The sequence below is a fragment of the Mustelus asterias genome, chromosome 6 (assembly GCF_964213995.1).
Source record: "Mustelus asterias chromosome 6, sMusAst1.hap1.1, whole genome shotgun sequence".
NCBI classification, from domain to species: Eukaryota; Metazoa; Chordata; class Chondrichthyes; order Carcharhiniformes; family Triakidae; genus Mustelus; species Mustelus asterias.
The window spans coordinates 64017013-64161191 of record NC_135806.1 but is presented as its reverse complement, the minus strand read 5'-3'; the positions used below and the strand labels follow the sequence as shown (position 1 = coordinate 64161191).

Sequence of the window (144179 nt, the reverse complement as noted above, 5' to 3'; positions counted from 1 at the left end):
TACATTGCTGAAAAATATGCAGTATATTTTAGGAAGAATAGTGAGAGAAGCATAGCTTAACACATCAAGATTGTCAGCACAATAACCTTGTACCAGGTATAGATTAGGCCACAGTTACTGTGTATTGCCTACCTTGACGCTAGGCACGTATGGCTTGGGGTGTTGCTGTTGACTGCCTTTCTTGCCAGTGGATTTGGAAGATCTTGAAAAGGCACTGCTGGTGGTACTACTCTCGTGCTTTGTGCTGCCTGTTGTAGGGTGTTCATTTCTCTGAAGCTAATACAGGGGTCATTGCTGCCCAGTAAACAACGACCTTCGTCTCAGTTTGAGATCCTGAACTTCGAATATCCTTTATTTTTTCGCTGGTCGAAAGCTGAGCTGGCACTTCAGAAGTAATGATGAATTTTGTTGTCTTTGCCTGCCTTCATTGAGAGAAGCTTCTAAAAATATAACCATTACTTAAGAGTAGCTCTCCTTGGCAGTTAACTGATACCAGACTTCCGACACAACTGTTGTACTAGGAACTCTGGTCATGGCAGGATATTTCCAGGAAGGCAATGGAAACATTTTGGGATGTTCTGAAAGCAACAGCCCTGGCTTGTGAGTGACCAAAGTGGGAAATGTTCATTCAGGAAGGTACTGAACACACACGCGTGCACACGCAAAGCCAAGGCATTGGGGGGGGGGGGGGGGGGGGGGGGGGGGAGAACACACAAACCCCCCAACACCTCATCTACCTGACTGTCCGAGGACTACCTGCCACATGTGGCAGAGTCTACAGATCACACATTGCAGTTATTGGCAATCTCAGAACCCATCAAACCAGAGTGGAAGCAAGTCATCCTCAATCCCAAGGGACTGCCAAGAAGAAAGAAAAGTACTGGCTGCAGTCCTGGGCACCCCATTATAGGAAAGATGTTAGAACTGTGGAAACATATTAAGAGCTTATTTATAGTTCAAGGATTCATTGGAATACCAAGAACAGAATTTTAATAGGCTAAAGAAGTTGGCATATTTTTCCCTGCAAGAGTACAAAATGCTGTCGGGAGAAGTCTAATAAAAATGTTCCAAATTATAAAAGATTTTGAAAGGGTAAATAGTGAACGATTGCTTGCAGTGATTAGAAAATTGATCACAATAAGAACAAAAAGAGAATTTTTTTCAAAACAGTTACTAGAACATGGAATACATCACCACAAATTGTTATTAAGTTAGCCTCGAGGCCGATAAAGAGAAACAAAGAAAGCACAAGAGTATGGGATTTGAGTAGATAGCTTTGATTGAAGAGCTACTAGCACAAGTACGATGAGTTGAATGGTTTCCTGTGCTGTAGTTTCTATGAATTTATGACAATTTATGACAAAGCCTCCCTGACCCTATTCAAGTATATGAAGTACTGCTTCCCTAATATCAGTCCCAAATTTAACTTTTACAAATTAATGTGGTTTCAAAATAGTTTGGGATCAATATTTTCTACCAGTATCCTATACTAAAGACCACTATATAACATTATTAACTTTGCTTAGTTCCAGATTTCAAGGTAATTAGAAAGTATTAAAATAATCCAGTGTGTGTTCTTTTGATTCGATTTATCATGGTCACACATATTAGTATGTAGTGAAAAGTATTGTTTTTTTGTGTGCTAAACAAAGCATACTGTACATAAAGGAAAATACAGAATGCAAAGTTACAGTCATAGCTAGGGTGTAGAGAAAGATCAACTTAATACGAGATAGAACCATTCAAAAGTCTGATGGCAGCAGGGAAGAAGCTGTTCTTGATTAGTTGATACGTGTCCTCAGACTTTTGCATCTTTTTCCCGACGGAAGAAGGTGGAAGAGAGTATGTCCAAGGCGTGTGGGGTCCTTAATTGTGCTGGCTGCTTTTCCGAGGCAGCGGGAAGTGTAGACAGTGTCGATGGATGGGAGGCTGGCTTGCGTGATGGATTGAGCCTTGTTCACGACCCTTTGTAGGTTTTTGGACAGAGCAGGAGCCATATCAATCTGTGATGCAATCAGAAAGAATGCTTTCTATGGTATATCTGTAAAAGTTGATGAGAGTCGTAGTGCACATGCCAAATTTCCTTAGTTTCTTGAGAAAGTACAGACGTTGGTGGGCTCTCTTAATTATAGCTTCGGTATGGAAGTACCAGGACAGGTTGGTGGTGATCTGGACACCTAGAAACTTGAAGCTCTCGACCATTTCCACTTTACCCCTGTTGATGTACAGAGGCATGTCCCCCACTATACTTCCTGAAGTCGATGACAATCTCCTTCATTTTGTTGACATTGAGAGAGATTATTGTCGCCGCACCAGCTCACCAGATTCTCTCTTTCCTGCACTCCGTCTCATCATTTTTTGCGATCCGTCTGCTACTGTGGCGTCATCAGCAAACTTGAAAAATCAAATTGGAAGGGAATTTGGCCACAGTCATAGGTGTAAAAGGAGTATAGGAAGGGGCTGAGGACAGCCTGTGGGGTACTGGTGTTGAGGATGATCATGGAGGCGTTGTCACCTAGACTTGCTGATTGCGGTCTATGGGTTAGGAAGTCTGGGATCCAATCGCAGAGGGAGGAGCCATGCCCCAGGCCGTGAAGTTTGGAGATCAGTTTTGTAGAAAGACTGAGCTGTAGTCAATAAATAGGAGTCTGACATAGGTGTTCTTGTTAGCTAGGTTTTCCAGGGTTTAGTGTAGTGCCAGTGAGGTGGTGTCTGCTGTGGACCTGTTGTGGGGGTAGGCAAACTGTAGTGGATCCTGGTGATTTGGGAGGCCGGAATTGATTTGTGCTATGACTAACCTTTCGAAGCACTTCATAATGATGGATGTCCGAGCCACCGGAAGATAGTCATTAAGGCATGCTGCCTGGCTCTTCTTTGATCCCGGGATGATGGTCATCTTTTTGAAGCAGATAGGGACCTCATTAGTGTAAAGAGAGGTTAAAGATGTCTGCAAATACCCCCGCCAGCTGGTCTATGCAAGATATGAGTGCTCATCCGGGTAGCCCATCCAGGCCAGTTGCTTTCCGTGGGTTGACTTTCGAGAAGGCTGCTCTGACATCTGCAATGATGACCTCGGATACAGGTTTGTCCGGAGTGGAGGGCATGCTCTCGCTGACCTCTTGCTCAAAATGGGCATAGAATGCGTTGAGCTCATCGGGAAGGGGTGCATTGGTGCTGGCGATTTTACATGCCTTCATCTTGTAGCCTGTTATGTCTTGCAGACCTTGCCATAGCTGGTGGGAGTCAGTGTGGCTAGCCTGGGACTCTAGCTTGGTCCAGGACAGTCTTTTGGCATCTTTGATGGATCTCCGTAGATCATATCTGGATTTCTTGTATAGGTCAGGGTCGCCTGACTTGAATGCCTCAGACCTGGACTTCAGCAAGTAGTGGATATCCCTGTTCATCCATGGTTTCTGGTTGGGAAACGCACCGATTTGCTTCTTTGGCACTTCTTGCTATTGTCCAACATTAACACAAGTCACTATAGCCCCGAGCACAGCACTTTCAGTTCCTATTTTGAAATCTCTGTCTCAGTATCACTCTTAACTCTGGTCTGGCTGTATTATACTTTCTAACCATTCTAGTGTTCTCCAATTCTGCATTTATCTTATGGTACTGATCATACAACTGTGCTACCATCTGTAGCTAAGGGGATTAAGGCAGCAGAGACACGCTTGTGCATGTACTGCAGTATTAAATGACCATTGGGAAAGGTCCAGGTGCCAGAAATGAAAATCACATGCATAGCTTTCATACCTAGTTTATATTTCACCCAATGTTATGGAATCAGTCCTGCAATGTAAATGGGGCAAATTTCACAGCATCAGCAATCGAGATAACACTGGCCAGGTGTTAGGAGAATCTTAAAGCTAAATATTGATGAGTTCCATGATGTGGGTTCACATTTATCATGTTTAATCTAAACTACTGGCAGATTTGTTTTGGTGTATCAAGTTAACCATTTCTACTTCCTCTTAAGCCAGTCAGATCATCACTAAACTTGTGAGATGCCACTTGCACACATCTATTAGACTTTAATTTAATAGATAAATACAACCTTTGTTTTAAGAAACCCAAGATGGCAACCTATGTCAGCACAATCAGTCGACAACAAAATCTAATAGAGTTGAAATTTCTGAATTACAATGTGCAAAGTTACCAAATTATTAAAACTGTGACCATTTAAAATACACTTTTAATTTAATTTCTATTAGAAACTTTTTAAAATATTTAATGGAGATAAAATAAAATCAAGAACTACAGGAAGTATCTCCAAATTAGTTCATATACACATTCTATAGCTGCACTGGAACCATACAAAAAATAAGAGCTGTATACCATCAAGAATTCAATAACTTTTGATACTAATTCTTGATGTATGGTAAACAGATTACATTTCAAAGCCCGAACATTTATATCCCTTTAATGGGACAGAGCACAACATGTGAATTTCTGTCACAAAGTTTCAAGATCTGTCCAATCATGAAGTATAATCACTAAAAAGCTTAGGAACATATAAATTAGGAACAGGAGCAGGCCTTGAGGTACCTCGAGCCTGCTCCGCCATTCAATAAATTCATAACTGATCTGATTGTGACTTCAACCCCACATTCCTGCTTACTCCATACCTTTCACCCCCTTGTTAATCAAGAATCTATCTAACTTTGCCTTAAAAATATTCAAGGACTTTGCTTCCATTGCCTTTTGAGGAAGAGATTTCCAGAGACTCATGACCCTCAAGAAAATATTTCTGAGTCATACAGTGCAGAAAAGGCCCATCAGGTGTGCACCGACAATATCTACCACTAAAGGCACACTGATTCCATTTTCCTGCACTTGTCCCATATCCCTGAGTATTATATTTCAAGTGCTCATCCAAATTTTTTTTTAAAGGTTGTAAGGTTTCTGGCCTCGACTGCCTTCCAAGGCAGTGCGTTCCAGATTCCCACAACCCGAGTAAAAATGTTTTTTTCTCATATCGCCTCAACCTCCTACCCCTTACCCTAAAACTATGCCCCCTTGTGATTGACCCCTCAACCAAGCTGCTCCCTACTCACCCTGTCCATACCCCTCATAACCTTATGCATCTCAATCATGTGTCTCTCCACCCCCCCCCCTCCCCTCCCCTTTAGCTTTCACTGCTCTAAAGAAAACAATCCAAGCCTATCTAGTCTCTCCTTATAGCTCAAATGCTCCATCCCATACAACATTCTGGTGAACCTCCTCTGTGCTCCCTTTAGTGCTATCACGTCCTTCCTATATAGTGACAAGACCAGAGCACAGTACTCCAGCTGCGAGCTAGCCAATGCTCTGTACAACTCCACAACATTACCTCCTTGCTCTTATACTCTATACCACAAATGATGAAAGCAAGTGTCCCAAATGCCTTAACTATCCTATTCACGTGCTTTACTGACTTAAGAGATGTGAATAATTACCCCAAGATCCCTTTGTTCTTCTAAGCTTCCCAGTGTCCTGCATTAATTATATACTCCATCGTCTTGTTTCTTCTTCCGAAATGCATCACCCCACACTTATTAGGGTTAAATATCATCTGCTACTGCTCTGCCCTTCTGACCAACCCACCTATATCTTCCTGTAACCCACAACCATCTTCTTCACAATTAACTACCCTACTAATCTTGTTGTCCACAAACCTGCTTATAATCCCCCCCACATTTTCATTGATATCGTTTATGTATATAACAAACAATAAAGGTTCCAGTTCTGAACCTTTGGACACCGGCATGCAGTTACTCGTTCAGCCTTGTACCATATCCTTTGAGTCCTATTACTCAGCCAGTTTGTGATCCATCTCACCAAATTTTCCTGAACTTCATGTGTGCTTTAACCTTCTCAGTCAGTCTCCCATTTGGGACCTTGTCAAAAGCTCATCTCTGTCTTAAACGAACAACCCTTTATTTTTAAACAGCGACCCCTTAGTTCTAGATTCTCCCATAAGAGGAAATGTCCTCTCCACATCCACCTTGGCAATACCCCTCTGATCTAAAAGGTTTCAATCAAGTTATCTCTTACTCTTCTAAACGAGTAGATACAAATGTAATCTTACCATATCATTCATATTTCTCACAATGATATTTTCTAGTTTAATTAATCTGAAAAAGAATTTTGCATCTGATTTTGTCGGTGACATCCTATTATGTAAAATGTAGATATTCCAATTCATTGAACTTCCATATTCATCCTTACTTTTACTTTGCACCCGTAGTAGTTGGCAGTGGATAAGATGATCACTGGCACCCAACAATCATCTCTGGGTTTTTTGTCGCAAAGCTTTCAAAAGGAACTGATTTTTAATTAAAGTAAAACTGCTGTGAAAAATAGATTGTGAAGAATGAACAAAAAAATGCCAGTTTTACCCTGTTAATAGCTTTGTATTTGGAAAAAATAAAATAATAAAAAAGGCTGAAGCAAGCGTTTTATGTTTAAAAAAAATTGTTTTTGGCACAGTTTGTATTGGCCATAAATATATTAGCAGAAACAAGAGTACAGGAGATTTGAGGAAATCAAATCCAATAACTTCTTTCTCTTTTGATGAGAAAGGGAGGTTGTATTTATCTGAACCAGACGCAAATTTATTCATCTTACCAGCTAACATTTCAGTTACACAGATTTGACATTATCCATTATATCACGATTGAACAGAAATAAATGAAAGCACCATAACCTCTTGTGCAAAACTCTCCACCAGGAGAAAAATGTATTGTTAGTGCCAAAATACCAGAGATGCATTTTCACTTGCTTTCCCCTTCAAAACTCATTAAAACAAGATTCAGCTACACTCAATGGCCAAAATGAAATGTCAGTGCCTCAACACCACAAAGCCCATATTAGTGTTCATTTTACACTGGTGGCTTCAGTTAAACGTGAAAACTTTCTCCACAGCCACAGGTTCCTTTGATGTTAGGATTGTGGAATACAAATTCACTAGCGAGCTTATCTTCAGTATAGTCCATTTCTGTTCCTAAAAGTGTCAACTGTGCCTTCTTTTCAATGAATATTCGAACACCTGTAAGAGAAAATGAAAAGCCTTATCACCATGGGAAAAACAGCAAATAGGCATTCCTCTTTATACAACATCGTTCATCATTATCTCTGGAATCTTCAAAGGATCTATCCTTGACCCCCTCCTAGTTCTCATTTGCATGATGCCCCTTGACATCTTCCAAAAATGCAATGTCAGGTTGCATACTCGTATCAATAACACCTAAATTCGGATGGGAAAACTACAGCTTGTAGAAGCTTTTCATCCAGCCCTGGAGCTGCAGTAAGCTGGAAAACCTTGCCAGGTCATTCAGGAGTCCAGGAAATATTCTAAGGGACACAAATCAGAGACTTTGATCGAGAAAAGGACTCCGATTGCCTGTTCCTTCTGTAGAGTGACCTTTGATGAATGATAACATGAAGTTATCCAAGATAAGCTGAGGAGCAGTGGCTGGAGGAGGGCATTTTGTGAGGTGGATTGCAACTGCCATGTGAGGAGGTGAACATGAAGGAGCATTGCGAGCAACAATGTAACAAATCCTCTGATAACGTAGGAATATTTGCAATATCTTCTACGGTGAAGACTGATGCAAAAAATTTATTTAGCATAGCCGTTATTTCTTTGTCTGCTGTTATCAATTCACCCGTCTCGTTCAGTAGAGGTCCCACATTTACCTTAGCTGCCCACTTCCTGCCTATTTTTTATACTGCATGTAAGTTCTCTCTCAAAATTAATTTTCTCCCTTATGAAGTCTTTTGCTGCTGGATCCTAAACTTCCCAGTCCTCTGGTCTACTATCGCTTGCCCCTTTGTATATATTCTGATTTTCAATTTAACATTGTCTTTGACCTCCTGTGTTAACCATGAATTTCTCGTGGAATCCCTCTTTGATTGGGATCCAGCTGAGCATTTTGAACCAGTTGTTTGAATATCTGCCACAGCTCATCTGCTGACCTGTATCTTAGCTTGTTTACCCAGTTCACCTTAGACAATGTCTCCCTCATACCATTATAATTGCCCTTATTTAATTTGAAGACACTGGTTATGGACCTATGGCGTTCACCCTCAAATTCTATCTGGGATTCTACCCTATTGAGGTCACTACCCCTAGGGGATCCTTAACCACATGATCCCTTATTGATCCTTCTTCACTACACAAAACCAAATCTAAAATAGCCCGTCCCAGCTAGCCTTCACAATGTACAGCTTTTCAAAAAAATCCCTATGAACTCCACAAATTCTTCTCTGCTATCTTTGTTGCTTTGGCTTGTTCAATTACTGTGCAGATTAAAATCTCCCATCATTGCAGTTTCCTTCGAACATGCCCTTGAAACTTCCCCATTTATGTTCTTGAGGCGTTACATTTTGGGGATCTATAGGCTACTCCCAACCTAGTCTTTCTTCCCCTGCTACTCATGATTTCAACCCAAACCAATTCTACATCACTATCCACTGTCTTTACATCACGACTCAGCACTGCTCCGAAACTTCCCTTAATGAACAATGCTACCCCACCTCCTTTCCCTTTTGGCCTGTTCTTTTGGATCATTGTATACCCTGGAATGTTGAGCATCCTGTCCAGGTGACCCTGCAACCATGTTTGTGCAGTAGCTAATACATCATATTCTTATGTTGCAATCTGTGCTATCAATTCACCTGTCTCTATCTAAATGCAGGAAGCATTTGCAACAAGTACATTTAGCTTTGATTTTTTTTTTAAACAGTAGGTTACAATTCTGAATTTGCTACATGTATATTTTTGTTTATGTTTTCTGTCCCCAGCCTATCACACTATGACAGTCAAATTCCCCCTCACTATCCTGTGCCACCGCTCCCTCATATACCCCTGATTTTTTAAAACCTTCTATCCTTGGAACTCTCCTCTCCTAGTTAGGGCTCTTGTATGAGTCCTTGCTGTAATATAATGTTCATATGTTTTCTGTTGACACTAATGTTAGTGTACCTTTGAGATTTAAAAAAAAATCATATTCTCTGCAGCTCTCAGTGTTGCCAAGTTGTCTAAGGTTTTATTGTTCCTGCATCGCTAGGAGGAAGGTCATGTATCCTGGACAGCTCTTTTCTTGCTAGTGAATTTAAGGTTTCATTTTCGGTTTGGCTGCTGTTGGGGTTTAGAAGGGTGTGGACATCAGCCTGAAAGCAGTATCTCTTTCTCTCTCCTTGGTTTTGGAAATTCTGCTGGTTAGCTGAAAACAAGGCTTCTTGCCTTTCTGGAGTAGAGAATTTGCTGTTAGTGGCTTGAGTCTCTCCCTGGTGATCTGGGAAGTTGTTCTGAGGGTATCCAGAGGGCTACTAGAAGTTATAAGCCGAGAAGTCAGGATTTCAATTAACCAACCAAAGGACTCGTGAGCAGTTTTTGCTATGTTAAACCTGTGAAAAGGGTTTTTTGTTTACAGGGAGTTTTGTTTGATTGGAACATCCTAGATATATTTGTTAAGGGTTATACATTATCATGGTTGTTTTGGTTTTGTTGTAATTGATAAAAGTTATTGCCAATTTTCTTTCCATACATGTTAACTATATTCTTAAATAAACTTTATTTGATAAAAGCTCCCTTGTGGGTCATTTGAATCATACCCGAGGTGAAACATATCATGCCTATCTTAGCCAAATTCAAGGTGCAAAATTTATGATCCAGGCAGGTTCCATAAAACACTTGAGTTTCTGACCTGAACCATAACACTCAGACTGATCACTAACCTGCACTCCTACTTTTAATTTTGACTTTGCAATTTTCCACGCAACTGAAACTTCACCCCCACTCTTTAAAGTCCTCTCTACTTCTCTAGTTATTCAGACCACAAGAACACTGGTCCCAGCATGGTTCAGATGTAGGCCGTCCCAATGGTACAGCATCCACTTTCCCCAGTACTGATGCCAATGTCCCACAAACCGATACCCACTTCTCCCACACCAGTCTTTGAGCCACGTATTCATCGCTCTAATTTTATGTACTCTGTGAATTTGTATGTGGTTCAGGTAATAATCCAGAGATTATAACCTTGGAGGTTCTGTTCTTTAAATTTAGTGCCTAGGTGGACTAGATGAGCAATAGAAATAAACTTCATCCAAGAATTATGTTGATCAGCAGACCATTAATAACTACTATCTGTCCACAGTCTTTGCAGCTATCCCATCAGGATGTCCTTGACTGAAAATCCAAGATGAGAGAGGAGAAGCTCTACGAAAGCTACATTACAGGTTAAATACAAAAAGAAAATTTGTGGAGCCTTGTACATATTTTTAAGCTTATTTTGAATTAACAACTTTATTTAATTGTATGGTTCAGACTTCTAAACAGTGAAAGAATAACTAATGTTCTGCATCAGGGTTTCCTCAGAGAACTTCTGCTTCACCATGAAACTAAGCCATGGATAGTCAAACACAGCATGAGTATCTGATTTTATGTATATAAAGCTTTCACCATGCCATTAGTTTGAATTGTTAATTCCAATATGCTTGATATTAACAAGTTTTATAAGATTAATGAGTCAATGTAATTAATCTTTATAAAAGCTGTTAAATTTTTGCTTCTGCTAAATTCCTCAGTGAACCCAATTTATATTTATAGCCCAAGATGTAGAGTCAGTCAGTACTCCGATGTCAGTTATTGTTCCAAAATAAATAATTGACATTGTTAATTTGGGGCATAAGGGCTTGGGTGCATAAGCAATCCTTTATGCTAAAAGGTAAAGTATCTGGCAAGCACTGAAATCACAAGGACAAAAATTTTATAGGTTTACCTAATTACTGCCATCAGTGTTAAAATTAGTTGAAGTAAACAAATTCAACTGTTAAGTGTTAATTTACTTTGGATCATATTTCATTGAGTGTTTGCAAGTATACAAGAAAGTTATATAATGCAATGATTTAATAGATGCAACTTTATTATGAAGATTTTAAAATGCTGATTTTGTCATGAAGTGGATAACTAATTTATTAATTAATAGACATTTATATATAGCTGCAATTTCACACCATGGAGCAATGGAGAGCGAGCCTAGTAAACAAAGAATGGGCTCCATGCAAGTATATGGATCACAATCTTCTTAGACAGTCTCTTGGGGTCAAGCATGACTTGTTTCCACTTGAGCTCTGAGATGGCTGATCAGGTCTGCCACGTGTGGCAGGTGGTGCTTGAAGCATCAGGTAGTTAGGTTGTTTGGACGTTTGTGGTGCTTTCCCAAAAGAACCCCCTCCATTTTGGTCAGTCACAAGCCAAGATCTTGCGAGTCGATGGGTATTTTTAATGTCTTTAGGGAAGCTTTGAGGACATCCTTAAAGCATTTCTGATGTCCTGGAAACTTTATGTTGTGTCCGAGTCCCAAATAGAGCAGTTCTTCAGGAGCCTGGTGTCAGGCAAAGGAGCGGCATATCCTGTCTAGCACAGCTGGTTTTGAGTGATTAGCACTTCAATGGTAGACAAGTTGGCTTGGGAGAGAATGCTTATATTGTTTAACCACCTTTATTGCTACCAGATTTGAAGGATCTTCTGAAGGTAATGTTGGTGCTACTTCTCCAGAGCTAGTGTATGTAGTCCAAGTCTGAAATATATAGGAGCACAAGGATCACTACTGCTCATGGCTTTAAATCATGACCGTAGTCCAAGATTTGAGATCCTGGTCCTCAAATATTCATTTCCTCAATCAATTGAAGGCAAAGCTGGCTTAGTGAGGACGAAGATGAATTTCATAATTTATGATGGCCTTCGAGAGATACAGAATATGGTCTACATTTTCCAGGATCTAGTCATTGATCTTATCGCCGAGAGGAGACGTTTTGCTGTGCAAATTCGTTGGAACAGGACCCTAGTTTTTTAGGTGTTCAGTGAAAAGTCTGTTTTCTAATATGCTTCATAGGAGTCAACAGTGACTGGAGCTTAGTTGCGAGTGAGCACGCACAGAAGTGCCATCTATATACTAAATCTTTATGACTTGAGATCAGAATGGCTTTGCTTTGGATTTAACAGTTTCCCACCTGTTCTGTAGATTATCTCAACATCTGTGGACAATTTACTGGATATGAGGTACAATACTGCAGTGAGGAAAATGGAGAAGATAGACCATCTGATAATGGGCATCCAACAACACATGCAGGGATCTTCCATTCAAATAAAATTGAGATCTGGAATGGCAGGACCTTCATGGACAACTCCAACAGTGACAGACCCGAGTGCCATACCATCATCATAGCTCAGGCACTCAGGCATTTTGACATCAACATTTTCACCTGAAGAGACTTGCAACCTGCAGGCAAAGGTCACTGAAGGAACAAGGCATTGGATTCATCTTTTGCTGGAAAGGCCTCATTGCCCAGCTAATTAACAGGGAATCAGCGTGCCACCATCAACACAAACATTCCTACACTCGAGACAACATATTCCCAAGCTTGAGTCTCAGTAGGTGACAAACAGACCCGCCTCAGAGGTTCTAACACCAGAGGATTTAGGAAGGTCACATCTCCAGAACAGCATGATGGGCAAGGTGTAGGGGTAGCAAACTCTAACAGAGTCCTCCTCCTCAAGAAATGTTTACAACATGACCTTATAACCAACACTCTGATCCACCAGCGAGATCAGCAGAAGACCTCATGGCAACACTCAAGGTCCAAACACTGGTACGTGCCCAACTAGTCTCACATTCCTCTTAGAGTGAAGGGCAAGTCTGGTAGAGGTAGGGAACACTGGATGATTCGGGAGATTGAAGCCCTGGTCAAGAAGAAGAAGAAGCATATGACAAGCATAGGCAGCTGGGATCAAGTATAGAGTTGTAGGAATAGAGTTAAGAGAGAAATTAGGAGGGCAAAAAGGGGAGATTGCTTTGGCAGATAAGGCAAAGGAGAATCCAAAGAGCTTCTACAAATACATAAAGGGCAAAGGAGTAACTAGGAAGCGAGTAGGGCCTCTTAAGGATCAACAAGGTCATCAAGATCCACAAGATATGGATAAGATCCTAAATGAATATTTCCTGTTGAGAAAAGCGTGGATGTTAGGGAACTTGGGGAAATAAATCGTGATGTCTTGAGTGTACATATAACAGAGGAGAAGGTGCTGGAAGTCTTAAAGCGCATCAAGGTAGATAAATCCCTGGGACCTGATGAAGTGTATCCCAGGGTGTCGTGGGAGGCTAGAGAGAAAATTGCAGGTCCATTAGCAGAGATATTTGAATCATCGACAGCCACAGGGTGAGATGCCTGAAGATTGGAGGGTGGCAAATGTTGTGCCTTTGTTTAAAAAGGGCTGCAGGAAAAAGCCTGGGAACTACAGGCCAGTGAGCCTCACATCTGAAAGTTGTTAGAAGGTATTCTTAGAGACAGGATCTACAGGCATTTAGAGATGCAAGGACTGATTAGGGACAGTCAGCATGGCTTTGTGAGTGGAAAATTTGATTGAGTTTTTTGAAGGGGTAATCAAGAAGGTCGATGAAGGCAGTGCAGTTGATGTTGCCTACATGGACTTTAGCAAGGCCTTTGTCAAGGTACCACATGGTAGGTTGTGGCATAAGGTTAAATCTCACAGGATCCAGGGTGAGGTAGCCAAATGGATACAAAATTGGCTTGATGACAGAAGACAAGAGGGTGGTTGTAGATGATTGTTTTTCAAACTGGAGGCCTGTGACTAGCGGTGTGCCTCAGGGATCGGTGCTGGGTCCACTGTTATTTGTCATTTATATTAATGATTTGAATGAGAATTTAAGAGGCATGGTTAGTAAGTTTGCAGATGACACCAAGATTGGTAGCACAGTGAAGAAGGTTATTGCGGATTGCAACAGGATCTTTATCAATTGGGTCAGTGGGATGACGAATGGCAGATTTAGATAAATGCGAGCTGATGCATTTTGGTAGATCGAACCAGGGCAGGACTTACTCAGTTAATGGTAGGGCATTGGGGAGAGTTATAAAACAAAGAGATCTAGGGGTACAGGTTCATAGCTCCTTAAAAGTGGAATCACAGGTGGTCAGAGGGATGAAGGCGGCATTCGGCATGTTTGGTTTCATTGGTCAGAACATTGAATACAGGAGTTGGGATGTCTTGAAGTTGTACAAGACATTAGTTAAGGCCACATTTGGAAAACTGTGTACAGTCCTGGTCGACTGTATTATAGAAAGGATATTATTAAAATAGAAAGAGTGCAGAAAAGATTCACTAGGATGCTACTGGGACTTGATGGTTTGAGTTATAAGGAGAGGCTGGATAGTCTGGAACTTTTTTCCCTTGGAGCATAGAATGCTGAGGGGTGATCTTATAGAGGTCTATAAAATAATGAGGGGCATAGATCAGCTAGATAGTCAATATCTTTTCCCAAAGGTACGGGAGTCTAAAACTAGAGGGCATAGGTTAAGGTGAGAGGGGAGAGATACAAAAGGGTCCAGGAGGGGCAATTTTTTCACATAGAGGGTGGAGAGTGTCAGGAACAAGCTGCCAGAGGTAGTAGTAGAGGCGAGTACAATTTTGTCTTTTAAAAAGCATTTAGACAGTTACATGGGTAAGATGGGTATAGAGGGATATTGGTCAAACACAGGCAATTGGGACTAGCTTAGTGGTTAAAAAGGGGCAGCATGGACAAGTTGGGCCAAACAGCCTGTTTCCATGCTGTAAATCTCCATGACTCTAGTCATCTTTCAAGCAAAGGTTCGTAAAGATCAGCAAATCCCCCACGCCATGACAGGTACATGACTGCTGGATTGATCATTGCCTTATCCAATCTCCCATTTCCATCAGCCTGGCCCCCAAACAGCAAAGGCAACAGAAGCAAGAAAAGTATCAAAAGGCCTCTGATCCTAAAATAAAAGCAAAATACTGCAGATGCTGGAAATCTCAAATAAAAACAGAAAGTACTGGAAAGAATCAGTAGGCCTGACAGCATCTGTGGAGAAACAAAACATTTCAGATCCGTGTGACTTCTTCCAAAGGGTCACATCAACCAGAAACTTAAGCAGCCATATAATTAAGGTGGTTAGAACAGCAGGCGAGAATTTGTGGCAATAAACTCCCTGACTCCCCAAACTCTGTGCAGCATCTATAGGGCAAAGGTTATGAATGTGATAGAATATTCCCCCATTGTTCGATGAGCGCAGCTTCAACAACAAGCTCAACATTATCCAGGACAAAGCTTCCCACTTGTTGAACATAAGAAATAGGAGCTTGTATAGACTATATAGCTCCTCACATTCTGAAAGGTCATTGACCTGAAACATTAACTCTGCTGAGTTTTTCCAGCATTTTATGTTTTTATTTCAAATTTCTAACAGCCACAGTATTTTGCTTTTGAATGATTCCAGTCATATTTGTTTGGCTTTTAATGCCTACAGGGCAACTAGAATAAACAAAAATGTCCAACAAGATAAAGAAAGTAAACCTAAGGCTATGTTTCAGATAAAACTGTGCAACTGAACAAAAGGCTGTGACAGGCAAATTTACAAAAGCTGTCAAGTAAGTATTTCCTTACACAGTGGACAATCAGCAGTTAGAATACAAGAATAGTTGAGATCAAGATATGGGACTCATTTAAGAAACAGATTTGGAAATTGGAAGACAGTAGAATTAATATTCTAAAGGACAGCATTAAATGAGCCAAAAGGATTTTCTGCTTCCATGTTTATCTTATGATCCTGTGAACCCCATTAACATTACATCTGACTAACACAGCAAAAATCAGCCATTGAGTCTGAATAGTTGCCACAGCGGGCTTTGTGTTGATGTCAGTGTGAAACATGTTCTATTTTGAGTTTTATTTCATTTTGCATACTCATTTTTAAGCATCCAAATAGGCTATGTACTGCAGGAAAGTTGCAGTTTGCAATAGGTCACTTGAGGTTCTACAACAATATTTTTGGTAAACCCTTAAAGTGTGAGGAAATATGATGCAGATTAAGGTCTGGACTAGATGCTTCAGTATTTACAATATACAGCAATTATTTAGAATACAGCACAGAAACTGATAGGAAACACCTATAGTGTGTGCATATAACGAGTATACTTACCGTCCTGGATTACTTCTTCGTCTGATTCTCTTTTCTCCTTTGTGTATTCTAAAGTATAAGACAGACCATTGCATCCTCTAGTTCGAACTCCGATCTTCAATCCAATCTATCAGAGAATTACATTTTGTTTTTAAAAAGTTGTGCACTTCCTTAATTATATTTTACTGTCCAAGAAATATTTAAACCATTTTAAGATTAATATAGATACGCTACAAAGTACTTTACTCTTTGAATCAATCATGCCCAGCACTGTAAACATTATGGATATCGAAAAGCTTACATTTCAGTAAAGGCCAGGGCTAATTTCACGGTTTTAGTTTTATTTCCCACCAAAAAAAAACTTAAAATAGTTATTTATATTCAGAACACACTTCTTGTTGGAGGCCAAACATCTCAGCCCCAGGACATTGCCACAGGAGTTCCTCAGAGTAGTGACTGAGGTCAAGCCAGCTTTAGCTTCTTTGTTAACAACCTTCCATTGACCATAAGATCAGAAATGGGGATGTTCCCTGAAGATTGTAAAGTGCTCAGTGCCATTTTCAACTCCTCAGATACTAGCAGGCCATGCTCACTTGCAGCAAGACCCAGACAACATTCAGGCTTGAGCTCATAAGTGGCAAATAATTTTCATGCCACACAGGTGCCCAGCGATGACCATTCCTCAAATAAGAGATCATTTAACCACCTCCCCCTGACTTTCAACTGCATTACCATCACTGACACTCCCATCATAAACATTCTGGGGTTACCATTGCCCAGAAATTTATCAACCATGTAAATATGGCTACAAGACAAGATCAGAGACTAGGAATTCAACAGCAAGTAATTTAACTCCAAGATCTGTCCACTATCTAAGTTTATTAGTGTCACAAATAGGTTTACATCGACACTGCAATTAAGTCACTGAAATCTAAAAGGCACAACTTCGGAGTATGATGGAATATCCTCCACATGCCTGGATGAGTGCTCCAACAACAATTAAAGAAACCCAATACCATCCAGGACAAACCACTTGGTTCAGGAGCCTTAAACATCCACCCCTTCTATGACCAGAAGACAAGTGGCAGCAGTGTACACCATCGACAAGATGCACCGCAGCAATCACCAAGCCTTCTTTAACAGTGCCTTCCAAACCTCTGACTTCTACCACCAATAAGAACAAGGGCAGGAGATGCATAGAAATACCATCACCTGCAAGTTCCCCTACAAGTCACAAATCCTGACTTGAAACTGTATCGCCATTCCTTCACTGGTGCTGCGTCAAAAATCAGGAACTTCTTTCCTAACCACGTTGGAGATGTACCTGCCCTACGTGGACTGCAGCATTAAGGTAGTGGCTCACCATTACCTTCCCACTGGAAATTAGTGATGGGCAACAATTGAAGGCCTTTCTAGCAAAGCTCACATCAGATGAATGAATAAAAAGGTATATACTAACTAAAATAGCTTTTAATTCAGTGAAAGTTGTAACATTTATATTGTGTATTCAGCCCAATAATCTGAATAAAAGCCAGGGTTTTCTCAAAGGAGAATGCTAACATAAGTTGAAAATCCGTGACAAGTACATCAATGTACAAGCTGCTATCAAAAGGAAAGTTAAAATAAATTTTACACAATATAAATAGCATCACTATATCTGTATGTGCTGCAAATAAAAGCTTTCTTTAAAAAAAACTCATTTTTGTTTTTGAAATATTGCCCATCTTTTCCTGGTGATACTTACATATTCAGGCTTTTCCTGAAGCAGCTGTTTAATTTTATTAACAGCTAAAGGAGTCTAGATAAGGAGAAAAAAACAAGTTTACATGTTTAACAATGGTTTCAATTTTAAAGTGACGCCCACATAATTTAAGAATCTATCAAAATTATAATACTGAACTTGATTTCTTGTCAGAAAATTTAGGAACACTGTCACATTTCCTCATGTAAGAAGTCTCACAACACCAGGTTAAAGTCCAACAGGTTTATTTGGTAGCAAAAGCCACTAGCTTTCGGAGCGCTTGACTCACCCGACAAAGGAGCAACAAGCGCTCCGAAAGCTAGTGGCTTTTGCTACCAAATAAACCTGTTGGACTTTAACCTGGTGTTGTGAGACTTCTTACTGCGTTTACCCCAGTCCAACGCTGGCATCTCCACATCATGACATTTCCTCATGTGAAAGTGGAGACTACGGCTACTTTCTAACAAACACCCACCTAGTTCCCACAATTGAAGTTATCTATTTTCTTCCAATCCAAAGCGCACTTAAAAGGTGTAATCATTATCTTAGTTTGAAAATGCTATAGATTCATGGGATATAAACACAACATCCCTTTAAAGAGGAGGCAAGTTTTATTATTGTGCTGGGTATTTGACATGCGTGGAAATCTATCACCATATTTAAGAGTCAAATGAATGTACTAAAAACAGTTTTACGAATTTATATTTGCTAGATGGTCTCTCACATTGGGACCTCCATAAACTTGAGGTCATCCAAAATTCTGCTGTCCATGTCATAAATTGCACCAAGACATGCCCCACAATCACTGTTGTACTCAATGCTTAACCAGAAATCAATGTCGATCAAAATCTTGATTCTAAAATTCTCATCCTTCAAATTCCTTCATGGCCTTATCTCTTCCTATTCACAATAATCTCCTTCAGCCCCACAATCCTCCAAGATATCTGCGCTCCATTAATTCTGGCCTTGCGTGCATTCCTGACTTTAATTTCTCCACCATTGGTAGCCATGCCTTCAGTCTCCTAGGTCACAAGCTCTGGAATACTCTCCATACATCTCTCTCTGCCTTACTTTTCCCCTGTAAGACACACCTTAAAGCCTCATATTTTGACCAAGGTTTTGGTCACCTGATCTATATGTCCTTACATGGCTTGGTGTCATACCTTGTTTTATAATGTTTCTATGAAGAGCCTGGGCATTTGTATTACATTAAATATAAGTTGTAACTGCTGCTGATAATGAATATACACTTGGGGACATACCACTTATCCAAGACCAGAGATCTAAGGCATTGGTTGCCAGAACCAATGATAAAGGACCCACTCGCCAGTCAGGAGTACCAATGGAGTTCGAATAGCTAAAACTGCAGTTTACCAGCAGAGAGCACTATATGCTTCCCAAAGCTTGTCTAGACCCATGTATGATCATTGGTTTGCAGATTTATTTTAGCCTTGAGTAGAAAGAGTTTAAGCCTCTAATGACTAGTCGAAACTTCACATTCTTCTAATCAAATCAATAAAAAGTTCCTGGAATACTGAAGACTTGACTATTTTCAGATTACCGAGTTTATCAAAGAGGGATAACTGAATTTGCAACTCCCATCATTGGGGCTGTCATTTTGCAGCCATTTCAACCACAGAGAGGCTAATGAGCCTTTCCATGGGGAAAGACATTTGTCACTAGCCAGTCATTAGACAATTAACAAGCATGAATTGGAGCACCTTCTAGGTAGATGGCAGATACCAAGACATCAACACAAGCAGCATCCCATCCCAAATGACCACAAGATGCATGACTGCACTCAACCTAATCTGACTACAGCATGGATTAGCAATAAAGCCCATGAAATGGTGTCCGCCGTCTATTTTGCAAATGCAGTATTTCAGCAGCAGTTGCTTACTTCACTGCAACCCACTCATTTTAAAGTACTGAGCTCTGGTTATATGTTTTCATGCCTGGCCTTCAGATAATGTCTTGAACAGCAGTTACCTTGCTTCCTTTAATATCCTTCCTAAATAACTGGACAGAGTTAAGTGTAGCCAAACTGGTGATTTAGATAGGATTAGCATCATCACTTGTCTTTTATGCTCTGTACCCTTGTAAAAGTTTCTATGAACTTCCTAACCCCTCAGTTCAGCTTTTTTCAAATTTTATCATTTAGTATAAATGTCCCCTCTTATTTCATCTATTGCTTTCCTTTTACATTTGATTTCAGACTCATATGCCTGTGCTCCTGCACAGGTACAAGTAAGGCTGCCTTTGAAGGGTCCTCACTGGTTTCAAAATCCAGAGGATATCCATCATGGGCAGCTCATGTCAGAACAGGAGACCAAGCAGGCTGCCTCCGGCTCAGATGAAGCCACAGGGGTAGTTTATTACAGAAGTAATAGAATGCATAACATTGCACAAAGAGATTCACTCAGGTGGTAACAGATTTAATGTTTTATTATTGCTGTTTATTCAACAAAAGTATGAATTTATTCAATGAAAGCATGAATTTATATGAGCATTTCATTCCCATGGCCCTCCTATTCCTCCTTTACCCAGATGTTCACTCCCTAGCTCATTGATCGTCACCGACTTGACCATGCCATTTCATGTGACTTCATTACCCCTATCATAGTATCAATCACAAGTAAGGTAGTCTCTAGTTTAGTCCCACCAAAATCATCTTCCCCCTACTTCCTTTTGTATCCTCCCTCGAAAAAAACCTCTCCTCCACACCCCACCCCCCCGGCCCAATTTCACCTAGAACTGCATTCTCAAATTCTCAGCAACTTAGCCTAGGGCCTTGGTTCACTATGTCATTTATGCAGCTACCATTCTGCCCAACCATTCAATCTCATTACTCTGTCTAACCCTGGTTCTTCTCTCAGCTTCGCACTCAGGCTCAAGGGATTCAGACTTGCTATAGATGTGCTGGAGAACTTAGTGGTTAATCATCAGATCTGACTGGACTACATAACGATCTATTCGGTCCTGCTCTCAACTGCAAAAATTATCTCAGGATCATTCTGGAATACCAAGATAACACCTGGCTTCTTTTCGCAACTGCTTGCCATCTTCTTAAACTCCCTCCCCCAACCTCACCTCCAATGTACAAGAAACAAATGGATTTCTTTGTCACCAAGACAGAGCAATCCAATCAGTAACCTCTGCCACTTCCCTGCCTTTCCCTAATCCATTGGGCCAAACTTGCTTGATGGCTTCCACCTGCCCTAGCATTGAACTGGTTTCCTTCTCTAGTTTCTCCTTCATTTCACTCTTATCTTCCCTGAGCCCATCTTGTCCATAAAGGCTCACCTCCTGTTTGCTCGGCTCTATTCCCAAAACTTTCTGGCTCCTTTGTCAACAAGCATTGATAACGGTTCTCTCTCTTTCAATATTGTCAGTATTACCCACTACCAGCCTTTGACCAAAGTTTGCAGATGACATGAAACTTGGAAGATTTAAACTGCGAAGAGGACAGTGCAAAACTTCAAAGGACAGGACATAGACAAGTTGGTGGAGTGGACAGCTAGGTGGTGGATGAAGTGCAATGTGGATTTCCTCTGGGTGCTCCGCTTTCCTCCCAGTCCAAAGATGTGCGGGTTAGGTTGATTGGCTATGCTAAAGTGACTGTGTCAGGGGATTAGTAGGGTAAATATGGGGAGTTACGGGAATAAAAGGCCTGGGTGGGATTGTGGTCGGTGCAGACTTGATGGGCCGAATGGCCTCCTTCTGCACTGTAGAAATTCTATGGAGAAGAGTGAGGTGATGCATTTTGGTAGGAAGTACATGGAGAGACAATATAAAATAAGGGATGAACTTCTTAACGGGGTGCAACAACAGAGGGACCTGGGTGTATATGTGCATAGATCATTGAAAGTGGCAGGACAGGTGGAAAGAGTTGTTAATAAAGCACATAATATCATGGGTTTTATTAATAAGGTCATAAAGTACAAGAGCGAGGAAGTTATGTTCAACTTGAAAAAAGGCACTAGTTAGACCTCAGGTGGAGTATCTTGTAAAGTTCTGGGCTCCACACTGGAAAGGATTTGAAAGCGTTGCAGAGTGTGCAGAAGAGGCTTACAAGAATGGCTCCAGGGATGAGAAACTTCAATTATGAAGATAAATTTGGAAAGGTTGGGACAATTCTCTTTGGAGATAAGGTTAAGAGGAAATTTGATAGAGATGTTCAAAATCATGTGAAGGCTGGACAGAGTAGATAGGGAGAAATTGTTCCCACTTGTAAAAGAATCAAGAATGAGAGAGTTTAAAATGATTTGCAAAAGAAGCAAATGTGATGTGGGGAAATTTTTTTTTTTAACATGAGTTGTTCAGATCTGGAACACACTAACTGGAATTATGGTGGAGGCAGATTCAATCAAGGCAGTTAAGAGGGCATTAGATGATGATTTGAAAAGAAACAATGCGCAGAGCTATGGGGAAACCACAGGGGGATGGCACTAAGTCATAATGCTCATTGTGAGAGCCGGTTAACACATGATGGCCTGAATGGCCTCCTCCTATGATGTAACAATTCTGTGAACCAAATGGCTCTGCAAATGACCACCCCTCCAAAACTTCCTTCCCGCTCCAAAATCTTTGAATATGTAGTCAACTCCCAAATTCACGACCATATTTCCTGGGACTCCATGTTTGAAGACAAAGTCACAAATCAGTCATTCTGTGACAAAAGGTAAACTATCCCTCCTCATCCTTATTAACCCATCTGCATAGTTGATCATAGCATTCTCTTCTAATACGACTCCACTGTCATACAGCTGGATGTAGCCACCAGGTTCTATTCTTATCTTGCTAATCAAAGCAAAAGAATCACCATCAATGATGTTAAAGGCTTGTAGGATGTAGAAAACCAGCAAGGGATACGCTGGAATAATCAAATCTGAAAGTACCAAAGGCATTTCAGCAACTGTTAGGTCGAGGCAAAATTGTAGTCAGGTAATTTTATGCAGGTGGAAAAAGGCAAGAAGGAGACAGTGGCATAGTGGTAATGTAACTGGATGAGTAGTCCCGAGGCTCATGCTCTGGAGACATGGATTCAAATCACATCATGGCAGCTGGTGGAGCTTTAATTTAAACAAATCTGGAATTGAAAGCTAGTCTCAGTAATAATAATCACAAAATTACCAATTGTTGTTTAAAAAACCTGAGTCACTAATGTCCGTAAGGGAATTAAATCTCCTGTCCTTAAGCTAATCTGGCCGATATGTGACTCTAGCAATGGAGTTGATTCTTAACTGCCCTCTGGAATGGCCTAGGAAATTACTCAGTTTAAGCACTATTAGGGATGGGCAATAAATGCTGGCCTTGCTAACAACGCCTGCATTCCATGAATAAATAATTTTAAAACGAGGGATAGTTTATCTTTGTTAACATCCAATTAGAATGTCATATGACTTTTATAATAGTCGTTTTGATACAATGGCAAGGTGAATCTTGATTCAAGGAATTAAACAGAGTTCAGAGAAAGATTAGCACAGATTTTGGAGGCAACAACATTCGAGGACTTGAACGAAGAAAGGGGAGGTCAGAGATGGGGCAGTATTTGTTTTTGGAAAAGAAGAGACTTTCTTAGCACCATTCATAACCATGAAACATCTCAATGCATTTTATAGCCAAATAAGTATTTTTGAAGTGTAATCACTGTTGGAATATAGGAAATGTGGCAACCAATTTTTCAACTGACTAGGACACTGGGAATAACTCCCCTGTTCTTCTTTAAAACAGTGAAAGAGGATCTTTTACAATCCATCTGAGGGGGCACTTGGGACATCAGTTTAACATCTTATCTAAAAGGCAATGCAGTATTCCCACATGCCCAGTCTTGATTTTTGTGCTCAAGTCTTGAATTTGAACCTGGAACCTACTGAGCAAGGCAGGGAGGGCAATTTAAGAAGTGGTGGTGAAACCTGGTTTCATGTTTGCCCTAAATGAAAGCAAAATACCGTGGGCACCAGAAATCTGAAATAGAAACACAAGGGGCGATTCTCCCAGCCCACTGCGCTGCAAAAGCAGTGGGCCAGGACACTTGAGCGGAGGCCGTTCAGCGGGCTTCCCGCTGGGTGCTACAGCCTCTGCAAATCTCCGGACGCCGGATTTCCAGCACCGTCAACTCAGCGCCAGAAATCGGCATGGAGCTGAATAAAATATTATGTGATCATTTAAATACAATTTAAATGTAATTAGCAGGCCCAGGACTGAAGTCTCCAGGCTTCTAGCGTCTCCACCCCTGCCAGGAGTGTTTCACTCCAGCAGGGTTTACAACAGCCCCATTGCGGGGAGCTGGCGGCCTGACCCTGCTGTAGTGAAGGAGGGCCATGGAGGTCCCCCAGAGGGTCCGGGGGGGGGAGGAAGGAGGTGCCTTTGGGCATTGCCACCTTGGCAGTGCCAGCCTGGACCCCTGCCACTGCCCAAGGGGATGGGCCCAATAGGATTGGTGGGTGTGGGGGGTCCCGCTGTCACTTTGCAGTCCAGCTGGGCCAGAGGAAGGGAGACCAGCGAATGGGGCTGGCCACCAGGGTGGGGGAGGAAGACAGACACACACATTGGGGGGGGGGTGAGGGGTAGTGCCAACGATCGGGCCGTGGGGGAGGGTCACTTAATTAAAGGTAAGACCAGAAAATTGGGAATTTGAGCGTGCGGATCGATGCAAGTGACTGGGGAAGAGTTCACTTTCAGGGTCAGACATAGAATTCTGCTGAAAGGTAATCCACCTTAAACGTTATCCGTTTTCCTGACAATTGATGCTGCCTTGATCTGTTAAATATTTCCTGTTTTTATTAGAATGTGGGCTTGAGAAAAAGGAGAGACATGTGAACAGTGAACGATACAATATTATTTAATATAAATGCGAACCGTGGCGTATTTTTTAGAAATCAAATACTCGCAAAACGTGGGTGACGTTATTTCATTGGACAACCGTTAGTTTGAAATCTGCTGGCAGAGTTAACACGAAGAGACAAGATTCTCCAAGCAGCCGGAGTTGCAGTTTGTGGTGGGAGGGGGGAGCACAAAAACAAACAACTACAGCTCTACAGCCACCAGGACTGCATCCCACTGCCCGGGACCCCGGGGGGCCCCACAGCCCTCTAACCGGGACACCCAGGGGGGAGGGGGGCCCACAGCCCTCTAACCGGGACACCCAGGGGGGAGGGGGGCCCACAGCCCTTTAACCGGGACCCCCCGGGGGGCCCACAGCCCTTTAACCGGGACCCCCCGGGGGGGGGAGGGGGGAGCCCACAGCCCTTTTACCGGGACCCCGGCGCGAGCTACAACCGTTAAGCCCCAGGACCAAGTTTGTTTACGGCGATGAGATTGAAAATCCGCGGCCGCCTCACTTACCAAAGTAAGGGCTGCTCTGGTGGGGACCAGCCGCCTCCTGGCACTGACAGCTCTGATGGAGGCTCTCAATATGGAGCCGGACATGTTGTGGAGAGAGAGGAAAGGGGGACATCCCAACCCGCAGTATTAAGTAATCTGATTGGTGACGATAACAATCAACGGAGATCGCAGCCAATGGGAGAGCTTCATGGTAAGATGTGTCCGTCTTGTCAAGGTTACAGGATCAAAACAACAGTTATATAAGGAGGGTTAGTAACTGTTAGTAACATATAAATGTTATCCTTTATAGAATTTAGTTCAGAATTTTAACTATGGCTAACAATAATCAGAAATGCTTCAAACTCATCTGCTTAACCAATAACTGCTGTCTGAACTCTGGATAGGTCCAAAGACATCACATTTTCCTCAACCCACCCCCCCTTAACTCCCACATTAACCTTGAATATTAATCCCAATTCCATCCTAACTCAGAATATTAATTTCCTTAACCCCCAACCCCACCCTAATCCAGAAAATGCTGGAAAATCTCAGCAGGTCTGTGATGCACTATCAATCACGATACGATGACTCCAGTGAGTGAAATTAACAGACTTTTATTCACAAAGAATAGGAGCACACCCTTGTAGCTAACCTGGCCCAGACTGAGGCAAGGAGGAGGAACCATCACCGTTATACCTCGCTCTGGTGGAAAGGGAGGGGTCTCAGGTGGAAAGGGAGGAGTCTCAGGCCAGGTGAAGCATAGGTGTATCCAGGCATACACATGTAGTTACAGTGGTTCACCACAGTCTGACAGCATCTGAGAGTCCACGGACGCTGTCAGACCTGCTGAGATTTTCCAGCAGTTTTTGTTTCAAATTCCAGCATCCACAGTGATTTACTTTTAACCCATCCTAATTCAATCTACCCTAATCCTCCCCTAACCTGAAGGGGGTTATGCTGAGTTTAAACAAGACACTACGTCAGATGGAGTATTGTGTACAGTTCTGGGCACCGCATTGCAGGAAGGATATGAATGCATTGGCGAGAGTGCAGAAGAGATTTACAGGAATGGATCCAGGAATGAGAAACTTCAGTTATGAGGATAGGTTGGAGAGAAGAAGGCTAAGAGGAGATTTGATAGAGATGTTTAAAATTTTGAGGGGTCTGGACAGAGTCTGGAGGGAGAAATTGTTCCCACTTGTAAAAGGATTGAAAACAAGAAGGCAAAGGTTTAAAGTGATTTGCAAAAGAAGCAAATGTGATGTGAGAAGAAACATAGGAGTCTTACAAGCTTGCTCCACCATTCAATATAATCATGGCTGAATAGACATGTCAATGTCTTTTACACACACTATCCCTATAACCCCTTTACAATATTGTGAATCATAAATCTATATCGCTACCTTAAATATACTCAATGATTGAGCTTCCACAGCCTTCTGAGGCAGAGAATTCCAAAGATTCATAACCCTTTTGTGTAAAGAGATTTCACTTCATCTCGTTCCTAAGTGGCATCCCCCTTATTTTGAAATTGTGCCCCTGGTTCTAGATTCCCCAACCAAGGAAAACATCTTACCTGCACTGACCCTGTCTATTCCTTTAAGTATTTTGTAGGTTACAATGAGATCACCTCTCATTCTTCAAAAATCGAGTGAATGCAGGCCTGGTTTGCCCAATCTGTCTTCATAAGACAGTCCCTCCATTTCCACAAGTCTGGGGAACCTTCTTTGCAGTCCCTCTATGGCAATTATATCCTTTCTGCGGTAAGGGGACCAAAACTGCACACGGTACACCAGGTGCAGTCTAACAAAGCTTCTATACAATTGAAATAAGACTTCATTACTCCCATACTCAAATCCTATTGCTATAAAGGAGTTTGCATGTTCTGCCCGTGTCTGCGTAGGTTTCCTCCCACACTGCAACAATGTGAAGGTTAGGTGGATTGGCCATGCTAAATTGCCCCTTAGTGTCCCAAGATGTGTAAATTAGGGGGATTAGCAGGCTAAATATGTGGGGTTATGGGGATAGGGCCTGGGTAAGATGCTCTGTCAGAAGTCAGTGCAGACTCGATGGGCCAAATGTCCTCTTGCACTGTTGGGATTCTATGATTCTTTGAAAGACTAATATTCCATTAGCCTTCCTAATAGCTTGCTGCACCTGTTGGCCTTAAGTGACTTATTGATAAGGACACCCTTTGTACATCTACGCTTTCTAATTTATCATATAGGAAATATTCTGCACATCTGTCCTACCAAAGTGGATTACCATCCATTTTTTCATCTGCGATGTCTTGCCCACTCATTAAGTCTGTGCAAACCCTCTGTAGTTGCTTTACATCTTCCTCACTACACATTACCGCCGAGCTTTATATCTTCTGTGAACTTGGAAATTTTACATTGGTGCCCACATCCAAATCATTCGTATATATTGTCACAGCTGAGGCTCAAGTACTGATCCTTGCAGTACCCCACTAGCCATATCCTACCAATGCAAAAATTTATTCCTATTCTCTGTTATCTGCCTGTTAGCCAATCCTGAATCCATGACAGTATATTGCTTCCTAACCCATGTGCCTTTATTTTGCTGATGAACCTCCTGTTAAGGCTTATTAAAAGCCTTCTCAAAATCCAAAACACTATGCCCATCAACTCTGCTTTGTCAATTTTGTTAGTAAACATCCACAATAAACTCCAACAAGTTTGTCAAACATGATTTCCCCTCGTAAATCCATGTTGACTATGCCCAATCAGATCATGATTGTCCAAATGTCCATTTATCACATCCTTTATAATAGATTCTAACATTTTCCCCACTACTGATGTAAGGCGTAGTTCTCTGTTTCCTTTCTCCCTCCCTTCTTAAATAATGGGGTGACATTTGCTACCTTCCAATCTTCAGGAACAATTCCAGAATCTTTAGAATTTTGGAAGATGATCACCAATGCATCCACTATATAGCAACCACTTTCAACACTCTGGGATGCATAATATCAGGTCCCATTAAGTTCTCCAATGCAACCTTCCTACATATACTAATTTCCTTCAACTCCTTATTCTCTCTAGTCCCTTGGATCTCTACATCTGGGAGATTTTCACTACATCCTGTACCTTCCGTAGTGAAAACAGACACAAAGTAATCATTTAGCTTCTCTGCCATTTCTTTGTTCCCCATTATGAATTCTCCCAACTCTGTCTGTAATGGACCCACATTTCTCTTAACCAAATGCTTTACCTATAGAAGTTTTAAAATTCAATTTTATGTTTTTTTGCTAGATGGCATTCATATTCTGTTCTCCCATTTTTTTTTATCAGTTTCTTGGCCTTTTGCTGTATTCGAAAGACAACCTTCAATTTCACTCCTGTTTCTGGCAACTATATAAGCCTTTTCTTTTAATCTTATGCAATTCTTAACTCCCTTTGTTAGCCAAGGTTGTCTATTTTTTTGGGTTTTGAAGAAATGTATAGTTCTTTGAAGATTATCCATTGCCTATGCACAGTTGTACCTTTTAATGTATTTTCTCAATTTACCTCAGCCAATTTGTCCCTCATGCCTTCAGACTTTCATTTATTTAATTTTCATACCCTGCCTTCAGATTGAACTTCTTCACTTTCAAATATAATGTCGAATTCAACCATATTGTGGTCACTCGTCCCTAAAGGTTCTTTACAACTAGAGTATTAATTAACCCTTTTTCATGACATAATATCAGATCTAGAATAGACTGTCCCCTAGTTGGCTCCTCAACATGCTGCTCTAGAAACCCATCCCTTACACACTCCAGAAATTCATCTTCCACAGCATTAGTGCTCACGTGGTTTAACCCGTCTATGTGCAGATTGAAGTCACGTGATTACTGGATTACCCATGCTTCAGGATTACCGATGCTACATGCTTCTCTCAACTCCTAATTAGTACCATGCCCACAGTAGCATTACTATTAGATGGCCTATAAACAACTCCAACCAATGTCTTCTACCGTTGCTGTTTCTTAGCTCCATCCAAACAGGTTCCACATATAGTTCTTCTGATCTGAGATCCTCCCATACTACTGCATTGATCCTGTCCCTTATTATCTGCACAGCCATATATTTTCCTTTCTTATCTGTCCTTCCTAAATGTTGAATATCCTTGACTATTCAGGTCCCTGTCTTGGCCATAATGCAGCCATCTTTCGTAATGGCAATTATGGAAATTTTTTTTGCACAGTGAGTGGTTCAGGTCTGGAATGCTCTGCCTGAAAGTCTGGTGGAGGCAGGTTCAATTGAATCTATTACATCCTTATGATCACACTTGTCATCACAACAACAGCACTTCAGACAGTACACACTGAAACATCAGCATGGATTATGTGGTCAAATCACATGAGTAAAACTTGAGCCTATAACATTCTGACTTACCACTGAGTCAAGGCTGACAATAATTAGCTACAAAACAAGAATGTTCAAATGTATGAACTGCAAAGATTTCAGTGAGGTTTAACATACAATACACTAACACATTAGCTGTTTATGGTCCCAAACCCCTAAAAAACTTGCTAAGAATGAATTTCAATCAATATGACATAGGGCTGAACTTTCCTGGCTCCATAAAGATGGGTTTTGAGGTGGGAAAGGGCTGAGAAAATTGGGGCGAAGCCATGACAGAATGTCTCTTCAATGAATTCATGCCTTCGGGCACTTTCCCGGGGTGAATTGCGAACCCGATTGGCAGCCCGCTCCATGGAGGCAGGGAGCCAATTAGTCCTGCTCAGGGGCTGTTTGTCCTAGTGTAAGAATGTGTGTAGAAGCCACCAGCTCACTTGAAGGAGCCTCCTGGTGATAGCCAAGGGGACCATTAGAGACTCAATATCTCAATGATGAGACCGTACAAGGATGAAAAGCTTGTCCTATTCCTTAATAGTCCTGCAGTGGTGTTTTCACTCTAACCCAATAACCTAGCCTGCCACCTTCAGGGGTGCTGCATTAGCAACATGGGAGGTTTTGAAAGCCCCATATGGGCCTGATGTCAGAGTCCTGACACCCACTGGAAAACCTAGCCCATGATATCTAACTAGTTAACTAAACCCAACTTCAAGCACTCACCCACTTTTCATACACGATGAGATTGAATCTAAAGCTATCGGTTTTGATATGGTAGCCATTTTTTTAATGTTTCAGTGGCTGTGGGCATCGCTGGCTTTGGCTCTTGAGAAATGAGCTGCCTTGTTGAATCATCTCATAAGTGAACTAATGGCACAGCATCTCAAGTGAAACTCTGGTTTGGTAAAGAATTTTGGGCGTTGAAGCATTTGGAATAATTATTACCTGGGTTGTATAGTTGATGAAAATTTTTACATTTCTAACCAAATTTAATATTAGATTTTGCTTCCCTTTTTCAATAACCATATAAAGAGAAAGGATGCGGGTAAAGTTGGGGTATTCAATATCATACAAATTTACACTGTACAGTATTTTATGAATTTAAAAGGATAAAAAAATGACAATGAATTATTTTTTAAAAATGTTGATAAATGTTTATCCAAAAGTATGTTCAATAGCATATGTAAAGAGAAATAGTTACATTAATGTTTTGGGTGTAAACGCTGGGTGGACCAAAGATGTGCCAGCTGTGTTAAGGAGATAGGGTTGTTGTTTACGGATTAGCAAATAGATAGTTTCACTTTGACTGGGCGTGGGGAGAAATAGAGAGAAGGCAGCATGATTTAAATGTATTTTGTCGGACCAGTAAATAATTTGTAATGCAGAGAAGCACTTATTTTTTGTTCACAGGATGTGGGCATTGCTGGCTAGGCCAGCATTTATTGCCCATCTCTAATTGTCTTTGAGAAGTTGGCAGTGAGCTAGCTGCCTTCTTGAACTGCTGCAATACAGATGTTGTAGGTACACACCCACAGTACTGTTAGGAAAGGAGTTTCAGAATTTTGTCCCAGCAACAGTGAAGGAATAGCAATATAATTCCAAGTCAGGATCGTGTATAGCTTGGAGGGGAACTTGCTGGTGGTGATTATTGTAAGATGTTGGATGTAGTTTGTTAGGTCTTAAGGTATTTGTAGTCTTAGATAGTTCAACAATATTTATTAACCACTAGAAACTATATACATTGGTACAGTACAGGTCCAAGCTAGGCACTATCTCCATGCTTGCTTCTACATATGGCTCTGTCCAATACTGCATTGATACCAAGGTGCGGGTCATGTGTTCTCTTACATCACTGTGTGGATGGTACTGTATTCAGTCTCACGTTAATCCTTTATGTACCAGAACATATACTACACTTCTCCCCAAGTCTTTATTCTAGTTTACAAGATATTCCAGTTTCTCCCTTGTTTTTACACTATTACTGGTACCCCCATTCTCCCCCCCGCAAGTCTCTGAGTTCATAGATTCGGGCAGTGTGGAGGCCTTCTAACCCTTCCATATCTTGTTCTCACTGTTGTTGGAGCGGTAGGTCCTGTCACTGTAGGTAAACATTGTGGAATTGGAAGTAGTTCTGGCATCTGGGTGTTTTTTCATCCACTTTTTCCATTCTTTGACATTGACTCGCTCTTTGTTGATTCCCCAGTTGTACTGCTGGATGGCGGTTTATCCCATTCTTTATGGGGTAGATGAACCCTGGATTCATCTCTGTGGTTTTTTTCTTCTTCCTTTGTGTGGCTAGCCGTGACACATGCTGGGATAGAAAATCGCTCTTAAGAACAAGGCGAGTTAGCCCCTCAAACCTACTCTGCCATTCAATATGATCATGGCTGATCTTGTCTTGGCCTCAACTCCACTTTCCTGCCCATTCTCCATAACCCTTCAACCCATTACTAATTAAAGTCTGTCCATCTCCTCCTTAAGTGTGCTCAATATCCGGGCATCCACCATACTCAGATAGTGAATTCCATAGACCCTTTTGAGAGAAGTAATTTCTCGTCATCGGCTTTAAATCTGCTACCCCTATCCTAAAACTATGACCTCTCATTCTAACTTGCGTCATAAGAGGAAACATCCTCTCTCTACCCTGTCAATCCCCTTTATAATCTTATATGCCTCAATTACACCTCCCGTCATTCTTCTGAACTCGAGAGTATAGGCCTAAACTGCTCAATCTCTCTTCATTAGACAAACCCCTCATGTCTGGAATCAATCTAGTGAGCCTCCTCTGAATTGTCTCCAATGCAACTACATCCTTCCTCAAGGGGTCCAAAACTGTGCACAATTCTCCATATGCGGTCTCACTAATGCCTTGTACAGTTGCAACAACACTTCCCTATTTTTGTACTCTATTCCTTGAGCTATAAATGCCAAAATTTGCTTTTCTTATTACTGCTGTACCTGCATGCTAGTTTTCTGTGATTCATGCACAAAGACACCCAGATTCCTCTGCACGGAAGCACTGATGTTTCTCTCTATTTAGATAAATTGCCTTTCTATTTTTCCAACCAAAATAGAAAAAAGTCACATTTATCCACATTAAAACTCCATCTGCCAAATATGGGCCCACGCACTTAACCTATCCCTATTCATTTGTAAATTGCTATTTTTTGCAACTTACTATCCTATCTATTTTAGTTTCATCTACAAATTTGGTTATAGTACCTTCTATCCCTGCGTCCAAGTTAATATAGGTTTTACAAAGTTGGGACCCAAGGACCAAATTTGTGGCACCCCACATCTTCCTGTCTGAGCTGGAGTTTGAAACTCTTTTCATTGCAGCTTTCTCTCGACTGTCATCCATGTGAGATGTTGCGTTAGCCATCTGGGTGGTTGGCTAGTCTGAACAATGATGGGCCTCTGGCACCTGTAACGATACTGGAAAAACCGGCTCACAAAGAGAGAAGACAATTCAGAGCTGAAGTCCCAGTCAAGAGATTCTTTCTGATGCCTTGGCAGATTTGCAGATGAGGCCTGTAAAATTCCCTGGGTGCTCCTCCAATATGCTTTGACATGTCCAAAATCTTATAGGGTTGCAGGAAAGGCCTAGGGTGGTTAACCAAGCCTCAGTTTTGAGGTTTCCAGGAATTCAGGAGTGGGGGAAAGCACGGCAGATCACCCATCTTGGGCCTTGGGCAGGAAGGGGTAGGTGCCTCCCTTCACTATCAATTCCAGTGTGTTTTTGCCATCACTAGGTTCTCCTAATCGTCACAAGTCAGAGAAAAGCCAGTGGAAAGGACTGCCATGAACATCACAGTTGTTTTCTTTGAAAAGATGTTGCCCACAGGAGGCAGCACATACCCAGGGCCGAGTCCTGAGAACCAGCAAATTCCTCAGTTACAACAGATCCAACTTCACAGTTGCTTTAACTGCAGCCTGGCCTCAACCACCTGGAGATTCTGCTGCTTATGCTGGAGCTATAATAGAACATTCACCTTCCCCTACTTCTGAGCTCTGCAGCCACTTGGTTGTGGAGAGTTGGAAATATGTGAGGCACATAACTTTCCACATTGGGCACTGTCACTGTCCTGTCCCCTTCAGGTCTTCCACCAATCCCCAACTCCCCTTCCACCTCTGTAGCAGTTTTATGTAACTGAATGGCTTGAGTGGATTTCAGAAGGCAGTTAAGAGCTAAGCACATTACTGTGAGTCTGAAGTCACATGTAGATAAGGACAGCAGATTTCCCTCCCTTAAGGACATTATTGAACGTTTACCACAATTGACAATGGATTCATAGTTGCCTGTATTCAGACTAGCTTTTAATTCCTGATTTATTGGTTTTCAATTCCTTCATTGTCATCGGGTCAATATCTTGGAACCCATTGGAAGGTCCACATACTGACTATGCAGGGATTGTCTGGGAAGTTTGGACTTCGGATGGCCAAGTCCCCGTCACCTGGAATCCTCCGAAACTGAGTTAGAGGCTGCGATTCTTCCAATGAAAAATTAAGTGCTGCTGCCAGTGGAAAAACTGGAGATATTCCTACTTGCACTGGCAGCTCTGTTCAGGTGGGATTCAATTACTTTAAACATGCAAAAATGGTTCCAGCAAGGAACATACCAGGCCAGACAGCCAGGCATTGTGAGGACCTCAAGTCAAGAACACTTCCTGCTTTTCCTTCTTTAAGGGCATGGATTTTAAATTGACCAGGTCACTTCAAAGATTATACAGAACACCAACAGTAATAAAGATTTTACTGAAAAAGTTGCCTGAAATAATCCCCATCCTAAGAGTGATTTCCACATTTCCCAGGGAGAAGTCTAGCCACGAGACTCCAATCCCGGGGAGAGTCCCAAGATCAACCCCCTTCACCTCACCCCCTTATTTTGCGTCATAACCTTTGATATGGTACCTTGTCAAATGCCTTCCTCTTTATCCCCTTACTCAAATAACTAATAAATTAGTCAAACATAATTTCATGATACAGCTCTATTTTTAATCTTGGAAAAAGTCCACAGCCCTGGAAATATACCTTTTGAGGCCAAAGAAGACAAATTTCTCATTCTAGGATCAGTACAATGCAAAGATTGGCAGACTAGTGGGCATAACACCAAAAGCAAAGAATGTATGAGTCTTAAATTCTGTATAGCAATATAGCCAAATAAGTGCTTAAACTATAACTCCTTCAATATTACATGCCACTAGATTTGCATTGTAACATGCTAGCAGTGATTTGCTAAATGATCATTGACACTAACTACTTTAGAAAATTTATGTCACAATTGAAAAAAAGTTGTACTGAATACCAATGGCAAAACACCATACAGTTTTTCATTGAGAGATTGTCCCATTTAACAGATCAATTAAAGATTTTAGGAGAAAATTATTTAGACTGGTGAGAATGTTAAACTCATTGCCAAAAGTGTGGTTGAAGCAGACAACATTGACACATTTGAGGGGAAGCATGATGCATATATTAAGAAGGGAATAGAGAATGTGGCATATTAACAGTGATACTTGTCATAGAGTCATACAGCGCAGAAAAGGCCCTTCAACCCATCGAGTCTGCAACAAAAATATCTAACACTAAAGGCACACTAATCCATTTTCCAGCACTTGTCCCATATCCTTAAATGTTATATTTCAAGTGTTCATCCAAATATTTTTTTTTAAAAGGGTTGTAAGGTTTCCAGCCTCCATTACCTTCCCAAGCAGTGCAACCCAGATTCCCAGCACCCCGAGTGAAAATTATCTTTCTCAAATTCCCCTCTGAATCTCCTGCCCCTTACCCTAAAACTATGCCCCCTCATGATTGACTCCTGAACCAAGGAGAATAGCTACTCCCTCAAACTTTTACACCTCAATCATGTCCCCCCACCCCTTCAGTTCTAAAGAAAACTATCCAAGCCTATCTAGTCTTCCAAAGCTCAAATGCTCTATCCCAGACAACATCCTGGTGAACCTCTGCTGTACCCACCTCTGGTCCTACCCATATCCTTCCTATAGTGAGGTGATCAGAATGGCACACAATACTTCAGCTGTTGCCTCAGCAAAGTTCTTGCAACTCCAACATTACCTCTCTGCTCTTAGACTCTATGCCACAACTGATAAAAGCAAGTGTCCCCTATGTCTTAACTATCCTATTCACGTGCTCTGCCGAATTCAATGATCTGTGAATAAATATTCCAAGATCCATCTGATCCTGCCATTTATTAAAGCTTTTAAAAGTTTATTTATTAGTCACAAGTAGGCTTACATTAACACTGCAATGACATAACTGTGAAAATCCCCTAGTTGCTACACTCCGGCACCTGTTCAGGTACACTGAGGGAGAACTTAACATGGCCAATGCACCTAACCAACACATTTTCCAGACTGGGAAGAAACTGGAGCACCCGGAGGAAACCCACGCAGACATGGAGAGAACAGGCAGTCTCTGCACAGACAGTGACCCAAGCCAGAATCGAACCCGGGTCCCTGGTGCTGTGAGGCAACAGTGCTAACCATTGTGCTATTGTGCTTCCTTGTCTTGTTTCTTCTTCCAAGTGCATCACCTTACACTTATCAAGGTTAAATACAATCTGCCACTGCTCTGCCCATCTGACCAACCCATCTACATCTTCCTGTAACCTATGGATATCTTCTTCACTATTAATCACCCTACCAATATTGGTGTCATCTGCAAACTGGCTTTATTGTAAGCAAAAAATCAGAAAATTACTTTTGTATTGTTACTCAAAAGATTATTTTATATAATCAAAGTCCAAATAGTAATTATCAATATTGTAGACTGAAAATCTGCCATTACATTCATTAGGAAAATGTTGTGAATAACTTCAAAGATGCGGTTCCCGAGAACTTGGGTGGTTAGATTGCTGTCCGTTCCCAATATCTGGTTTAAACTGTCATCTTATGATGCATAGAAAAAACCTAGACTATAACCACAGAATACCTACAGTGCAGAAGGAGGCCATGTGTTGTTTTGGATTATCCTGCAATTCATCTGCTAATAATGAGCATGGTCAATATTGTCAAGTCCATCTGCAGTCTAAATGAATAAAGGCTTAAATAATAAGTTTTTCCAGCTCAATACCAAACAACTTTGATTTTTGCTGCAGTTTATAGAAAGACCCATTAGAGTTGAACTGCACCAGAGAGGTCAAGTGTTCTGTAGATAGAATGCCCATGGTGTAATTAAAACCCATGGATGTAATATCCTGACTAATGTAGACCAATTACACTTTAAGGATTTCAGTGTCTTGAGCTGTTTAAGATTGTTTCCAAATTTGAAACAAAAATCTATACAGAGACATTAGACTGAAATACTTCTTTGCCAAATCCTTAGAAAATTTAGTTGAGATATTTTATTACTAGATAATACTTATTTCTGCGCAGGTTGTTTATAATTATGTTAGGTATTTAAGTGTTTGTGATAAATAAAAAGTAATGAATACAATTCAAAATTGCCAGACTTCGCCTTTTCTGCATAATTAGAAACTCAGTAAGTTTTTCTATGAATTTTATTTGTGTTGCCACAAGACTTTACATACAATAGTTGAGAGATTTTGAATGTATATTTACCACATATGTACAAACACAAGGTATCTGTCAACTTTTTTATACAAGCATCATTGTTTTAAACATTGGGCAACTTGAGTAGCAAATCCTCAAAAACACACATTAATTCAAAAGCAACATAACACAATTATACAGTATCAAGCATATTCAAGATTCCCTTCTCCTGATGTGACTTCAGTGGATTACATAAAACATGTTTCTTAGTCGTATTCATTTTTCAAAACCATTTAAAAAATATCACTGATACAATAATTCAGTTTATTAACTTTTTGGATGTAATTTGCAGTTCAAGGTAAATTATGGAAAATTCAAGATAGAATGTCAATAAATAGAATCCATTCACTAAGCTTTGCCAATTCACCAATGTCCAAGATTGATTTTATTGTTTAGAAACAATGATACATTTCTTCTTCTGTTCACATCTATAGTAATTAAATAACTTTTGAACCACTGTGATATTTCCTTGTGTTTTAATAAATTTATCAAATATGACAAGTTTTTATACAAACTTTTTCCCCGATAAATACACAAGAATGGCACTGTAAAACAAAACAAAATAAAATTCTAGAGATTGAACAGAAATGTAACTTTCTATGGAATACAATATGTGCTTGCCTGAACTTTTATTACATTAATTGCTTTAAAATAATTTAACAGTTAAGGTGCCACCTTCTTATCTATTTCATTTGCATAATAATAAGGAAAGTTGCCACATTATAATTTGGTTTGCAGGAAGGAAAAAAATGCCAGATTGGCCAAAATATTAAAATAAGGCTTGAAATTTACGCTTGATATCACAACACAAGAAACATTTTAAACAAAGAATGTGATCTAATTAAAACATTACTCATTTAATTCAATAAGAACAGGGATCCTACTAGGCAACATTTTGATAGAACATAAAATCACCCTATTTCTTCAAGAACAAGCATAAAACATTTATTGGATTGCCTTAACTGTGTCAGAACTGCAGAGGATTTACACAAAGGTGACGGTTCATAAACATCAAACTGAAATGCAAATATTTTCAGCCTCCTTCGAAATTCACTCCGGTTGGGTCCTTTTATGTGGAGAGCTTCCCAGAGTTGAAGAACTTGTTGAGAATTTACTGGTAAGGCCTATAATCAGATTTATTTCAAGAAAACTGTGAAATTTCAAATAAATGATGAAAATGTACCAATAAATATTATATCAAAATTATTACTCAATTATGTGGAAAATCTGGGGAGTGCTGTCTTTAAACACAGCCCCTAGCATCCATGAAGTGGTGAGGGTAAAAGGTTAAAAAAAAAACTTTCTACTTTCAAAAAACTTGGGTGACACAGCTGACTGGAAGGAATGTCTGAGAGTGACTCCATTTAAATGGAATTTTAGCTTCTGTCCAGCCTAGGCACCAAATTAGATCTATTTATCTATTTAATAGCAATAAAACACACCAGCTATGCTTTCTACCTTCTAAAGCAAACTTATTTAAGTTTGCAAGCAGTCCAAAGTGCAAGTTAATGACATGCAATGCCATGGCTGAGGCCTTGAGAGAACAGGCCAGAAAGAACCCTCATTCCCACTTGTGTAACGTTACATAACTAGATTTGCTTCCATGAGCATGGCGCAAATTGTCATAAGCATGAGCAACAGTGTAATTTATAAGGAACATTTATGATTTGTTACAAAATACAACACTTGTGGAGCTCAATTCAAAGAGGAGAAACTGGCTGAACACGAGACTGAAACCTTCAGCTTGGAACCAGACATCACCTCATTGGTGCCTCATCAAAAACAGCACCATAATTCCCATCAATTTCTGATGAGTTTTCTTGCAGCGGCAAGTAAAAATTGGTGTAGTATGACGGAGCAGAGGTCTGCAGGGTCTTTATACATTAAATAAAGCACAAGGAGAATCCAAGTCAGTAGTCCTGCCAACTGGAGGTGTTGGAGAAATTGACCATGTCAAATGCTGTTGAGGATGAGGAGGAATAACATACCATAACAGTCACATAGGAAGGCATGTCTGACTTTGGTGAGGACTATTTGATCATGTAGGAGGAATAGAAACCTTATTGGAAAGGTTCAAGTGAAGAGTTGCAGAAAAGATGGATAATTTGAACCTGTGTCCCCTTGTTCTAGATTTCTCCATGAAGGGAATCATCCTCTCAATATGTACCCTGTTAAGCCCCCCCTCAGAATCTTATGTTTCAAGCTCATTTCTCATTCATCTAAACTCCAATGAATGTAAGCCCAATCTGCTCAGCCTTTTCCAATTTCTCCCTCTTAATTATTTTTTTACTTCATCTGTTGCTGGTTTTTAAAATTTTCCCAATCTTCTGTCCTATCACTAATCTTGACAGCATTGTATGCATTTTCTTTCAATCTGATACCACTCTTCCTTTGTTAGCTATGGATGATGCATTTTTCTGGTGGAGCCTTTATTCCTCAGTGCAATATATCTGCTGAGAATTATGAAATGGCTGTTGTTACTATTCTATTGTTTTACCTGTTAACCTATTTACCAGGCCACTTTAGCCAACTGCCTTCATATCTTTTAATTGCCTTTATTTAAGTTTATCGACCCACGTTTCTCACTCTCAAAACTAAATGTGAAATTCTATTATGTTATGATCACTCTTGCTGAGAGAATCTTTTACTGGTGTCAAGCAGCTGAATGGATGGTCTCAAATTTTGGAAGTTAAGGTGAAGGGTGCTGGGGAAAAGAGTTTAAGGGCATGGTTAGTAGCAAAGAAAAGAAGCTGTGGAGAACATGCCCCTGTCTACATCAATGGGACAAAGTAGAAAGGGTTGAGAGCTTCAAGCTTTTAGGTGTCCAGATCACCAACAACCTGTCCTGGTCCCTCTATGCCGACGCTATAATTAAGAAAGCCCACCATATAATTAAGAAAGCCCACTATAATTAAGAAAGCCTCTACTTTCTCAGAAGACCTAGGAAATTTGGCATGTCAGCTATGACTCTCACCAACTTTTACAGATGCACCATAGAAAACATTCTTTCTGGTTGTATCACAGCTTGGTATGGCTCCTGCTTTGCCCAAGACCGCAAGAAACTATAAAAGGTCGTGAATGTAGCCCAATCCATCACGCAAACCAGCCTCCCATCCATTGACTCTGTCTACACTTCCCGCTGCCTCGGCAAAGCAACCAGAACAATTAAGGACCCCACGCATGCCAGACATTCTCTCTTCCACCTTCTTCCTTCAGGAAGAAGATACAAAAGTCTGAGGTCATGTACCAACCGACTCAAGAACAGCTTCTTCCCTGCTGCTGTCAGACTTTTGAAAGGACTTTACCTTGCATTAAGTTGATCTTTCTCTACACCCTAGCTATGACTATAACACTACATTCTGCACTCTCTTGTTTCCTTCTCTATGAACAGTATGTTTTGTCTGTATTGCACGCAAGAAACAATACTTTTCACTGTAAATACATGTGACAATAATAAATCAAATCAAATCAAAATGGTAATTTCATTTTCAGGGTCATCCTGGAATATTGTGCAGTTTTAAAAGAGATGATAGCAATAACAATTTCATGTTATAAAAAATAAAACTATACACACACCTATTACCTATTACAAATCTAGTGAGCTATGTTAAATTTTAAGATGAAAAATCTGAAGTTTGTTACATATTTTTATCCTCTAGTTATTAACATTAGGGGGAGATGGTGGCATAGTGGTAATGTCACAAGGCTAGTAATCCAGAGGTCCAAGTTAATGCTTTGGGAACACGGGTTCAAATCCCATCAGGGCAATTTGTGAATTCAAATAATCAATCATTTAAATTAATTAATCTGGAAGTGAAAGCTAGTTTCAATGAAGGTGGCCATGAAACTTTAACCGATTTTCATAAAAATCCATCTTGTTCACTAATGTCCTTTACTCGTACCCAGTCTGGTCTACAAGTGACTCCAACAACAATGTGGTTGACTCTTAACTGAAATGGCCAAGGAAGCCACGCTTTCTCAAGAGCCATTAGGGATGGGTAATCAATATTGGCTTTGCCAGCGACACCCGTGAAAGAATAAAATAAATAATAAAAGATTAAAGTTTCCAAACCTGGTTGGGAATTTAGGAGTCCTTTTTGCTTTCTCTTCTCCTTCTGTGATGGAAGGTAAAAGTATATGAATTAGTAGGCAGCTAAATTAAGCTCAAGCACAGCTCCTCCATCCTTCACAATCCCTTTTTGTTCTGCTTGAGAGGCTGATAATTTTGAATACTCAACTATTTGATATCCAATATCTGACACTAAGTTATCAATGCAAATTTCTAAAATAAAACAAAAAATGCTCGATAAATTCAGTTTTGAGTCTATATGATTTCTACAGAACTGAAGATGAATAGTTCTGTATGTGAACTGTCCCCCTTCAGTTCTGTAGTCGAAATGTTAACTCGGTTTCTCTCCCCACAGATGCTGCCAGACTAATTTATCCAGTATCTTCTGCTTTCATTTCAGATTTCCAGCCCCACCTGTAGTATTTTGCTTTTGTTATTATAATGCAAATTTCTAGTCTAGTTACCCAGCATTTATTCTCTCTCTTACCACATTTACTTTGGTGTACTCATTTCCAACACTGTGTGCTGAGGATGGGGAAAATTCAGCATTAGCTACACCTGCAGCAAATCAAAACAAACATAACACATCATAGAATCTCTACAGTGCAGGAGGCCATCCGGCCCATCGAGTCAGCACCGAATGTCCGACAGAGCATCTTACCCAGGCCCACCACCTGCCCTATCCCTGTAACCCCACACATTTATTCTGTTAATCCCCCTAACCTTCACATCTTTGGACACTAAGGGACAATTTAATATGGCCAATCCACCTAACCTGCACATCTTTGGACTGTGGGAGGAAACCAGAGCTCCCAAAGAAAACCCACATAGACACGAGAAGAACATGCAAATTCCACACAAGACAGTCCCCCGAGGCTGGAATTGAACGTAGGACCCTGGTGTTGTGAGACAGCAATGCTAACGACTATGCTTCAGGTATACATTAGATACAAAAGAAATTCTGGAAAATGGCATTATAATTGAAAGTAGGTCTTGAATACAAATTTTCCTGGCAGGTGAATTACTCCGTAAAATGAAAAAGAAAATATTTCACTGAATTCTCTTGCATCTTTGGACTGATGTTACAAAACCATGTAGAACAACCAATTAGAATTATGCCCCTAATTACCAACAGCTAAATTCAACCACAATAACTAAGCAGTACCTTTATGACGAGGACATTCCTTTTTGATGTGACCTTCCTTCCCACAGATAAAGCAACATTTATCTTTGTCCTCCTGCTTCCTCCTTTGTTCTGGATATTGCCTGGAAGTTCTGTCCCTGAGAATTTCATTTGTTGCTCGGTCTTCTTTAGATTTCCTTGGTGGTCGAATCTCTGCGTGTACCTCTCCTTCTTTCACGGGAATATCTTTTATACTTTGTCCATGCAGCTTTGGCACTTCCTTGCTTGGGGATTCTTTGTCTTCAGGTTTTCTTTTTGCTTTGATTTCAAAGGGTCTTTGAAATTTATCATGGAATCCGGATTTGGATCTAACATCATCAAGATTTTGTCGTCTTGTTTTGCTGCTAACAAATATTTCAAAAAGAGTTTTTAGGAAACAATAACTGTGACTGCTGAATTGAATGCATTCAGAGTAAGAAATTTAGTGGCTTTGCTCAACACAAATGCACAATACTCTTTTGAGGGAAAACAACTATTAGTAGCATGAATGCAATTTTATTTCTTCCTTTTATATATCAATAATTTATGGTGGTTGGAGGGTTATGGGATAGGACAAAAGTATGGAGTTTGTAACAGGAGCCAAATAAAATACCATCAGGTTTCCTTTTGCTTGTATCCAATTCTGGTCACCACAATATAACAGGATGTCAAGTCACTGAAGCGGAAATAGGTTATTTAACCAGAATGATACAAGGGAGAGAAACTTTAGTTTTATGGAGAGACTAGTGAAGCTGGGACTGTTCTCTTCAGAGCAGAGATGGTCATGGGGAGTTAACAGGATACTTCTAAATTATGAAGGGTTTTTACAGAACTAAATAAGAAGAAACTGTTCCTACTGGCAGATGGTCAGCAATCAGAGGACCTAGATATAAGACAATTGGCAAAAGGTTTTGTTTTTTCATGCATCAAAAAATACTTCCTTTGATATGTTTTTGAAGCTAAGAATTCTAGCTAAGACAAAGCTCTTCCCTCTGACATTGGCTTTACTGCCGCTCTTTACTGTTTCTGGGATTTTGTAGTAACCAGGATTTTACAGAGCACTTCAGGTTTCAACCTAATTAGGATACTGACCAAAGGTCATTGACCTGTAACGTTGGCTGGAACTCTCTGGCCGTTCATGCCCCGCCACCACTGCCAGAGAGAACGGAAAATTTAGCACTTCACCAAATCTCTATTCACTGCAGCGGGACTGGCAAATCTTAGCTGTGAATGAGGTCAGAGAATCCGGTTGGTTAACTCTGTATCTCTTTCACAGATGCTGCCTGACCTGCTGAGCATTTGCAGCATCTTTTGTTTATTTCAGATTTCCAGCATCTGCAGTATTTTGCTTTTGTAACCATGGTACCCGTCCAGCTTCAATTACTTCGATGTAACACTACTTTATTACTATGCATTTAATATGTCCAATTGATTTAGTAATATATCCCAGCACCTCATGATTAACAAATCACCAGATACCATTAGGACTCAATTTTTCCTTTGATAAGCTCTATTCCACTTCTAGAGTTCATATTCCTATTTTTACTTTCAACACGTAGTAACTTGTGCCTGTCTATATTGAACAGTATTTGCTACAAATTGGACCAGGAGCTAACACCAATTAACTCTCCTGTGCAACACTAAATTAAAAGCAAAATATTGCAGAAGCTGGAAATCTGAAATAAAAAATAAAAACTACAACTCCCTTTACAACACTCCTTTTACAGCTTGCTAATTTAACCACTTTGTATTGAGACATTTATGCGTGCAAGAAACAGGAGCATGGACCATTGGGACACCCCGTTTAGTACCTCTTCCACCATGCACTACATCCCATTCCTCCATGGAGAGGGACTATATACCATTTAATTGGTTAATAAACTGGTCTTTTACCCTTTATACCCACAGACAGTAATTCATATACTCATTCAGCACTTCATCAAAACTTGTTTTCTAAAACACACTATCGCCTGATGTTGATGTGAAGGCATCTTTGCACACTTGAATTTGCCCATGCATGCAGTTTTCCCTGTCTGTTAAGTATATGATTTGCCATGTGTATCTCCAGTTGTAATCAGAAGCCAAATTTGATCAATTATTAGGGATTAATCAATTACAGCACCAGAAAATGTTTAAAATATGCCATTAAATAGCAGGATGTGAGTTTCTTACCAACTTGCATAAGTAATAGTTAATGACAGTAAACTGAAGAAAAATATGAAATGAATATGCTGATTATAGGTTTATGATTAAGAGGAGATCGAATAAAACAGTGAAAAGGACAGAGATGGATTTCAGGAGATCACAAACAGCTGATGGAATGGGTAGACAAGTAGCAGATGAAATTTAATGCAAAGAAATGTGAAGTGATACATTTTGATAGGGTGAACATGGAAAGGCAGTATTGAATACTGAGTTTAAAATTATCACCAGAAAAAAAATGAAGAGGGTTTTTTTTTGAAACACAAGATGGTTTTTTAGAGATAGATGCTCTATTCGAATTATGGATGGTGGAATTAAAATGGAAAATTAATAAATATTTAAGAAAAGATTGTTATGGGGAAAAAAACGGAATATGACTAAATCCCAGCAAAAGCATGACAGGACAAATGACCCTCCCGCCTCCATATTTGCTGCAAAATCCTTTCATTTATAAGATGAACCATAAATTATAAAAATGAGCTAATAATAAAAGAATTAGGGTTCTGAACAAAGTAGTACTTTTATAACCTATGTGCAATTAAATCGTTTCCACTGCAGTGGAAGCAAGACGTTTCCCTGTTACTCACCTTCTCCGCATGGGGCAATCTTTCATAAAATGACCAATTTTCCCACAAATTCTACAGCATCTGTCATTTGGAGCTAACTGCCCCTCAGTCAGAATTTCTGGATCAAAGAAATACTCCTTCAATTAAAAAAACAGTAAGTTAAACACAATAACAAACATTGCATCTGCACAACTGGCAGTATTTTTGATAACACTTTCTTGTTCAAGCCAAGATTAATTTTCTTATAACTTTACTGAACATTTCAAAGTTATCCTTCTATCCGACATTACTAATGTATCAGACAGGCTCTTCTATGCCAAAAATATTTCCCATCAACAATGCAAGACTTGAATACTACACCTACATCTGGGAAAACAACTAACTATTCTCTTGCAATTTTCAAGAAGATACAATGTAAAAAAACATTTTGCCCAATAGATTTTTTTTTAATGCATGCATTTTATAATGTCAATTATTTAATAAAGCTGACTGATCAATGGCATGAGTGCAGGAGAGCGGAGCTTCTTTCTCGATCCTACTAATTTCCTGTTTCAGATCAATTAAACCAAAGGTATCATTTGATCATTTTTTAAAAATCAGGACAGGTTAGTAGCCTAACTGTATCAGAGCTGAGCAGGTGTTTTGTTGGGGATGGCTTTCCAAATTCAACATTTGTAGAAACCTCTCAAGATTTGGTTTTGTAACAAAGACTCTTTTAAAAGGAATCCTAACAGCTAAGACAGTTGAGAATTTGTTCTTCACACAATAAATAAACAACACAGGAATGGACTTTTGAGTAGAATAGTGAGGGTGAAAGCCCTGCAATAGATTAAATTGTTAGATACCCTGATGCGGGGAGGGTGGGAAGGCAATATTAATTTATTTCTGATTATATAATTACTATAGGTCAAATGATTCTCTTCTTGGAAATTATGATGGAGACATTTGATTGAGCATGTTTGAGTTAGCGGTCAATGGAGTCAATGAAAAGCTTTCCACTTCAGTCACAGCTGACCAGAGGAAAATAGTTGTGGTTATCAGAAGGCAATCATCACAGTCCTAGGGCATTGCTGGGAAGTTCTTCACAACCACATTATTGACCCAACAAAACTCAGATGCTTCCCTCCCATCATGTGGTCAGGAGTACAATTGTTTGCCGGTGATTTCAAAGTGTTTCATCCCATTTACAACTCTTCATGATAATGAAACAATCTGTACAAGCCTACAACAGAATCTGGCCAACATTAAACTTGGATGGGTCTTGTCCATCTTGAACAAGAGATAGCTCACTTATCACCCATTGATCTTCAATGACACCACCATTTTAGAGTTTCTCATCAATAACATTTTGAAGGTCACCTAGGATTGTGATGTTTGGACTCTGATCAACACAACCAGTTTGTTTGTGTTGGCTATAATTCTAGCCATTGGAGTTTTTTTCTTTGACACAAGAGCCCCATCATCACACAGCTATTTATGCCACTATTTAAGGAAATGGTCCATCTTTTATCTTTTACAATTCTGTTATGGACAATTTACATTTAAAGAGAAATCTAAACGCCTTGTTTAATTAATAGAACTATGCCACAAAATTTAATGTTTTTAAACAAGTACAAACTAAGGTTCATTCGTTTTTCCTGGGACCAACTCAAAAGGTATTCCAGCTCTCTGGAATTCACCAATTTCTCTTCAATGTTCCAGCTGTTTGGCAAGGTACAAGATTTCATGAGGGTCCTTTCATTAGCTTTTGGCTAAGTGACCTCCATTTTCTTCACTGGCCTCATGACTCTGGATTTCTCAGCTCCAGCACAAACCTTCCTGCAACTCCTGCGCAGTGGCTTAAATCATCAGAAAACACCCTGGTTTCCAATAGTCCACTGCTATTATTTCAAACTACAACCAAGCTGATTACTTTCAGAATTCTAACTGAAACAAAGTTTTGAGAGAATTTCTTGTAGATTTATTCCTTTAACTTCCAGCTAAATAAATCTTCCAGTTGTTTTCCCTTTTCCAACTCTGTCTAATACTGAACACCTGCTCCCACTCACAAGCTGTGTCATGGATGATAGAATGTAGCATTTACTCTATTTCAGGTGTAGGTCTGGTCTTTTCTCTTGATTTCCAAGGAGCTGCATTAGACCCAAAGCTGATATAGTCACATGGCCGCTTTTCCAAACATTAATTGGCATTGCCTGCTGACTATATCCTCATTGAATCCAAAAAGACAAACTCAAAAACAAAGAATCTCACTACTTTCCATCTATTTCCATGGCAATGTGATATACATGGCTTGTTGCCGGGTAGAAATACAAATTAGCTATGTTTTAATTCTAAAGCTTTCCTTAATTCTGGGAATCTACATGAATAACTTATCCTTTAATGGAATAACTGCAGATGACATATCTCCATGTTGTCCAACCTTGCCTGTGGTTCATGATCTCATTGTTTTAGTTGCTAACTTAAGTTAACATGGCCCTAACCTTTTCAATGTAATATACTCCAAGCTTCTTTGAATTGCTTTTACAGCAGGTCTGTTTTTAACCATCTTCTTAACCAGATACCGCCATTTTCTACAGTTAAAACTTTAACACCTAAAAGCTAATGGAGTTGAGGAGAAATGTTTTTACCCAGTGGATAGTTGGAGTCTGGAAAACACTGCCTGAAAAGATAGTTGAGTCAAAAACTCATGTAACATTCAACAAGTATTTAGATATTCATCTGCATTGCCATAACCTCTAGAGCTATGGGCCAAGCATTGGAATATGGGATTCGTGCAGTCACCACTAGTGTAGTCACTTGTTGACTGTCAGGGACAAGATAAGCCGAATGGCCTCCTTCTGTGCTGTAAACATCGATGAGTCTATAAACTAAAAGTTATGTTCTAGAACATATGAACTTTGACTTCAGGCACATGTAATATATGTTCTTGGGCAATCAGGAGTGAGCAATTAAATATAGCCTTAAATATAGCACTTATAGCCTGAGGACAAACTTCAATCTCCCAAGAACATTTGTGTGTCTTGTCAGGTTTTTTTTACTAATACGGCTACACCATGTTCTTTTATCTCTCATTCATCTCTTTGAAATGCTATAACCCCAAGCATTAAATTCTCACAAAGGTCCAAACCAAGTCCCTCTTGTAACTGTTGAGATTCTCTTCTGGCATTGCTAATGCTTCTGATCTCTAATTTTGTTTTAAATCTGCATTTAAAAATATACCACACAATCTTGATTCCAGTTTTTGATGATCTTATTTATTAAAGATCCTCTTCCCTCTGAACTATTTTTGATTACTTTTTTATGCCACTTGCTTTTATTGCTGTGTTCTCATCTTACTTCTCCCCATCTCCTGTCATTTTAGTTTAACCATCTCCCATAGAATTACCAGGAAGGAAATTGGTCATAGCTCTGTTCTGATGAAGTCAATCTATCCTGTACACACTATGCATGATCGACAAATAATTTAAATGTGCCAGGAATCTGAATTCTTTTATGCTAGGCCCATATTTTGCTGTACTAATGTGTGTGTTTGGCATCATTACTCATCTGAAACGAACAAAAATCTCTGAAGTCCACAAATACGCAATTAAAAGTGATTCTATGCTTTTCCATATGGGGTGCTGTTGATGTCCCAGTGGCCTACAATGAATTAGAAATCACTACATTGACAAGAATTTCCACTTTTATGCTAATAGTCTTGTAAAAACCTTCATTAAAAAGTTACATAATATGAGATGTAACTGGATTTTTAAATGGGGTACAAACTTCACAATTCTACTGTTAAAAACTTCTAGCCCTGAAAAATGAATTTTATATTTGTGAAATGTCAAATTTCTCAGAAAAATCCCAGGTATTTTTGATAATTCTTTTTTGTTTGATATTTAATCTTAAATGTGCATATCAGAATCTTCATTGCTCTTTCTGTAAAAGGATTAAAACGTATAGAGATAATAAGTGCTTTAAACTTCCTGGTTTGCTGTCTAAGAATACTTCAATGTGACTGCAAATGCTGCTTAAGAACATCATTGATACTGAACATGTGAAGGCATCCTTGACTTGGCAACAGAATCAAATTAACGTCGATGAAAATAAGATCCACACCACACATATTGCTAGATGTTCGTTCAAGGTCTGTAGTGAGTTCCATCATTTCTAGAAGACTCTGGGTTTATGTCTGCAGTCACAGCTTCACCTTTGTCATCTTATTATTCTTGTACTGACCAGTTTGTAGCACTGGGAATAATCCTGAGATTATTACCCTTGAAGCTGTACTCTTTAATCGGTCTCCATTTACAGGATCTTAATTCTATTCCTTTCCATGTTCCTACATGAACTATATTCTTTGGTTATTTGCTTTCCCTCACTAAAAGGTTTGCAACTGCACCATAATATTCCTTAACCTGATATCTGGGATAAAACACACCATTTGGAACTCTCACCTGTGATAAAAAAGTGCCAGTTTGTTTCAAAAACAACGGCATCCCCATTATTCTCAGGTTTGCAAGTTAATTCCTTATTTCTTTGACAACCACGTACTACACAGCATTGTGGTTTGCTCATGGTTGCCTTCCTCTGGTCATGATCACAAGTATTTTATATCTATCTGTCAGTTCAACATGTTCAGGGGAATCCTCAAATTGCCTCTCATCTCCTCTTTCTATCTGATCACCATTTATATGATGACTATTTCCAGGGACCTTTCAGCCTCCACTAAGTGTTGGGGCAATGACAACTGTTTTTCAACCTCAGAAACCTTAAGCTTCAGTGAAAGTAGTAAGAGGAAGTTCTGGCATGCATGGTCATCATGGATACACAAAGCCTCCCACATCGTGCAGATACTGCTTCAGTTGTTCCTTCATATTAAACTGAACTGTGTTCTCTGAAAAGTTTATAAGAATTTAACACAATGATTTAAAAGATTTCTGTACCTCAAGGCTAAATTCTTGCTCAGGCTGAACTCTACACACTCTTGGCCTTTTACACTTCACTGATTTTTCACTGCTCAATGGTGAAAGGACTGGTGGCATACAGATGACACTAATTAAAAGTTAATGGGGGAAAGTTTCCTGTCCCGTCTGCCACGGGAATCGTAGCAGGCGGGGGGTAACCCATGCAAATATCCATTGACCTCGGGCGGGATTTTCCGGTTTTGGGCCCAGTGCAGCCAGATAATCCCACCCAATATGTTAAAAATAAGTAGGGAGGCAGAGTTTGCTTTAAATGTCTAAACGATGTGTGCAGTGGGTTGCCAAGGAAGGCCCATGAACCAGGTGTTAGAGACAAAAAGTAATGTTTATGCAGAAATAAGGATACAATCACACATTTTATAAGCTAAGTTGATCATTAGAAAAGGACAGGTATGCTGAGCTTTAATGGCCAAAAATTCTCAATTCCTAATGATATCAGCTAGAAATTTTTTTTTATTGAATTAATGCGGAGTATTTCATTTTTTAAAATTACCTCCTAGAAATGAGATTAGGGTACAGACAGCCTTATTTAAAGTAAATATATCACTCCTATAATTAAGAATAATTTTCTCCCTTTTCCAAAATAAAATGAAAACCAATTGTCCTATTTGCATATATAGAAACATTAATTTTTTTCTTGCCTATGCCAGATGAAGATGTTGCAGCCAAGTAAATTACTGTAATGTAACAAGCAGAACTGATGTTGAGAATGTCAAGTAGATATGTGAATTTCCAGACAAAATACACAACATACCATCATTGTGGGATATTGCATTGGGATGAATTTAATTGGAGTTCCAAAAACTTTTCTCCCATTGATGAAAGCTTTCATGATAAAATTTGTCACTGGAAAAACAAAGAGCAATCATCTATATATTAGACCAACATACCTAATGCTGAAAACTATTTAATAGGAGACAAAATGCAACTTACTCTTTCGGGACAATCCAGCTCCGAGGTTATGATTGAGGTCAAATGGATCTATTTCAAACAAAATCTTTTAATTACATCTTGAGAAAACTATTTTTTCTTTTTATATAAAACAATCGAGATTTAAATTTTTAATGTGCACCTGGCAATGTCAAAAAATGGTCAAAGAAGAAACTGTACACAGTCATCACGTCACCACCATGGGATCAAGTAAAGGCCCTACAGCCAGTCCACACAGGCGCAGTACAACACAACTGGACTTTTACCGTTGGAAAAAATCCAGATCCCTTTTAAAGGTCTATAGTTAGTCAATACTCACTACACATTCCAGCAATCTATTTGAGAGGTCAACGGATTTCTGCAAAAGTACTTTCCAATATCTACTCTAACGTTTTATTAGTCCTAGTCCTCCCCTCACTACTTAGTTCAAATGACCTAAGCTATTGGACATATCCTGAAAATTACAATCATATCTCCCTGAAGTCGAAATTTATGCAATTAAGTAAACTCCAATTTCCCCAAGCCTGGTGTCAATATGGAGCCCTCCTCTAGACTTTCTCTTGGGTCTCAACACCCACCACCACTCGAGAGCAAAACTGCACAGTATTCAAGAAGTAACCATATACAGCAAGTACTGTATTCTGTCTTTGTATTTCAATGTCTTTGATAAACATCCTAACATCAGATTCATTCTCTCTACGACTGTGCAACACCAACCAACATCCGTCAAAAACTTCTATTTAAAGAATAAGCTGCAGACAGTCAAAATAGTAACCTCTGAGGGAAAAGCACAAGACACTTAAAGATCATAGTTCTTGAAACAATGCAAGTCTCTCTCCTGCTCCACGACCTTCAAAGTTTAACCCTACATTAAAATTACCTGCAGCAGTAGCTTGCCTAATTGACTCTAACCTCATTGTCATTGTTGCCCAGGCGTACCACATGGAGGTCCAGTAATATTTCCAAATCACTGTTAAAAACAAATCAAGTCTAGAACTGATTATTTTTCTAGTATGCTCGCTTAAATGCTGCATGAGAAAAACAATAATTCCACAACTATTTGGACTGCTCCCTCAACAATTTGCTGTCCTTGATCAGACTACTGAACAACTGGGTAATTAAAATCCCCATTCCACAGACACACTACTGAATTCTGTAGTCCTGAGGGTAAGGGCATTTAGTGTAGCCCTCTTTGCTCACTGTAAACTGTTTAAAAAAATATTTTTTAAAAATTGGATGTAAGCAACACCGAACCATTTTTGCAATATTTACCTTCTATAACAATATATTTAGAAGTCCATTGCTTTTTGAAGGTTGTGAGTAAAGCCTTTCTCCTGATGCTGATAACATGTTCTTTAAAATCAAACTCCTCTGTGTAGAACCTGAGAAGCCCCAGCCATAACTCTCCAACAGACTCCTTATTTTTTCCATAGTCTGGCCATTTGCTTTTCTGCAATAATACATTTTCAAAGGCCTGCATTAGTTTTCAGACAAACAATGGTTTATTTGAGGATGAACTCACCAAAACAAAATGTTATTCTGGAATAAAAACCGACTGAAGTGAAGAAACTGAAGACGCTTGGCTTAAAAATAACCTCGCTGTTTAAGCTAACTTACCAATTCATCCAATTTATCAAAATAATAGACATTCCAACCATCAATGAATAATTCTGGCTTTCTTGCTGCATCGTATATCTGAAAATCAGTGAAAGTTAAATTGTGATAATTCTGCAAAACAAATTTAATTCTTATGCAAACCAAGAATTAATTATTAACTGAGTGTTTAGCCTTTATGAACAGCAAAATTGATAAATTTATTTAATTTATAATACAAAATTGTACATATCATCTGTATTTTCAACACACGGCACATATCTCTGGGCTTATTTATAAATCAGCGGTGTCCTAATTTTAAAAAAATGAAATATTAGTGACACTTTGCTTTAAACATGCAAAATATTGTCCGACACAAGAGTTTAAAGTTGATAAGCAAGTTTATCAAGGTGAGGATCTTGGTTAGTTCTTGCATACCTCTTGAAGGACAGGGATTACAGGTGGTTTCCTTTGTTGTAGGAAGTAAAGTGCCATTAGAGTATATGCATATGATGAAAGGCTGCCTCTGGATGCATCTCCAATATCGCACACCTGTTCAAAACGAATCACATTTCTAGTATCTGACGTGTATGGTTTGCTGACTCCAGAAAAAGACTTCAAGACAAAGTTTAGTCCAGTATGACAAGATCTCAGAGCTTGTTCCAAAGTTCAAACTGCCATGTTTTAAATCAATGTTGTATTCAAACAGACCCATGGAACATGATTAAATTAACAGATCAATTAAGCCTTCAAAGCCCAAATATAATGGCAAATCATAAACGATCTCAAAGTTTAATCTCTAAAAATATACATACAAAATTTTAACCAATTCTGATCCACAAAAGTACTGTTACCTTGGCAAAAACTTTCATAGTATATCCTAAGCATTGAACTCTGAGGTCAATTGCTGCATAAGAGGCCAACAATCCAGTGTTGTGCAAGGCCTGCAGAAAGAACATAGATTTTGCTTTGTTCAATCAATTAAAAATGTATTCTCATAGAAGCAATTGTGCAAAGCTGGTTGTAGTCTTAAAAAAAAAACAAATATAATGGTGAAATTAGTCAAAATCAGAAATTTGTGAATCATTTTCATTGCCTTTGATTGACAACAAAGATCAAAAACACAAAAGCAATTGGCCATAAAACAAACATTTATTTTTTTTAAACGTCTATTTTAAACAATATTTTTATTAACATTGCATCTAATTAAAATGTTGTTTCTTACCAGAGTGTTATACAAGCTAATGTCTCCCTCAAGGCCACTTCTTACGTGGAAAAATTTAACGATTGGAACTTTTGCTGTTGTAATAGGCAGAATGCTCTTTAAGCCTAGGATTATATTTTAAAATCAAAGATCATAATTAAAACATACAAACAGCACTGTTTGAAATTGTCATTAATAATAAAAAGCAAAGATAGTTACAAATACTCAAAATCTGAAAGAAAATCAAACAGCAACATGGAAATATACAGCAGGTCAGTCAGTATGTGGAGAGAACAGACAAGTCAATTTTTTCTGGACAGGTCCTTCACTTGTTTGGCAAACGAGTGGAACTGGTGGCAGGGGTTGGGTTGGGCATGAGGGGTTGTGTGGGAAGAGAATAGATTGGGTTGGATTTTTAGCTCCAAATAACCATGCAGGTTAAAACTTTAGTGGGTAAACTGGTCCTTGCTGGGCAAACAGAGAGAAACTTACTGGTGTTCTACTCTGGAGTTTAGCCTGCTAAAGGCATGCAGTTTACTTGTGGTAGCTCTGATTATGTGTGGGAAACTCTTATGCCTATGCTCTCTGGACTGAGATGTGGCCTTTTTGGAAGATGTATGTTTTTTGAAGGGGTAACCAAGAAGGTAGATGAGGGCAATGCAGTTGATGTTGTCTACATGGACTTTAGTAAGGCCTTTGACAAGGTACTGCATGGTAGGTTGTTGCATAAAGTTAAATCTCACAGGATCCAGGGTGAGGTATCTAAATGGATACAAAATTGGCTTCTTGACAGAAGCCAGAAGGTGGTTGTAGAGAGTTGTTTTTCAAACTGGAGGCCTGTGACCAGCAGTGTGCCTCAGGGATCAGTGCTGGGCCCACTGTTATTTGTCATTTATATTAATGATTTGGATGAGAATATAGGGGGCATGGTTAGTAAGTTTGCAGATGACACCAAGATTGGTGGCATAGTGGACAGTGAAGAAAGTTATCTCCAATTGCAACGGAATCTTGATCAATTGGGCCAGTGGGCTGACGAATGGCAGATGGAGTTTAATTTAGACAAAATCTGAGGTGATGCATTTTGGTAGACTGAACCAGGGCAGGACTTACTCAGTTAATGGTAGTGCGTTGGGGAGACTTACAGAACAAAGAGATCTAGGTGTACATGTTCATAGCTCCTTGAAAGTGGAGTCACAGGTGGACAGAGTGGTGAAGAAGGCATTTGGCATGCTTGGTTTCATCGGTCAGAACATTGAATACAGGAGTTGGGACGTCTTGTTGAAGTTGTACAAGACATTGGTAAGGCCGCACTTGGAATACTGTGTGCAATTCTGGTCACCCTATTATAGGAAGGATATTATTAAACTAGAAAGAGTGCAGAAAAGATTTACTAGGATGCTACTGGGACTTGATGGATTGAGTTATAAGGAGAGGCTGAATAGACTGGGACTTTTTTCTCTGGAGCGTAGAAGGCTGAGGGGTGACCTTATAGAGGTCTATAAAATAATGAGGGGCATAGACAAGGTAGATAGTCAATATCTTTTCCCAAAGGTAGAGGAGTCTTAAAACTAGAGGGCATAGGTTTAAGGTGAGAGATACAAAAGTGTCCAGAAGGGCAAGTTTGAAAAACTTGGTGAGTGTCTGGAACAAGCTGCTAGAGGTAGTAGTAGAGGCAGGTACAATTTTATCTTTTAAAAAGCATTTAGATAGTTACATGGGTAAGATGGGTATAGAGAGATATGGGCCAAATGCGGGCAATTGGGATTAGCTTGAGGGTTTTAAAAAAAATAAATAAGGGCAGCATGGACAAGTTGGGCCGAAGGGCCTGTTTCCATGCTGTAAACCTCTATGACTCTATACTTTGTACTGGACAAAAATAAATCACACGGGTCAATATAGATTTTGTATTGGAAATTCTTAAACCAGATGAGTTTAAATGCATCAAGCCAACCAGTTGATCAAAAGTATTTTTCTCTCTTACCAAAATGTTTTTTTTATACAAAATGTATTGAATTTGTTGCTATTTTGTTGGACAGTCAGCAACAGATGTTCAGGAGAATACCAAGAGGAAGGCACTGGGCTTGTTCAAAAGGGTCTCAAGTTTGGGGAAACAGCTGAACCTTATGTCAAGAGACAGTGCCCACCAGCTGAAAAGCTAGGGATGGGTCGACCTCCACCAGCCCAGGAAACCATGACAGGATTTTATGGCTGTCAGGCAGTTTAACCAATCAAATAGCCATAGCTCTGCAGTCCTTGCAGCACCACCTCTAGTGGCAATTCCCAATGCTGTTAAAGGCCAGACTTGAAGGTAAGTGGGGGAAAGGGAGGGGGCCATGTCACTGGATGGTGTGTCAGGGGTATGTTCCTTGGGCACCGGGTGCCTGGACAGGAAGGATACCCCAAGCCTGTTGTCAGGGTTCACTTGTGGCTTCACCATGTTGCACGTGCACCCTCACCACTGGTAAAATTCCAGTGACAGTAGGAGACAACTCTTTATTGACCTTTTAAAGGACTCAATGGACCCAAATGTGTGCAGGATGCCTGTCACCAACTTAGCCGCTGGTAAAATACCAATGCACATGGATAAGCGACCAGCAATGCACCCTGCACCATCTCATCTTTAGAAACCCAGCTACACCCCCCACCCACCAATTGTCTGCCACCCTGCTCCTTGTGGGGGATAAAATTCTGGCCAACAAGCTGGGAAATTGCGCCACATCAATGAGAGGAATAAAATGGAATATGATGCAAGAAAAAGTGGAGAAGTGAATGCAGACATGACTGGAGGAAGAAAAGATAAGAAAAGCCTGAGAGAGAAGCTCTGTGGCCAAAAATGGGCGATTGGTGGGCTGAGATCCTGAATAGTATCTAATAGTCATGAATAGAAACTGTGAATACAGAGTGAAACTTAAAAGTAAACTGACCAGTGACAAGAGAGCTGGCTAAGCTAAGTTCTTAAGACAAGGTAGTAACATCTTCTGTGTCTACCTTGATTGAAAAGCCTGAGGATAGTAAAAGTTTGTGGGAAAGCATTGGAATGAAAGTTCAGCTTGGAGCCAGTGCAAGATCAGTGGTTGTTGGAAAGTCATTATTAGAGTCAGGAAGGAGCCATTACAGAATTGTGATAGAGCAGAGCAATGTCCAGTCAGCAAATGAGTGGATATGAGTCCAGAAGAGAATATAAGAAAGCAGTTTGATCTGACAGCTTACTCCAAATGAATCTGATCAGGGAGCCCAGAAAAGTGAAACTTAGGAATCCAGCAGCAGGTTCCAGCTGAGAACTCAATGGAGGAACAAAGCACAGCTGTTGGGCCTGGGGAGTAATATGATAGTTGTGGGGAAAGAAATGGCGTTCAGCCAAAAAATCCTATAGACGATCTGATATTCCGTAATTTGCTGTGAGGCATTGGTCCCAGTAGGTGACAATGTTAGTTAGGAGACGAGCATAATGTCAGGAATTGGAGTTGGTAGCTGATGTCGTGAGAAAAACAGATAGGTCAGTACCTTCAGATGTGTGAAGATCTAGAAAGGGGCTGTAAAGAATAAAAGGAAATAAATTTGATTCATGTACAGATGCAAGGGAAAGCAGCAACAGCCACTGTGAGCAAAACCACTAAAGATGTAGTTCCAATTTGGGAGTCAGTGGAGCAACATGTTCTACATGAGACAAGAGTGTCTGCCCTTTGTATCAAGGCAGTATTTGACTGAATGTGGTATCAAGGAGCCCTAGCAAAATTGAAGTCAATGGGAATCGGAGGAACACTCTCCAATGGTTGGAGTCACATGCAGCACAGAAGGAAGGTAGTTGTGACTGTTGAAAGCCAATCATCTCAGCCTTAGGACATCACTGCAAGTGTTACTCAGGGCTTAGGCCCAACCGTCTTCTGCTGCCTCATCAATGACCTTTGTCCATCATAAGGTCAGTAGTGGGGATGTTCACTGATGATTATACAATGTTTAGTTCCATTCACAACTTCTTAGGTAATGAAACATGTTGTGCAGCAAGACCGGAACAACATTCAAGCATGGGCTGATAAGTGGCAAAAATCATTTGTGCCACAGAAATGGCAGGCACTGACCATCTCCCAAGAGTCTAGCCACCTCCCCATGACATTCAATGGTAATAGCATTAACGCCCCATGGGTAACCATTGACCAGAAACTGCAAGAACAGATCAGAAGCTGGGAATTCTGTGATGAGTAACTCATTTCCTAACTCCCCATAGTCTGCCCAAGAGCTACAAGGCTCAAATCAATGTCCACACTTGCCTGGATGAATGCAGCTGCAGCAAGACTCAAGAAATTTGACACCATCCAGGAGGAAACATTTTGCTTGATTGGCAGCCTACACTAGCAGTGTGTACCATCTCTAAGATGCACTGCAACAACTCAACAAGGCTCTTTTGATAGCACCTTCTAAACCTCTAACCTCTACCACCAAAAAGGACGAGGGCAGCAGGAGCATGTGAACACCACCACCTGCAAGATCTCCTCAAAGGCATACACCTTGACATGGAAATATAACAATGTTCCTTCAATACAACTGGGTCTAAATCCTGGAAGTCCCTCCCTATCATGACTATGGGTATAACTACAAGGCAGGGACAGCAGCTGTTCAAGAAGATGAATCACCATCTCAAGGACAATTATGATTGTGGGGGCTTCCTCCCTGTTGCGGTTTTGTGCATGTCCAAGTGGTTTTGGAAGGTCAAGGCCCACACAGTTTGAGGCCTTCTTTGACTCCTGAACACTGCAGATTAATTGTATTAATGAAACAAACTTTATTAATTACTTTTTATTTAACTGGAGGTGAGCCTAATGTCACTCTATTTGCTCTCTCCAAAGTGATTGGGGTTAACACATTTTTGAGGTCAGAATGAAGGTTGCCTCACTTTCCAGATGGCTGTGCTATATTTGAGTTCGAGTGCTTGGTCCTGTTAGGAAAACAAAGGTAATTTTATGGGATTTATATTTGTATTGATAAACATTAGAACTAAGGTATAGTCTTAAGTGGGTTTAATTTAATGTTTCTATGAAAGGAAGGGTAAAACCTATAATTAGAGTCATTCTGGACAAAGGTGTTTGGATTTGTGGAGTTTGGTTCAGTTCCAACTGTGGGTTCCTATTGCTTAGAGGGGGGTTATGGCATGAAGAGTAAATAGAGGCTGGAAAAAGCAGCAGTGGTAGCTTAGCAACTGGGGCCTTTTAAAGTAGGAAGGCTTTTAAAGTTTTAGTTTTCAGCTAAATGTGTATGCAGTTGGAGACTGGACAGTGGAGTGAACATCTCTCAACTCTGCCAAGAGAAGCTGGACAGGACAAGGGAGCTGAAAAGAGGCAGACCTTCCAAAGAATCAGATATAGTCCAGATAACTAAGGAATTTGGACAGAAAGAATGTCTTAAGACTGAAGCTCAAAGAGACCAAGATAGTGTTCAGAGTTGAATTCAAGGGAGAAGCAGACAATGGGTGGAATTTTACAGCCTCGCTCATCCTGAAACCGTAAAATCCCACCTGAGGTCAACAGACCTTTCCATGTCCTGCCTCTAGCCCGCTTCAATTCCCATGGCAGGCGGTGCAATAAAATTCCAGCCAATGTGTTATGAGTGAAAGAAACAGCTGCAGTAAGCATGGATAAAGTGGGAAAGCAAACTTTAGAAGTAAATCAAAAGTTTAATAGAGTCTGGGAATCGAGGGTTGAAACAATTGTGAACAATAGACAAAGAAATCCTGAAGTGGAAGTTCTAAAACCTGGATAATGGACTTGTTGTTAAAAATGAAGTGGAAGCTTTGTTTGAAAGAGTAATGCAGAAAACCTGGACAGGATTTCGGAAAGCAAACCACTGGTGGAAAGCATTGTTGTGAAAGAAGATTTTGAAGTGTGTTTTTGGGGAATGGAGTTTGGAAACTCTCATGTGACAATCATCTGAAGGAATTTTGAGGAGAAATCCACAGACATTCACTTGGGTTCAGAGTAGAGATTGTATCTGAACTTGCCAATCAGTGTGCTTAAAGGGGACTGTGTATTACTGAGACCATTGTAGCTTAAGAAGTACTTTGCAATCCGTGTTAATTGTTAAATCTGCATGTATTTGTGAAGCTAGGGGCCAAGTAAAGGAGTAATATATCATAATCCAACATTTTATGTTTAATGTTTTTTCTTGCTGTTAAAGCTAATTATAGGTTCTGTGACTCTGTTCCTCCACATTTTAAAAATGAAAGCAAAAGTTATGATATTTTGAGCCAGAGTTCCATTCTGGAATCTTCCCGTCCAGCTATAACATCAACCGGGATTGAAAGTCCTGAAAGATTTTTCAGCTTCAACCTCTTTCACCTTGATGAGTAGCGTGTCCTTTCTGTAGACAGGATTTTAATTGCTATAAACTGAGCTGTGCAATACCTGGGTGTTTTCTGAGCACTCTCGCCAAATCCTCAATAATCTTGATGCAGTTTAATCCCTGCAAGAGATGTGAAACAAAATGTGTCATTTTTTTCCTTTTCATCCCTCCCTGCTGTTTCTCATAAATATGACTAGGCATGGTAGAAAGGGACTGATAGATTTTCAACAAAGTTCCATTTAGGGATTAACAGCTGGAGTCACATAATGGGTGTAAAATATTATGGTCAATAAATAATAGACGTTTTAATAAAAAAACAAATTTCTTGATTAAGCCAAAATAGGAAGCAAAGCAAATAATGAAAAATGAATCAAAGCAAATTACTGCGGATGCTGGAATTTGAAACCAAAAGAGAAAATGCTGGAAAATCTCAGCAGGTTTGGCAGCATCTGTAAGGAGAGAAAAGAGCTGACGTTTCGATGACCCTTTGTCAAAGCTTGTCAAATGAAAAAATGAAGTCAGACTCCGGCAGGTAGATTTTAGGTAAATGATCTAGCAGAGGCAGCTGAACATTGACAAGTATAATTAGTGCAGTACAGATGTAAGAAACCAAGACACAGCATGCTTTAAATGGACAATCATACTGTGTGCAATTGAAAGGAAATAGGGAGTTTTTTGATAATGCTTGGTGACGTAGTAAAAGGAAAATCAAATAAAAATCAGGTTCCAATGGTAGAGGTGAAACAATCTGGAAGTTACTACCGGACAATACATTAGTTATAACCCATAAAGATCATGGTATACAGTTTTGATACCTGATCGTTGGAACAATGGCCTAGATTTTGCATTCAGCAGCGAAACAAGGTACTCCCCATTTCCCCATGGCAGTATAAACCTGGTGCTAAATCAAAGAAATCTCTTAATATGCAGCAGCAATCAGGAAGCAACCAGTCAAATTGAGGTATTCATACACAATGGCAATTAAAGGCAATTTAACTAAATTTTCAGATAATGAAATGAATCTGTGATTATGTCAAGACTGAAGCTAAAGATATAGGGGTCGATCTTATCAAAAAATTCTAAGTGCCAAACGAGTGTGAAAATGGGAGAATTGCACTCTTTTTTTGGCGAGCTCTCAGAGCTCTCTTTGTCGGCACAGTGGATAACACTGCTGCCTCACAGCGCCAGGGACCCAGGTTCAATTCCCAGCTTGGGTCACTGTCTGCGTGGAGTTTGCATGTTCTCCCCGTGTCGGCGTGGGTTTTCTCCGGGTGTTCCGGTTTCCTCCCACAGTCTGAAAGACGTGCTGGTTAGGTGCATTGACCCGAACAGGCGCCGGAGTGTGGCGACTAGGGGAATTTCACAGTAACTACATTGCAACGTTAATGTAAGCCTTACTTGTGACTAATAAATAAACTTTACTTTAGAGAGTACCTTATGCACTTAGTGCAAAAAAAAGAGGCAAAGTGTGAGTCACGCCCATAGGGGGAGTGGACGGAGTTTATTCTCGCTGGGAAGCTGGTTGCTGACTCCCAGGGGTGCTATTGCGCATCTGCCTTGATCTCTCAGTGTTCTGTGTGCAAGTGTCGCTCCTAACCGCCCCCCTCGAGCGCCACTCCAATCCAATCGCTGACCCAGCCAATCCCTGATGCAGAGTTACCCTCCTGCCTCCCTATCATTACCCTGCTCCATCATAGCCTCGGCCCCTCCTAGTAGGCCCCACCCCCCTTTGCACTGCCCAGTGCCAGACTGACACTGCCCAAGGGGCACCTCCCACCTGCCCCCAACCATCCGAGGGGGCCTCAATGACCTCTGGTCCCACCGGCAAGGCCTTCACAACTGGTCCCTATTGCTGGGGACCATACGTGATCCTCATCGGTTAGGACCTACACCAACGAGGATGTTAAGGCAAGTGAGCCCGGACGATTCCATCTGGGACTCACTAATTGTGTTAAAAAAAAAATTTAAATCCAGGGGCGGTAAGATCGCGAGAGGTGAGAAACTGAGTGCGAACCAAGTTTTTCCCCTCTCTCGCGATCTTACCAGGTTGCCACGCTGACCGACCAGCATGACGAGCCAGTAAGATCGCCCCCATAGACTTTATGGAATTATTTTTAAAATGCAGACTTTTTAAGTTATTATGCTGAAATTTGACATTCCACAAACATAGGATTCACTTTTCAGGATCAATAAGGCAGCATCATAGTACTTATCATAGACTATTAAAAGTTCCAGTTCCACCTCATTCAACAAGCTGCAAAGTTTTCCTGGTTTTCTTTTGAACAGTGAGACTAGAAACATAGGAACAAGAATAGGCCACTCAGCCCATCGAGCCTGCTCACCATTTAATACAACTATGGCTGTCAGAATCAAAATGCTCATCATTTCATGACTGTAATAGGGATAGCAGTCTGTGGGAATCTCGCCGACAGCAACTTCTAAGTTTCGGCATTATGCTGTACTTGTCCAAATTCCGAAAGTTGCTGTCAGTTTCAGTGTGGTAACGATACAGTACAATAATGGCTGCACTGTCATTACTGCAGCAAAGTTCAGGCCAATATTTTTGTCTCTGAGAGGGCACATATGAATCAATTATGAGGAATGATTGAAAAAAAAATGGTCTCATTCTCTTTGGGAAAGATGAACATTCAAAAATAGGTCTTGGGAGTTTGCAAAATTAGGAAGGGAATTGGCAAGATTCAAGTTTGAAGGGTCAGAAGAGTTAAACATTTTGGTTAATTAGAACTTTTTATGAGGGCATTCCACATTCAGTACTTATTACGTAGAAGTAAACCTTTTAACTTATCCAGATGTGTTTCAAAGAAAACATAGTGAACGTACCTCTGCTGTTTCCCGATCTTCAAACGTCATACAGATATCAAGATCACTTTGTCTGAAGCCAAACCCATTCTTGGAGGACCCAAACAAGCAGAGTTTTGCTTTAGCTGTAAAATAATAAACTGCACTGAATTTTACAAATAGTGTTTCTTCAACTTAAAAACCACACAAGGAATTCTAAACTTTCTTCTTATTAGGAGTAAAACAAATTAAGTTATTCTGAGTTTGGGTTGTAATAGATTTCTTCAAACAGTGAAACAAATGCTCTCAATTCTCCACAACAATACTTCGTTAAAATCACTAGTTAAGGATTTTGTTTGTAAGCAAACACATCAAAGACGACTTTTAAAAACAATATAAAATTCTGTTTGTATATTTCAACAACGTCAGAATGTAACAGAATTTTTCGATCAAAAGTAAACACTAAACACTCATTGACTTACAAATTTCAAGTCTTATTCAAAAAAAAGACTCTTACTTTAGGGAAGTATAAATAAACTCATTTTCCTGGCCCTTCCTCTGGGGAATTTCATCTTCCATGGGTGCAACGGGCAAGAAAAGAGGGGGATGTAAAAACACTGGCGGGCAAAATAAAGGAAAATTTCAAGATGTTTTATAAATATATTAAGGTGACCAGGGACAGAGTAGGGCCCATTAGGGGCCACAGTGGCAATCTGTGGAAGACGTAGGTGAGGTTTAAAAATTAGTTTTTTGCATCTGTGTTCAATGTGGAGAAGGACAATGAAGGTAAAGAAATCAGGGAGGGAGGCTACAATATAATTGAACAAATTAGCATTGGGGAGCAATGGGGTTTAGTGGGCTAAAAAGTGGATAAATCCCCAGGCCTAGATGCAATCTATCCAAGGCTGCTGTGGGAGGCAAGAGTGGAAATTGCAGGGACTCGGATGCTAATTTTCAAATCCTCTCTGGCCAAAGGAGAGATGATGTGGAGATGCTGGCGTTAGACTGGGGTAAACACAGTAAGAAGTCTCACAACACCAGGTTAAGAGAGGTTAACACCAGGCGGACAGAGTACCCTTCGTCATCCAGTACTTCCCCGGAGCGGAGAAGCTACGACATCTTCTCCGGAGCCTTCAACATGTCATTGATGAAGACGAACATCTCGCCAAGGCCATTCCCACACCCCCTCTACTTGCCTTCAAACAACCGCACAACCTCAAACAGACCATTGTCCGCAGCAAACTACCCAGCCTTCAGGAGAACAGTGACCACGACACCATACAACCCCGCCACAGCAACCTCTGTAAGACATGCCGGATCATCAACACGGATGCCATCATCTCACATGAGAATACCATCCACCAGGTACACGGTACATACACTTGCAACTCGGCCAATGTTGTCTACCTGATACGCTGCAGGAAAGGATGTCCCAAGGCATGGTACATTGGGGAGACCATGCAGACGCTACGACAATGGATGAATGAACACCGCTCGACAATCACCAGGCAAGAGAGTTCTCTTCCTGTTGGGGAACACTTTGTGGTCACGGGCATTCGGCTTCTGATCTTCGGGTAAGCGTATTCCAAGGCGGCCTTCGCGACACACGACAACACAGTCGCTGAGCAGAGATTGATAGCCAAGTTCCGCACACATGAGGACGGCCTCAAACGGGATCTTGGGTTCATGTTACACTATCTGTAACCCCCACGACTTGCCTGGGCTTGCAAAATCTCACTAACTGCCCTGTCTGGAGACAATACACATCTGTTTAACCTGTGCTTAACGCTCTCTCCACTCATTGTCTGTACCTTTAAGTCTCGATTACCTGTAAAGACTCGCATTCCAACCATTATTTTGTAAATTGAGTTTGTGTCTTTATATGCCCTGTTTGTGAACAGAACTCCCATTTACCTGATGAAGGAGCAGCGCTCTGAAAGCTAGTGGCTTTTGCTACCAAATAAACCTGTTGGACTTTATCGTGGTGTTGTGAGACTTCTTACAAAGGAGAGATACCAGAAGACTGGAGGACAGTTAATGCGGTACCATTATTCAAGAAGGGAAGTAGGGATAAACCAGGTAATTACAGGTCAGTGAATCGAACATCAGTGGTAGGGAAATTATCAAAATAAATTCTGAGGGACAAAATTAATCTCCGTTTCTAGAGGCAAGGATTAATCAGGAATAGTCAGCATGGCTTTGTCAGGGGAAAATCATGCCCAACAAATTTGATTGAATTTTTCGAGGAGGTGACTAAGTGTGTAGATGAGGGCAATGCAATTGATGTAGTCGACATGGACTTCAGTAAGGCTTTTGACAGGCTCCCGCATGGAAGACTGACTAAGAAGTTAAGAGTCCGTGGGATCCAGGACAATTTGGATCCAAAATTGGTTGAGTGGCAGGAGGCAGAGGGCGTTGGTCGAAGGTTGTTTTTGTGACTGGAAGCCTGTGTACTGCAGTGATTGGTGCTGGGTCCTTTGCTGTTTGTAGTGTACATTAGTGATCTAGATGTGAAAGTAGGACGTATGATCAGTAGGTTCGCAGATGACATAACAATTGGTGGTATGATAAATAGCGAGGAGGAAAGCCTTAGAAAACAAGACGATACAGACAGGCTGGTCAGATGGACAGAACAGTGCAAATGGAAGTTAATCCTGCAAAGTGACAGGTGATGCATTTTAGGAGGACTAACAAGATAAGGAAATGAACGGTAGGATGCTAGGAAGTATAGAGGACCAGAGGGACTTTGGGGTGCATATCCATAGATCCCTGAAGGCAGCAGGACAGGGAGATAAGATGGTTAAGAAGGTATATGGGATACTTGCCTTTATTAGCTGAGGCTGAGAATATAAGAGAGGGACGGTTATGATGGAGCTGTATAAAACACTTGTTAGGCTACAGCTAGAGTACTGTGTGCAGCTCTGGTCGCCTCACTTTGGAAGGATGTGACTGCCCTAGAAAGGGTGCAGAGGAATTTCATCAGGCATGTACCTGGGCTGGAGCATTTCAGCTGTGAAGGAGAAGGGAGTTAGACTGAGGTTGTTTTCCTTAAAGAGACGAGAAGGCTCAAGCAGGACCTGATCAAGGTGTATAAAATGATGAGAGTCATAGATAGGAAGGAACTTTCCCCCTTAGTAGAGGGGTCAATAACCATAGATAAGGGATAGATTTCAAGTAACAGGCAGGAGGTTTAGAGCGGATTTGAGGTAAAACATTTTCACCCAGAAGGTGGTAGAAATCTGGAGCTCATTGCCTGAAAGGGTGGCAAAGGCAGGAGCACTTCAAATGGCATGACATACAAGGCAATGGACCAAGTGCTGAAAAGTGCGATTAGAATAGAGGGTGTTTGATGGCTGGCACACGATGGGCCAAAGGGTCTCATTTTGTGTTTTAAAATTCTATAACTCGATGACTTCCCAACCTTCCATCTTTTTCTTTGAGTGCTAAGCATGTGGGTGCCCAATCTGTTCAGGAAAAGCTGTTGCTGCAGCATGCCTCCAATCCTGTTGGGCCAAAGATCTGCAGGTAGATCACTATTTTATTAGGTGCTTCCGCGAATGCTTGCATTTCAATCACATCCCAAAGTCTGTGGCTAGAAAGGCACTGTCTGACCCCTTTAACTTCATGTGTTTTCTGGTACTGGTATTTGGGTGTGCTACTCCTAATTAGGGTTCAGGGAGGAGAGGCAGGAAAATAATTAATCTTTGTTTCTAAAATCATTACCATATTTCATAAAATAATTTTGGTTTATGATGCACCAATTACTTCCAATATGTCTATCATCACAAAGACTTATTCTGGATCCTCTAATTCTGCCCTCCTGTGTATTCCAAGTTGCAATTACTCCATCTCTGGTGGTTGTGCCTTCAGTTGCTGAGGCCCAAGCTTTGGAATTCCCTCCCTACACCTCTTTACCTATGAATACATAACTCATGGGTCAAGTTTTTAGTTATCTGACCTAATATTTTATGTGGCTTAGTGTCATGCTTTGTTTCATAATGCTCCTGTGAAGTGCCTTGGGAGGCTTCATTACATTAAAAAGTGCTATATAAATGCAATATGTTGTTTGCTATTTTCAGTAATGATACATAGCAAGATCAACTGAAAAATTCAATTTGATTAAGTTGTCTCTATTATGGACACACTTAGTAAATTAATAACCAAAGGTATACAAACATCATTCATACCATCAAGTTCTCTCCTGATAAATGCCTCCAGTTTTACCAATATATGTTCACGTGCTTGAATTTCCAGACGATCTGGGGCAAAGTCACCTGAGTTGGAAAGGGAAGATGTTTAGTTTCAATAATTTATTTGATGTTCTGGCAGGAATCTTTGAGCTTCCATGGTTGGCACTTGGCTGCACTTCCTTCCATCCCACTTCCTATAAGGACTCTACTCCGTACATCCAGTTTTTCCAACACTTTTGCATCTGTTCCTACGATGTCACCTTCCATACCAATACTATGCATTTTATTTTTAAAAAAGTTTATTTATTAGTGACACAAGTAGGCTTATGTTAACACTGCAATGAATTTGCTGTGAAAATCCCCTTCTTTCCTTTTCAACAGAGGATTCCTCTCCAGCATGGAAGACAGGGTCCACAGCTGCATCAATCTCATTCCCTGCACTTCTGTTTTCACACCTTTCCCTCCTTGCTTTGTCTTTACCAATCATCAGATTTGACAAATCATTCCTTCACCATTTTCACCTCCTCCACCACCAAACACAACTCTACTCCTCATTTAGCAATCCAAATGAACAGTTTTATAAGATGCAGGAGTAGGCCCATTGGTCCCTCAAGCCTACTCTTTCCTCATGACACCCTGGTCTGTGCCTCAATCACACCCAACATCCCGTTCCCAAACCATGTTACTGTGCAAATGAAGGAGATGCAACACTTGCCCTTTTAACTTCTCCAGGGCCCCAAATACCCCTTCCAGTTGAAATGGTGATTTACTTCTGCTTCCCAGTGTGGCTTTTGAACTAGAAGAGCCATAATTTAGACATAATCTTCTCAGTCCAGCAACTGCAGCTGAATGCCACGGACAAAGAAGAGCACTATGTACTGTCTTCATCAATTTGACCAAGGCATTCGACTACATGAGCAGAGGTGGTCTGTTTAAGTTACTGGAGAAAATCATCATCTCTTTCCCATTAAAACATGATGGGCAAGGTCAGCTACAATGAGGTAACATCGGAACCCTTTGAGGTCCGCAGTGGGGTCAAACGGGCTTGCGTTCTGGCACCAACACTTTTCTGGTATATTCTTCTTTCTGCTGCTGTCATTTGCTTTCAGTTCATTTACATCGGGTATCTACTTAGATACGAGAACTGATGTGAAGTTGTACAGCATTGTCAAAGCATTAGGAACACAAATATCATGGTCCAGGGTTTTGCCATACTTCTATCTGCCAGCATCATGATGCTGGAGGTCACTGATAGTTTCATACATCTTGGCTCAACAATCTCAACAATCCACTCAGCTATGAATAAATACTACAAGTCAATCAATCTCGTTGAAACTCTGTCTCTCATGAAGCATTCCAATCTTCATCTTCAAAATCTAGCTTCGGAATTCTCTCCAAAAGTCTCTCCAACTTGGATGATGTCAATGACAGCTCAATGTCATGTTCCAAGATTCCGTTCCTGATTCTCAAGTATGCACTCAAGCACTAACTCACAAGCACAACTTAAGCTCTTCAGCTGTGCAATGCACAATACTACAAAAGATAGTATGGAGCCTCATGCTTCGTTCCAACAGCCCACAGCACAGAGTCACCAACCTTCTGTTGTCTTTTTAGATGTTCAGGACTGCTCCTGAACCTTCATTACTGTCAAACACAGCCCCTTTTCTGCTTGGAGCCTCTTACTCTGTCCCTCTCCCTTTCAGGGATCTCTCCTGTCTGAATAAAAAATTAGGAGCAGCAATTGCTCCTCAGGGAATCTTTAATCCCTGAAAATGAAACAAGGTAGGAGGGGGTGAGGAAAGCAGCGAAAGATTTGTCTAAATGGTTATCTGTAGGCATCCCAATTCTGCTCTCTCTAACTATTAAACAGGGACAACGGTGGTTTACAATACCAATATATTTTGCGCTATCTGGCACTCTCCTGGAGTTCCCTTGTATATTCGGAATTTCCAACAGCTTGATTTTTTTTAAAAAGTTGGTCACTTCAGATAATGCATTCTTCAAAAAACTACTCATAATAATAACTGATTGTAAATCTGCATAAGTTTTTAGGATTTACATTGAAATTTGTAGTTTTTGGATCAGTTTGGGTTATTGCGCTTGAACAAAGATATATTGCTTGGAGTGAAACTGATGGTTTGATTTTGTTTTTACAAAGCCAGTCTGAAAGTCATGAAGTCAGTTGCGCTGTCAGCTTGGTCTTCAGTTGTGGTGGGTTTACTGTGCTGGGCTCTTCGACTGCCTAGCTGCTTCCCCCCAAGCTTTCAAAGACAGAGCAGCATTTTATCTTGAGTCTTGGGCAATTTAATGTCCCATTAACCAGCATTTTGATAATCAGCCACTGTCCATTCCCTGAGCAGGCTGGAAAGCAAAGATTATACTGCAATATAGTTCTATCACTGGATGGTAGAATGCAAGTTTCTGTCAAAATTCAGAAATAGTGACATTTTGTTCCATTCCATCCCTAGGACTTTGTTGCAGGGAGAGGAATGTCATCTTTTCAATTAAGAAAATAGCATATGCTGCAGTGGACTAAATTTTACGGGAAAGGGATGATAAGAGAAAAGTTGTGCTTCAAACAAAATAAAGATGGTGAATTAGAACTTGGAGATAAAATTCCATGATTTTTCAAAGCATATAATTAACAATATGATGATACAGCATTATGTTAATACGAAAAACAACATTTAATTTCTTAAGAAAACTTAAGATTCCTCATTTTTTTCAAGTATTAAATATACAGCTTTCAAAAAAGGATAAAACAAGGCATATACTTACAGTAACACTGGGGAGGAACCTGATCCAACGCATTCAGAAACCTTGGAGTCATTTGTGGCAATGGATCCAGATCAACCTTTTTGAAATCCTCTGGACAATCAGGCTTTAAGTGTCCTTCTCGCTTACACAAGCTGCATACTATTATAGAAGCCTATTTTAGAGAAATGGTGATAGTAATTTTGTCTTTAAAAAAAAATTACTGCACTTCATTAATGCAATCAAATATACAGTTACTAAATGCAATAACCTCAAAAAATTGTGAAAGTTTATGCAAGTATTTTTCTATGCTTTAACTATTCTGAACAGCAGACTCAAAATATTCATGCAATTAATCAAAATACAGCTCCAGTTTCAGGGAAAAAAATTGTTTCTGAAGGTGGGTATTACCTTGCCCATTGTAAAAACAGCTTTGCTGAATGTATAAAACATATTGTCATCACTGCACTGCAATTCATTGCCATGCAAGGCTGTTCCAATTCCCCCAAGAAGTGATTCCTTATTTATTTCATGCTGAACTTCTTCTTTCTGCTTTGGAGCTATTTCGTTTGAAGTAGTATGTCTGACTAGCTGAGGTGGCACATCATTTTCACACTTTACAGGTGTAAGGCCCTTCCAGTTCAGAAATTCGTGATCAATTACTCCATCTTCATCAGACTGATTAACTTCTTCACTAGACTCAGTATATATATGTTCAATTTCATCTTCAGCTGTCAGACTGTCCAGATGAACCCGTGAGGTGAAATTCAGATCCACCTCATCATCGTCATCATCATCATCCCCCTCTTCCTCCCCCTCTTCATTCCTTTTGTGATGCTGTATTGGCTTTTTAGAGAAATTATGTAATTCATCTGCACTGTCAGAGCTTTCTTGAGCTTCATTATTCAATTTTGTTCCCTCATGTTTTGCTTTTAGTGGACTGGAGTCGTCCGCACCAAAATCATCACTTTCCACGTTCCAAGGCGTCGGAAAACACTCAGAATCTGAAAGGCTTTTGGAATGAAAGTGATCTCTGTAACAATTTGTATGCTTCACACCCATTTCTTCATCACTAGAGGTCTCATTATCTGCTTCTGTAGATTGTTCGAATTTACCTTCCTTTAGTATCCCACCAGCAATGGTTGAATTGTCTTTTTGCTCTCCAGATATATCAAAGAGTTCTTCATCATTTCCACTTTCTAAAAGTTCATCACTGTGTTTATCTTCACCTTCTGGTTGATTTAGATCATGCTCATGAAACCTATCTCCTGTAATTCTAATTTTCTGTACATCAGATACCAGCTCTTCTTCTGTGAAGCTCTCACTCTCACACTCTTGTGCTATTTGTAGGTTTCCACAAGAATCTTCAGAAGGCAGATTTTCACCATCTTTGCATATGGCATTATCATGCAACTCTGGGCATTTCCCATTGGGGATTTCTGATGTCATACTACTTAGTTGTGTCTTTGAAGGGTAAAATTCAAGCAATTTCTGTTGATCTGCCACAACATTAGATGCCCCTTTAGAATTATTTTTTGCATTCTCTCTTTTCTTGAACTTTGCTGACTTGTACTTAGGCAATGCGAAATAGCTGTAAGTAGCTCTTAAACAATGAATGATGTAGTCATAAACCATTTGGCTATTGAGTGTTCGTGCAACATTTCTCTTTACAGAGTATGGATCTGGAGAAACAAAAACATAATTAATGGTGGTTGGTAACTGCGTGGCTCGGCAAACACCTTATTCACTGAATTTTATAGTGAGTTTACAAGTCAATTTCAGGGGCATTATAGTCATTTAGAGCAAGATCACATCTAGGATCACCACTATTACATTTTGTGGCACCTGAAACAATCAGAGAAGAAGCAAATCTTGCGAAATACCTTTTTGCATATGGACAATGTAGAGACATACAGATAGTAAAGACAAATAGGGCAGTAGCTCTGTTCAAACTATGAAATTATTAAATATCAGAAAACTATTAAACACTATATTTTCTTTATGTCAGAATATCTAACTCTTTACTAGTTATGGTTCTGGATATCAAGTATTTCAATAATTTTCTTTTCAAGAGATTGGTGAGTAAGCTATACCTATTATTAACTCCCAAAAGTTCTATTCTGTTTGAAGGTGGTCTTTTATACTTGTTATAAATGTAAGACTGCATTCATACAAACATAAAAGCTTTCTTTCCTTATCGCACATTTTAAGTCGTTTATAAAACTTTTGAACCTACTCTCAAATTATGCAGGGTTAGGCTAATTGTAGGTAAGGTACTGATGAAAAGTTCATAAGACTGTTATAAGCAATGTCAACCAAAGTAAATAGGCAATTACACCATTTTTAAAGATTTGTGTCAACATGCTCCAACCTGGACAATTAAGAGAAAGCCCAGGCATCGTGCTACAAGGTTCAATGGAACCATTATCGTCAAGTCCCTCAAAATCAAATCTGAAAATCCCCACTATAACCTGAACGTAAATGAAGCAACCACACAAAAAAAGGCTATAAAAGCAGGGCAGAGGTTTGTTACAAAGACAGCAGTGCAATGGCCTATTTACCACTATCCTGGCTGAATATATCCACTACTGTGTTCATGAAGCTGGTCGCTATCCAACTTGATCAATGTCCTTGCCTCTGGAAGTGATATGCCACAACTGTCATTGCATAATCACAACTTGCATTCACAGGAAAATGCAAGTTCCAAGTCAAAGGAGGAGTTATTAGGAAAGGTGACCAAAGGTACAATCAAATGGTAAATGTCAAGGAATATCTTAAAATGAAGAGAGGGAGGGGAGAGAGGTGCAGGAATTTAGGATGAAATTCAAGATGGTGGGTCCTAGGTGACTGAAGGCATGACCACTGCTGGTGAGGTAAAAAAATGGAAGGAATATATGAGGTCAGAGTTAGTGAAAGAACTGGGGAATATTTAAGGATGAGAATTTTAAATGTGTTGTTATAGGACTAGTGTAGGCCAATAAGGACAGCATTGATGGGTGATAACGACTTAGTAGAATATAGGCAGCAGTGTTTTGGATAAGCTGGTGTTTATGGAGGGTGGTGCCTGGCAGGCTGACTAAGAGAACATTAGAATAGTTAAGCTTGAGGTGAGTAAAGCATGAATGAGCGTTCCTACAGCAGAGAGGTGAAGGTAGCAACATGATGTTATGGATTAAAGTGCGCAATCTTTATGATAGAGTCATAGAGGTTTACAGCATGGAAACAGGTCCTTCAGCCCAACTTGTCCATGCCGCCCTTTTTTTTAAACCCCGAAGCTAGTCCCAATTGTCCGCATTTGGCCCATATCCCTCTATACCCATCTTACCCATGCAATTGTCTAAATGCTTTTTAAAAGACAAAATTATACCCACCTCTACTACTATTTCTGGCAGCTTGTTCCAGACACTCACCACCCTCTGTGACAAAATTACCCCTCTGGACACTTTTGTATCTCTCCCCTCTCACCTTAAACCTATGCCCTCTAGTTTTAGACTCTCCTACCTTTGGGAAAAGATATTGACTATCTAGCTGATCTATGCCCCTCATTATTTTATAGGCCTCTGTAAGATCACCTCTCAGCTTTCTACACTCCAGAGAAAAAAGACCCAGTCTATCCAGCCTCTCCTTATAACTCAAACCATCAAGTCCCGGTAGCATCGTAGTAAATCTTTTCTGCACTCTTTCTAGTTTAATAATATCCTTTCTATAGTAAGGTGACCAGAACTGTATACAGTATTCCAAGTGTGGCCTTACCAATGTCTTGTACAACTTCAACAAGACGTCCCAACTCCTGTATTCAATGTTCTGACCAATGAAACCAAGTATGCTGAATGCCTTCTTCACCACGCTGTCCACTTGTGACTCCACTTTCAAGGAGCTATGAACATGACCCCTAGATCTCTTTGCTCTCTAACTCTCCCCAATGCCCTACCATTAACTGAGTAAGTCCTGCCCTGGTTCAATCTACCAAAATGCATCACGTCGCATTTATCTAAATTAAACTCCATCTGCCATTCATCAGCCCACTGGCCCAATCGATCAAGATCCCGTTGCAATTGGAGATAACTTTCTTCGTTATCCACTATGCCACCAATCTTGGGTGCCGATTTTACCAAATCGGGACTAAGTGCCGGGTGCGGCCGTAAATCAGACCCATGCCTGGCAGCCGCGCTCCAGCGCCCCCATACGCCTTTTTTTGGCGCGGGTCTAGTGGGTGGGGCCTAGCGCATTTGTATCTGTCAGAGCGCCGAACTGCGCAGTTCGGAAAGAATCTGACAGAACGCGCCCGGGCGCAACACAAAAAGCAGAGAGCGGAGAGAGCCTCTCTGTCGTTCATCCTCTGGTCCGGGGGGGGGGGGGTGCGGGAGGAGGTGTGACTTATCATCCCCTTGGGGGGTGGGGGTGGGAGGGGAAGGGGTGTGACGTCTCATTCTTGGAGGGGGGAAGAGGGGGTGTGATTTATCATTCCCTGGGGGGGGGGGGGGGGGGGAGGGGGTGTGACGTCTCATTCCGGGGGGGGGGGGCGGCGTGGAGAGGGGGTGTGACGTCTCATCCTCTGGTCTGGGGGGGGTGGTTCCGCTGACTGTCTGTGGCCGATCCCCCCTGGCACCATCACTGGTACACTACCAGCCACAGATTACTCTTCCCTGCAGGTGTGAGAGAGCGGGAGAGATGGTGTGGCTGGTAGTGTACCAGTGAATGATCCGTCACACCCCCTCTCCTCCTCCCCCCCCCCCCCCCCCCCCAGAGTTCCAACTGGGCCTGCTGCCCCCCCCCACCCCATCCGGCAGATGCCAGCGGACCTGTGTGAAGCCCGGTCACTTCAGCCGTGGCTCGAAGTCAGTGTCCAGGAACGTGCTGCAGGCAGTCGAAGGACTGAAGGTGAGCAGGAAGGATGGTGGAGGAAGACCACGATCGAGGTAGGTTAGCGGTGTGCTCTGCCGATGGGGCCTGCTCCCAGAGGGGTCCGATCCCGGGGGGGGGGGGGGGGGGGGGGGCCTGCCAGGGTGGTTAGAGAGGGTGTCCACGAAGGGTGGGCCTCGTCGATTCCTCTATCGAATAAAAGTACAAGTTGGACTTTTATTTATCAGGTCGGTAAAGGCGTGGACGCGAATTGGGCCGAACGCTGGTAAAGGGGGAATTGATGGTAAAGTTGGGCACGAGCTTCATTGAGTCAATTTAAATGCATGCAAATGCATTTAAATCGTTGCGCCGGCCGATTTGGGCGCGCACCGGAACGGCGCCCGAATCGGCCGTTGGTAAAGGCGCGATCCGCTAGGAATCGGGTGCGAATCGCGGCATAGGCCGGACGCCCAACTTTACCGCCATTTCGCGCCCGAAGCTTTGGTAAAATCGGGCCCTTGGTGTCATCTGCAAACTTACTAACCATGCCTCCTATATTCTCATCCAAATCATTAATATAAATGACAAATAAAAGTGGACCCAGCACCGATCCCTGAGGCACACCGCTGGTCACAGGCCTCCCGTTTGAAAAAAAACCCTCTACAACTACCCTCTGGCTTCTGTCATCAAGATGTGGAGATGCCGGCGGTGGACTGGGCTAAGCACAGTAAGAAGTCTCACAACACCAGGTTAAAGTCCAACAGGTTGAGACTTCTTACTGTTCTGTCATCAAGCCAATTTTGTATCCATTTAGCTATCTCACCCTGGATCCCATGAGATTTAATGATGGGAGTAGATGTTGGATCAGAAACTCAGCTTGGGCCTGAGTTTGAGGTCAAAGTTGCAAATAGTCTGGTCCAGCCGAAGACAGCAGGAAGAAAGGAATTTGGTAGTTAGGGAAAGGAGTTTGTGATGGGGACCCAGGCTTTGGTCATTCCGAGCTTTAGATGGACAATACTGTGACTCATCCAAGGCTGAATGTTGACATGCAGTCTGGCAGCAAAGAGCAGCAGAGGACCAGAGAGAAGGGATTAAGACAGAGTGTAGTGTTTTTAAGGTACATGTTGAAGGTAACCCATGTCTGAGGATAATATTACCAAGGGGAAGCATATGGATGAAGAGGAGGAGGAGAAGGCAGCTGAAGACTAAGGCGTGAGAAGAAGTCAGTCGCTTTACCACAGGAATGTGGTGGTTCAGTATATACTATCTAAAGGAAGCACTAAAGTAAATCAGCAAGCTTATTTCAACAGCCCCTTCTGCACTTGGCAACATCTACCAGCAAGGACAAGAACATAGAGATCATGGGAACAACATCAACTGTAAGCTCTGCTTCCAGTCACACATTACCCTGACTTGGGACAAGCATTGCTTTACAAACATTATTACTGCGCAAAATTCCTGGGATTCTGCATGTACCATCAGCATTTGGACTGCAAAACTGCAACAGCTTTTTTATATAGTACTCTTCACATAATAAAACATCCCATGGAGCTTCACAAGAGCTTTATACAGTAAAATTAGTCAATGAGCCACATGAGCCAATATTAGGGCTGATGACCAAATGTTTGATCAAGGAGATAGGTTTGAGAAACATCTGAAAATAAGAACAAAAGGTGGCGAGGGTAAGGGAGGGAATTCTAAAGTCAAGGGCCCAGACATCTGAAGACACAAAAGCCAGAACAAGATGAGTACAGAAATCTAGGAGGACTGTAGGGCTGGAGGAGATTATAGAGATAATGAGGGTGAGGCCATGGAGAGGTTTGAAAACAAGGATGTGAATTTTGAAATGAAAGTGTTGCTTGGCCAGGTGTCAGTGAACACAGTGCTGGTAGGTGAACTAGAGAACTGGACTTGGGGCGAATAATGATATGGGTTATAGAGTTTTGAATGACCTCAAGATTGCAGAGGGGAGAATGTGGGAGGCCAATCAGGAGTATCTCGGAATAGTCAGGTCCAGAGTTGACAAAGATTTGAATGTGCATTTTATCAGCAATATTATAGAGCTGGAAATAGATGGTCTTCATGAAAGAGAGAACGTGTCTTTGGAAGTTTATCTCAGGATCAAATATAACACCATGGTTGTGGACTGTGTGTTTGAACTCAGACAGTTGCCAGGCAGCAGGATAGAGTCAGTAATAGGGAACAGAGTTTGGAGTGAGGACCAAAAACAATGGCTTCAGTCTTCCAATAACAATACTGTTAGAGGTGCAGCAAGTAAATGAGAAATATGAGGGAACCAGGGATAGATCCTTGGGGATACTAACAGTAATGGCGAGGAAGCAGGAAGTGAAGCCACTGCAAGTAACATACTGGCTATGGTTAGATAAGGTACCAAGGCAAGTGCAGTCCCACCAACTGCACAATGGAGAAGAGGGGTTGGAGGAGGATGGTGTGGTCAGTCATGTCAAGGGTTACAGGCAGATCAAGGAGGAGGAATAGCCTTGGCCACAGTCACATTGGATGCCACTGGACAAGAGTAGTTTTGGTACTGTGGCAGGGGTGGAAATCTGATTGGAGGAATCAAACGTATAATTCCAAGAAAGAAGGATTTGGGAGATAAAGGGTAAAAGTGCTATCAATTTTTCAGTACAACTTGGGATGAGCTTTGCTACACTACTACTACCCGAAGTATAAATTAAGAAAAAAATGTACCTCTTCTAATTTCTCACTTTCATACTTTAAGCAATGTACAAAACAATGATGCCAATGCAGTATATTTAGGGGCAACTTAGAATCACAAAATATTAATGTCAATAGTACACCAAATTCATAATTTTCCTACCAAAATCACCCTACCAACTGCAAGGAGATGGGTGCAGGAAGATGAAAAGAATTAGCATTTAGACTCACAATCGGGATGGATTATTACATTTGTAGGTTTCTTTTTATACCTTCCACAGCAATCCTCCTTTTGGGCCAGTCTTTAGCTTCCCGAGAAAGTGGTTCTCTGATCCGTATACAAATTACATAATCAGCCAGTGAAAACTCCAGTGCATAAAATCGAAGCAGTTCAACCCACAGCTGCCCTGCTGGTACAGAATTTTGTTGATCTAGTCCAAATACAAGTGGAGCCTATCAAAGGAACGTGGTCGACAAATTATTCAATTACCATAACTGTTTAAAGAAATGATTGAATCCACCCACAAGATAGAAAAACATACCTTTCCTTCATTAGAATTGCCATCATCCCCACTTGTAGGTTTGAATTCCCAGATAACCTTGTTATTTTCTACACATTTAAGATTGAAGTTGGCTAGGTTTGCCACCATAAAATCTCTGATCTTGAAAAAAAAATTTTATAGAACAATTATCATGTTTATATATTCCAATGAGCATACATACAATTAAATGAACACTCAAATATTAACATGCCATTGGATTAACAATTCAACTATTTTTATATAGGTTGTGTTGTCCTGCTATGAGGCACAATTTTCTGTGTTTATTCAGATAACTCTCTTCCTTCTTCTCTGTAAATAGTCAACTGACTGAATATGGAAGAGGAAATTAGAGAAAGTTGTGGTAAGGTAAAGTCTGTAATCATAATTAAGAAAAGCACAAAAATATTGGCCTGTTTATGATAAAACTGACTGTGGAGAAGCTGGTGCCAATATCCTTATAGCTATTTTTAAGAAGTCAAACCAATTTGTGCTCCAGAGTTTTTACTCCGGAGTTTTTCTTCTAAATAAATGTGAGCAACACATTTTAATAGGCTACTAACTCTAAGTCATAGTTATTGATTAAAAATTTAAAGGTTTCTTCGTCAAAATATGCCTATGGTACTCTTGACAATTTCTTCTTTTCAGTAGATTGAAGATAAAACAAAGATTAGGTAGGAAAGTATGTAAATATTTCCACATTTCAAACGTTGCTTGTAGCTAGCTTCCTAGATAGCTAATAAGTAACAAAAGAACTAACTAAAATTTAAGAGATGATATCAAACAGATATCTTACCCATAATCCTAGATACACAGGCAGAATACACTCCTTCCTCTGCTGCAGAAAATAGATTACCATCAAAGCAAACGCATAGGGTGGCAGTCCACCTTCATCTGGACTGTCGATGTGACAAAGCTGAAAACAACAAGAAGTTTCTTTCAATTAAAAGAAAATCACACATTTACAATTCTAGAAATGTACAACACAAAAAAAAGGCTTGTTGTGAAAGTTGAAACCTGTGTCTAGTTTCATTTGGTGTTTTTTTTGAGTTGGTGCTGGCAAGTCTGAGGCCCTGTTTGGTGCATAGTTGTTTGGTGATACAGAATCTGAATATTGCTGAAAAGAGAGATGTGAGGCCAATGCTTTTCATAGAACATAGAACATAGAACATTACAGCGCAGAACAGGCCCTTCGGCCCACGATGTTGCACCGACCAGTTAAAAAAAAAAACTGTGACCCTCCAACCTAAACCAATTTCTTTTCGTCCATGAACCTATCTACGGATCTCTTAAACGCCCCCAAACTAGGCGCATTTACTACTGATGCTGGCAGGGCATTCCAATCCCTCACCACCCTCTGGGTAAAGAACCTACCCCTGACATCGGTTCTATAACTACCCCCCCTCAATTTAAAGCCATGCCCCCTCGTGCTGGATTTCTCCATCAGAGGAAAAAGGCTATCACTATCCACCCTATCTAAACCTCTAATCATCTTATATGTTTCAATAAGATCCCCTCTTAGCCGCCGCCTTTCCAGCGAAAACAATCCCAAATCCCTCAGCCTCTCCTCATAGGATCTCCCCTCCATACCAGGCAACATCCTGGTAAACCTCCTCTGCACCCTCTCCAAAGCCTCCACATCCTTCCTGTAATGTGGGGACCAGAACTGCACACAGTACTCCAAGTGCGGCCGCACCAGAGTTGTGTACAGTTGCAACATAACGCTACGACTCCTAAATTCAATCCCCCTACCAATAAACGCCAAGACACCATATGCCTTCTTAACAACCTTATCTACTTGATTCCCAACTTTCAGGGATCTATGCACACATACACCTAGATCCCTCTGCTCCTCCACACTATTCAAAGTCCTCCCGTTAGCCCTATACTCAACACATCTTGCATCAATCAGGACAAATATAAGAACGTCACATTTCAAAAGATCACAACAAAAATACCACAGGAGAAATAGAGGCCGAGTGGTAGGCATGTTGATTTTTTTTGTTTAAGTATTCGTTCACAGGAAGTGCATGTCACTGGTTAGGGAGGCATTTATTGCTCATGCCCAGTTGCCCTTGAGGTGGTGAGTTGCCTTCTTGAATCACTGCAGTCAATGTGGTGTAGGTACACACCCACTGTGTTGTTGGAAGGCAGTTCCAGGATTTTAACCCAGAGGAACAATAATATAGTTCCAAGTCAGGATAATGTGCAGTTTTGGAATGAAGTTTGTAGGTGGCGGCTTTCCTTCAGCACTTGCTAACAATCCTGAGTGTGCTAATAGCTACACTAACAACCAGTCAAGTTTATAATGTTTACGCTCGCTCAACTCATGGACCTTATCTCTCTTTGTGTAAATTGTCATTGTTTGAAATTTAATACTCTTGCGTTTGTTCTGATGAGTGCAAGATGAAAAGCTTCAGCAACATGTCTCTCTTTTCAACAATATTCAAGATACTATTATGGTTGAATTATTGTTTAAAAACTAGATGAATAAACTAATTGGATTTCCTCATCTTTATGAGAGCTACAGTGAGAAACACTGTATCCATTAAAAGCTTGTCATCACAATACATATTACTTGGTACAAAACCACAGATTCATGGAGAAATGCCACATCTGGGGCGGAATTTTCCAAAAAGAACGACAGTGTAATTTTCGGCGCAAACTCAATGTGATTCCTTCCAACCCGGTGGCGCGGTCCAGACCACAATATTTAGGCACTTAAGAGTTCACCAACCTTGGGGATCAATTTATCTACAATGAATATGTCTGACCCACTCACATAACCCTCCTGGTGTTCCTGCAGGAGAAGCTTGCCCACAACCGTCACCAGTGAGAAGACAGGCAGTGGGATGCCCGAACTGAGGTTCCTGGCTCCTTTCGAGAGCTCGGGAGCTCACAGGAGGAGGAGCAGGAGCAGGCCTGTCTTAGGGTGATGTGGTCCTAAGACAGAAAGATACCCTCTGGCCCATCATGTCTGCGCCAGCGATCAAACACCTATCCATTCTAATCCCATAAAGCCCGTAGCTTTATATGCTATGGCGTTTCAAGTGCTCATCTAAATGCTTCTTACCTGTTGTGAGGGTTCCCACCTCTACCATCCTTTCAGGCAGAATTCCAGATTCCCACCACCCTCTGGGTGAAAAGATTTTTCCTCAAGTTCCCTCTCAATCTCCTGCTTCTTACTTTAAATCTATGCCCCTGATATTTGACCCTTGTACTAAGGGAAGAGGTTTCTTCCTATTTACCCTATCCATGTCCCTCATAATTTTGTCCACCTTGATCAGGTCCCCGCTCAGCCTTCTTTGCCCTAAGAAAAACAACCCTAGCCTCCCATAGCTGAAACATTCCATCCCAGGCAACATCCTGGTGAATCTCCTCTGCACCCTTTCTAGTGCCATCTCATCCTTCCTACAGTGTGACATCCAGAACTGCACACAGTACTCTAACTGTGGCCTAACAAGTGTTTTATACACCTTCATCGTGACCTCCCTGCTTTTACAGTCTATGCCTTGGCTAATGAAGGCAAGTATCCCTTACATTTTTTTAATCACCTTATCTATCTGTCCTGCTGACTTCAGGGATCTTTGGACATGCACTCCAAGGTCCCTCTGGTCCTCTGTACTTCGTAGCATCCTATCATTCATTGTGTACTCCCTTGTCCTGTTAGTTCTCCCAAAATGCATCATTTTACACTTTTCAGGGTTAAATTCCAGTTGGGGAACAGGAGTGTGAATAATTGGATGGAATAAACATGGGAGAAAATATTAGGTGCTTAGGGTCCTTGAATGTGGATTAGTGGCCAGGCCTAAGTGAAATGTACCCCGACTGCCAAAAGAAACAAGGGAAGAAGTAGCAGAACTCTGACCATCATTTTCCAATCCTCTCCAGAGACTGGCATGGAGCTACAGGATGGGAGGGCGCCTCACATTGTACTGGATAGCCCAAGTAATTAGTCCAATCAGACTAACCACGGTGATGGGACAGTTATTGGAAAAAATTCTGACAGACGGTATAAATCATTAATTAGAAAAGCACAGATTAATCAAGGACAGTAAGTATGGATTTGTTAAGGAAAGGACATGTCCTATGATGCCTAACAATAAAACTAATTTGATTGAATTTTTTGAAGCGGTAACAAGGAACATTAACAAGGAGGGTTCATGAGCAGTGCATTTGATGTCATCAAAGTTTCGGTGGCAAATTTGTTCGAAAATTAAAAGCTCATAGGCCTAAAGGAACATGGCAAATTTGAGTCAAATTTGACAGAAGCAAAGCATTACGGTTGATTTTTTATGAGTAAAATCTATGTGCCCTGTCTCCCATCAGTACTTTGCAACTCTTGCTTGGATCCTGGATGCATCTTTAACATCTGATCCCACTGGGAAATATAAAGTTACTCTGAGACAGAAGCAGCTGAGACAAATAAAGAGTCAAAATAGAAGGTTTCACAAGGTTACAAAATGATTTTTAGAAGTTCAAAGTGAGGTAGTGTTCAGGTTACCAAAAGGAATAAATTTCCTCAGGGCTCTTCCTGTCTCATTGCTGGAAATTTGGTGGAAGCTTGATGGGAATTCCACCTACACGTTTGAAATGGGATTTCTGCCACGGTTATAGTGGCAGAGCAGAAATGTCAAGAAATTCACCCCTAATAAGTATAGACATTGGTAGTGATGGTGAGGCGGCAAAGGGTGGTGAAATTTAGAACATAGAACAGTACAGCACAGAACAGGCCCTTCGGCCCACGATGTTGTGCCGACCTTCATCTGAAACCAAGATCAAGCTATCCCACTCCCTACCATCCTGGTGTGCTCCATGTGCCTATCCAATAACCGCTTAAATGTTCCTAAAGTGTCTGACTCCACTATCACTGCAGGCAGTCCATTCCACACCCCAACCACTCTCTGCGTGAAGAACCTACCTCTGATATCCTTCCTATATCTCCCACCATGAACCCTATAGTTATGCCCCCTCGTAATAGCTCCATCCACCCGAGGAAATAGTCTTTGAACGTTCACTCGATCTATCCCCTTCATTATTTTATAAACCTCTATTAAGTCTCCCCTCAATCTCCTCCGCTCCAGAGAGAACAGCCCCAGCTCCCTCAACCTTTCCTCATAAGACCGACACTCCAAACCAGGCAGCATCCTGGTAAATCTCCTCTGCACTCTTTCCAGCGCTTCCACATCCTTACTAACAGTAAATATGCACACCAGAATTTTGTTGCAGTTATGTATGAAAAAAGTCAACCTGAAGCAACCGAGAGAAGAAATTATTGCTCTGTCTACTGTTAGAATGTTTAAATTTACTGCAAATTTGATGCGACAGAATTGTACTGACAATTCTTGGAACACGTTAAAAATTCTTAGGAAATGCTGTGTGTGTAAGCAGCTTTTTCTAAAGAACTGCTACAGTTGTTTTCTCAAAGAACTTTTGATGCAGACAGTAACTCATGAGTCTCGGGCAGTTGCATAACCACCTGTCAGATAGTTGAATTTGAAGAGGACAGACAAGTAACCAGATGTCCTGGGGTTAAACAACTATATGCAAGAGGAATATGTCAGACATGCGGCAAGGTAGCACAGTGGTTAGCACTGCTGCTTCACAGCTCCAGGGTCCCAGGTTCGATTCCCAGCTCGGGTCACTGTCTGTGTGGAGTTTGCACATTCTCCTCGTGTCTGCGTGGGTTTCCTCCGGGTGCTCCGGTTTCCTCCCACAGTCCAAAGATGTGCGGGTTAGGTTGATTGGCCAGGTTAAAAATTGCTCCTTAGAGTCCTGAGATGCGTAGGTTAGAGGGATTAGCAGGTAAATATGTGGGGGTAGGGCCTGGGTGGGATTGTGGTCGGTGCAGACTCGATGGGCCAAATGGCCTCCTTCTGCACTGTAGGGTTTCTATGATTCTATGCGGATAGCTGCTGTGTAGCCAAAGGATAAAAGGAGAGTAAGGACCCTCCTTGGCAAAAATAACATGTTGTTCTGAACAATGGACAACACTGTCAATTCCACCCTAAATTTTCTCCAAATCTGTTTTGGGATTTAGAGGCAATGGTGCAATCATTTCCCATTCAGGAAGGGGACAAAAAGTTTAACAAAAACAGAAAATGCTGGAAAATCTCAGCAGGTCTGACACCATTTGTGGAGAGAGAATAGAGTTGATGTTCAAGTCTGGATGACCATTAGTTATTCTCTCTCCACGGATGCTGTCAGACCTGCTGAGATTTTCCAGCATTTTTGGTGTTGTAACAGATTCCAGCATCCGCAGTAATTTGTTTTTATCTTAGAAGAAAAGTTAAAACCTGCCAGATGCCCAAACTGAAACAAAGCAAGCAAATTTCTAAAAATAAAGTCAAAAGCAAATAAAACACAACTAAACAAAAAGGAAAAGCATCTATTTTAATTTACAAAGTGAAGAAAAGGTACAACTTAAAATAATTTAAAATGAAATGTAACTTTATTAAAAATAAGTTCTTACCTTTCCCCAAGTTCTAAAGGCAATAACCAGTGGAGTAAGACAAGGTTCCATCTTCGCCAAGGCAGCTAAGTGACATGTTGTGAGCCATGCATTTTCATTGCCTGCACTCACTTTACATAAAAGGCCACTGAAGGGAATAAAAAGAAAATTAAATAATCATCAAAGATTCGGAGAATGATTACAGCACAGGAGGGCATTCAAACCTGTCACGTCTGTGCCAGCTCTCTACAAAAGCTAGTCCAAATCTCCCACTCTTTCCCTGTTGTCCTGCAAATGTTTTCTTGTCAGGTCCCTTAGACAATTCCTCTTTAAAAATCCCAGTTGTATCAGTTTCCATCACACTCTCAGGTGGTGCATTCCAGATCCTAACCACTCGCAGCATAAATGTTTTTCATGTTGCCACGGGTTCATCTGCCAATCACCTTGATTCAGTGTCCTCTGGTTTTTAGCCCTTCCACCAATGGGAACAATTTTGCTCTAATCTATGCTGTATAGACCCCTCAAAGTTTTCAGCACTTCTGTCAAATCTCCTTTTGACCTTCTCTTCTCTGAAGCAAACAGCCCCAGCTCCACCAACCTACACACACAATAAAATCCCTCAGACCTGGAAACATTCTCATAAATCTTTTCTGCTAAGGTGTTCCCAAGGTACGGTGCCCAGAATTGGGCACAATATCACTCTAGTGGAGACTGAACCGTAGTTTTATAAAGGTTCCTTCCTTTTGCATTTTTATGCCCCTATTTATAAAATGAGGATTTACGGTCAGTTTTTGCAACTCTTGCACAAAATGTTATAATCCAAATAATTTTCACATTTAAGAACAAAGGCGGAGGGAGTCATGCATATTTCAAGGTGACCTTGGTTTACATGGTTTTATTGCCACTCTTTAGATGGGGATCTGTATAAAAGTAATACAAATAATTTGGTACATATCCACAAATCAAGCGGCAAGTCAGTCCATTAAACTAAGCATGCTGTGCTTGAGTCCTCAGGGGGGTGTGGTAGGGTGGTCTTACTGGGGTAATGTAATGTAATGTAAGAGATTGACAGCGGTGTATGGGCATGGGCAAGGACCTTGATTGTTTTGCAATGCCTTTGATGGACAGGACCTTCAATTTAAGTGCCCAGTGATTTTAAAGGTCCACTGCTATTCAGAGGTTCCTTGAATTTCAAAGGCCAATTTTATTGTTAATGCAGGGCAAGTATCTTTTCTGTTTGGCCTTTGAAGCAAACTGTAAAAGTTACAGTTTCTCTAAAGATACTATTTTTACTGAATTCTATTGATTTACCCATTGAACAACATTCTCTAAATTTGTTGGAGTTTTGCCAGAATCCTGGTTATGAAAAAGTATATTCTTCTGAATACCAGTGGTAAGGTCACATGGGGCCACATGATACACTATAGTAATGATGTGGAGATGCCGGCGTTGGACTGGGGTAAACACAGTAAGAAGTCTCACAACACCAGGTTAAAGTCCAACAGGTTTATTTGGTAGCAAAAGCCACTAGCTTTCGGAGCGCTGCTCCTTCATCAGGTGAGTGGGATTTCAGTTCACAAACAGGGCATATAAAGACACAAACTCAATTTACAAAATAATGGTTGGAATGAGAGTCTTTACAGGTAATCAAGTCTTAAAGGTACAGACAATGTGAGTGGAGAGAGCGTTAAGCACAGGTTAAAGAGATGTGTATTGTCTCCAGCCAGGACGGTTAGTGAGATTTTGCAAGCCCAGGCAAGTTGTGGGGGTTACAGATAGTGTGACATGAACCCAAGATCCCGGTTGAGGCCGTCCTCATGTGTGCGGAACTTGGCTATCAGTCTCTGCTCAGCGACTCTGCGTTGTCGTGTGTCGTAAAGGCCGCCTTGGAGAACGCTTACCCGAAGATCAGAGGCCGAATGCCCGTGACCGCTGAAGTGTTCCCCAACAGGAAGAGAACACTCTTGCCTGGTGATTGTCGAGCGGTGTTCATTCATCCGTTGTCATAGCGTCTGCATGGTCTCCCCAATGTACCATGTACAGCGAAAAACCGCACGATCTCCTCAGAAGACAAACACGGGACACGGCGGACAGAGTACCCTTCGTCGTCCAGTACTTCCCTGGAGCGGAGAAGCTACGACATCTTCTCCGGAGCCTTCAACATGTCATTGATGAAGATAAACATCTCGCCAAGGCCATCCCCACACCCCCACTACTTGCCTTCAAACAACCGCACAACCTCAAACAGACCATTGTCCACAGCAAACTACCCAGCCTTCAGGAGAACAGTGACCACAACACCACACAACCCTGCCACAGCAACCTCTGCAAGACGTGCCAGATCATCGACACGGACGCCATCATCTCACGTGAGAACACCATCCACCAGGTACACGGTACATACTCTTGCAACTCGGCCAACGTTGTCTACCTGATACGCTGCAGGAAAGGATGTCCCGAGGCATGGTACATTGGGGAGACCATGCAGACGCTATGACAACGGATGAATGAACACCGCTCGACAATCACCAGGCAAGTGTGTTCTCTTCCTGTTGGGGAACACGTCAGCGGTCATGGGCATTCGGCCTCTGATCTTCGGGTAAGCGTTCTCCAAGGCAGCCTTTATGACACACAACGCAGAGTCGCTGAGCAGAGACTGATAGCCAAGTTCCGCACACGAGGACAACCTCAACCGGGATCTTGGGTTCATGTCACACTATCTGTAATCCCCATGACTTGCCTGGGCTTGCAAAATCTCACTAACTGTCCTGGCTGGAGACAGTACACATCTCTTTAACCCGTGCTTAACCCTCTCTCCACTCACATTGTCTGTACCTTTAAGTCTTGATTACCTGTAAAAAACTCGCATTCCAACTATTATTTTGTAAATTGAGCTTGTGTTTTTTTATGCCCTGTTTGTGAACTGAAATTCCACTCACCTGATGAAGGAGCAGCGCTCCAAAAGCTAGTGGCTTTTGCTACTAAATAAACCTGTTGGATTTTAACCTGGTGTTGTGAGACTTCTTACACTGTAAGTCAGAGCACAGTAACAAGAATTCCTTGTTTGACCTTTGGGTGTCACTAGTTAGCAATGGCACACAAAGGCATACTCTCAGTCATTGGATCTGTTCATAAGCATGGGCAGTAAAGCTAAATCCGAGGAGAATATCTACTGTAAAGTAATCCAAACATTTTTTTAAAATGGCATTTCACCGAAGATTTACCAGCTTTATATTTACATTTTCAGTACAACTAAAGAAAAACAGGCATGTTTTTACATTCTTAGTATGTCTGTAGATATGACACCATTGACAATCTATTGATTCAGGGGTTTACTTTTAAGGTATCAAAGGTTTACATAGTTTAATATTTGCTAATCAGCAAAACTGCAAAAAAAAAACGCAATGCGTTTCTAATATGCTGACTCTATAGAAAGTTAAATTGCTTTCGAAAAATCAAGCATCTTTTGAAGCGTGGTGAAAAGGTCATCAACCCAACAAACTTCACCCTTTCAAACTTGTATGATCACAGAAAATGTCTGAATTATCAAAAGACCATAACTTGAAACAAAGTTTAGAATCATCTATAGTAAAGCTATTTGTTGAAAAATCACAGGTTGAAAGTAGTCAATATGAGAACGTATCAAGAAAAAACAACGCCCCCCCCCGCCCCCCGGCAATTGTTTTACAAAAGCTATATTATTTAAAGTATAGATACAGAAGGGTTTACTGGTTAAGGCAAACCTTAAAACACCTGGTTTTACTCATTTTCTAACTAGTTATTGTTCACAGTTCCTCCTGTGAAATTAAGGAAAGTGTGAACAAAGAAGAAAGCTTTATAACTGAATGCAAGTCTTCCCACATCTAAATGGGATTGGTTGGGTTCAGTGGCAAGTCATCCCTCGCAGCTTTTTAGTGATGAAGTGACAAAATGTGCATACCTCCAGAGGTCAGGGAAAGAAAGAAAGATAATCTTAATACACGGTGCAATGAAAAAAGGAAGAATTTAAGTTTAACATGACTTCTTATGGTGTGTTAAAAAGTGTATTATTAAATTTGGTTCATTAAAGCTCAGTTAGTCTTTTACAAATGGCTCAGTTCACATTACACATTATAGTACAGTAATTACATTCAGATTAAGAAAAGTAAGTCCCGACAAACCTTTGCTTGTCTCTGCATAGTACGACAGGCACTCTGGCATGGAACTCCGCCTCAACATCAATGAAAGAAACTGAATAAATTTGGGAAGAGCAAAAAAATCTATTTAACAATTCTTCTGACTGTTAAACTGTTCTTTCTGCTCATCACTGGGAGATTCAATATTTATGAACTGAGCTAGTACTAAACTAACCTGAACAACACATTTACTAGGGACTGTGTTGACATTCAAAATGCAGATCCTTCAAAGGACCATATCCTCTGGCCCAGTTACACATTCTCTTGAAGTAGAACTTAAGCGTTACTTGATAAACAATTAAAAGGCACACAATATTCGTCACTGTATAAACATGGTGACTCACTTTCAGTGGGCAACAGTCTTCTAGAAAATTTTGAAGAAGAACCCCTATTCTGATTTACTGGAGCTCTAATGATTTATTTTAGTTTTTGTAAATTAGCTCCTGGGATAGGATCTAGGGCCTTCTACTTTTGACCTATTGGAAAAGGACAAAAATATTACAAAATGTGGCTAAATTTTAATTTGCTGGTGGCATTTAGTTCAAAACATTGTATATGCCTATATAGTTCATATGTTAATTTGTAAAGTATGCCATAACTTAAGAGGGCAAGATAAATTTCTGTAGTTCTCATGTCTGATTAAGCTCCAGGCAAAAAGATGGACAAATACAATTCAAAATGTGTATAACTTATATTACATAATCATTCAATCTATATATTATTCTATAAAATGTACTGGTTTCTAAAAACAGGGCAAGATGAATGTAATAGATGAAAAATATCTTCTCTTATCACTTGAAGAACTTACTATTGTTCTTAAGGCTTTCCTGAACCAGCAATAGCACATCTGGTTGATTCATCTGAGAAACAAAAAGGAAAAGTCTACTTATTTATGAAACAATTTTTTAACTTACCGCTTTCATATAAAACTTGTTTCTTCCTTACCCGGTCACAAAAGTATCAAAGTATTATTTGCAAGATTATTAGGGTACTCAGAATACTAATTGTTAAATTCTAATTTTCATACAAGAAACCAATTTTATCAGAAACTAACACAACTTTATTAGTCTTTTTGTGGACTGGTTAAGTGGGAAAACTTAGAAGTGGGCATAGCATAGAAAAGATGCCAAGGTAGTTGGACAACAGGAAATTATATCAAGATATAAAAGAAATTGCAGTAGAAATATTGGGTCCTTGAGAGTGCCTGTGGGAATTGTGCATACACATGAAAGTACAAGACTGTAAAGTCTATGCCTCTCTGGAATTCAAGACCTTGGATCCTTGAGATAAGAGACAGTTGAACATGGGTGGAAGTGAAAAGGGTTATTTGGTAGTGTGATATTCACATGAAAGATACCTGGCTAATCAAGGAAGGTATGGTCAGACACAAAACTCAAAGTGATCGGTTGAAGGAGGGGTTAACTGGATAACAGACAAACAGAGAGACTTGAAGACCTAAAGACTAAAGCTGCGAGATAAACCATTTGTGCACTCTACCGTCTAGACCTTGTTGTGGCTGGTATAATCTGCATTAAACTGTAAATCACTGCCTGTGTTTATAGCTACAGTTTATCTTAAAACTTAATAAACTTGTCCTGGCTTTGTCTCAAAAAGTTGATTCACCACCAAACTTTGCTGCCAAATCTGCTCCTGCCTAACAGGTGAGAAAGACCAAAAATTCTGACACACCAGTCTTCACAAGGATCATATTGTTTGCATATATAGTTCCAAATGTTTTGTTTGGGACATAGCAACATACAGTGCTGGCATACATATTAAATTTCTTCAGTATATTTCTGTTCATCATTAAACATCTAAGCCTTTATACTTAATTTAGAAAATTCCTCTGTTACATAGTTTTTGATGATATACAGAGCAAAGTGTAATTTTGCTATGGGACCGTGGGTTGAGTCCTGAGAGAATTCATTCCAAGATGGGTAAAATGAGTTTGACATTTTAGCAGGCCATGCAAAGGAGGTTACAAAGTTACACAAGATGGTAGGGAAAGCAAGCAATGCCCGACAATTATCAGACACTGAGTCTAGACTGTTTGCAACTGTACAGAGATTAGAAATACCAGATGGTGCTACTGAGACCAGCCTCTCTTGCAATCAGAATTCGCAAAGCACTTACATCAGACAGATTGCAGAGCAGAAATTGTATGCCAGTTTTAAAAGTAATCTGGAAATTCAGTATTCAGAACGTTAAACAATAAAGTTCATAGTTGATCAATTTTAACATCAGACTTATCTCAAAGAGTGTACTCAAAACTTGATTGCATACACAGTTGATGTACAGAGTTCTTCATTCAGTCTCTGGAAACTTACATGAGCTGGAAACTGTATATCAATGTTAAGGTCAGAATCTTTAAAGCCAAATCGTGTACAAGAGGAGCCATACAGTCTAAGTGAGCAGTCTGGATGATAAAAGGAAACCATTATATAAATACCATATACTTCAACAATGGTTTATTGCAGTATTGTAGTAAATAAAATTACTACACCAGTATAATATCAAAAATACTTAAATGGAGACCTATCGTACAAATGAGTTTTTTTGTGCAACATAGCATTACAGAAAAGCATCTTTTTTGTGTGACAATTTATATCATAGGTAAAATTATAAAACATTACACAAAAAAAAATACTGCAATAAAAAAACAAAATGCTGGAAACACTCAGCAGGTCACACAACATTTGTGGAGAGAAAGAGAGTTAACATTTTATGTTGATGACGTTTCATCAGAACTGAAGAAAGATAGAAATTAAAAATGAAGTTTTTAAGCCAGTTGAAAGCTGGGGGGTGGGGATGAGAGGTGCAGGAAGAATAAAAAGGTGGAAGGCAGGAGAGATTAAATAAATAATAAAACAGTTCATGATGCCAAAGCAAGAGAGTGACAATGGATATAGTAACAAAAAGGGTTGTGTACAAATTATGGTTATGAAGCAGCCATCTGAGTGCAACATGCAGGGATAAATAAAAAAACAAGCCAGCAAAATAAAGAGAGAACAAGATGGAGGCAGAGGTTATGATCTAAATACTTTGAACTAAATATTGAGTTCAGAAGTTCTAGAGTGCGGAGGTGAACGTTGAGGCGCGGGCGGGGGGGTGGGGGGGGGAGGATTCTCCCAGCCTGCTGCTCTCGAGAGCGCAGCGGGTCGGGAGACACAAGCAGAGGCCGTTTAGTGGGCTCCTCGCTGGACGCCACAGCCTCCACACGTCTCCGGCCGCCAGATTTCCAGTGCGGAGCTGATTTGAATATATTAATACTCAATTTTAGCAGGCCCACGACTAAAGTCTCCAGGCCGACTAGCCTCTCTCTCTCCCCACCCCGAAAGGAGTGGTTCACGCCAGCAGGGTCCAACAACTCCCCACTAATGGGGAGCTGGCGACCCATTGGAGTGAAGGGAGGCCATGGAGGATCCCCAGAAGGTCAGAGGTAAGGGGGGGTGCCCCCGAGGCACTGATAGCCTGGCTGCGCTAGCGTGGCACCCTGGCACTGCCCAAAGGACAGAGTGGCAATGCCCAGGGGCCACCTTGGCACTGCCCACCGGACATCACGCAGTACTGGGGGGGGGGGGCAGACGGGGCTTGGCAAATGGGGGGATCAGTGGAGGTGGGGGGTCCCACTGCCACTCTGCATTGGGATTGGTGTCAGGGGAAGGGATGGGGCTGGCCATTAGGATAGGGGAGAAATGGGGCGATCAGGACTGCCGGTGGGGCGGGGGAGGACCGGATTGGGACTGGCCCAGAGACATCCGGAAGGCTAGCAATCGCGGGGTGATCACATGGCCAGCGACGCGGGCCAGCTATTGGGAGACTGGCAGTGCGGGGCCACTGCGCATTCGCCGATCTCTGCTATGACAGATTGGCGCATGCGCAGTGGCCCGCTCAGCGCTCTGCCGCTGGCCTCTTCAGTGGGAATAGACCCCGCCCACTGATTTTTATTGAGATTCATGCTAGGGCACTCTGTGATGCAGAATGTGGGAGATTCATTTTGAAAATCACGCTAAAAAAAACCAAAGGGATTTACTGCAGTTTTTATGCAAATTCTGCACTTTTGAGTTTTTTTTGGGAGAATCCCAGCCAAGGTGTTGTTCTTCCAGCTTGCTGCAGCAGGCCGAGGACAGAAAAGTCTGAGTGATAAGATGAAGAATTAAAATGACTCGTGACAGGAAATTCAGGGTCATGTTAACAGACTGAATGGAGGTGTTCCTCAAAAGGGTCACCTCGTCTAGGCTTGATCTGCCCAATATTAAGGAGACCACATTATGAACAACGAATACAGTAAACTAAATCGAAAGAAATAGTAGTAATCACAACGTCACTTGGAAGGACTGTTTGGGACCTTGGATGGTGAGAAAGGAGGGAACGAAGAAACAGGAATACATCTCCTGCGCAGGAGGCAACATCAATACAATCATCAATGTGCCAGAAAAAGAGATGAGGGAGTCCCCACCTCCCCTCAAGTTGGATAAAAACTTGGCAGATAGAATATAATGTAGGAGAATGTGACGTTATACACTTTAGGAAGATTAAAGAGGCTGAGTATTACTTCAAGGAGAAAGACTGCAGAAAGCTGCAGCACAGAGGGATCTGAGAGTCCTCATGCATAAATCGCAAGAAGCTAGCATGCAGATTCAGCAGGTAATAGAGAAGGTAAATGGAATGTTGGCCTTCATTTTAAAGTGAACAAGTATAAAAATAGGGAAGTCTTGCTAAAACTATACAAAACAGTAGTTAGACCACATCTGGGATACTATGAACAGTTTTGGTCCCCTTATCTAAAGAAAGATATACTGACATCGAATACAATCCAGGGAAGGTTCACTAGGCTGATACTGCATCTGGAGGGATTTTCTTATGAGGAGGGGTTGAGTAGGTTGGGCCTGTACTCATTGGAGTTTAGAAGAATGAGAGGTGACATTATGGGGACATCAAAGATTTTCAGGGGGCTTGACAAGATAGATGCTGAGAGGTTTTTTCCCCTTGTAGAAGAGTTTAGGACCAGAGGGCATAATCTCAGAGTAAGGGGTCACCCATTTAAGACAGAGATGAAGAGGAATATCTTCTCTCAAAGGCTAGTGAAGCGATGGAACTCTTTACTGCAGAGGGCTGTAGAGGCCAGGTTGTTAAGTATGTTCAAGGCTGAGATAGATAGATTTTTAATCAGTAAGTGAATCAAGAGTTACGGGAATAAGGCAGGAAAGTGGAGTTGGGGATTATCATATCAAATCAGTCATGAGCTCAGTGAATGACAGAGCAGACTCGGTGGATTGGCATGGCTTACTTTTGCTCCTACCTCTTATGGTCTTTCAACCCATGTTAGTAGGTTTGATGATGATGTTAGATTTGTACCTGAGAAAACATAGTGCAGCAATTCAGAGGGAGAGAGGTTAGTGAGTGAGGTTAGATGAGAAATTGAGATCCCGATATTATGCCAGCAATTCTGAATAATGAGAGGATAAGAAGCTTGAGAGAAGGGTCCAGGTGAAGTGAGAATATTGGAAACAGGTGAAGGGATCCATTAAGCAGGGGAAGACTCCTGGTCAACAAGGTGGCAATGGAAGAAGAGCTCAGCATCATGTCGAACTCAAAATTCATTGAAGTGGGGATTTAAGGAGATGAAGCGGAGGCCTTTTCTGAGAACAGTGTTCAGAGTTAGGAAAAGGTCAGAAGGTCTTGTGAAACCTGGAAAGGGGTGAGATTCGAGAAAGAGGTATGGTCAGTGGGCAGGGATTGGGAGGAAGGATCTGGAAGGTTGTCAGTATCTTTGCTTGTGATCCTTTACACCTGAAAGAAAAAATTAAAAAGTTTTTTCTTAAACCACCGAACGAAGCAAATGATGAAATGAAACTGTGAACCAGAACAGCTTCGAGATTGAATGAGACAGTGTTGCTTAAGGGAGAGATCAAGTGTGTGTATGTGGTTGTGCATCTTAGGAGTGTGAACAGTGGCTTTAGGAGTTCTATATGTCTTGGAGAAATCTGTAATCATAACACAACGAGTAGACTTTCAGTTGGAATCTACATGGAATAAGTTGAAGCTGGAGATAGTTGCCGAAGAAGGCAACATGGCTGTGTAAGTGGATAATATGTACCTGGTAATAAAATCTGCAGAACCGTTTCCATTCTTCTTGTAATTTCATGCCTTTTGTTCACATCTTCTTCAGTTATGCCACTCTCCTGCACTATCTTGTTAATGGCTGCATCAATTGCAATTACTTGCGAGAGATTTGGAGGGGGAAGCTTTGTGAGCATTTCTTCTTCTTGCTTTTCCTAATAGCACACACCGAGTTAGCTAACCAAATATTTTAAATATCTCAAACACAATATATATTATTTTGCATTTATTCCATAATCTTATTGAGAATCCTCCAATATGTTTAATACTTGACACACTTTTTATTTTTAATAATTTAAGAGTTTTAAGCTGAAATATTTGAATAAAATCACTGATGCGATTTAATAGAAAAGGTAAACTGAAAACAATGCACAGAATTTAAAAATTCTATCATAATGCAATCATGTATAACAGCTATTCAACTTTTCAAAATGAGAGTTTAAAATAAATTGGCAATATTTTAGAATGGGACAAATGGTACATTTGAATGAAGGCTACTGGATCAAAAGCAGGAACTTTTCCAACTATTGTATATTAGAAGAGATGAAGCACTGTAAGCTTTAAACATTGTGCATGTGAACATTGCTTTTCCTATGTTTAAAAGTACTGCTGTAGTTTTTTTTCCTTCAGATGCAGCAACTATCTATTCCCCTTGACATCAAAGAAAAATTAGGCAATTTAAGTCAAGTAACGTTTTTTTAAAAAAACATAAATTGCATAAATTGATAAAGCAGAACTGAGCTTATTAGGTACTAAGTATTTAAATCATTAACTGAAGAGTGCTCCAGACCTTGGTCTCAACACAAGTTGAAATTTTCCAGGGGATGGGGGAGGTGTTGGGCAGCACATCCACCCTCGGGCCTCTTGAGGCCCTCAAGTGCCAATTAATGGCCACTTATGGGCCTCATTCCTCTGCTGCTGGTATTTTACAGTAAGAAGTTTAACAACACCAGGTTAAAGTCCAACAGGTTTATTTGGTAGCAAAAGCCACACAAGCTTTCGGAGCTCTAAGCCCCTTCTTCAGGTGAGTGGGAATTCTGTTCACAAACAGAGCATATAAAGACACAGACTCAATTTACATGAATAATGGTTGGAATGCGAATACTTACAACTAATCAAGTCTTTAAGAAACAAAACAATGTGAGTGGAGAGAGCATCAAGACAGGCTAAAAAGATGTGTATTGTCTCCAGACAAGACAGGAGACAATACACATCTTTTTAGCCTGTCTTGATGCTCTCTCCACTCACATTGTTTTGTTTCTTAAAGACTTGATTAGTTGTAAGTATTCGCATTCTAACCATTATTCATGTAAATTGAGTCTGTGTCTTTATATGCTCTGTTTGTGAACAGAATTCCCACTCACCTGAAGAAGGGGCTTAGAGCTCCGAAAGCTTGTGTGGCTTTTGCTACCAAATAAACCTGTTGGACTTTAACCTGGTGTTGTTAAACTTCTTACTGTGTTTACCCCAGTCCAACGCCGGCATTTCCACATCATGGCTAGTATTTTACCCATGGTGGGGTGATGCTCATGCCATATGGGAACAACAAAATAACCTCTTTTGCAGGTTTGCTGGGCCCATCAAAGGCATTCTTCCTTCCCCTTCCCCTCCCTCCCTTCTCACCTCCATACAAAGTCACCCCCCCCCCTTACTTTAACTTTCTCGCTTGACCTTTAGAAACTAGTCCCCAATCCTTTTCATCCAGGTCCCTAACCCCAAAGTTACCTGGTTCCTCAGCAGCAGCCAATGCTCCCATTGGTACTTTTGGTATTCCGGAGCTGCCGGCCATCCGATCAGCCAGCAGTTTGCTAAGGTGGGACTTCCTCCCAAAATAGTGGTGGAAGTCTCTCCTTAAAGGAATTAAAGCTGCTCCTAGTGCTAAACTGCTGCAGGATCACTTTCAGAATTGCTTCCCCCCCCCCCCCCCCCGCTGACATTTTAGCTCAGCGCAGAAACCATGGAGCCCTTTAAAATCCAGTCCAGTGATACCAAAGAGGTTTTCTGCATTTCCACTTCTTTTCCTTTCTCTCACAATGTACCTTTCCATCATGAATATGGTGCACTTAGCAGGTGTCCTCCCCACCCCCAAACCAATGTGAAATTCTAAATAAACTTTGCAAATGTTGAACATGTGGATTATGAAGCAAAATATTTAATTGCAATACTGAAACGAAAACATACCTTTAATACTTAAACTTTGCCCTTAAAATTATTAAACTTAACCACTGCCAGCAATGTAGAGCCCTGCATCGAAGAACTAATTTTAAATCTAAGCAGTACTCAAAATGTGAGTAATGATACCAACAATATAACATTTGTTACAGTAAGTCCTTTAATGAATTACAACAGCTTTTCATCACTGGGTTTCATAAACACTGATTTCCTGCATGGAAAATAATTCTGTATGTTTTATTAAAAGCTAACTGTCTTCAGTTTAGACTGCACATTGCTAATGTGAGGCAAGTATAATCTAAGTCTAATATATTATTAAATATTAATGATTAAGCAACTCAAATACTTTTCAGATCCCTAGTAAGAGCCACCATAATGATAATGTAATAAGCTTTGTAGCCAGCTTACATGTTCTGGGATATAGAATATTCTAGAAGGTGGTGATCATCTTTCGCAAACATCTTGGACATTGGTGGGAAAATATAACAGTACCTTGTCTTTTTTCCTGCCTTATCCATTGTTCAATTCACCTTGTTCTTGATTTTTCTTTAATCTTAATATGTTTTACCTGACATCAATACACATTCCATGTTCCACAGGGTCATGACATGTAATTTAGTGACAAGTCACAGAATTGTTACAGCACAGAAGGAAGTCATTCAGCCTGGTGTGTCTAAGCTGGCTCTCTGAATAAGCAATGCATCTGGTGCCATTCCCTTGTCTTCTCCCCAATAATTCTTCTCTTCCTTTTCAGGTTACAATCCAATTCCCTCTAGAATCCTCAGTTGAACCTGCCTCCATCAAACTCTCAGGCACTGCGTTCGAGAGTTTAACCACTCACCACAGAAAGAGGTTTCGCCTCATGATTCCATTGTTCTTTTGTCAATAACCTTTGATCTGTGCCCTCTCATTCGCAATCCTTCCACCACTGGGAACAGTTTCTCATCATCTACTTTGTCCACACTCCTTATGATTTTGAACACTTCTAAAAAAAAATCTCTTAACCTTTTCTTCTCCAAAGAGAACAGTCCCAATTTCTCAAATCTATCTACGTATCTGAATTTGTTCATCCTTGTAACCATTCTCGTGAATCTCATCTGCACTGCCTCAAATACCTTCACATTTTCTCTAAAGTGCGCTGTGTGGAACAGGATGCAATACTCCAATTGAAGCAAAAACAGTGTTTTATACAAGGTTAACATAACCTCCTTGCTCTTTTACTCTATGCCCAATTGATAAAGCCCAAGTAAAAACTCTTTGGACTCTTAATGGCTTTGTAACAACTATTAAAAATTACATTGCAATAATTAATTCTGTAATAACATATATTGCAAATATGGTGTTTTTTTCAAAAATATGCTATGAAGGTGAGCTAGAACATAAACATTAGAACATAAGATATAGAAGCAGAGGGCATTTGGGCCCTTGAGCCTACTTCAAAATTTAAGATGATCATGACTGATCTGATTTGTGGTCTTAACTCTATTTTCCTGTGCCTCCCATAACCCTTGAATCATGCAATCATAATTCATGAAAGTAATACTGTAACTCACTCTCAGTTTCATTTTGGAAACAACAGATTTCAAAGTAGAATAGCTCCCCAAACTGGTAGAAAATATTTTTTTAAACTTTACTACAAACTTACCTTTACACACTTTCTGTGTCGCTTCTCCTTAATGTGCTTATCGGCAGAATGCACAGATTGAACCAGCACATCACAAAGCTTACAGGTGTACTTTGCAGCAGGGCAGCTTCGGGCACGCTGAAAAAAATTGTAGCACAAATTAAAAATAGAGTCACGTTAACATGAGGCGAAACCTGTTATGAAAACATGTTAATCTGTTATATCAAAGTTAAATGTGAAAACCTATGTAGTCAGGCTGCTTAATATTAATGCAGATATTTCAACATAATTCTGTGCCATAAATTCCGTGAATCCTTTGCTCCACAATGTGTTGTGCTAATACCCCAACATTTTAACATCTTAAAAGAGTGGCTAAGTGTGATTCTGACAGAACTAAAAACATTTATGGAGTAAAGATTTAATTTGGTATGTTAGGTAAACATACTTCCGAACTGCATTACTTATAATGAAATGCACCCAACAAAGGCTACTACAAATAGAAAGAAACCATATTCATAAATTAAACTACGAGTCAGTAACAATGACTAACAAATTTGGTATACTCCAACAATTTGCTGGGCCTGGAATGAAAATTACCCAGAGTTAGTGGCTGCATCAATTGCCCATTCCAAATACCCATGTATATAGAGATCTGAAAAACTGGTTCCAGATAAAAGGCCTTAATGAACCATTTTGAAAAGAGTGGGGAGCTATTCACAGTGTCTCCTAGCTAATTGTAGCATCACAGATATGGATGGTATCTGCCAAATTCCTAAAAGCTACTCCAAGAAAATAAAGGTTGCCGGATTTTTAAAAAACACAATACTTGAGTTAATGACAATCATTCTCTGTTCCATTACAACTGAGAATAATGTAGTATCTACAGGATGCAGCAAGTCACCAACGTATACTTAAGAACACTTGTCAATTTTGAAACCTCTACCACTTGGAAGGACAAAGGCAGGAGGTGCACCGGAACATCCTGGGAATTTGGCTCCAAGTTAGACATCATCCTGAAATGCTTTTATATCACCATTCTTTTATTGTCAATCTGTCAAAATCACCAATCCTGTCTATTTGTTCCACATATTTTCCATTCACTCACTGTTATTATATTTCTGCAGGTTAGTTTTGAATTTACCCTCTTGATGTCCTCTGCTTCAACTAGTGCTCTACACAAAGTGAAACAACTTGCCAAGGTCAGCATTATTTAGTCCCTTTAGATATTCAAGATTTGTGGAGCTTTCTCCGCCAGTTAGCTGTTTAATTGTCTACCACTATCAAGCCAGTCCTGGTGATTGTCACCCAAGTCCCCACCCAGAGGACATTCTATTCCCCTGTAACCCTCAGTGCTTCCTCCAAGTGGTGTTCAACATCGAGGTGTACTGATTCACCAGCTGAGGGGAGATGATAGGTGTAACCAGCAGGGTTTTCTTGTCCATGTCTGACTTGATGCCATAAGACTCCATGGGGTCCAGAGTCAATCTTGAGGACTCCCAAGGCAACTCACTCCCAACTGTATCTGTCGCTATCTCTGGTGGATCGTTCCAATTGTAAGAAGTAATAATAGGAAACAAAGCAATGGCAGAGGAACTGAATAGTTACTTTGCATCAGTCTTCATGGTGGAAGACACCAGTGGGATGCCAGAGCTCCAGGAGAGTCAGGGGGCACAGGTGAGTGTAGTGGCCATCACTAAGGAGAAGGTTCTGGGGAAACTGAAAGGTCTGAAGGTGGATAAATCACCTGGACCGGATGGACTACATCCCAGGGTTCTAAAAGAGATAGCTGAGGAAATTGTGGAGGCATTGGTGGTGATCTTTCAGGAATCACTGGAGGCAGGGAGGGTACCAGAGGACTGGGAAGTAGCGAATGTAGCACCGCTCTTTAAGAAGGGAGGGAGGCAGCCGACAGGAAATTATAGGCCGGTTAGCCTGACTTCGGTCATTGGCAAGACTTTAGAGTCCATTATTAAAGATGAAATCGCAGAGTACTTGGAAGTGCATGATGAAGTAGGACTGATTCAGCACAGCTTTGTCAAGGGGAGGTCATGTCTGACAAATCTGTTACCAAGTTCTTTAAGGAGGTAACAAGGAAGTTAGATAAATGAGAGCCAGTGGACGCGATTTATTTAGATTTCCAGAAGGCCTTTGACAAGGTGCCGCATAGGAGACTGTTAAATAAGTTAAGTGCCCATGGTGTTAAGGGTACGATCCTGGCACGGATAAAAGATTGGCTGACTGGCAGAAGGCAGAGAGTGGGATAAAGGGGTCTTTCTCAGGATGGCAGCTGGTGACTAGTGGTGTGCCTCAGGGGTCAATGCTGGGGCCACAACTTTTCACAATATACATTAACGGTTTGGAGGGAGGAACTGAAGGCACTGTTGCTAAGTTTGTAGATGATACAAAGATATGTAGAGGGACAGGTAGTATTGAGGAAGCAGGGAGGCTGCAGAAGGACTTGAACAGGTTAGGAGACTGGGCAAAGAAGTGGCAGATGGAATATAATGTGGAAAAGAGGTTATGCACTTTGGGAGGAAGAATTGAGGCATAGACTATTTTCTAAATGGGAAAATGCTTAGGAAATTAGAAACAAAGGGACTTGGAGTCATTGTTCAAGATTCTCTGAAGGTTAACATGCAGGTTCAGTCGGCAGTTAGGAAGGCAAATGCAATGTTAGCATTCATGTCGAGAGGGCTAGAATACAACAGCAGGGATGTACTTCTGAGGCTGTATAAGGCTCTGGTCGGACCCATTTGCAGTATCGTGAGCAGTTTTGAGCCCCATATCCAAGGAAGGATGTGCAGGCCTTGGAAAGGGTCCGGAGGAGGTTCACAATGAAGAGCTTGTCATATCAGCAATGGTTGAGGACTCTGGGTCTGTACTCGTTGGAGTTTAAAAGGATGAGGGGGGATTTTATTGAAATTTACAGGATACTGTGAGGCCTGGATAGAGTGGACGTAGAGAGGATGTTTCCACTAGTAGGAAAAACTAGAACCAGAGGCACAACCTCAGGCTAAAGGGACGATCCTTTAAAACAGAGATGAGGAGGAATTTCTTCAGCCAGAGAGTGGTGAATCTGTGGAACTCTTTGCCACAGAAGGCTGTGGAGGCCAGGTCATTGAGTGTCTTTAAGAAAGAGATAGATAGGTTCTTGATTAATAAGGGGATCAGGGGTTATGAGGAAAAGGCAGAAGAATGGGGATAAGAAAAAAAATCAGCCATGATTGAATGGTGGAGCAGACTCAATGGGCCGAGTGGCCTAATTCTGCTCCTATGTCTTATGGTCTAATTGACGGGACAGGACATACCCAGGTCTTGTCTCATACATTTCTGTAAGGTATTATTCCGTGAGCATGACTCTGTCAGGTTGCTGCTTGACTAGTTTGTTTAACAGCTCTCCTAATCTTGGCAAACGCCCTCAGATATACGAGGGCCCCCAAGCACTCCTATGTTAGCTTCAACTTATTCCAATTAGGATTCCCAGTTTCTTTCATTTTCCAAACACGAGTGGGAGGGTGTCATTTTTATTCCAGCTTCAAACCTCTCCACATCTGAAAACTTCCTCATTGGAAATATTAAGGACAAAATTCACTAGGCCCTGCAAACGGCAATGGGGAATGTGATGCAGGATTAACGCATGCCTGGTCCTTCCAATGCAGCAACATTCAAACTTGCGATGCCTGTTAATTTATAGTAGCTGTCAAGTGGCTGCATGCCTCAGCAGTAGGCTCATTTGTATGAGGTTAACACCACTTATAACTAGCCTGCATTACTTAAAGCTAACCTGCACCTCCTAAAAAGTAGAGGCAGAGCTGTGCCAGGTTGTTTTACAAGGCTGCCTGCAGTCTCCCCCAATGAAAGTCTTCCATCAGGTATTTTACAGCCCTTGGAAGGGGCATTACACAAGGCAAAGGCACATGCAAAACAGGTACAAGGGAACTGCAGAAGGGTGATTAGTTAGTTTACGTATGGGATATTGGATAGTTTGTTTGATAAAGTTGGTTTTGAATGTTAGCTTTGTGGTGGCTTTTATTTCAGCATTGTGGACAAGAGATGCCTTGATGGTCCTTAATAGATGGTTGCTAAGGCGTAGACTGTTGCTTTTGTCCTGTTCATGTGTGTAATAAATAAAAATATGTGCATGTCTAACAGAGAAATGCCACAGATTTCCAACCTCCTTGAAACAACACAAAATGCTTTGAGGAAATAATAACGGTACACATTACTGAGAAACTAAATTCCCTGCAAATACAGAATCTAAACATTTTAAGCATGCTCTAAAATTTATCCTATCAACGCAACAAAACCAGTTTATTTAAAAACTACTTTACCTTTTTGAGTCTGAAGATAAATTCTTGACGCAGGCTTTCTTCAGCTTGATATAATCCAACGCGTTGTTCTATTGTTAATTTGGACTCATCAATAACAGGTGCACTGAAGTCTTGCATTTGTTCATTTCTTTTCATTTTTTTGGACTTCTTTTGGCCTTCAAAAGAAATTAGCCTCAAATTGCAAACACCACACACAGATAATAATATAGTTGCAAAAAGGATTCAGTCATTCAGCAATTTGAAAAGATAAACCAAATCTTTCATTGTGTCATAGTCACAATGCCATAGGAGGCCATTTGGCCCATCAAATTCACTCTGGCTCTTGTTGAGCAGTTCAGTCAATCCTATTCCCCTACTCTATTCCTGTAACCCTCTAAGTTTATTTCCCTCAAGAGCCTATCCAAATCCCTTTCAAATTCATTGATCCGCCACCTTCAGTGAATTCCTGGTCTTGACCTCTCGCTGTACAAAGAAGTTCTTCCTCACATCCCCTTGTATTGCATATCCAAAACCTTAAATCTCTGTCCCCTTGTCTTAATACCACCAACTAAGTAAGCAAAACAGCTTTTCATCATCTACTTTATCTAAACCTGTCATAATCTGGTACTCTCTCAATAACACTCCCTCCATCACCTGTGCTCCAAGAACAACGTAAGGAGTTTAACAACACCAGGTTAAAGTCCAACAGGTTTATTTGGTAGCAAAAGCCACACAAGCTTTCGGAGCTCTAAGCCCCTTCTTCAGGTGAGTGGGAATTCCACTCCAAGAACAACCCAGCTTCTCCAATTTACCTAAAATCCCAATCCCTCAGCCCTAGAACCATTCTGGCAAACCTTCTCTACACTCGCTCAAGGATCCTCACATTCTCCAATCCTTTGGCACCTCCCCAATATCTAGGAAAGATTGGAAGATTAGGGCAAGTGCTGCTGCTATCTTTTGTTCCACTTCCCTTAGAAACCACAGATGCAAGATATGTGGACCAGGTGATTTATCTACTCCTATTATTGACGGTCTTTCAAATACATCATGCCCATCAATTTTCACTCCATCAAGGACACCCACCACCTGTTTCTACCAATATTTTGTTGGCATCATCTTCCTTAATTAATGCCTTCTGGAAGTCCAGATAAATTAAATTCATTAAAAAAATCTCCTGTCAACTACACTAGTTACTCATCAGCTGGTTAGACACGATTTACCATGTACAAATCCATGTTGGCAATTTTTTTTGTTTTTTCTCTCTTGCCTTTCTCAAATATAGCAGCTATATTTACACTTAAGGAATAGAATCAAGGGAGATTCCCTTAGACTGGAAGTTGGCTCATGTATTTCCTAATTTCCAAAAAAGGGGACAAATCTGAACTAAGGAATTGGATGCCTAACAGCTGACATCCATTATGCCTAACAGATTGGATAATTGTTGAAGATGCCACTAAGGTAAAGAATGAGGAAAATCCACTGACGAAAAGTAGTCCTTGCCTAACTTGGCTTTCCAAAAGCCTCTGACAAGGAACCTCAATTGGTTACATCACAAGATAGAATCCTGTGGTTAGTAGAAGAAATTTGAAATATTGCATTAGGAATTAGATTTTATCCCACAGTCAAAAGGTTGTCATTAACAATGCAATTCAGGTTGGAAACATGTCATTTGCAGTGCCCTTCAGGGATTGGTCCTAAGACCATTACTTTTCACACTACTTATTACTGATTGGACAGCGATGTCAAGAGGATGAAGTAAATTTTCAAATGACGCCAAAGTCAATGCAAGGGAGTAGATGACTATCATCAAATCCAAAAAAGTTTCATCTAGCTGGGTAGTGGGCATCACATTAGTAAATGGCACTTAATTTAGAAAGAAGTGATGTTATGCATGTTGTAGGGCCAACCCAGACGATGTGTATCATTTGCAAGGAATAATACTGAAAGGTTGAAGGAGAAAATCATCAAAGTACGGTTGTGTGTCGATCGCTCAAGCTTCAGAAACAATTAAGGAAACTGTAGCTAAAGCTAATAAGATAATGAATTGTATTAATAGAATCATTCCATATAAATCAGAAACAGAATTTTGACTCTGCGGAGGTCACTGCTCAGACCGCATCTAGAATACTGTGGCAAAAGTTTTGTATTCTGAAATGATGGGTGATATAATGGCCTTGGAGAAGGTCCAGAGGAGAACAACAAAACTGATACCTAACTTAAAGAACCTCGGCTACTCAAGGGCTTGGATGGAGTGGATTTCTTGGAATGTGTACAGGAGAGCTTTTTAGTAGAGGGTCCAACAAGGGAAGTAGTGTTGAAGCCAATTCTGGGGAATTAAATTGGATAGGTGGTTGAGGTGGTGGTGGTGGAGCATTTTAGTGATAGCGATCACAATGTGGTACAATTTAAGCTTGTTATGGATAAAAAATAGAGAAGTTGCCAGAAAAACATTTTGGATTGGGGGCAGATTTTAGTGAAATAAGGCACGATCTGGCCAAGGTAGACTGGGTTAGTAGCTTTTGCTACCAAATAAACCTGTTGGACTTTAACCTGGTGTTGTTAAACTTCTTACAAGGTAGACTGGGAACAGCAACTAGTGGGGAAATCTTGAGAAGAGCAGTGAGGGGCATTCAAAATGGAAATAGGGAGGGTACAAGCCCAGCACATTCCTTCTAGGGTGATAAGGAGGAGTAACAAGCCCAGAGAACCATGGATTGGCAGAGATATTCAGGATACAATGAGGAAGAAAAGAAAGGCTTTTAGAGGTACAAGGGTACAAATCAATGGCAGCATTAGTGAAGTACAGAAAGTGCAGGGTGGAACTTCAAAAAGCAATTAGAAAAGCAAAGAGGGGATATGAGAAAAGTCTGGCAAGTAAAATTTGTGAGTGGAGCAAGAGGGCATTGGTCGAGTATTGAATAAATACTTCACATCCATCTTCACCCAAAAGGATAAAGGTATGGAATTCAGGGAGCGAGACTACAAGGTTCTTGAGCAAATTGACATAGGGAAGGACAAGGTATTGGAGGTGTTGGCAGGCTTAGAAGTGGACAAATCTCCAAGTCCAGATGAATTGTGTCCCAAACTGCTTTGGCAGGCAAGGGAGGAGATTACAGGGGCTCGGACCCAAATTTTAAATTCCTCTCTAGCCATGGGGGAGGTGCCAGACAACTTGAGAACAGCTAATGTGGTTCTGCAATTTAAGAAAGGTTGTAGAGATAAGCCAGGGAATGACAGACTAGTGAGTCTCATGTCAGTAGTAGGCAAATTATTGGAGAAAATTCTGAAGGAGAGCACCTGTCTCCACTTGGAGAGGCAAGGCTTGATCAGAAAGTCAGCATGGCTTTGTCAGAGCGAGGTCATGCTTAACAAATTTGATTGAATTTTTTGACGAGGTGACCAGGTGTGTAGATGACGGTAGTGCAGTTGATGTAGTTTATATGGATTTCAGCAAAGCCTTTGACAAGGTCCCACATGGGAGACTTATAGAGGTGGTAAATGCACATGGGATACAGGGTAATTTGATAAAGTGGATTCAAAATTGGTTCACTTGTAGGAAACAGAAAGCTGCTTTAGTGACTGGAAGCCAGTGTCCAGTGGCGTACCACAGGGATCTGTGCTGGGTCCCCAATTATTCATCATTTATATAGACAATATATGTGGGGGTTAGGATTAATAAGTTTGCAGATGGCACAAAGATTGGTCGGATGGTTAATAGTGAGGCTGAGTGTTTTGGGCTACAAGAAGATATAGATGGGATGGTCAAATGGGCAGCTAAGTGGCAGATGGAATTTAAAACTTGAAGAGTGTGAGGTGATAGACTTTGGAAGGAATAAGTTGACAAGTATTCAATGAATGGCATGACACCAAGAAGTTCCACAGAACAAAGGGACATTGGTGTGTTTGTCCATAGATCTCTGAAGGCGGAAAGGCATGTTAGTAGGGTGCTAAAAAAGACATGAGATGCTTGCCTTTATCAATCGAGGCTAGCTTACTAAAAGAAGGGAAGTCATGTTGGAGTTCTTTGGTGAGGCCACAGCTAGTGTGTGCAGTTCTGGTTGCCACATGATCGGAAGGGTGTGATGGCACTGGAGGGGGTGCAGAGGAGATTCACCACAATGCTGCCTGGCATGGAACATTTAAGTTATGAAGAGAGGTTGGGTAGGCTTGGGTTGTTTTCTTCGAAGCAGAGAAGACCGAGGGGGAGACCTGATCGAGGTGTACAAGATTGTGAGGGCATAGACAGAGTGGATAAGGAGCAGCTGTTCGCTTAGTTAAGGATCAGTCACAAAGGGATATTGGTCCAAGGTGAGGGACAGGAGATTTAGGGTGGATGTGAGGAAAAAGCTTTTTACCCAGAGTTTGGTGGTGTTCTGGAACGCATTGCCTGAGGGTGGTAGAGGCGGATTGCCTCATATCCTTTAAAAAGTATCTGGATGAGCACTTGGCATATCATAACATTCAAGGATATGGGCCAAGTGCTGGTAAATGGGATTAGATGGGAGGTCAGGTGTTTCTCGTGTGTCGGTGCCGAAGAGCCTCTTCTGCACTGTATGATTCTATGATTCAAGGATCTTGATCCATTTATTTTAGAAACACATAGATAAACAGGTGATCTGTTAAAGGCCTATAAAATAGTTAAAGGTCTGGATAATCTTCCTACTGATAGATTATTTCCATTTAACAGATTGGGAAAAGAGTTAAAACAATGTAAGAGTAGAAATAAGACTGGACATAAGATGTCCCTTCTTTTCCAAAAGAAGAGCGAACCACTGAACGACGTTATTGACTGACTGGGTCGGTGCTGAGTTTCTGCCTGCCTTAAAAAGGGAACAGGACCGGTTCTTGACTGGCTAGAGATTGTATTATGTAGAAGATAAGTGTCTTTATAGGTTGACCCTTGGTCTATTTGATTTCCTGAACTGGTGAATCATCTAGGGGATAGGGAGAGGAATTTTATAGACTACTTTTGTCCTTAAAGTTCATTTATTAATGTCACAAGTAGGCTTACATTAACATTGCAATTAAGCTACTGTGAAAATCCACTGGTCGTCACATTCCAGCGCCTGTTCGGGTACACCGAGGGAGAATTTAGCATGGCCAATGCACCTAACCAGCACATTTTCAGACTGTGGGAGGAAACTGGAGCACCCGGAGGAAACCCATGCAGACATGGGGAGAACGTGCAGACTCCACACAGACCCAAGCGGGAATCAAACCTGGGTCCCTAGCGCTGTGAGGCAGCAGTGCTAATCATACAATTGGCCCTGGTGCCAGTCTGGTGCATGGCACTGAGATTACTACTCCAGGGATTTTGTACTATTCTAAAATGCTCAAATTGCTTCTGCAAGACCCTAAGGTACCATTGATTCCTTCTTCAATCACACCTTTGTTTGTTCCTTTACTAACCTTTTTACCACCCTTTTTGTCATAAGCTCTGGTGTTATTCATCTTTTAAGCCTTTTATTTATCCTGATGCAAGACGCATAATCATCTAATCCTGGAGTGTATACTCAATGCCATGTTTCTGGAAGATCCTGGTTGAGTGGGGTGATGGGAGCGGTGTAAAGTCAAGAAAATCCTTGTTTGATCAAGACAGTCAGAGACAGCTGGGGTGGGGCCTTGTTCACAGTGGCGGTTTAGCTGGTGAATGGGCTTATGCTCTGACAATGTTATAGGCATCAAGATGATGCCTGCCATTGCGAGTAAAGTTGTGGATGACGCTCTCAACTCCCTGGTACAGATCATTGGTGCTCACATTGATGAACTACAAGATATCTGAAAGAAAACGGATGAAGCAGAGGAAAGAATCCTGTCAGTCGAGAGGGCTGTTTCCTCGTTGGAGGCTCACCTTCAGTCCTCGGAAATCCTGCTACAAGGTATGTCGGACATCCTGGCTAATTCGGGGAAATGGGGCTGGAGAAGGAATGTCAGTCTTCCCGATCTCTCAAGGGGAGCTGAATTTGAGAACTGGCTGCAATGCTTCTGTAATCTCAGTTTGTAGGCTGGACGTTTCAAGTTCATAGAGACATAGTGTATCTGTTCTTTGAGATGAGGCCCCAATCACTAGTCTTATGTTGTCTTGCTCTCAATGTGTGTTGAGGGTGGCTGGAGATGGCCGGACGTTTTTGTACCTCACCACCTGCTGGGGCTAGCAGAGGCCTCGATGAAACTATCGATAGATCCTTGATGTTGCTTGTCAATCCTGCCAAGGCTTTGGCCTTTTCAAGCTCAGCGGATGGTTATATTATCCTGCAGTTCATCATTAATCCTGAATTACGCCCCTTGTGATTATAATCCTGATTTTATGAAATTGTCTTTTATCCTGACATGGGTGTATGATATACGAGCACTGAGGCATATAGAAACTAGAAGCAGAAGTAGACCATTTGGCCCTTCGAGCCTGCTCTGCCATTCATTTTGATCATGGCTGATCATCAAATTCAATACCCTGATTCTGCCCCCACCCCATATCCTTTGATCCCTTTATCCCCAAGAACCATACCTAATTTCTTCTTGAAATCAGACAACGTTTTGGCCTCGACTACATTCTGTGGGAGTGAATTCCACACATTCATTACCCTCTGGGTGAAGAAATTTCTCCTCACCTCAGTTTTAAAAGGTTTACCAATTATCCTCAAACTATGACCCCTAGTTCTGGACTCTCCCACCATTGGGAACATTGTTTCTGAATCTGCCCTGTCTAACACTGTTAGAATTTTATAAGTTTCTATGAGATTCCCTCTCACTCTTCTAAACTCCAGTGAACATAATCCTAACTGACTTAGTCTCTCCTCATATGACAGACCTGCCATCCCAGGAATCAGCCTGGTAAACCTTTACTGTGCTCCCTCTATAGTAAGATAAGGATACCAAAACTGCATGCAATACTCCAGATGTGGCCTCATCAACACCCTATACAATTTCAGCAAAACATCTCTATCCTCAAATCCTCTCGCTATACAGGCCAACATACCATTTGCCTTCTTTACTGCCTGCTGTACCTGCGCTCTTACTTTCAGCGTCAGATACACGAGGACTCTGAGGTCTCGTTGAGTATCCGCCTCTCAATTTACACCCATTCAAGTAATACTCCGTTTTCCTATTTTTGCTATTTCATCTTAGTGCGTGCGTGTGTGCATGCGTGCGCGCAAGCGGGAGAGAGGGATCTGCCCAAGGTTATGTGATATTTCTCCAATTTTTAAAATATTATTATCCTGGCATTTATAATGGAGTTTTAAATTATATGGCATTCTTTACTTTAATAATGGATAAGATGAGTAGCCCTACAGCAGAGTGGTAGACATGAGGTCTGGTAAAGAGGTGGGTGGGCATGGTCTTATAAGTCCTTATTGTAGAACTAATGGTGTTGTGTTTTTCTTTTGTCTTTTTCTGTTAATTTGGGATTAAAGAGGTACAGACAGATCATATATCCTGGAAAAGACTGGGTTTGATTGTTGTTGGAACATCCGGCATAGCTGGAGTTGGGCCAAATATTTACTGGTGCATACCCAAATGTGGTTGTTTCGCATTTTTTGGGTTGGTTTCTTATATCCTCCTTGGCTGCCTAGGTCGTGACAATGGCTACTTGGTAGTTTGACTCCTGGAAAATATGGTAAGCACATCATCCTGTTGGGAGGAGGAGATTCTTGTCCTCCCCTGAGATATCCTGACTGTGGATACCTGGACAACAACTCCTCCTGCCACGAAGATTTCCTTCATGGGGGAAAATGGGTGGAATTCTGGAGTGACAGGGCCTGAATAACATCTCATATGTGACTGATGATAGGGGAAATTTGTTTTGTTTGAAGCTCCGGGGTGGCGTGAATACTCCTGGCTTGTCAGCCTTCTCTTAGTTGTGTCGCTGTTCCACGTTTATCTTGGCTGGGTAGGTTAGGGCACTAGTTACTTTGATTACCTGTTCCTGGACCCTGTGGAAAATATACTAGATGAGGGAGTAGGCTGTCCTCCCAGAGATGTCCCTTTTGGGAACTTCTGGACAACTCTCCCTCTTGAGGTTTAGGTTCCCCTTTGGGGAGGGGGAGGCAATTATTCTGTTGTTTGTGGGGCGAGTGTGAACCCAGATACTTGAGCTCCGCATTATCTGAGTTTCTCTTATAAGGTTATGTAGCTCTTCCAGTTGGTGGGGATCTCCTTGGTGCACAATGGGTTAAATTTCCCAGCTGATGGTGGGGTTTGAATGGCACCTCTGGTGTGGCTGAAGATGAGTGAGACTTATTTTGTGGTGAGCCCAAGCGTGGTGTGAGAATCCTTGGCTTATTGGTCCTTCTTTTGTGTGTCAATATCCCTTACTTTTTTTGGCTGTTTAGGCAAGAGTAGCAGCTATTTTGAAAATTCGTACTTAGAAGATGTGGAGATTGTATTATAAGTTTGGGTCTTCCTAGTGGGAGGTATCCTGTTATTCATGTGATCTTTATCTACACTCTACCTGTGAAGCTGTATAGTTCTGCTCCTCTTATCCCGTGTGTGAGAGTGTACATTGTAATGCCGCATCCTGGGTTTGGGATTATATCCCCTATCCCTCTATCTATCCCTCTTTCTGTAGTATCCTTTCATTGTTTGGAGGATTGGGTGCACTGTTTTAGGCTCCGATTGGTTGTATTTGACTCCATAGGGGCTTCCTAATGCTTTGTAGCTCAGTCCTTGTTATCCTGTGAGCAAAGGTGTGCATCATTATGCAGTGGGCTCATGGCTTTATCCTGTTATTCCCTACTCTGTGTAATATCCTTTCACTTATCGGTACAATGAATTCTAATTGATATTCTAAACCAATTGTAATATTTGTTGGTCTTGTCTGTCTGCATATGTGGGAAAATTATTATGCTATACTGTATCAATCCTTGAGGGCTTGCTTCATTATCTGTAAAAGTGGGGGAAAATCTTTAATAAAAATATTTTTAAAACTTCCTCTCCATACCCCTCAGATGATTAAACCAGTCCAGATCACATGGGCCAAAGGTCAACCTATGAAGACATTTATCGTCTATATAATACAATTCTTGCAGTCAGGAACCAGGCCAGCTGGTGATTGTTGTAAGCATTTACAACAAAATGACTGAATGCATGTTTGAGGTGAAAATTGTGAATTTGTGCAGGAATCTAAAACATAATTAAACACCAACGATGGAAAGAAGTGCAACAACACTCATGAACTCCGTGTCCGAAGGAACGACAGACGGAATAAGAAAGGAATCGGAATAGATGATCATGGCATATAGAACTAAGAGGTAAAGGAAATAGGCACATTGGTACAAAATAAACTTTTCCAGCAAGATAGTCTGTCTGGAAATTTGGCCTGACAAAGATGACAAAGAATTCAAGGGTAATTAAAACAGAAGATGCTGGAAATACTCAGCAGGTCAGGCAGCGTGTGTGGAGAGCATAACAGATTTAACCATCAGAAAGGCAATTAATCTGAAACACTTGTTTTTTTGCCTCCTCCCTTCACACCTTCCAGGGCTCCAAATACTCCTTCCAGTTGAGGCAGCTATTTACTTGTATATCTTTCAGTTTAGTAGACTACATTTGCCACTCACAATCTGGTCTTCTCTACGTCGGAGAGAACAAGCTCAGATCGTGTCACCACTTTTGCGGAACAGCTACATTAAATCCACAAACATGACCCCAGCCTATCATTTTAATTCTCTGCTCCACTCACATTCTGATCTCTCTGCCCTCAACTTTTTACACTATTCCAATGAAGTTCAATGCAAGCTCAAGAAACAGGAGCATCATCTGTCAGTTGGGCACTTTGTCTTTGCAGCCTTCCAGACTCAACATCAAGTTCAACAATTTCTGATCATAGCACTGCCCTCATTTAGGTAGCTCTTGGCAATTCTGCTATTCCCATTAATGCCTTCTCTGGCTGTGTCTATTGTTCCATCTCATTTTGCCATGCACCTTTATCTCATTTAATTTCTCCTGCCTTGTGCCCTATCATTGGTCTCCGTTGTTCTTTATCCTTGCTTGAAACCTATTGCATTTCTAACTTTGTCCAGCACTAATGAAAGCTCATCAACCTGAAAAGCTAGCACTGTTTTTCTCTCCTTAGAAGCTGCCTGACCTGCTGAGCATTTACTATATCTTCTGCTTTCCTTTAAGATTTCCACCATCTGCAGTATCTTGCTTTTGCTTCAATAGGATAGAAGTCTAAGACTAAAATCTGTCCATTGATTGTAGTCTGGGTAATCAGGAAATAACCAAGCCTTGCAAGTGCTACAGAGAAAGACAATGAAACTTATCCCTGGTATCAGAGAATTAAGACTTTGATTTTTATAATTGAAAGGAGGTGAACACTAGAGTATCATAGAATCATAGAAACCCTACAGTACAGAAAGAGGCCATTCGGCCCATCGAGTCTGCACCGACCACAATCCCACCCAGGCCCTACCCCCATATCCCTACATATTTATCCACTAATTCCTCTAACCTACACATCTCAGGACACTAAGGGCAATTTTTTTTTTTAGCATGGCCAATCAACCTAACCCGCACATCTTTGGACTGTGGGAGGAAACCGGAGCACCCAGAGGAAACCCACGCAGACACGAGGAGAATGTGCAAACTCCACACAGACAGTGACCCAAGCTGGGAATCGAACCCAGGTCCCTGGAGCTGTGAAGCAGCAGTGCTAACCACTGTGCTACTGTGCCGCCCCGGCAGTATGTTGGAGATATGTAATGGAACAGCATTACAAGATAAACTTCAACTGCAGGATCAGGAACATAGATAAAAGGACAACTCCCGAGCTGAATAGACTGCATGTTTTATCATACTCAGTGATCAGCACCTTGAATAACCTTGACATTTTAGAAGTCCAAATATACTGGGGCAGCACAGGATTCTCACCCATCAATTTGAGATGGCCCAATCCTGGAGATCGGGGTCATTTGCATTACTGGGAGGCTGCCTCACAAGAGCAAGGGATTTTGGAATAGCCTGTTGCTGTTCTGCTGGAGAGTCATCGGCCAGTCTGACCTTTGCATATTACAAATCTATCTATATTGCAAATTTTGACTTTTAGTTGCTCCGTTGGGGTTATGACACACTCCAAAATCTTACTCTGACTAGTTTAGCTATGGCATTGTGAGGTCCACTTTCAGTTATCAAACTACAAGTATGCCTGCTTTGTGCCAACCACTTACTGCTAATTATATACTGCACTGAACTGGTGGGATTTCAGAGGAAGTGTGGGACTTTACTACTTACTCCTCTAAAGCTAGAAAGAACTTGCATTTATACAGCTCATTTCATGACCTCCCAAAACACTTCACAGTCAACAAAATATTTTTGAAGCAGTGTGCTAGCCAATTTGTACACAGAAAAGCATCACAAACATCCAGCAATGAGGTACGTGACCAGACAATCTGTTTTGGTGACAGACATAGGTTGAAATGACCAGTTCAAAGATCTGCAAATTTGGTGGATTAACCAGGGTTATAGAGATAGGGTAGGGGGTGGGCTGGACAAGATGCTCATTTGGAGCAGACTAGATGGGCTGAATGGCCTCCTTCTGCAGATTCTATGACATAAATTTTTGGGAGATTTGCAATTAAGTTCCTCCCATGTTACATTGTAATGCTCAAGTTTTCTTGAAATACAGGATGATATACGGTACCAAATCAATTAATTAGTTGTTAGTTTTTAATCGTAATGTTAAGTAAGGAAATCCATCAACACTCTGAAAATGAGATCTAGAGCAACTGTATAAAAGTTTTTTGCTTTTGTGGGCATATAGGTGCATGGAATATTTGGGACAATTATAAAGTTTTAATTTGTATTTCCATTCAGATGCAGATATTGCATATTGCCAATAATAAGATTTTTGGGGTTTTGATTTCGGATTTTCTAACATATGAAATTACGGTGGCACAGTGGTTAGCACTGCTGCCTCACAGCTCCAGGGACCTGGGTTCAATTCTCGGCTTGGGTTGCTGTCTGTGTGAAGTTTACACGTTCTCCCCATGTCTGCGTGGGTTTCCTTCGCGTGCTCCGGTTTCGTCCCACAGTCCAAAGATGTGCGGTTAGGTGCATTGGCCATGCTAAATTGCCCCTTTGTGTCCCAGGATGCATAGGTTAGCGGGATTACCGGAGTAAATATGTGGGGTTACGGGGATAAGGCCTAGGTGGAATCAAAAGAGAAAATGCTGGAAAATCTTAGCAGGTCCGGCAGCATCTGTAAGGAGAGGAAAGAGCTGACCTTTCGAGTCCAGATGACCCCTTGTCAAAACTCTGCTCATCGCAAAGCTCACCGCTTTGCGGCATGGTAGCACAGTGGTTAGCACTGCTGCCTCAAAGCGCCAGGGACCCGGGTTCGATTCGCGGCTTGGGTCACTGTCTGTGTAGTGTTTGCACGTTCTCCCATGTCTGCATGTGTTTCCTCCGCGTGCTCCGGTTCCCTTCCAGAGTCTGGAAGATGTGCTGGTTAGGTGCATCGACCTGAACAGGCGCCGGACTGTGGCGACTCGGGGAATTTCACAGTAACTTCATTGCAGTGTTAATGTAAGCCTTATTTGTGACTAATAAATAAACTTTACTTTATTTTGCATGACTGCAATTGGGCATGTTGCTAAATCTTTGGTGACCTCTTCATCAGAGCTATTCAACAGGGCTCAAAGGAAGGATTCAATTATAGTATCATTTTCAAATTCTGGAAACCAAAGCTACTAAACATGAATTGAGAGGGAAGGAGTGGGTACTACTGTAAAGGACAAAATCATTAAAATAAGTGATCTAAAAAAGAAACATACCTTCTGTTTGCTTTCCAAATATTTCATCATTTACATATTCTTTGTGAAGCTGTTTTCTAGCATTCCTGACTTTATCACTGCTACCTTGAGTCTTGTAATTCTGTTCTGTTTTATTGTACTCAAGGTCCTTTGTTGGAGATTTATACTTCAACTCAAAAGCATTGTCCCTCCATTTCCTCTCTGTATTCGGAACTGGAGAACCCTGCTTCTCACCAGAGAGCCATTTTCTACCTTTTTCCTTGCGTCCATCAATGGATCGTGTCCCTGTGTTGTAACCTGTTCTTATGAGTGCATTTGGACTGTTCATGATCAGTTGGGTGCCTTTCCTTGGGCTAGTACCATAAATATCTTGCACTTCCCTTTGCTTTGGGGTTTCTGTTCTTTTATTAAAACCTTTTGAATAGCTTCCAGGTGCAAAGTGATTTTCTTGGCTCTTCCAAGAGTTCGTTTCTTCCTTGTTAATGGCCACCTCTTTGCTCCTTCTGGAAAAACTTGTCCTTTCCTCCATTTCGGTTCACTAGATACAGGAATCTGTAATTGTAAACAAAAATATTAATTTCGATCTTTCCGTAAAATATACATTTTTAAAATTTCTTACTACTCCTCACACTGCTGAAACCTGGTGCAATGCAGGCCATCCTTTTTCAGCTTGTCTACATGGTCATTCTTTACATGTGAGCATGTATAGTGAGTGTTAGCAGATTTTTTAACTATGGGAATTATCACAACTGAATTCAATTATTTACTCACCTGATGCCCACCATGCATGTTTTTTCCAGAGAAGCCATGATGTGGAGATGCCGGCGTTGGACTGGGGTAGGCACAGTAAGAAGTCTCACAACACCAGGTTAAAGTCCAACAGGTGATACCAAATAAACCCGTTGGACTTTAACCTGGTGTTGTGAGACTTCTTACTCTTTCCAGAGAACAACGGGTGGAAATTTGTCTATGCTATCACCAACCCTAACCAAAATCTGACACCAAGTGTAGAACAAAGTTTTTTGAGTATTTAAAATGATCAGCCCAAGATGTTTCCCCTTAATAGATACAGAGAAAACAGAATTAACTAACTTTTTGTAATATACTTTGAACACAGAAAAAGGAGACGATCATTCAACCCCTCAAGCCTTTTCCTCCATTCAATTATATCAAGGCTGTTCTATATCTTAACGCAGTCTAGTTGCCTTAATTACATAATCCTTCTAGCCCTTGCCTAACAGAAATCTATCAATCTCTCTTTTGAATTTTTCAATTAACAGAACCTCAACAGCTTTTTGGAAAGGAAGTGCTGGATTCCCTTAACGGTATCACACTGATGGCCTGGATCTAAGTTTAAGTTTATGCACTCTTGATCTGGACTTCCCCACCAGAGGACATAATTTCTTTTTACCCCATCAACACCTTAAACACCTCATGTAGGTCACCCCTTAACTTTCTATACCCAACAAAATAATTCATATCCTCATAATTGACCCCTGATAACCCAGTATCACTCTGGTGAATTTCTGTTGCACTCCCTCCAAGAACAACAGATCCTTCCTGAAGTGCAGTGCTCAGAATTGATCACAGTATCCCAACCCCTTTGTGATAAAGGTCAATATTCCATTAGTCTTTATTTTATGCACCGGTTCACTTTTAGCTTTTAGTGATTTCTGTAGTTGGATTCCTAACTTCTCTGATCCTCAACCCTGGGACCACTAGAGTAATGCTACAAAACAGCAAGGGGTGGACAGTGAGTCCAAAGTGCTCTTTAAGCTTTCAAAATGCTTCCAGCAGTGACTGCGAAGCAGGCCCACGATGTTTGAACACTGATGGCACGGTGGCACAGTGGTTAGCACTGCTGCCTCACAGCACCAGGGACCCAGGTTTCATTCTGGTCTCTGGTAACTGTCTGTGTGGAGTTTGCACATTCTCCCTATGTCTGCGTGGGTTTCCTCCGGGTGCTCCAGTTTCCTCCCACAGTCCAAAGATGTGAGGGCTAGGTTGATTGACCATGCTCAATAGCCCCTTAGTGTCAGGGAGACCAGCAGGGTAAATATGTGGGTTATGGGGATATGGCCTGGGTGGGATTGTTATCAGTGCAGGCTCGATGGGCCGAATGGCCTCTTTCACCACTGTAGAGATTCTATGACTTGATGGAGGCAGGGTAGTGTCACTTGGTTACTGACTGACATGTTGGGAAAAACCGGGAGGTCATGTGGCTGTGCTGAGAAGTTGGGTGGCGGCTTCAAACTTTGCTGTTTCAATTCTTGCCTGTCCTTATCCCAGCTGACCCCTCTACGTCACAGGCTTTAGCTACTCGACCAATGGGTGCGGCGATTTTATTACAGTATGTTTGGGGAAGAGGGGCTGATAACTGTGTGTGCATGTGTTAAAATGGAGTCACAATGGAAAAGAGTTTAGGCAGCTCTGATGTAGATTACAGATTATCTAAGAAATTGAAATAACTACAAGTGTCTTCAAAGTATAGTTAAGAAAGCCCACCAACGCTTCTACTTTCTCAGAAGACTAAGGAAATTTGGCATGTCAACTACAACTCTCACCAACTTTTATAGATGCACTATAGAAAGCATTCTTTTTGGTTGTATCACAGCTTGGTATGGCTCCTGCCCTGCCCAAGACCGCAAGAAACTAAAAAAGGTCGTGATTGTAGCCCAATCCATCACGCAAACCAGCCTCCCATCCATATCTACACTTCCCGCTGCCTCGGCAAAGCAACCAGCATAATTAAGGATCCCACGCACCCTGAACATTCTCTCTTCTACCTTCTTCCGTCGGGAAAAAGATACAAAAGAGTGATGTCACGTACCATCCGACTCAAGAACAGCTTCTTCCCTGCTACCATCAGACCTTTGAATGGACTTAGCTCGCATTAAGTCGATCTTTCTCTACACCCTAGCTATGACTGTAACACTACGTTTTGCACTCTCTCCTTCCCTTCTCTATGAACGGTATGCCTTGTCTGTATAACGCGCAAGAAACAATACTTTTCACTGTATGCTAATATGTGACAACAATAAATCAAATCAAATCAAAATCAAGACATTGAGATTTACAAGCCTCAGAGAATAGTTATAAAGGGTTGCATTGCTTAATTGTTGACGATGCTCAATTTTTTCTGGATCCCTATGTATTAGCGAATCACCCCTATTTCAAATGAATGGATTTGAAAACGTTCATGTCTTAACACTTATTTGGACATGTTTTGCATCTCAGGTTTTATATGTGGTTCACATATTTTTGGTTAGGCATTCTAATGTTATTCTATAAACCAGAAAATTCCAAAATCCAAAAATACCTTGGTTCCAAGCATTCTGGGCTGGAGAGGTTACACGTACAAGATTTGATCTTAACTCTACAAACACAATTATTCCATTGTGATGATGAAACAAATAGTGGGACCAACATTAACAGTCAGGCCCTAAAAAGTTTACCCAGTCCTAATAAATTAAAGGCTACCTTTTATTTTAAAAAAGAATAGTTTTGATAGATCCAGCCAATCTTGATGCAGATAATCCTGATGTTTACTAAAAGCCATAAAACCGTTTGACTTTAAGAGCGTACTAATTCAGCTACAATTCAGCATGATTATATTGTGCATTACATGGTATAATTTTCCTGTGCTTCTAAAACAGTGTGTCCTTTGACTTTGTTTGAACATTAGCACATGACACCATTTAAATACACAGCTTGCTTTGAGCATTCTTCCTTGTGGATGAGTGTTGAAGACAAGTCTTTCTATTAAACTACGATAATCCTGTTTTAGTAAAAAGTCTAAACTTGTTCTGCCCTGGCCAAAACTTCTGTACTTGAGGTCACCAATTCTTTTTCCTTCCTTGGCTAATCACTCCCAAATCTGACAATATACAACCTCGGTGCCCTCCATGACCATGAACTAGAGTTTCAAATCCCATACCCTAGCCATCAATGAGAGCAACTAAATCCAGCTCTGTAACAACATACATCTCCTCCCTTACCCACCCTGAAAGTGAACCCTCATCAATACATTAGATGTCCCCAGCCTCAACTCCTTTGACGCACTAAGGGGCAATTTAGCATAGCCAACCCACCCAACCATTCCCTGTCAAGCTCGAGCTCCAACCAAGATATACACGTGTTCAAAACTTCCCCACTAGCATCCTGCTTTTTATCATCGTTTTTCTGGCCAGCACCCATTGGCTCCTAATTGCAGGGCACATTGAATTCATACTCCTCATAGATATGCCCTCCCACATTATTTGTGACCTGTTGCAGTCTTGTGTGTCAGCTTGTGCTCTCCGTTATTCTTCAGGCCTCCTATCCACATTTCCTTCCCAAGAGCTTCTTTCAGTGAATAGCACTCAGGCCTTTGGCTGCACCGCTAGGAGCTGCTTCCCTAAAGCCCTCCCCTTCAAATACTGTTAACGATCACATCTTTGCTCACCTCCCTTAATTATTTATCTGCTATTGCTTGACCTTTGCATTTTGTGATGTTAAAGATACTATGTAATTAAAATTTATTATTTTAGCAATGAACCACATGGGCCTGAAGAGTCCCAAGTTCAGTGTTTTGTCTATCTGTGCTGATTGATTTGATCTCACTTGTGGTCTTAGCATCCCTTGGAAAGAAAGTAAATTAGCTGTTGTCTAGGCTCAGAAATTAACAAATGCTCTTTGGAGAAAGTCCAGAATACACAGAGCTTTACCCCAGTATTCAGGAATGCTAGGGAAAAAAGATAGAAGGGACAACCAAGTGGTTAAAATGAAAAATGTGACACTTGCGACAAAATTCACATTTTAGCATTTTTCTTTAGAATAGTATTGGCAGGTACATGGTTCCAACTTCCTCCAATCTTTAATTAAACCAATCAGTCCGAGTACCAATTTCATCCCATAATGTACCCTCAAGAAGCTTATCCATTTCCAATACTATTGTATTAACTCCATGGTGCCATTCTTTTCATGTTCATTCTTGGGCAGGGTTGTTGCTGGGAAGACCAGCTTGCTCATCATTAATTGCCCTTGAAAGGTGGTGAATCACCTTCTTGAACTACTGCAATCCATATGGTGTAGATACACCCACAGTACTACCGGGAAAGGGTGGACAGGCTTTGAAACTAATGCGATTTGTTCCTATGCTTTATCATTTCAACACAGAATCTTTGATTAGATTATTTTTAAATAATTTTACAATTACACACTGCAGTATTGTTCAGAATCAGCTCTTCAGACTGACATGGCAAAGGAAAATTTGTAAAATTTATTCTTAGTAATGAATGTGATACTGCCATTCAACAAGAACTTTACTCATTAATGGAGGATTTGGATGTTAACATTTCATGACCTACTCCACTATCAACTTAAGACGCCAAAACTAAAATACATGATTAAAAATTCCTTAATTGAGTCAATAAATGTATCCAGTGAGTAGTTCGCAAAGACTGTAACATCTTGGATTTGATCCCCAGTCTATGTAGGGACCCAGGTTTGATTCCCGGCTTGGGTCACTGTCTGTGTGGAGTTTGCACGTTCTCCCCTTGTCTGCATGGGTTTCCTCCGGGAGCTCCGGTTTCCTCCCACAGTCTGAAAGACGTGCTGGTTAGGTGCATTGGCCGTGTTAAATTCTCCCTCAGTGTACCCAAACAGACGCCGGAGTGTGGCGACTAGGGGACTTTCACATTAAACTGCATTGCAGTTAATGTAAGCCTACTTGTGACACTAATAAATATTATGAAAATATTCATGAAAACGATACTAATAAATGACTAATGTTGATTTATTTGAACAAAAATAAATTACTGCAGATGCTGGAAACTTGAAATGGAATCAGAGAATGCTGGAAATACTCAGCAGCTTGGACAGCATCTGTCAGAGTCAAACAATAAGAAGTCTTACAACACCAGGTTAAAGTCCAACAGGCTTATTTGGTAGCACGAGCTTTCGGAGCGCTGCTCCAAAAGCTCGTGCTACCAAATAAATCTTTTGGACTTTAACCTGGTGTTGTGAGACTTCTTACTGTGCTTACCCCAGTCCAACGCCGGCATCTCCACATCAGAGTGGGGGGGGGGGGGGGATTAGTGGAGAGAACAAAAGGAAAGATCGACAATATGGTAGAAGACAAGAGAGATTAAATGACAAAAGACATGATAGTACATGTGTCCTGGCTTCCACCTTAACACCTACCTTTTCCTTCTTTCCCATTCCCCCTGTCCTACCTCAATGCTTACTTAAAGCTTGATTTATTTAATCTCAACTTTTACCTGGGCCACTCAGCTTAATACCCCATTACAGCCTTGGTCAAAAAGAGCTGGTCCAGATCTGACGTGAAAGCATTTGACTGAGTGTGCACCAAGGAGCCCTAGTCAAATTGAAGACCACGGGAATTGGGGGAATAACTCCCCACTGGCTGAAGTTACACCTAGCACAAAGAAAGATGGAAGCGGAAGGCAAATGATCTCAGTCCCAGGACAGCATTGCAGGAATTCATCAGGGTAGTGTCCTAAGACAACTAGCTTCAGCTCCTTCATCAATGACCTTCCCTCAACCATAAGGTCTGATGATTGCACAATATTCAGTTCCATTTACAACTCCTCAAATAATGAAGCAGTATGAGCCCACATGCAGCAAAACCTGCACAAAATTCAGCTTGGGCAAAAAACATCCATAGAATCATACAATAGTTACAACACAGGAGGATGTCATTCAGACCGGCTCTCTCCCAGAGCAACCCAACTGGAGCCCCTCTCCTGCCTCTTTCCCGTAGCCCTGCAAAACATTTGCTTCTCAGATAATTATCCAATTCCCTTTTGAAAGCCAAGATTCTATCTGCTCTCACCACACACTCAAGCAGTTGATTCTAATTACTTGCTGTGTAAAAACATTTTTCCTCATGTCGCCTCTGCTTCGTCTGGCTTAAATTGGTGCTCGGTAGTTCTTGATCCATTTGTTCCAATGGGAACAATTTCCCCCATCTACTCAGTCCAGACTCCCGATGATTTTGAACACCTCTATCAATTCTCCTCTTAACATTCTATTCTCTAGGGAGAAAAGCAGCTCCAGCTTCACAAATCTATGTAACTGAAGTCCCTAATTCCCAGAACCATTCTTAAATATAATTTCTGCAATCCCTCTAATGGTATCAGAGCCTTCCTAGGGTGTGGTGCCCACAATTGGACAGAGTTCTCCAGTTTGACCGGCCAATGTTTTATAAAGGGTTCATCATAACTTCTTTGCTTTTGTACTTGATGCCTCTATTTATAAAACCCAAGATCCCACATACCTTATTAACCACTTTCTCAAGCTTGTGTATCACTTTCAATGATTTGTGTACATTTACACCCAGGGTTCTCTGCTCCTGCATATGTTTTAGAATTGTATCCTTTATTTTATATTGCCTTTCCTTGTTCTTCCTACCAAAATATGTCATTTCACACTTCTCTGCATTAAATTTCATCTGCCCCGTGTCTGTCCATTCCATCAGCCTGGCTATATCCTCTTGAAAATGAATGTGATCCTGCCATTCAACAAGAACATTACTCATTACTGGAGGATTTGGGTGTTACCAGTTCACGAGTTACTCCATTATCAACTTAAGACATCAAACTAAAATATAAAAGTATTTCACGTAACTAAAAACTCCTTCAATGAGTGCCTTAAAAATTGTCCAGCTTTGTTTGACTCTGACAATTGCTGTGCAACCTGCTATTCCCAGCATTCTCTGATTTTATTTCAGATTTCCAGCATCTGCAATCTTTTATTTTTGTTCAACTAAATTGGCACAGACTGGGGATCAAACCCAAGATGTGAAAGAACGACTCCACTGGATAAATATCCGCTCAGTTCACAATACTTCCAAGTTTTGTGCCATCTGCAAATTTTGAAGTTGTGCCCTGCATCCTCCCAGTGTAGGTTATAGCTCTGGCTGCACACGCTGGAGGAACCATCACTTGCACAGAACTGAATACTAGATGGGGAGTTAGATGCACTCACTCCTGCACTACCTGCCTTAATTGTCTGGTGGTCACCCATTCCCTCCCGGCCTGCATACCCTTGATCTGTGGTCACTACATCCAGAATGTGCTATCTATCGAGCTCTTGGCCTCGCAGATGCAGCACAGTGATGCCAGCTGCCACTTGAGCTCAGGAACCTGGAATTCAAACTGCTTCAGCTGACGATGCCTCTGCACTTGTAGCTGTCCAAGATAGGAGCAGCATTCTGGAGTTTCCACATATTACAGGATATGCATTCCATGAGATTGAAGACTGCTCCTGTGTCTCTTATTAAACTACCTAAATTTAACAGAAGTAAACTAAGGATTTATCAAAGACTCAGCCTCACCAGTCAGCAGCCTACCTTGTGCTGACCTTGAGGCTTTTTATCCCTTTTCCTTGATGCTCACGTTCATTCTACTCTGTCCTTGAACTCCTTCAGCTATGCGCTCACTTCAGATTCTTCACATACCCGCTGTTCTCGGAAGTCACTTGTTGATTTTCATTGTTGCCTTACTCTCCCCGTGCTCTCTTTCTAATTCCTGCTGACTCACCACAACTGCTTTTATTTGTTGGTCTCTGGCTTTTATCTGCTGGTTTCCATTTCCCTCAGGCTCCCATCACACATGTGAAAGGCAATGACCATATCCAACAACAAGAGAGGGAACCCAACCATCTACCTTTAGCATTCAATGGCATTGCCTTCAGTTAATTCCTCAACATCAACATCCTGAGGGTCTACTGACCAAAATATTAACTGGACTAGACACATACATTCTGTGACTAGAAAAGGTCAGTGGTTGGAAATTCTGCAATGAGTATATTACTCGCTGACTTACCAAAACCTGTCCACCATCTACAAAACACAAATTACGAACGTGATGGACTACTCCCAAGTTGCCTGGATGAATGCAGCCCCAAAAACACTCAAGAAGCTCGCCATTATCCAAGACAAATCAGCACGTTTGATCGACCTGCCATACATTACCATGAACATTCACTTCCTCCACCACCAGGTCAGAGTGGCAGCAGTGAGTACCATCCACGACAATGCAGTGATTCACCAAAGTTTCTTTGACAGCATCTTCCAAACCCAAAATCCCTCCTAGAGTACTGCTGAAAATTAGGGATTTTTTAAAAAAATTGAAGCTTTCTGTCTTGCACTCATCAGGACATTTGCAAGAATACAGTACAAGGAAAGTCAACAAATTTATACTGTTTGAGAAGAGAATGCCGGTAGTGGATTCTGAATGGTGGAGGCATGCCATGGAGAACACACCAGTTGATGGTAACTGACACTTAACTGCCAAGCATAGTTTGGAATTTAAAACATGGAGCTCAACTCCAATTATTCAAGGCATTGTCCTGAGGAATGAACCAGCAAATGGTGTCACTTATTTTGTTTACCTGAAACAGACAGTGTGTGTGTATGTGTTCTTTCTGTCTGCAAAGAACAAAGTCTTGCAAATACCATACAGGACTTGCATTTCGACAGGAATGGTGTGTCCATGTGCTCATTTGACATTGCTAGCCTATTCACCAATGATCTGCTTAAGGAAGCCACAGATATTGCACTGCAGCACTATATCACGATGATCAATTCCTGACACCATTGTGTAAACCAGTATGCATCGAACTTATGAACTCAACAGCTTGCGTAGTTGAATTCAGTTTTAGCAACACCATGAATGCCCAAATGGGATCTCCTCTAGGCAGAGCTCTTGCAAACATCTTTGTTAGGTTCCATGAGAAACATGTCTTCACTGAAATTACACCTAACCTCCTACCCCTTACATATTTCCGATATGGATGACATGTTTGTTATATTTAAAACTGCAGCCGCAGGTAATAATTTCCTTACACGTCTTAATTGGCTCCATCCTGTGTTGAAATTCACCTCTGAAATGAAGCAGTGAAATGAGTTCCCTTTCCTTGAAATAATAGTTGAGAAATCTGCCAGGCGGGTCTCTATCATAGTCTACGGCAAGCCTGGCCAATGTACTTGTTGGGATTCTTACAGTTCCACACACTATAAGATTGACCGTATCGGCAATTGCTTAAATAGGGCCCAAGAAGCCATTTGCACACCATACAAGCTTGATTATGAAATAAGGCACATCAAAGACTACCCTGATCAGATCATTTTACGCCATATATCTCACAAACTTACGAACTGATCTAAGACAGTTAGCTACTTTCAGCTGCTATTATGCAATAGCAATATGAGTGGTGTTCAAGATGCTGCCACCAAGCCTCAATTGGCCCACTGTCAGCCAGGCTGCTATCGCAACACTCTCAGTTGGTATAATTATGGTGGGAGCATAGTAGACAGCGGTGGGCACACGTAGGTGGCAGGTGAACCTCCCACTGAATTTAATATGCTTTCCATCGCCAAAGGAAGAAATTGGTACGAAAGTAAACTTGCAAAAATTATAAAGACAGACCGTAGGAGCTTCGACAAGTCTATAAAAAGGAAGAGATTCATTAACGGAAACATTAGCTCCTTAGAGGCTGAGTCTGGGGAATTTGTATGGAATTAATATTTAGCAACAAAGAAATGGCAGAGACTTTGAACAAATATTGTACATCAACCTTCATGACAGATGACAATAAAAGCATCCGAAGAATAGCAGAAAATCAAGGAACAAAAAAAGGGAGGAACCTGAAACAATCACTTTCACTAGAGAAAATGTACTAGGCAAACTAATGGAACTAAAGGCTGACCGTCCTCTGGACTTGATGGCCTTCATCCCAAGGCCGTAGAACAAGTGTTTGTAGACGTAGTGGGGGCATTGGTTGTAATCTTCAAAAACTTCCAAGATTCTGGAAAGGTCCCAGCTGATTGGAAAACCACAAATGTAACACATCTATTCGAAAGCCACAAATGTAACACGTCTATTCGAGAAAGGAGGGGAGTATTGTTGGAGCTGCACACGGCATTGCTAGGATCACACCTTGAATACTGCATTCAGTTTTGATCTCCTTATTTAAGGAGGGATATACTTGTATAAGAGGCAGTTCAGCAGAGTTTGCTAGATTAATTCCTCGGATGAAGAGGTTCTCTTCAGAAGAAAAGTTGAGCAGATTGGGCCTATACTCATTGCACTTTAGAAGAACGAGAGGTGATCTTATTGAAAAGTATAAGATTGAGGGGGTTCGACAGGGTAGATGCTGAGAGGATGTTTCCCTTTATGGGTGAAATCTAGAACTTGGGGATGCAGCTTCAGAATGAAAGATCTCCCACTTAAGACAGATGAGCAGCAATGGCTTCTCTTAGGGATTGTTAATTTTTGGAATTCTCTATCCCACACTGTAGTGCAGACTGGGTCAATGAATTTATTCAAGCACGAGCGAACTGATTTTTAACTACAAGGGAGTCAAAGGTTATGTCGGGTCGACAGGAAAGTGGAGTTGAGGCCATGATCAGATCAGCCTTGACTTTATTGAACGGGAGAGCAGACTCGAGGGAATGAAAGACCTACTCCTCATGTTATGTTCAAAATCTTGGAACTCCTTAACACTATGGCTGTAAAAATTTACATGAACTGCAGTGGAGCAAGAAGGTGATTCACAGCCACCTTCTCAAGGCCAGGTAGGGAAATGCAGTAAATGCGGCCTTGCCAGCAATGTCCACACTACATAAACAAATTTTTAAAACCTTGTATAAATGCTAAATTTCTTCCATCATCTTCAGTAAGGAAAGGAATCTAACAGGTTTTGGTCCCCTAATCACCAGGAAATGAGATCTGTCAGAAATCACCTTTGTGTGGACACTGATTGAGGCCAGAATTAGGTTCAGATGTGATGCACTCAGCAGTCAAATAGTCTGCTGATAATCAAGCTATCAGCCACAAGGCCAAAGTACTTGAGGAATTGCGCCACTGAACAATTAGCAGACAACTGGCGAAAACTAAAATAAACAGTAAGAAACACGGTAATCCAGCCGCCGTGTCTAATCTATGATCACTAACATACAATACTTCTACAAAATGAGTCGGAACAAACTACCACATAAACAAATAAGATGTGGAAATGTGCCGAGGTCTTCTTGCTCCTTGTTTTACTGAAGATCAGTTTTAGGAGTGGGGCAATAATACTGGGAGGGAAGCTGACCTGTTAGTCCATTAACTTCAGCACTCACCCCCACTGTCAACCGCCCCCCGGCTTGTGGCTTCATCCAAAAGTCAAAACAAGCTCCACATCATGTTCTGCACCCCTTAAACTGCATCATTTCAAGTTCAGCTTTTTTGGGGGGCATCAACTTGTGTGTTAAGGTGGGAAGGAGGGGGAGAATATTGTAAATGTGCGTGTGTGTGGGAGGCCACAGCACAAGGTCCGGGGCCTACCCGCTCACAACAACCGTTACCGAGCGGGCCGACACTTTCCAGCAGCCTCCCCTTCCCCGCTGCTTCTCTCTGCACAAGGCGCCGCTTTCTCTGCGGCTGGAGGGACACCCGAGGAGTGAGGGGAGAAGGAGACTAACCTGTGGCTCCTGTCCCTGGCTCCTCGCCACTGCTGCTGCCTCTTGCCTGCCGCCCGCCTGCCTTCCTTCCTCCCTCCTTCCTTCCTTCCTTCCTTCCGGCTGCTGCTGCGCATTCCCCTCAGACAAACACAGAAAGTCAGACACAAAACCACCGCACAGTCTCCAGAGAACAGCTTCCTCCAGTCACAACCTCCACAATAACTGTCCCTGCAGGCCACCAACCAAACTGCAAGAAGCTCTGAAACACAAACACCAAGGCAATTGGACTGGGGAGATTCTCATCTATCCCCACTCCTCAGTGACAATGGTTAGTTTTTGTTTGAAGGTGCTGCATTAATATTTTGTTGGGGTTAGTTTTTGTATTTCAAGTTCATCTTGGATTAGTTATTTAGTGCGTTGGCTCTTGAATCAGAAGATTTTAGTTCCATTTTAAAACAAAATGTTGGAGAAACTCAGCAGGTCTGACATTTGTGGAGAGGGAACAGTGCACAGATGTTGTCAGACCTGCTGAATTCCTCCAGCATTTATTTTGTTTCAGATTCCAGCATCCGCAGTATTTTATTTTTATCTTGCTGGATAGTTGGACTTGACTGAGGTCCTAATTCCAAGAGCTTGAAATATTTCAAAGTACAGTAATAAGGTGAGTCTTCCTTTTATGTATTCGCCTGAATGAGTAATATTCAAAAAGAGAGAATTTTTTTAAAAGGAATAGCCACAGACAAGAGCTGCCTCATTAACACAGGCATCCATTGCTGCTTTTTCTCAATGCTGTTCCCATCCTACCCAATGTCACCATTTCTCTTCCCAACAATTGGATCCGAAGTGCTTTACAACTTTTCCCCAGTAAGGTTGATGTCAATCTTAACTCCCACAGACGCATTTAGTTTAATATTTTCTTCTCCACAATGTCCTTCTCAAGGTTGCCACTTATCTCCAAATGATGTTGCAGTTTTACAAGGGGCACAGTCTTACCATGTCTCTGCGCCAGTCGATCAGCGTGGCGAGCTGGGAAAATAGCGTGCAAAGTTAAAAATCAGATTCACGCCCGGCACCAACTGGTTCGCTATCTTACCAGCCCCTTTTTACTGGCTTGAACCTTAGCGGTTCATCTCATTGCAATTAGACTGCCTGCATCTGCATACGACTATCGAGTCTGGCACTGCTGCTTCCCCCCTCCTGGATGCTTCCCACTTCTCCAGCAAGACGTCATGCCAGTGAGAATCACTACTACTCTGCAGTAACGGAGCCAAGGCATCATAGCCACACATGGACTGGAGGCCATTGAAGCCCTTGGGTGGTTGGGGACACCTGGCAGTCCCTTCCTGGTATCCTGGCATTGCCCACCTCACACTCCGGCAGTGCCTGGTTGGGCACTGTAAGTATGCCAAGAGGGTTGGGCCTAAGTGGGGGTGGAGCTACACATGAGGTGGGGCTATGCACAATGAAAGGGTCGATGCATGATGACAGGTGGCCTACTCAGGGGGGATCCTAAGCAAGAGGAGGTCCTTTGCAAGGATGGGGTTGTGCGGAGGGGGTGGTTGTGGTTGTGCGGGGTGGGGGGGGTGTCCTATGTAAGGGGAGAGTTTGGGGAGGGGCTCATGACGGAGTGGAGGCATGTCGGGGATCCACCAGGGGACTCATCGGGAGGGTGCTGATGCCCCAGTGCCAGTGACCTGTGTCGGTGTGCGGGATAACAATGCTGCTGATGAAGTGGAGAGGAATGTCCAATGTCTATGGGGTGATGGGTTTAAGAAGGTCTCTCAGTTCACTGGCAGATTGGGGCACCTTGTAAAATGGTGCCCGAGCCACTCTAAATCCAGCTTCACCAGTCTATTTAGATTCTTCCCCCCGCCCCCCCCCCCCAACCCCCCGACCACGCAAAGCTACCTGCTGTCAAAAAAAATTGACAGCGTGCTGGAAGATTGCAGTGCCGAGCTCACCGGAAATAACGACGTGGAGGACTCCTGTTTTCTCACCCTTATGACACTTAACACTACAAATACTCTCACAGGCTCGAAATGAAGCAGACACTCCAGGAAGCATGGAAAACATGTAAGCCTGCGGGGGAGAGTGAAACAAGGCAGTCCCAAGGCCCCCCTCCCCAGCTTACTCCCTGCAAGTGTCCAATCTCTGGAAAACAAGCTGGATGAACTTAGAGCCAGACTCACTTTCCAAAGAGAACTGAGGGACTGCTGTATACTCTGTTTCACAGAGACATGGCTCACTCCTGCTTCACCGGACAATGCCCTACAACAGAGGGCTTCTCAATCCATCGAATAGACCGTACAGTGGCCTCAGCCAAGGCTAGGGGAGACGGGGTCTGCTTCCTAATCAACACTTTGTGGTGCCTAGACGTAGCAACACTGGCAACGTTCTGCTCCCCAGACCTAGAATGCCTGACACTAAAATGCTGCCTCTACTCCCTTCCGCGGGAGTTCACCTCCTTTATCCTGACAGTAGTTTACATCCCACCCCAGGCGGATGTGAAGATCGCGCTGGACGAAATATACACCACTATGAATAGTCTTGAGACGAAACATCCCGAGGCCTTGTTCATCGTGGCCGGGGACTTCAATCAGGCCAATTTCAAGTGCATACTACCAAGTTACCACCAAAATGTCTTCTGTTCCACCAAAGGCCCAAACATCCTAGACCACTGCTACACAAATATCATGATGTGGAGATATCCACTCCATCTGACGAAGGAGCAGTGCTCCGAAAGCTTATGGTATTTGCTACCAAATAAACCTGTTGGACTTTAACCTGGTGTTGTGAGACTTCTTACTACACAAATATCAAACATACCTACCGCTCTATTGCCTGCCCACACTTTGGCAAATCAGACCACAAGGCTGTGTTCCTGCTCCTGGCTTACAAGCAAAAACTGAAGCGGGAGAATCCATCAAAGAAAGTCGTGCAATGTTGGTCTGAGGAATCGGATGATCTCCTATGGGGCTGCTTGGACTCAGTGGACTGGTCAGTATTTAAAAACTCTGTGACCAGTCTGAACGAGTACCCCACTACAGTAACCGACTTCATTAGTAAGTGTGTAGAGACAGTGTGCCAAAGAAGCAAATCCATGTGTTCCCCAACCGGAAACCATGGATGAACAGGGATATCCACTGCTTGCTGAAGTCCAGGTCTGAGCTGTTCAAGTCAGGTGACACTGACCTATACAAGAAAGCCAGATGCGATCTAAGGAGATCCATCAGAGATGCCAAAAGACATTACCAGACCAAGCTAGAGTCCCAGGCTAGCCACACCGACCCCTGCTGACTATGGCAAGGTCTGCAAGACATAACAGGCTACAAGATGAAGGTATGTAAAATTGCCGGCTCCAACGCACCCCTCCCTAATGAGCTCAATGCATTCTACGCCTGTTTTGAGCAGGAAATCAGCAAGAGCATGCCCTTCACCCTGGAAGCCCTGGATGAACCTGCATCTAGGGTCACCACTGCAGATGTCAGAACAGCCTTCTTGAAGGTCAACCTACAGAAAGCGACTGGCCCGGATGGGGTACCCGACCAAGCACTCAGATCCTGCGTGGATCAGCTGGCGGGGGTATTCACAGACATCTTCAACCTCTCTTTACAACAATCTGAGATCCCTGTCTGCTTCAAGAAGACGACATCATCCCGGCACCTAAGAAAAACCAAGCAGTGTGCCTTAATGAGGCTCTGACATCCATCATTATGAAGTGCTTCGAAAGGCTAGTCATGGCACAAATCAATTCCAGCGTCCCGGACTACCTGGATCCGCTACAGTTTGCCTACCGCCGCAACAGGTCCACAGCAGACACCATCTCCCTGGCCCTGCACTCAACCCTGGAACACCTAGATAACAAGGACACCTATGTCAGACTCCTATTTATTGACTGTAGCTCAGCCTTCAACACCATTATTCCCATGAAACTCATCTCCAAACTCCGTGGTCTGGGCCTCGGCACCTCCCTCTGCGACTGGATCCTGAACTTCCTAACTCACAGACCACAATCAATAAGGATAGGCAACCTCACCTCCTCCATGACCATCCTCAACACCAGTGTTCCACAAGGCTGTGTTCTCAGCCCCCTACTATACTCCTTATACACCGATGACTGTGTGGCCAAATTCCCCTCCAATTCGATTTTCAAATTTGCTGATGACACCACCGTAGTGGGTCAGATTTCAAACAATGACGAGACAGAGTACAAGAATGAGATAGAGAATCTGGTGAACTGGTGCAGCAACAATAATCTCTCCCTCAATGCCAACAAAACAAAGGAGATTGTCATCAACTTCAGGAAGTGTAAAGGAGAACATGCCCCTGTCTACATCAACAGGGATGAAGTAGAAAGGGTCGAGAGCTTCAAGGTTTTAAGTGTCCAGATCACCAATAACCTGTCCTGGTCGCCCCATGCCGATACTATAGTTAAGGAAGCCCACCAATGCCTCTACTTTCTCAGAAGACTAAGGAAATTTGGCATGTCATCTGCAACTCTCACCACCTTTTACAGATGCACCATAGAAAGCATTCTTTCTGGCTGTATCACAGCTTGGTCTGGCTCCTGCTCTGCCCAAGACCGCAAGAAACTACAAAAGGTCGTGAATGTAGCCCAATACATCACGCAAACCAGCCTCCCATCCATTGACTCTGTCTACACTTTCCACTGCCTCAGCAAAGCAGCCAGCATAATTAAGGACCCCACGTACCCCGGACATTCTCTCTTCCACCTTCTTCCATCGGGTAAAAGATACAAAAGTCTGAGGTCACGGACCAACCGACTCAAGAACAGCGTCTTCTCTACTGCTATCAGACTTTTGAATGAACTTACCTTACTTACCTTACCTTGATCTTTCTCTACACCATGGCTATGACTGTAACCCCATTCTGCACTCTCTTGTTTCCTTCTCTGAACGGTATGTTTTGTCTGTATAGAGCACAAGAAACAATACTTTTTACTGTATGTTAATACATGTGACAATAAATCAAATCAAACTTAGAAATGTTTTGGGAAAATTCCACTTTATGCCTCTATTTATAAAGTGCAGGATCCTATTTCATGAGACTTTTAAACTATTTTCACAGCCTGCATTGCCACCTTCGACTTTGTGTGCAATTTCTTATCTCAGTACCTGTACCCTGTCTGTATCTTATATTACTTTGCCTTATGCTTCCTGCCAAAGTGGATAATTTCACACTGTTCCGCATTCACATTTGATATCCTTATATAAATCATTGATGCAGATTGTAAATACCTGATCATTGTGGCACTAGTTGTAATTTACCAACCTGAAAATTGGACATTTATTCCTAATTTCTGATTCCTGTCTATTGACTAATCTTCAATCTATGCTAGTACCTCCAATCCCCATATATTTTACATTGAGCTTTCTTTATGTTTTATGTTACCTCCATACTACTTATGTGTATTTCTTCCTGATGATATCTCAATTACACACAAGGAAAGTCCCTTTAAATACACCCATCCAGAGAAATTCTCACATAATTCTCCTTTATAACAATCAATTATTTCTTCAATAATTCCAGCATTTTTACCTGCCTTTGAAAATTAAATTCCATATGTTAATCACTCTTTGTATAAAGTCAAATATTCTGATACTCTTAAATTACCTTTTCCTAAAATTCCTAGATAACCTTTTTCTAAATTCCTAAAACTATATTTTATTGGTCTGAATCCAAATAAATTGCTTTAAATATTTCCTCAGTGGAATTTTAGTCAGTCTGAAGTTTGGGAACTGAAAACAATTAAATATTCAACAAAATCATGGACGTTTACGCTTAAATGAATTTCTTACGAAGTATTATTTGAAAGTTTAAGCTGTCCAGGTTACACCAAAGGGCCCTGATATGTACTGGGCAGGATTTCCAAGAGGGGGAGGGGATGCCAAGTTCAGGTCCAGCCTCGAATCCTGTTGCATGTGAATCAAATTAAACATCAAAAAAGAAACCGAATCCTGACATGTCAGGTGGCAATTTTATTCATTTAACTTCTTGGAGTTTTTTTAAACAAAGAAACTATACATTTTCAGATAAGAGGTGGCATATTTGTAGTCTTTGATCACATTGGAGGTACTTCTAGCCCCCAAAGAATACTAGGATGGGATGTTAAAAAAATGTAAATCTCAAGCCTGAACACAATCCACTTAAGAGGTGCTCATTTTCATTTCTAGAGAGGTTAGACAAGGGAAATCTGCCCCCAGGATTTTAATGAGACTGTAGATCTCAGATTTGATCTCTCTTCTAGTTGTAAAGCCTGTGCTTCTGGGCCTTGGGAAAGCAAGCAGCTAAAAGGAGTTAAGGACTGCCTGTGTGCAAAAAATAAATGGCTTTCCAGTACTGCTTGTGGGCCAAGCGGGGCAGGACTGCTTCTTCCTGCTCACCAAGCTAACATGCCTCCCTTCCCATATAGGACCATACCCTGCAATAGCCAACCACCCCTGACTCCCCCATCACCCCCACCCCCCCACCCCGATCTCTCTACACACTTTTGTGATCACCCATTAGTTGTTAAAGCACTCTATTCCCACTTCCCCCACCTGTGCCAGATGGGCATTGCCCAGCCATGCCCCTGACCATACAGGGTTTTCAATGGCCTCCAAGCTTCCCAGCATAGCCATCATGCTGGTCTCCGTTTGTGGAGACCAATAATGATTCATATGGGTTCCCGCTGCACCCAAATGTCAGAGAATTCCGGGAGCAGGGAGAATCTGGCTTGAAACAAGCATATTTAAATGGTTATTTAAATATGCTAATCTGGTTCCCAACCTTGCTAGGCAGGAGCCAGATTATGTTCAGGCATGGAGCCTGGGAGAATCACAAAGAGGGTTCTAAATGCACTGGACCCCTCCCCACGATTCTTCAACACTACGCAGCCCCAACATGATCTGCGCCAGGCGCAACGCGGCTGGAAAATCGCCCCGATAATCGAGGGTCCATGGAAAAAGGAATGAACACGTCTCTTGTCTGCATGTCTCTAGTTAAAAAGTGGGGTGACAGAAGATGACTTGTGTCCTAAGGCAATGGAAGAGGTGAATTTGGACTATTTACGAATAAGTGGGGAAGAAATAATGAGAGACTGAGGGATAAATGTTTGAAAATCATAGTCCTGTTGGCACAGTGTTACCAGAATTTCTGGAGCATGACTCTTCTGGACATGGTTTAACATCACTTCGAGGACAGAAAAGATACAGACATTGCTGTGCTGGCAATGCTTAAGAATTCCAAGGATCTTGAGAGATGAAAAACTTCTATGTTGTCTTCACTGCTTCTTGTTAAGTGTACATAAAATGTTGCTTAATAAATTCTGTTTAATTCATAAATATTAGTTATTTGTGCCTTGTGGGTCAAGCACAACAGAGGACCCTAGTATTAAAAATTAAAAATTGGTACCTTTGATTTTTGTTTAGAAGTGTTTTATACCTCAAACCCCTAAAATCGTAAACCCCAAATTATGCAGAGATACATTAGATTCTTAAATAAGACATGCATTTTTAAAAATGGACATACAAGTCAAAATATGGCTGAGGATGCAAATTCTGAGAATGTAAAATTCAGTGACTATCTATGAGGTTCCTTTGTGGGAACACGAAGAGAGAGAGAGAGACAATGAAATGTCACAACCTTTCAAAGACAGACATTTCAAAGGAAAAAGCCATGCAAAAATGAACTGTCATCTCCTGTGGAGATAATGGAAGCTGACTATCATCTCAGTAGGAATTATATCCTGCATGTTATGCCCCAGGCCTGTTTTGTGTGTTTCCCCTCACAAGAATACACAAGGGTCTCGGATAAAAAAGCCAGCTTCATAAATTAGTGTGTGGGTTAGCACTGGGTGTGTCAGAGTGTGTGACACAGATGCAAGTCAAGGCAGCAGCAGTCACCCTGCTCTGACAGGTAAAATTAAACACCTTGCTCTCTCTCTGATTACTGAAGCAAGCCAAGTCAGCAAAGCAACAGCTGAAAAACAAGAAGACAAATTCTAAGCTAAACTGAAAGAGCCTAGAATCTCAAAACCAACTATTCAACTGGTGTAGTCAGCGCTGCCAGAACCACAAATCTCAAACAGCTGAAACATTTCATCATCTACTCCCCGTGGACAAATCAAATACTGATTCATATTTTTTTGTATTTGTTTTGAATTTATCTCTCATTTCTAATCTGTATCAGTTTCAATATTTGTCAGTTTTGCACCTTGATCTTAACAATAAAATTGTAATCAGCAAGCCAAATAATTCAGCTGTCAATCCAATCTGTTGTTAATTTCATCAATTAACAATACCTACTAGATGAATCTCAGTTAACATCTCAACTTTAAATGCTGCTATCTATGATTGAAAAGTTAATAAAGCAATGTTAGTTAGCCCTGATTTGGTAAGAAAGGATTTTCATTTACTCAGTAGTTTATGCATTTCCTGAATTGTGGCGAATAATGCAATTGGCAATATAATCTCAACTGGTTAATATTTGACAGCCTGTCTTGCTAAATTTAGATTTCATTCTATCATGGACATTTACAGCTCAACTCCAGGGCAGGATTTAGCAACCGTGTTAGCTGTGAGCACAAATACTGCCATGATCACAAAATCGCGTCAGAGGCCAAAATCAGGATTTGCGCCAATGAGATTCCCAATTGCGATCTTCCCCAGCTCTCCCTGATAATGCAATCAGGTTCATGCCCAGGAAGGGCGTTAACCTGGTTTGCATGAATTTGAATGAGACGAGTGCAATTGTCTCCACTGAGCACCAGGTAGTCCAAGGGGACAAAGCCCACTGGCTAGCTCCAGGTGTTGGGGGAGGGCGAAGTGGGGGGAGGGGGGGGAGGGGGGGGCGGGTGTCTGGGTGGCTGGGGCTTATCCAGGGAGTGGGCATGTTTGGGTGTTTCCGGGATGTGGGCTGGTGGGGAGTGGGGTGGTCCTGAAGTCTGCTGTCTGTTGTTAGAAAGTGCCTTTAGGGCTATGTTGGTCTGCTCTCTGTGGCAAGGTGTGTAATGAGAGTCAAGAAGTACTGGATAGCACAGTGGCACAGTGATTAGCACTGCTGTCTCACAGCGCCAGGGAGCTGGGTTCAATTCCCACCTCAGATGACTGTCTGTGTGGAGCTTGCACCTTCTCCCCCTGTCTGTGTGGGTTTCCTCTGGGTGCTCCGGTTTCTTCCTGCACTCCAAACATGTGCAGGGTAGGTAGATTGGTCATGCTAAATTGCCCCTTAGTGTCCAAAAATGCATAGGTTAGGGGGATTAGTGGGCTAAATACGTGGGGTTACAGGGATGGGGTACAGATAAGATGCTCTGTCAGCAAGTCGGTGCAGACGTGATGGGCTGAATGGTCTCCTTCTGCGTTGTAGGGATTCTATTCTATAAGGAGCTGGGCTGAGTGGATGAGACCCCGAAAGAGAAGGCAACACGGTTCCCAGCCTTTATGGCGGTGGGTTGGGGGGCACACAAACTCTGGAGTAGTTGTTCAGGAGTTTTAAGTGTAGAGAATGATGGGAATGAAATTTCGGAATGATGCAGCCTGAGTAAGAGGGGTGCCTATTAGCTTTGCCTATCCCTGAAGCAGAAAGCAATTGTGCCCTCTAACATTCCTGAGACTTATGCTACTCAAACTAATTGGCCATCACCCTTAGCAATGTCAGCTGCCCACAATCTCAAAGTCAAGGAAAGGGATGAGTACTCAGGGCTCAATGATTTGTTGCACGCGATCAAGTGGCACTGGGCTCACTTCTGTGCTGGACCCCAATACCTGCCGTTGAGGATCGCTTATCCCCCAGGCCCTCGCCATCCAGTTGACCCTGCTCATTAAGGGTGTGTGAGCATGCAATTGAACCCACCCTTCCAACTATTTAATTTAAATCCCTACCTACAGTCCCAGTTATGCGATTCACGAGGACTCTGGTCCCAGCATGATTCATGCTTTGGAGTTCTCCTGTCAAGGATCTGACCACTTGCCTCAGGCTTTCCACTGCGGACACCACTCTTGCAGTCTTGCCCTGGGTGCCACACATTGCTGGCACCATTTCCTGTGACAGAAAGCTTTGTGACTCATCCATTATCCTTGCAGCCACAGGATTGTCGCTGACAACCCTTCCTGGTATTCCCGACTCTGCCTTTGCATCTCCAGCAGCTGAGGGACAAACATGGCCAGAGGCACAGCACCTGACTGGGGCACAGCTGAGTCCTGCGATCCAGAAGACCTCTGACTGACCTCTTGGATATTCTTGCCCCCACCTGATGTGCATCAGAAGCAGTGTGATGCTCACCCGATAGTGACCCAGGAGCCTGCCTGCTAAGGTCACGCATTGAGGTGTGTGTCTCTGCAATGGTGGATGATGTGGGTAAAAGCCATGATGCTTTACCAATGTCCTCCTGCAAGGTGTCCTCTGAGGTGGTATTTAGAGTGGGTGGTGGGGCACTGCGGGTGGATGGACCCGGCTCTTCAGTTGATGTTCCTGCAATGCAAAGAACATGAATTTAGCACATGATATGGTCAAAGGTTTGGACTACCCAGAAGCACAGTGGCTCCTCACTTTTCTCCTAAAGCCAGCCTCGCTCTCAGTGCAGACCTGCTCCTCCTGCTCCCCTGTGAGCTCCCTGACTCTCTTCTCATGCAGAGTCAGTATCCCACCCCCATCTTCTATTGCTTGCAATGATTGTGGGCTTGCTTCTCCTGCAGGAACACAAATGGGGATGGTTGCTTGGTGGGTCAGATGTCGATGAGTGCCAAGGGATGTGAGGAAGCTTGTGGGAAGTCAGGAGCTGGGGCCCTGTGAGATGGCAACATGTGGGATCGAGGTAACATTCCTGGGGATGACGGATGGTTGGAGTGCAGAGAAGAGACAGGGAGCACTTACCCTGGCTAATCGCTGACACAGTGCCGGGGACTCAGGTTCAATTCTTGGCTTGGGTTGCTGTCTGTGTGGAGTCCGCATGTTCTCCCCGTGTCTGCGTGGGTTTCCTCCGGATACTCCGGTTTCCTCCCACAGTCTGAAAGACGTGCTGGTTAAGTGCATTGGCCGTGCTAAATTCTCCCTCAGTGTACCCGAACAGACGCCGGAGTGTGGCGACTAGGGGATTTTCACAGTAACTTCATTGCAGTGTTAATGTAAGCCTACTTGTGACACTAATAAATAAACTTTAATCGGAGTTGCTCATTCATCTTTTTGTCTGCATTGCACGCCTGTCCTCTTGAACAGGCTGTTGGCACTGACCAGTGTGGCTACTGTCTCCCAAGTGGGATTTGTCACCTTTCTAGAGGGCATCCTGACAACCCAAGGGTATCCTGCATACGGTGAAGGGCCACTCTGTAAATCAAGGAACTGGGTCATCACTGCCATCCTCATGACTTGAATGAGACCAAGTGCTGTGGAGCCGTTTAAATGCAATATGCAAAACCTCTATAAATCTCTCTGATTGGGGAACTCTTGTTAACTTTCTTAACACAGCAAAATCTATGGAGACTGATTTAACCTAAACAACGTCTAGCTATAATTTGAATGGACCAATTACAAAGGCTGGCATTGAACCATCTGTGCCCACCCAAGGCCTGTCAGACTTATAAAACCTTGGCTTCTAAAGCCGAGCATTGAAAACACAGTGACCTTGACACCCAGGTGTCTTGTCTAGGATTCAAGGCACAATTGTTTTCTTTGCCCTCAGGGAGCTATTTATCTCCCTGTTCCCACAAAGCAAGTTGTCTGTTCTCACAATTCACTGGATGAGTGCTTTGACTAATTGACCTCTTCTCCACCTTTCGGGGCAATGAAATGTCATTCAGAGGGCGCAAATCATAATTATCCACCAAGTCACTCCTCAACTGGCTTTACCCAGGGTGAATAAAAAAAACAGCAAAGAAGGCTTGGGCTTGTTATTATCCATGATGTGGAGATGCCGGCGTTGGACTGGGGTAAACACAGTAAGGAGTCTAACAACACCAGGTTAAAGTCCAACAGGTTTATTTGGTAGCAAACGCCACTAGCTTTCGGAGCGCTGCTCTTTCGTTTGCTACTAAATAAACCTTTTGGACTTTAGCCTGGTGTTATTAGACTCCTTACTTGTTATTATCAGCAGGTTTATTTGGTAGCAAAAGCCACTAGCTTTCGGAGCGCTGCTCCTTCGTCAGGTAAGTGGGAGCTCTGTTCACAAACAGGGCATATAAAGACCCAACCTCAATTTACAAAATAATGGTTGGAATGCGAGTCTTTCCAGGTAATCAAGTCTTAAAGATACAGACAATGTGAGTGGAGAGAGGGTTAAGCACAGGTTAAAGAGATATGTATTGTCTCCAGCCAGGATAGTTAGTGAGAGTTTGCAAGCCCAGGCAAGTCGTGGGGGTTACAGATAGTGTGACATGAACCCAAGATCCCAGTTGAGGCCGTCCTCATGTGTGCAGAACTTGGCTATCAGTTTCTATTCAGCGACTCTGCGTTGTCGTGTGTCGTGAAGGCCGCCTTGGAGAACACTTACCCAAAGATCAGAGGCTGAGTGCCCGTGACTGCTGAAGTGTTTCCCAACAGGAAGAGAACACTCCTGCCTGGTGATTGTTCATTCATCCATAGTTGTAGCGTCTGCATGGTCTCCCCAATGTACCATGCCTCGGGACATCCTTTCCTGCAGCGTATCAGGTAGACAAAGTTGGCCGAGTTGCAAGAGTATGTACCATGTACCTGGTGGATGGTGTTCTCACGTGAGATGATGGCATCCGTGTCGATTATCTGGCACGTCTTGCAGAGGTTGCTGCGGCAGGGTTGTGTGGTGTCGTGGTCACTGTTCTCTTGAAGGCTGGGTAGTTTGCTGCGGACAATGGTAGGTTTGAGGTTGTTCGGTTGTTTGAAGGCATGAAGCGGGGGTGTGGGGATGGCCTTGGTGAGATGTTCGTCTTCATTAATGACATGTTGAAGGCTCCGGAGAAGATGTCGTAGCTTCTCCGCTCTGGGGAAGTACTGGACGACGAAGTGTACTCTGTCCGCCGTCTCCCGTGTTTGTCTTCTGAGGAGGTCGGTGCGGTTTTTCGCTGTGGCGCGTCGAAATTGTCGATCGATGAGTCGAGCGCCATATCCTGTTCTTATGAGGGCATCTTTCAGCGTCTGGAGGTGTCTGTTGCGATCCTCCTCATCTGAGCAGATCCTGTGTATACGGAGGGCTTGTCCGTAGGGGATGGCTTCTTTAACATGTTTAGGGCGGAAACTGGAGAAGTGGAACATCGTGAGGTTATCTGTGGGCTTGCGGTACAGTGAAGTGCTGAGGTGACCGTCCTTGATGGAAATACATGTGTCCAAGAATGCAACCGATTCTGGAGAATAGTCCATGGTGAGTCTGATGGTGGGATGGAACTTGTTGATGTCGTCATATAGTTGTTTCAGTGATTGTTCACCATGAGTCCAAAGGAAGAAAATGTCATCGATGTATCTAGTGTATAGCATCGGTTGAAGGTCCTGTGCGGTGAAGAGGTCTTGTTCAAACCTGTGCATGAAGATGTTGGCATATTGAGGTGCGAATTTGGTCCCCGTGGCTGTTCCATGTGTCTGGATGAAGAACTGGTTGTTGAAGGTGAAGACATTGTGGTCCAGGATGGTCCAACTGGTTGTTGAAGGTGAAGACATCATGGTCCAGGATGGACCACAATGTCTTCACCTTCAACAACCAGTTCTTCATCCAGACACACAGAACAGCCATGGGGACCAAATTGCAAATAGCACCACATGCTATCCCAAAGTCTTTCACAACTCTTATCTTCCTCCAGTTGAGCTCAATTACTTTTCGTCACACTAGCCTCTAGCAACTGCTTTACTCCAACTGAGTTCTAGGAATATGATTATCACCTACAAGGCACACCCTAGCTGAACCTCCTTCACTCAGTTTACAAAAGCCCGGTGCCAACTTTTTCCCAGAGTTACATTCAGTCAATAACACCCTCATACATAGTATAGTCACCTCAGGTGTGCCCTGACTTGTTCACACAGCTTTTCAGAGCTGTCCAACGTGTCCTCTTTCAGCTGAGAATAAACTGAACTTTAGAGCTCTCTCTGTTTTGACCACTGGCTGAAATCCAATCTTTGAATTGTTTTGACCCAGTTAGCTTTTGCTTCTCTAGCAACCTGAGCCAGAGGCTGATTTTTCAGATCTGATGTCATGGCCAGGAAATCCAATTAACAACTCCCCCACCTGCACTCTCAGAAACCTGGACTTTGTTCCCGTTTCAGTTAGGGACTGTCTGAACAAATCATAGGCTTTGAAAATCTAGTCAGTGCAAACCATGGTTTGTGAACAATGGATTTCATTACAATGTGCACAAGACGGAAGATGGCACACCTCCAAGGATGTGCTGTGCAGAGAGGCAGCCCAGGTCAAGAGACCAGCCCAGAGCTCTGATTAAAGCATGCTGTCAAAAGAAACATAAAAGCCCTCAACATTAATCATACCAAGTGGGAAAGTCTCACTGATGATCAATGCAAATGATGACACCAGTTGTGGGTAGGAACCTTTTACCACAGAAGCTGCAAAGCAGACACGAACCCTACAAACGAGGCTTCAGCAGAGATTCATCCTACACCACCGGCAAGGGACAACTTCATGTGTGGCACTTGTGTCAAACTTTGTATTTCCAGAATCAGTTTTATCAGGCATCAAAAGAAGTGCAGGTGATGATCTTACTGACCTCACCAAAGCTCTGAGGCTACATTCCCATCATCTCTATAGATAGAAGGGTGCCAATTAATCTCATGTTATGATCTTGATAGAGATTAGTAACATGGTTAGCTTTATTTAAGAATATGAAACCCAAGTATTTACTAAAAGAACAAAGCCACAAGGTTCACAGTTTAAATCAAAGGAACTTTTGTACACCAAAATCTAAGAACATGAATGCTACTAACTATACTTTATCTTAAATAGTCAGTTATTTTAAAGATATTAAAAGTAAAATGACCACAGTTACTCATATTCTAAAGTGGACATCTTAACTCCATTTTCCTTCCACACCCATTTGACTTTCACCCTCAAAACTCAGACAGATACTTAACAAAAATTGGAAGCTGAACAGCTTGGACTGAGTACAGCTTTCAAGATTTGTATATTGGGCCTACTGCTTACTTCCAGCAAGGTTTTCCCTTCAAATCACCTCTAACTGTACTATTGTGACAGACTCCCATTCAACACGGCATGGTGTCACAGTGGTTAGCATTGCTGCCTCACAGTGCCAGTGACCTGGGTTCAATTCCGGCCTCAGGTCACTGTCTGTGTGGAGTTTGCACATTCTCCTTGTGTCTGCATGGGTTTCCTCTGAGTGCTCTGGTTTCCTCCCACAGTCCAAAGATATGCGGGTTAGGTGGATTGGTCATGTTAAATTGACCCTTAGTGTCAGGGGGATTTGCAGGATAAATATGTGGGATTATGGGAATAGGGCCTGGGTGAGATTGTGGTTGATGCAGACTTGATGGGCCGAATGGCCTCCTTCTGCATTGTAGGGAATCTATTCGATGAACACAGGTATCACTAGCGCCCTTAGCATAGCCAACTCCAGGCAAAACTTTCGTGGTTCTATTATTCTTTTAAGTCTAGAGTCTTGCATCTAAAACTCTCCCTCTCTCCTCAGCTTGGTTATACCAGAAGTCCAATTTATAGGAGCCCTTCAATTAAAAAGAATTTTAAATTCTTTAAGCCAACACTCCAGATGTCAACTGAATCCTTCTTGAAAGAGATGTTTTTCTTTACTCTTGCTTGTTCTCAACTTAAATTCAAAACTAAAAACTTCAAACCAGCTTGAACATAGCACCATACAGGGTCTACTCACCCTTATAATTAACTTTTCTCTATTACCTGGATAACCTGGTCACATGATCATATACTGCAAGCTGAGTTCTTTAAGAACTTAATTGCCAGGGGATTTCTGGTAAAGAGGCCATAACCCAAACAAAACACATAGGCCTGAATTTTTCCGGTGGTGGGGCCTTACTTCCCATCATCTGAAGAGTCGGCGGGGAACACATCCCACTGACTTCAAGTGCCCTGTGGCCAATCTATGCTCGAATGAGTATGAAGTGGGCAGACACCCAGAGGAAATTCTGCCCCTTCAATTTCATGCTGCCCCTGCCTGATGGTGGAGAAGGATTAAAATCTGGCCACGTTTTTTCCCCCCAAATGTATATGCACTATAACACTACGCAACTAATAATATCCTGTAACCCATTGAAATTCACGCTGAAGTCATAGCCATAATTTGTCAGCATTGACTGCACAAGAAAAGATCAGCCTCCCCTGTCTTTAACTGGCTTGGTTTATCTTCCTATCTCCCTTGAC

The 144179-nt window shown here is 41.6% G+C and overlaps 2 protein-coding genes across 11 annotated transcripts; both read right to left on the bottom strand.

Annotated features, from left to right (window-relative positions):
- Positions 1 to 4177: 4177 nt before the first annotated feature.
- On the bottom strand, positions 4178 to 25191 carry LOC144494903 (iron-sulfur cluster assembly 1 homolog, mitochondrial-like). Of its 2 annotated transcripts, XM_078214436.1 has the most exons (4): positions 25073 to 25191; positions 17729 to 17782; positions 16006 to 16111; positions 4178 to 7030 (listed from the first exon to the last, which is right to left on the bottom strand). In XM_078214436.1, exons 1-4 carry the CDS (start codon positions 25154 to 25156, stop codon positions 6882 to 6884), a joined length of 393 nt encoding a protein of 130 aa, XP_078070562.1. In that variant the 5' UTR covers positions 25157 to 25191; the 3' UTR covers positions 4178 to 6881. The 2 variants fall into 2 exon arrangements, with proteins under 2 accessions (XP_078070562.1, XP_078070563.1); XM_078214437.1 differs by lacking the exon at positions 17729 to 17782 and having other exon boundaries at positions 5678 to 7030.
- Positions 25192 to 37347: 12156 nt separating this feature from the next.
- LOC144494902 (terminal uridylyltransferase 7-like) lies at positions 37348 to 128087 on the bottom strand. 9 transcript variants are annotated; one of them, XM_078214426.1, is made up of 29 exons: positions 127886 to 128084; positions 115435 to 115965; positions 102686 to 102840; positions 98376 to 98492; positions 94536 to 94713; positions 90763 to 90851; positions 89244 to 89295; positions 88421 to 88490; positions 84282 to 84408; positions 78606 to 78725; positions 77813 to 77932; positions 77543 to 77723; positions 70161 to 71431; positions 69774 to 69924; positions 66993 to 67079; positions 62848 to 62951; positions 60069 to 60126; positions 53695 to 53798; positions 53324 to 53413; positions 52908 to 53021; positions 52494 to 52571; positions 52149 to 52326; positions 50880 to 50927; positions 50701 to 50792; positions 45001 to 45116; positions 42215 to 42576; positions 41537 to 41607; positions 41053 to 41095; positions 37348 to 38104 (listed from the first exon to the last, which is right to left on the bottom strand). In XM_078214426.1, the coding sequence occupies exons 2-29, from the start codon at positions 115940 to 115942 to the stop codon at positions 38031 to 38033; spliced, it is 4758 nt and encodes a 1585-aa protein (XP_078070552.1). In that variant the 5' UTR covers positions 115943 to 115965; positions 127886 to 128084; the 3' UTR covers positions 37348 to 38030. The 9 variants fall into 9 exon arrangements, with proteins under 9 accessions (XP_078070552.1, XP_078070553.1, XP_078070561.1 ...); XM_078214427.1 differs by having other exon boundaries at positions 42215 to 42573; XM_078214435.1 differs by having other exon boundaries at positions 115666 to 115965; positions 127886 to 128013.
- Positions 128088 to 144179: the final 16092 nt, after the last annotated feature.

What these genes read in the sequence shown, in the direction of transcription:
- LOC144494903 (XM_078214436.1), bottom strand. Translation starts at nt 25,156, where the DNA reads ATGTCCGGCTCCATATTGAGAGCCTCCATCAGAGCTGTCAGTGCCAGG. An exon ending in CCAGAGCAGCCCTTACTTTG is followed by an intron (nt 17,783 to 25,072) that starts GTAAGTGAGGCG and finishes CTCCTTATCTAG; the next exon opens with ACTCCTTTAGCTGTTAATAA. An exon ending in TTCAGGAAAAGCCTGAATAT is followed by an intron (nt 16,112 to 17,728) that starts GTAAGTATCACC and finishes ATTCTCTGATAG; the next exon opens with ATTGGATTGAAGATCGGAGT.
- LOC144494902 (XM_078214426.1), bottom strand. Translation starts at nt 115,942, where the DNA reads ATGGAGGAAAGGACAAGTTTTTCCAGAAGGAGCAAAGAGGTGGCCATT. An exon ending in GGTTCCTCCCCAGTGTTACT is followed by an intron (nt 67,080 to 69,773) that starts GTAAGTATATGC and finishes TTTCCAACTCAG; the next exon opens with GTGACTTTGCCCCAGATCGT. An exon ending in AGTGCTCAGAAAACACCCAG is followed by an intron (nt 53,799 to 60,068) that starts GTATTGCACAGC and finishes ATATAATCCTAG; the next exon opens with GCTTAAAGAGCATTCTGCCT.